This window comes from Bos indicus, chromosome 5 (genome assembly GCF_029378745.1).
Source record: "Bos indicus isolate NIAB-ARS_2022 breed Sahiwal x Tharparkar chromosome 5, NIAB-ARS_B.indTharparkar_mat_pri_1.0, whole genome shotgun sequence".
In the NCBI taxonomy this organism is placed as follows: Eukaryota; Metazoa; Chordata; class Mammalia; order Artiodactyla; family Bovidae; genus Bos; species Bos indicus.
The window spans coordinates 59,843,373-59,965,268 of NC_091764.1; the positions used below are offsets into that span (position 1 = coordinate 59,843,373).

At 41.3% G+C, this 121,896-nt stretch overlaps 2 protein-coding genes and 1 long non-coding RNA gene across 15 annotated transcripts; 1 reads left to right on the forward strand and 2 right to left on the reverse strand.

Moving 5' to 3' along the window:
• Positions 1 to 37,470: 37,470 nt before the first annotated feature.
• NEUROD4 (neuronal differentiation 4) lies at positions 37,471 to 48,218 on the reverse strand. The gene is made up of 2 exons (XM_019960110.2): positions 47,867 to 48,218; positions 37,471 to 40,963 (listed from the first exon to the last, which is right to left on the reverse strand). Exon 2 carries the CDS (start codon positions 40,952 to 40,954, stop codon positions 39,962 to 39,964), a length of 993 nt encoding a protein of 330 aa, XP_019815669.2. The 5' UTR covers positions 40,955 to 40,963; positions 47,867 to 48,218; the 3' UTR covers positions 37,471 to 39,961.
• Positions 48,219 to 65,179: 16,961 nt separating this feature from the next.
• On the reverse strand, positions 65,180 to 74,718 carry LOC139183149 (uncharacterized). The gene is made up of 2 exons (XR_011566642.1): positions 74,282 to 74,718; positions 65,180 to 66,725 (listed from the first exon to the last, which is right to left on the reverse strand). It is a non-coding gene; the product is annotated as an uncharacterized lncRNA (long non-coding RNA).
• A 5,073-nt stretch (positions 74,719 to 79,791) lies between these two features.
• On the forward strand, positions 79,792 to 118,007 carry TESPA1 (thymocyte expressed, positive selection associated 1). 13 transcript variants are annotated; one of them, XR_011566643.1, is made up of 12 exons: positions 79,792 to 79,947; positions 92,198 to 92,405; positions 93,592 to 93,634; positions 98,987 to 99,036; positions 99,909 to 99,962; positions 100,705 to 100,741; positions 101,003 to 101,116; positions 105,954 to 106,162; positions 107,910 to 108,715; positions 110,265 to 110,373; positions 116,209 to 117,605; positions 117,816 to 118,007. XR_011566643.1 is itself a non-coding variant. In XM_019961104.2 (12 exons), the coding sequence occupies exons 2-11, from the start codon at positions 92,243 to 92,245 to the stop codon at positions 116,448 to 116,450; spliced, it is 1,827 nt and encodes a 608-aa protein (XP_019816663.2). In that variant the 5' UTR covers positions 79,792 to 79,947; positions 92,198 to 92,242; the 3' UTR covers positions 116,451 to 116,487; positions 117,816 to 118,007. The 13 variants fall into 13 exon arrangements, 12 of the variants coding, with proteins under 12 accessions (XP_019816663.2, XP_070645648.1, XP_019816664.2 ...); XM_019961104.2 differs by having other exon boundaries at positions 116,209 to 116,487; XM_070789547.1 differs by having other exon boundaries at positions 116,209 to 116,387.
• Positions 118,008 to 121,896: the final 3,889 nt, after the last annotated feature.

The following is a 121,896-nucleotide window of genomic DNA, read 5'->3' on the forward strand; positions in this document are numbered from 1 at the left end:
CGCTGGTTTGTTAAGCATACTTCTCCAAAATAAACCAATCCTAGAACCAGGATGCCAGCCACTGACTTTGAATCCTGCCACTTCTCTGTGTAAAAAATGCCAGTGTCTCCCTATCGTTGGTAAGATCAAACATAAACACTTCAGAATGGCATTACTTAGTTATGGCTTTTCTGAACTCATCCTCAACCAACCCCCTCCACACACACCACCACCCACCAATACTGCTCGGTGATCTCTTAGAACATCCCTTATTGCCAGTACACCTCAATTATTCTCAAGCTTGTCTTTTGCCCTGGCATCCCCATTGCTTGGAATACTTCTCTCTACTTTTATCCTTTAATGTATAACTTAAGTGAAAGAAAGAAAGTGAAGTCGCTCAGTCATGTCCAACTCTTTGTGACCCCATGGACACCAGGCTCCTCCGTCCATGGATTTTTCTAGGCAAGAGTACTGGAGTGGGTTGCCATTTCCTTCTCCAGGGAATCTTCCCAACCCAGGGATCGAACCCAGGTCTCCTGCGTTGTAGACAGACGCTTTACCGTCTGAGCCACCAGGGAAATAATTGTCTTTCTAACAGTCTCTGTCTTCTCTCTATACAAATTTCCTTTCCCTGTGTCATGTAGTACTTGATCGATACTTTCATAGAGGCAAACATCATATATTTTGTGGCAGTGTAATATCTGTCTCTGCCTAGGTATCTCTGCCCTTGAAGAATGGATCAGCAACTTATGCTTTTTATCCCAACATGAAATTCTGGAGGGTATGTGTGTGTTCAGTCACTCAGTCATGTCCAGCTCTTTGCAACCCCATGGACTGTAGCCCACCAGGCTCCACTGTGGAATTCTCCATGCAAGAATACTGGAGTGGGTTGCCATGCCCTTCTCCAGGAGAGCTTCCTGACCCAGGGATCAAACCAATGTCTCCTGCATCTCCTGCATTGCAGGTGAATTCTTTACCACTGAACCAGCAGGGAAGCCTGAAGACACTTCTAAAAAACGTCTGTGAGGACTTCGTTGATGGTCCTGTGGTTAAGACTCTGTGCTTCCACTGCAGGGGGTGCAGGTTTTTTTAATTCATTTATTTTTTAATTGAAAGATAATTGCTTTACAGAATTTTGTTGGTTTCTGTTTTACTTCCAACAATGTTGTCTTATCTAGTTCTGAAGCTTGCTCTGTCTCTTTAAATTGTGGTTTTTTTTACCTTTTTGGTATGCCTTGCAATATTTTCTTAATAACCAGATGTATCATAATGGGTAAATGGAACTGTTACAAATAGACCTTTTGTAATGTGGTTGTGAGGTGCGTGAAGAGAAGAAGCCTCTATAGTCCTACAATCCAGGTCTCTGTCTTCTAAGGAGCCTGTGCCTCTGGACTGTGAACATCACAAGAACTTCTCAGTTTTCTCCTCTCCACCTTAGGTGACACAACAGCTAGAGATGGCTGAAATGGGGCGTTTCCCACCCCGTAGTCAGTTAGGCTCTGGCAGGCCTTGTTAAGAATAGAGTGCTTCGAAGTATTTCAAAACTACATGATACACATATGCAATGGTATTATTACTCAGCCATAAAAAAGGAACAAAACTGAGTCTTTTGTAGAGATGTGAATGGACCTACAGGCTGTAATATGGAGCAAAGTAAGTTGGAAAGAGAAAAAAATATCATATATTAACACATATATGTAGAATCTAGAAAAATGGTACAGATGAACCTATTTCCAGGGCAGAAATCGACAGGCAAAGGCAGAGAACAGACATGTGGTCACAGGGTGGGAAGGAGAGGGTGCGATGAATTTGGAGATAAGACAACATAAATACACTACCGTGTGTAAAGTAGATAGCTAGTGGGAACTTGCTGTATATATAGAACAGGGAGCTCAGCTCAGTGCTCTGTGATGACCTAGATGGTGGGATGGGGAGGGGAGGTGGAAGGAAGGTCCCAGAGGGAAGGGATATATGTATACATATAGCTGATTCACTTTGTTGTACAGCAGAAACTAACACACCATTGTAAAGCAATTATACGCCAATTAAAAAACAAAAACAAAAAACTGTTTCTTTCCCTCCAACTGCCTGAAGCACCCAGTGATTTTTCTGTTATTTGCTGTGAGAATCTGGTTGAGCTCCCACAGGTAAATCACAAAACTGTGCTTCCCTGCTCCTCATGATGGGATCCCCTGGAGTTTTTAACTCTCAGAGGCGTCCGCACTGAGCCTCCAGCAATTCATCGTTTACAGCACAGGTGCCTCGCCTTTAGCCGTGTCACTTGTGAGCCTCTGCTCTGGTGAACTGGATCATCTGTGTTCTCCTGTCTGTCTCTTCGATCTCGAGGATAATGGTTTGCCTTGTGTCCTCCCCTCTCTTGTGAATCCAAGAAGAGTTGTTGGTTTTTCTGTCTTCTCAGCTTTTACTTGCTAGGACAGAAAGGGAACTTCCAAACCCCTTACATGTGGAATCAGAAACTAGAATTCTGTCTATGAGCTTGCAGTTTGGGATTTCAGCCATTTCTTTAGATTATTGATGTCTTTGGGCCACAAATTCTGTTTTGTTCTCTTTCTTTTAAATTCCCTTTGTCTCCATGCCAAATCTACAAAGTACAAGACAATTTAAGAAATATTTTTGCTTACAGACTGCTATTTGGTTGGTGCTGGCTTCCCTGGTGCTGACTCAGTTGGTAAAGAATCCACCTGCAATGCAGGAGACACTGGTTTAATTCCTGAGTTGGGAAGATCCACTGGAGAAGGGATAGGCAACCCACTCCAGTACTCTTGGGCTTCCCTTGTGGCTTAGCTGGTAAAGAATCTGCCTGCCATGTGGGAGACCTGGGTTTGATCCCTGGTTTGGGAAGATCCCCTGGAAAAGGGAAAGGCTACCCATTCCAGTATTCTGGCCTGAAGGATTGCATGTAAGTATACAGTCCATGGGGTCACAAAGAGTCAGATGTGACTGAGCAACTTTCATTTTCACTTTTTTCACTTCCATATGTCAGTTTATGTGTGTGTGTGCTCAGTCACTCAGTCATGTCCGACTCTTTGTGACCCCATGAACTGTAGCCTGCCAGGCTCCTCTGTCCATGGGATTCTTCAGGAAAGAATAATGGAGTGGGTTGCCATTTCCTCCTCTAGGGGATCTTCCTGACCGTGTCTCTTGAGTCTCCTGTGTTGGCAGGTGGATTCTTTACCACTGTACCACCTGGGAACCCTCTACACATACGGTATATAATTGAATCTTACAGAGAATCTTGCCCACTGCCACACAAGTAATAAATATTAAAAGCGTCATTAGTCTAAGAACTTCTATGCATATTATTAGCTTGAAGATTTACTAAGAAATTTGTTCTGTATGGTCTGCTGTTGTGCTTTTCATATGCCTCAGAGAAAAAGGTAGGAAATAGGAGTATTTCATAGAAGTATTTGATCCCTTTGGTTAATGTGTAATGCAAATTTGCAGGAGAAAATAAATGGGGACAAAATATTTCACTTTCAGATGAATCTCAGTTGCTGCTGATAAGTTGTAAGAATTGCAACTTTATGAGATGTTGAAAAAAATAGTAGAGGGAAACAGAAAAATGAAATATAATTGACCCTTAAATAACATGGGTTTGAACTGTGCAGATCTAATTATACATGGATTTTTTTTTCCCCAATGGATAAATTGGAAAACTTTTTGGGAATTGCAGCAATTTGAAAAATCTTACAAACTGCATAGCCTATAAATATAAAAAAATTAAACTATATGTGTCATGACTGCATAAAATATATGTAGATATACATAGAACCTACAAAATGTATTAGTGGACTATTTATGTTATTTATACAGCTTTCAGTCAATGGTAGGCTTTTAGCAAGTAAGTTCGGGGAAAGTAAAAAGTTATATGTGTATTTTTGACTACACCAGGGTCAGCACCCCTAACTCCAGCATTGTTCAAGGGTCAGCTATGATTGTATGTCAGGAGTATCATGAAAAGAACACTGTTATGAAAGTGAATGATCCTGGATATGGCTTTGTCATCCAATATCTAGACCTGGGGTCATGAACACCTTCCGAAATATCTCATAAATTTATCCTACTCACCAGGAAAACTGAAGAAAGTAAGCCAAATGAATTTGCAGTTAATCTAGATATATAATTCGGAGAAGGCAATGGCACCCCACTCCAGTACTCTTGCCTGGAAAATCCCATGGACGAAGGAGCCTGGAAGGCTGCAGTCCATGGGGTCGCTGAGGGTCGGACACGACTGAGCAACTTCACTTTCACTTTTAACTTTCATGCATTGGAGAAGGAAATGGCAACCCACTCCAGTGTTCTTGCCTGGAGAATCCCAGGGACGGGGGAGCCTGGTGGGCTACCATCTATGGGGTCACACAGAGTCGGACACGACTGAAGTGACTTAATAGTAGTAGTAGTAGTAGTAGATATATAATTACATTAGGTTCTAGTCTATTTTGTTCTAGTGTTCTCCATTATATTATAATGCTTTAGACAGGGAGCTTAGAAAACCCTGACTATATGTATTAAGCACTATGCAGATAAATTTTGAGAGACTAAAAGCAAAGGTAGCAACATTAACAACTGTTTCAAATACATTGAGGGGGCTAGAAAATAAGGACTTGTTTTTCTGATTCCTTTCAAACTCAAGAGGAATAAAGGAACTAGTTCCAATTAAAATATTTAAGGTTAGGCATCTAAGTGGAGAGAATGGATAAAAGGTAACTGTGCAGAAAGAACAAAAGCCCAAAAGAAGGAGAGGAAGTCTGGATTGAAGGAAAGTCAGTTTATTTCAGATTTGTCCAATACCTGTAGATGCAACGTATCTGTCCCTACCCTGGCTCTTCTGGATGAAAAAATGTCGCAGTATGAAAAGAGAGAGAAACCCCCTCACTCGTGGAGCTTTTGAAAAACAAAGATAAATAAAGGAGGTTAGATCCTCATCTGAGTCCGATTTTCTGCAAAGCTGACTACATCAAATGCTAATCCTTCAGGCCTTAGGGGGCTGCCCCACTCAGTCTATGACCCCTAATCCCCTCTTATAGGTCCCCTAGAGTAAGTGATACTGTGCTAAGTGCCCGGATGGGACCCTGGCCACATCTGGTCCCAAGACCCTCTGCTCTGCATTGAAACAGAAGGATGGATAAACAATTTGGACTTTGTCTTATTCTCTCTTTGAAGGATGCAACCTTATTACCCAAAGTGCTGAGCCCCTGACTCAATTAGTCCGCTAATGTGATTATATGCTAATCTGGGTTTTATTTTGCATCTGATTTTCATGTTATTTGCTTGATTTTAAAATAGAAGCCCTCCTGTGTGTGGTTCCCACTCCCTAATACAGTGCATGAATTCTTACTCCCTGCGTGAGTCAGGTGTTCTACGGTTCATTAGATAGATCTAATGTGAGAGCCTCTGTAAAGACATAGGTACAGCTCTCTTTTTCAACATTTTATAAATTCTCAAAATATTAACGGGTCAGTCCCTAACACAAATGTGTCCATTGAAAGATGAAATAAAAGTTTTAGCCACTTAAAAAAAATTTTCCAAAGAAATCAAGATACAGGATAATGAATTATGAGTGACTTTCATAGACTTTTTTAAAATTTTGCTTCTCAATTTTTAATAATTTTGGCTATAAAAGTAATAAACACAGCAAATATTTAATTATCACTTGCTTTACAATACAATATTTGCACAAAAGATCTTTGAGGAAGATACATTTATCATACTTGCTTTAAAAATAAGAAAACTGAGGGACAGAGTTTTGTACTCCCAATATCATAATACTAGTACAAGACAGAACTGGGATAAAGTATGCTTTTATTACTGGCTTAATTAAAGGTAAAAATAAGATATCTATATGCAAAGAATATTGTCACATTGCCTTATAGATGGATGAATATTGAAACCATCTTAAGTTCATATGGAATTTCAGAAAAGCCATATATTGTAGTGGGGCTCCACAAACTTATACTTTAAATTATAACATTTCAAGTTAGAACAATTATAATTGGGTCAAGGGACAAGGGTCTTCTCTTCCATGCTAATAGCATGGAAAAAAAAACATTTTGCTTTTTAAAATTCACTGTATTTTTTAACTGGCTTGCTCAGTGTTCCCTTTGGAAAAGGAAATTAAGCTAAGCAATAAAGTAGAGTAGCAAAGAGATAAAAGAGAACAGAGGAGATGATCTTTCTCAAGTTCATATTTATTCTCTCATAAGCTTGTATTTAATGAACATTATACACTAATTAACAATGGGCTCAGGGCAAAGGATATAGAGATTAGCGGAGGGGGAGTCCCTGAAATCAAAGAGATTTAGCACAGTAAAGATGATAAGAAAAATGAGTGAAAGCAAGAACACAAATGTCTCTAATGCAAGGCAAAATAAAATAGATTTGCCTGGGAGAGTTGTATAGAGGAATAGAAGTTTAGGAGAGAAAAAAAGATCACATCTCTCTGAGATTCCTCTGAGGGTACACATCCTTAGGAAATGCCAGAAAGCTGTACTTTGAAAGATGGGTACAATTTTGGACTACAGAAATAAAGGAAGAATGACTATCTCTAAGGCTCTTTGGCAGAATTTTTGGATCCCAAGAGAATGAGATGTTTCCTGAAACCCAAAGGACAGGCTATTCCATTGCCTAACACTTTACCATTTAGAAAAAGAGGGGAGAGGGTGAGAGGTGAGGCTCTAGGAGTCTTCGAGAGGAAAGAGTCAAAGCCATAAAGATTGGCTATGCCTGGGCTCTAGCCAAAAAATTAGGGTAAGAAAATCAAGGAAATCTTTCCTTACTCTGATCCTGTCCTGAAAAAAAGATGAAATCTAAAAATACTTTTATCCCTTTGAAAAAATAATTGGTATGAGTTCTGCTCTTCCCTCATTGTATTCAGTCAGGTTTTGCCCAGCCCCTAACGGCAGACCCTGCTTGCACAGATGGGGCCTTTCAACCTAGCCTGAGTTTCTATTCTCTGGCTAGCACCAGACTCCAGCCAACACAAAACTCCCCTCTAATTGTAATTGAATCCACACTTTTATAGTTCATTACCTCTCTGATAGATTAGATTAGATCAGGCTGAAGCTGTGGCCAGTTCAGACATTGCCCAGGTTGGAGCACAAAGAATGGAAAAGGGGAAGGGCTGAGACAGAAAGAAGGTACCTTGAGAAATGATCTATCTTTCCTCCCAGCCATTAACACATTTCTCTCTGCTCCAACCTTCCCCAGCTTATGACCCTGTCCAACATATACACACATTCACCCTTTAGGAATTAAATGTTGAGACTCTGTAAAATCAGAGCTGGAAGGAGATACATGGGACCTAAAGGTCATCTAGCCATAGCCATTTTGCTCTACAAATAAGGAAGCTGAAGCCCAGGTTGGGAAGGAAATTACTCAAGCCAAACAACAGAACCCAGGTGTAGTGGCCTTGGAAATGGGCTACTGGGATCTTCTGTAAAAGAGCCTATGGTAGTGGGCATCGCTGACCACCATGGATGCCATGTTACTTGTGTGGTGCTCCTAGTTAATGACTAAGCACAAGACAGGCCCCGCAGCATGCAGGGTTGCTCCAACAGGCCATCTGGGCTCAGAGATTCATGACTGACACAGCCAAAACTTTCTCATGATTACGCTGCACTCAGAGTCTCTTCCTGCACAACCCTGCTTCCTTCCCCTCTCCTGTCATAGGTATCAGACCTGCATTACAGTCTGAGGGATTTCTCTTCCTACATATGTTCCCTCCCCTTAATCTTTCAGAGGCATCTCTCTCTGCCCCCAACTCTCTTGCTTGTTTAATATAATATTGGCATCTGCTTTTGAAAGATTTCAAATGAACATGTGGTCTCTTGGCTTACAGTTGATTGATACTGTCTTCCCCACAGAAACATAATTATGTATTTACTCAGTGGCACTGTCATAAGAAATTTCCCCCTATCAACCTGTTTGAAAATAATCTTTTCTTATTTTATGGGTTCTTTCTTGGAGTAAAATTCTCTAGAGAGTCATGAGGGTCTTCAGTTTTTTCTCATTTTCCAGGGTCACATGAGGCATAACTGCACACAAGTCCCCCCTAGACACAGGTGGAAGGACAGTAATTGTTACACCCCTTCCACCACAGCCGCCTTAAATTATGCAAGAGCATTAATCAGAGATCTTATTGGGTTCTTTTCTGGGACTATTTCAGTCGGCCAATTCCATCCCTTTAAACTCCATATTAACACACTACCTTCCAAAGAGCACTGCCCTGATTGCAATTATTGGAGGGATTGGGCCAGAATTTAAAGAAAGGATTATTCCTGGACAAATTCTGATTAAAATGGGCTCCCTCAACCTCAGCTGAAAAGATTAATAACTGTCCAATCTCCTGCAGCCAGCAAGTCTTCGTCAATAACTCCCAATCTCTCTACTGTGAGTTTATCTGCCGAGGATTAAACTGAAAGGCTGCTCCCAAAACCAGTATTAAAATTGCCACAAAATATAGCCCTCTGGTTCCTGACAGCTGTTGAGTTCAAAGTGAGGGAGCTAGAAATCTCTTTCCACCTGGGTCTGGAGGGATGGGTGTGGGAGGAGAGGTAGGGAGGAGAGTAAAAGGGATGGTCTGAATTAGGTGTCTGGAGGGACAGAACTTGTCGTTACTTACTGGAAACAATCAGAAAGGTCAGAAAAACTCCATCTTCATATTGTTTTAAATGGAAAACATCCCAGCCTATGGAAAGAATAGGAAAGTGCTTGCTCGATCACATCAGTCATGCCAGACTCTGCGACCCCATGGACTGTAGCCTGCCAGGTTCCTCTGTCCATGGGATTTCCCAGGAAAGAATACTGGAGAGAGTTGCCATGCCCTCCTCCAAGGGTCTTCCTGACACAGGGATCAAACCCGTGTCTTTTATGTCTCCTGCACTGGCAGGCAGGTTGTCATTATAGATTTATCTGAGTTCAAAGTCAAAATCGGCCACTTGTCACTTATGCCTAGTTTTTCATCCAAAAGGGAAATAATACTGACCATGTTACTTGTCTCACACTGAGAATAAAACATGATTCACTTGCTGTGTTTTAAGAACTGTAACCTGCTTGTGGGGAAAAATGAAATTTACCAATATCTGCTTTTCTGTCCTCACTTGGAACGTAAGGTGAAAGTGAGTGTAGAATAGCTTAACATCCCTCACAGCTATGCATTGTTAGGAGACCAAGTTCAGGTCACTGGTGTATGTTCTCCAAAAGCAAGTTTGTGTCCACCTTTTCTTCTCTCTACACACACCCGCTTCCCCATCGCCTATCCTTGCTTCTGGCTGGAATGTGACTATGATGGCAGGAGCCAGAGTAACCATCTTAGAGATGAATAAAAGCTGCATGTTTAGAGATTCACAGACATAGAGAACAGATTTGTGGTTGCCAAGGGGGAAGAGGGTGGGGGGGGAGGGGGGATGGATCGAGAATTTGGGATTAGCAAGAGTACTGGAGTGGGTTGCCATATCCTTCTCCAGGGGATCTTCCCAACCCAGGAAGTGAACCCAGGTCTCCCACATCGCAGGCAGAGGCTTTACCATCTGAGCCACCAGGGAAGCTTGGGATTAGCAGATGCAAACTATTAGATACATATATAACTGAATCACTTTGCTATATACTAGAAGCTAACACAATATTTTAAATCAACTACATTCAAGAAAATATTTTTTTTTAAAGTTGCTTTTTTGGATGGCAGAGAAACAAGAGAGAAGGATCCTGAGTCCTTGAAACTGTGTGGTTACATTACTAATCCTGGTCACATTTCCTAGACATTTTGTAAAGGAAAAATAATCTTCTATATTAAGTCACCAATATTTTGGACTTACTTGGTACAGCAAAAACTGATATCCTAACCACTATACTACTTTATAAATACAAATATTATTACTTTGTCATTACTATTCCAGTAGCTGCGTGTGAGCATGGGTATCTCAAAGCCCTCTGATCTACATGGACCTGAAGTAGAGTCCCAAGTTGTAGGCTCTAAGCTCAACATCTTCCATCAGCCAGAACTGTTTTCATTTTAATTCTAGTTTGATCCAAAGAAACCACTAACAGTATTATTTTGAAATGGCTCTGCATCCTAAGTATATTCACTTAGGTGAGGACTAAAGTGATGACTGCCAAATTCCTCCACTTCAGTCTTCCTCTTACTTAAGCTTTCCAGAGCTTCCTATTTTCACAAGTGGTTGAGCCCTTTAATTCACAAAATCCTCTTCTTTCTTCTCTCATTTAACCTCCTCCCTCTATCCTCCATTAGCAACAAGCCTTGCAAATATTTCTCCATTTTCTTCTCCCTCAATGCATTTTGTTTTAATCTGCTAAATGAATAGCCTAGGGTCTAAAACCCTAGAAAATATTTTTCAACTTTATCATCATTGTTGTTCTTACCAAAACTGCACATTCCAGAGTAGTCATGCCTACTAAATAAGAATTTAAGGTCTTAGCCCTAAATTCTGCATATTAGCAAACTCTCCTACCCTTCCCTCCAACTCAATCACATACCAAGCAAATCTGATGTGTACTAAAATGTAAGCACTACTAAGATCTCTGAAAAATCTCCACAAAGCACTTCCCATTTTCCAGCATCTAAAAATAAATACTTTACTGAACAATCATAGGGGGAAACTGTTGCAGAATTACGGCAGGGAAGAGAATATGAGAAGAGAATACGAGAAAACAATACCAAGTGGAGAAGCAGGTTCGATTATGAACAAATTTGAAATTTTTGAGCTCATTGAGTCATATCTAATAACCCTTACAAACCCTACATAACTTTACTGACTCCTTTGGGAGATTAAACTTGTTCCTTTGCTGTAGCCATTAGAACCGACTGAGAACAACCGGTTACTCTTTGGGCCTTAAATGAGTGAAGAGTGGCTTTCAGGCCAGGGATGCAATGGACAGAGAGTAGGGATACCTCCTGGACCTGTCCTCAGAGGCAGATGCTATTTCCTCTGGAAGTATAGCACGTTTGCTGGCAAAGGAAATCTCCCTCCAGGGCAGGCAAGGAAGGACAATAGAGCCACGTCACCACCCACCATCTGTCGTGAAAACAGACACCAGCTGACAGAGAGGGAAGCTCAAAATCCTGCTCCCACCCCCACGCCATCGTCAGCAACCTCACTGCTTGACCTCCTAAAATGGGGGCTGGGAAAGACGAGGTAGGGATTAGCCTGCTGGGCCTGTAGGGATCAAGTTCGGGGTCACCCTGCCCAGATCACTGCAGTTCTCTCATCAGTCCCTTCAAATCATCAAATTGTCACTCTCCTCTGGGAGAGAAAGGGAAAAACCATGGCAGATAAGCAGAGATCAGTGTCCTAGAGCCCAGAAAAGCAGTCTTGTTTCTGTGTGGCCAGTCTGCCCTGTCTTTGGATATCCAAGGCCCCAGGGGGACACAGAGACACGGGAAAGGCAACCTTGGATAACTGACAACAAAAACAGCTTAACACTGTCAAAGCAGCAATCAGACAAAGAATGGAGGGGAGTATAAATAGAAGTCCCAGGGTAGAGGTGGCTTCATAGTGAGGGGGCATTCAGAGCTGCTCCTGAAGGGAAAGACTTGATTTTTCCATGAATATTTTATGCATTGTTGTGCAGTGACTAGAGCCAGGAGTCCTAGGTTCTGCTTTGACTTAGGTATGGCCAAAAGCGAGTTCCTTCTTTGTTAAAGAACTAGGTCTCCACTCTAATAAAGTTATGAGGTTGGACAAGGAAAACTCAAGGTGACTTCTCTGATTCATGAGTGACACAGGCAAAAGCTCAGGTAGAAATTTCCATAATGTAGAATATACAATTAAGGGCGCTGAGATAGAGCCTCTGAGTTGCCAAATCTTAAGAAAACGGGATAATTTCAGTCCCCTCTTCCCAGGACAACAGTGCTGTGCCGTGCTTAAATCACTCAGTCGTGTCCAACTCTTTGAGACCCCATAGACTGCAGCCACCAGGCTCCTCTGTCCATGGGGATTCTCCAGGCAAGAATACTGGAGTGGGTTGTCATGCCTTCCTCCAGGGGATCTTCCCAACCCAGGGATTGAATCCAAGTCTCCCGAGTTGCAGGTGGATTCTTTACCAACTGAGCCACCAGGGAAGCATCTGTGCAACACTGTAATTTACAAAGCATTCTCTGATCCAATGAGATTAGATCCTGCACTGAGGTAGGAAATGGATGGGCTCCAGGATGGACATTTACAATCAGCCAGCCTCTTCTTTGCATTTCCTGAATCAAGAATAGGTTGGCTCCAGTTAAGGAATTTACAACCAGCCTTCTGTTTGCTCTCCAAAATGGAAGTAACAACAGAAACAGGGTAAATAGTCAGTCTTTGTCGATTGTAAACATCTCAAGGGAATAATGGCAAGGACAAAAAGAGGCAAAAACCTCTGTGAGTAAAGGATAAGGGAGACACTACACATGAGCAGAAAGACACTATGCATGTAACAGGAAAAAGAGTCCAGTAAATGTAGATAGACACGTGGGCGGACTCAGGGAGTCACTGAGTTGCACTCTCCTCCTGCATTGCAGGCATCTTCTTTACTGTCAAAAGTCAGAGGATAATTCCAGGCTGTAATGAGTCCTGCTCCTTCCAGAAGCCTTCCCATCAAGATCCATCTTGGTTAAGTTGTGCGTACACACCCCAGGGGAGGCTTCTGAGATAAATTAAGGGGTGGGAGAGGGGACAAAGCAAGATGACTGGCCTAAGACCAAGACCAGGAAAAAAAAAAATGAAGTTGCTTAGTCGTGTCCGACTCTTTGTGACCCCGTGGACTGTAGCCCACAACACTCATCTGTCCATGGGATTTTCCAGGCAAGAGTACTGGAATGGGTTGCCATTTCCTTCTCCAGGAAAACTGCCCCCTTATAAAGGATTTAAACTTCCCAAAGGTGCTACTGTCTTTCTGAGCCCACCTGTGTGCCTTTCCACATGTACTTTTCTTTTCAATAACCTTTTTACTCTACTCTTTACCTTATGCCTCCTCGACTGAATTCATTATTGATTAGGCAGGCAAGGACTAGTAATCCCAGCCCTAATTGCTGGCCCCTGTGGTCCAGTGGTTAGGACTCCCATTCTGAGAGACAAAGACCTTGCTTCCAGCTACAGCTCACTGCTGCTTGTAGCAAGCTGCCGTCTACTGCCACGTGCATCCGAAATCAGCACTAGACTTGTGAAGGAGCCGAAACAGTTATTGCTATTTTCCTCTGTCCTAATGAGCTCAGGTGGCCTCGATCCACAGCAGCTTGAAACGGGGCTTCAGTTCCTGGCCAGAGATTGAGGTCAAGTCGTGGTAGTGAGAGCACCAAATCCTAGCCACTGGACAGCCACTTGTCAGTGACAAGGTCCTGGCCCTTCAGCTTTGCAAACAAAGAATTCCCACAAGACAGAAAGTAGTGAAACAAATAAAGTATTTATTAACAGGAAAAAAGAGTCCAGTACATGTAGATAGACTCATGGGTGGACTCAGGGAGAGTCGCTGAGTTGCACTCTCCTCTTGCATTGCAGGCATCTTTACTGTCCGAGCCACCAAGGAAGCCCACACACGTATGGGGCATTTCTTCCAGATTTTTTTTGGCCCATCATTTTGATTTTCCTGGTTCAGAGTCTATATTTGATATATCTCAGGATCCTCTCAGGTGCACATGGGCATCTCTTAGCCAAGATGAATTCTACCGAAGAGGCTTATTGGTAGTGGCATCAGTTAGCATCACTCCCTTTTTCACTGCCAAGAAGCTTTGCTGTGCGTGAGTAGTGCATGTATGGTCCAGAAGGTCTTCTGACTTTGAGAATGAGAAATATGTGGTTTCTTATCATCTATCTGGGCAGGGCCCAGGATCCTCTCTCAATTGTCTTGCTATTGAATCTCCAACAGCTTTACCCTGCTGCTGCTGCTACTGCTAATTCACTTCAGTCGTGTCTGACTCTGTGCAACCCCACAGACGGCAGCCTACCAGGCTCCTCTGTCCCTGGGATTCTCCAGGCAAGAACACTGGAGTGGGTTGCCATTTCCTTCTCCAATTCATGAGAGTGAAAAGTGAAAGTGAAGTCGCTCAGTCATGTCCAATTCTTCACGACCTCATGGACTGCAGCCCACCAGGCTCCTCCATCCATGGGATTTTCCAGGCAAGAGTACTGGAGTGGGGTGCCATTGCCTTTACCCTGAGGGGGCCATCTACCTCTTGCCTCACTAAAGAATGCTTTTGTTGTTGTTATTCCATCTCTCAGTCATGTCTGATTCTTTGCGACCCCATGGACTGCAGTACACCAGGCTTCCCTGTCCTTCACGATCTCCCAGAGCTTGCTCATGTCCGTTGAGTCAGTGATGCCATCCAACCATCTCGTCCTATGTCGTTCCCTTCTCCTCCTGCCTTCAATCTTTCCCAGCGTCCGGGTCTTTTCTAATGAGTTGGCTCTTCGAATCAGGTGGCCGAAGTTTCAGCTTCAGCGTCAGTCCTTCCAATGAATATTCAGGACTGATTTCCTCTAGGATGGACTGGTTGGATCTCCTTGAAGTCCAAGGGACTCTCAAGAGTCTTCTCCAACACCACAGTTCAAAAGCATCAATTCTTCTGTGCTCAACTTTCTTTATAGTCCAACTCTCACATCCATACATGACTACTGGAAAAACCATAGTCTTGAATAGATGGACATTGTTGGCAAAGTAATGTCTCTGCTTTTTAATACAATTTATATTAAAAATGAATTATATAAGGTAACAAAATATTTATTAAAATGAATTATGCTAAGTCACTTCAGTCGTGTCCGACTCTATGTGACCCCATAGACAGCAGCCCACCAGGCTCCCCCATCCCAGGGATTCTTCAGGCAAGAACACTGGAGTGGGTTGCCATTTCCTTCTCCAATGCGTGAAAGTAAAAAGTGAAATTGAAGTTGCTCAGTCGTGTCCAACTCTTAGCAACTTCATAGACTGCAGCCTACCAGGCTCCTCCATCCATGGGATTTTCCAGGCAAGAGTACTGGAGTGGGTTGCCATTTCCTTCTCCAATTCGTGAAAGTAAAAAGTGAAATTGAAGTTGCTCAGTCATGTCCAACTCTTAGCAACTTCATAGACTGCAGCCTACCAGGCTCCTCCATCCATGGGATTTTCCAGGCAAGAGTACTGGAGTGGGGTGCCATTGCCTTCTCCAAAAAAAAAAAAAAAATGAATTATGCAAGGTAACAAAAATGTACTGAGCTAATGCTATTATTAATTATCAGAATAAATTTGGAAAAATATGTCACCTTCCTGGGATTCAGCACTGTAATCTGTAAAATAAAGGAGTTTATAATTAGCTCCTGAGATTCCAAGAGAATTAGTATAAATACTCCCTTACTTTGTTCACCATCACTGTGAGTCATAGCAGCAGCAGATCACCAACTATCATCTGTTACACACATTAGTTAAATTAATTGCCATAATAGCCTTCTGAGAGAGGTAGTGATATTGTACCTGTTTTAAAAATGAGAAAATTGAGTCACGGAAATGTTATGTAACATGCTTAAGGTCCAAAAGGAAACAGTCAACGACAAATCTAGGATTCAGATCCAAGAGTTCTGATGCCAGAACCAATGACAGTGCTCCAAAGTTGATCTCACATACATGAACATCCCTCTGCCCCCTAATTTTCTGGTTTTACTAGGTTTTCTGCAGGAATGTAATTGACCAAAAACATTCACAGTGAGTCTAGGATGGTCTACTTTGATGTATGTAGCATAAGATGTGCCTCATGGCTTCACCATAACAGCAGTCACACCTGATTTCACCTCCTCTATGACCGTTCAGTCTTAAAGTCTGGTGTGGTCCTTTCTATTTGTCAGAGAACTTAGTTATCTGCTTCATGATTTTATGTGAGTCCTTGCCATGAAATGCATGCATATTCACACAAGCATGCGTGTGCACACATACACACACACATTTTAAAAGGGAAATACATTTTATAGAAGTGAATGTATTTCCCTTTTAAAATTAAAAGCTTCTGCACAACAAAGGAAACTATAAGCAGGGTGAAAAGACAGCCTTCAGAATGGGAGAAAATAATAGCAAATGAAGCAACTGACAAACAACTAATCTCAAAAATATACAAGCAACTCCTACAGCTCAATTCCAGAAGAATAAATGACCCAATCAAAAAATGGGCCAAAGAACTAAACAGACATTTCTCCAAAGAAGACATACAGATGGCTAACAAACACATGAAAAGATGCTCAACGTCACTCATTATCAGAGAAATGCAAATCAAAACCACTATGAGGTACCATTCACACCAGTCAGAATGGCTGCGATCCAAAAGTCTACAAGTAATAAATGCTGGAGAGGGTGTGGAGAAAAGGGAACCCTCTTACACTGTTGGTGGGAATGCAAACTAGTACAGCCACTATGGAGAACAGTGTGGAGATTCCTTAAAAAACTGGAAATAGAACTGCCTTATGACCCAGCAATCCCACTGCTGGGCATACACACCGAGGAAACCAGAATTGATAGAGACACGTGTACCCCAATGTTCAACACAGCACTGTTTATAATAACCAGGACATGGAAGCAACCTTCATGTCCATCAGCAGATGAATGGATAAGAAAGCTGTGGCACATATACACAATGGAGTATTACTCAGCCATTAAAAAGAATACATTTGAATCAGTTCTAATGAGGTGGATGAAACTGGAGCCTATTATACAGAGTGAAGTAAGCCAGAAAGAAAAACACCAATACAGTATGCTAATGCATATATATGGGATTTAGAAAGATGGTAACGATAACCCTGTATGTGAGACAGCAAAAGAGACACAGATGTATAGAACAGTCTGGACTCTGTGGGAGAGGGAGAGGAGGGGATGATTTGGAAGAATGGCATTGAAACATGTATAATATCATATAAGAAACAAATCGCCAGTCCAGGTTCAATGCAGGATACAGGATGCTTGGGGCTGGTGCACTGGGATGACCCAGAGGGATGGTATGGGGAGGGAGGTGGGAGGGGGTCCAGGATGGGGAACACGTGTACACCCGTGGTGGATTCATGTTGATGTATGGCAAAACCAATACAATATTGTAAAGTAATTAGCCTCCAATTAAAATAAATAAATCTAAATTTTTTAAAAAAGCAAAAAAAAAAAGTGAAGCATGTTGAAATTCCTAAATTAAAATATCTCATTCAAAATGTGAGAACCAAAGGTAAATGTGAGAGAAGACACCTAGCACACAGGCTCTGTTAGTAACTGTAGTGCATCCTTGCTGCCCACGATACTCAGAATCAGCAGGACCTGCATGGGAAGAGTCCTGGAACCTTCAGTCTGGACCCAGCTCTCCCACTCATAACGTCCCTGACCCTTAATTAATAAGGTCAACTCTCTGTGTCTTTTTCATCCCTAACGTATCCCCTGACCCTAAACCACTTGAGACACCCAATATATTCCCTCATGGGAACCCCTTGATGGAGATGGGAGGTGGGGTATTACGGCCTGGGGGAAGTTATTGTCGTATCCGGCCTGTGACATATCAGATCTGTGGGGCAGTGGCTCCATATGAGGAGAGAGATCCAGGACTGAACCCTTAGGCATGGTCAAGGAGAGCTAGAGACCAGGAAAAGATCACCAGGGGTCAGAGAGCCCAAAGTCTCCAGCCAAAGTTGAATTAGCAATCCTAAACTAGGTAAACTGACAGAAGTTAAAGGAAAATAATTATTTACAGTAGGTAAAGGGGAGAAGAGAAGAAAGATGATTATAAGTACTCATAAGACAAAAGGACTCCAAAAAACAAACAAAAGGAATCCTGAAACCATCATTAGAAACAGAGAAGTAATACAAAGTTTCCTTAAATACTAGACCATTATGTGTAAATTGCTTTTGATTTCACACACACACACACACACACACGTTATTGGATTATAAATTACATTGGATTGTTAAGTTTTTCTTTTTACATTGTACATTTCTGTATTTGAACTGTTTACAATAAAGTGTAATGTCCTGGACCATAGAAGACCACACAGTTGTAAGAAAACTTTAAAATGATCTCAAATCATTACAGTATCAAAAAGAAAACAAAGTGCATGCTGTCACTTCAGTCATGTCCAACTCTTTGCGACTGTATGGACTGTAGCCCTCCAGGCTCCTCTGTCCATCAGATTCTCCAGGCAAGAATACTGAAGTGGGTTGCCATGCCCTCCTTCAGGGGATCTTCCCAACCCAGGGATTGAACCAACATCTCTTATGTCTCCTGTATTGGCAGGCAGATTCTTTACCACCAGTGCCATCTGGGAAACATAAAGATTGAACTGATATTCAAATGTCCAATGATTCGATCAAGATTATAGACCTAAAATGTATCATAACCAATATTAATTCTAAGGGTACAAACCTCAGTTCCACTTCTCCAGTTTTATAAAGAAATGATATAATGGTAAGAATCCTTTGAAAAATGTCAATTCAAAAGAAATACATAGATCATCTGGAATAAAGCACCTATAGTCAAGCTTGTTCAGAAAAGAATGAAGTAAAGTGAAGTGAAAGTCAGTCATATCCAACTCTTTGCGACCCCGTGAACTGTAGCCTGCCAGACTCCTCTGTCCATGGAATTCTCAGTTCCATGGACGGAGGAGAATACTGTCCATGGGGCTAGAATACTAGGCTGAGTAGCCATTTCCTTCTCCAGGGGATCTTCCCAACCCAGGGATCAAACTCAGGTCTCCCGCATTACAGGCGGATTCTTTACTGTCTGAGCCACCAGGGAAGCCATAAATATAGACCAGGAAAGAGGAAGCTGAGAATGAAAGTTTGAGAAAGAATATAAATAGAGAAGGGTAACCCACTGCTTGGTGAAGACATAGTAATATTGACAAGTATCAGAGAGAAAACACAATGCCACTCCTGATGGCATGGAAAATATGGGAAAATAAAAATTTTGAAGGTGAAATTAAAGTTCATAATAGAAGAAAAGACTAAGAGAACACTGCGGCTGCTGCTAAGTCATTTCAGTCGTGTCCAACTCTGTGCGACCCCATAGACGGCAGCCCACCAGGCTCCCCCGTCCCTGGGATTCTCCAAGCAAGAACACTGGAGTGGGTTGCCATTTCCTTCTCCAAAGAGAGAACTAGCTTGTGTTAAATGAACTTGAGCCTCCAGACCTAGACAAATGGTCCCATCATGGAACCAAATAAAGTGTAAAATATGATTAGGGAACTGTTCTTTACCATATTTAAGGAACTTTGGCTATGAGATGATGTTACCACAGTCTTCATAAGAAGAAAAAATGTCTGCCATCCACAGCTCATGAACCTGCCTTTATTCTAGAATAATGTTGAAAAATGGACAGCACAGCTCACAGCTCCCTTTTTCTTTTACCCTGTCTGATTCAATATATTTCTTGGAGCAACAGCTGAAGAAACCATTATGCTGGATTCAAATAGGCAATAACCACTTTTTGTTTTACTAACCCACTTTTATTTCACTTCAAAGAGAATAAAATACAGCCAGGTTTCTGAGGACACTTTTTTTTCCTAATAGAGAAGTCTACATAATTTAAATAGCAATGGGTCAAATTAACACAGCTTATTAAAATTTATGTATAAAAAATTCATAAGTGAAAAAAATAATTCTTTTGACAAAATGAACAACTTACTATAGAAACAAATTGGGAGTTTGGGATTAACATAAACACATTACTGTATATAAAACAGATAAACAACAAGGCCTACTGTATAGCACAGGGAACTCTGTTCAACATCTTTTAATAACCTATAATGGAAAATAATCTGAAAAAGAATATATATACATATATGTGTGTGTATATATGTATATGTATAACTATATCACTTTGAAACTAACACAACTCTATAAATCAACTATAACAAAAAAATAAATGAACAATTTACTGTACTTTATAAACTATGAATTAATCACAAACTTTGGATGAATGTTACTTTGGCAGATATTGTTGGCTGCCTACTCAATCTTTACTCCCATTTCCCTGGTTCCACATCATGTGAGTCGCCTCAAGGGACACAGAGGAAGAAATACAAGGGACTAGTCACTCTTCCAGCTCAGAATGAGTAAATCGTCCAGTTCAAGCCAATGAAACATAAAAGGAATTCTGCCCGGTAGATTCCTGGATAATTTTTTTTTAACTCGTTAAAAACGAAAAAGAAAGTAAAGAAGAGCATTGTACCCCACTGACACCCCACTGCGTTTTAGATTTTGGGTGCCAGCCACCATCTTATTAATAGCAGCAAAGTTTTGGTGAAGATGGACCACGTACCAGACATTTTCATTACTGGAGATTAGAGAAAGAGTAGGCCACAGGGGATCATTAGTATCAAGGAAATGATCATTATTTGTGTATACCTAAAGCCTTATGGCACCCCACTCCAGTACTCTTGCTTGGAAAATCCCATGGACAGAGGAGCCTGTTAGGCTGCAGTCCATGGGGTCGCTAGGAGTTGGACACGACTGGGCAACTTCACTTTCACTTTTCACTTTCATGCATTGGAGAAGGAAATGGCAACCCACTCCAGTGTTCTTGCCTGGAGAATCCCAGGGACGGGGGAGCCTGGTGGGCTGCCGTCTATGGGGTCTCACAAAGTCGGACACGACTGAAGTGACTTAGCATAAAGCCTTATAGTGTTCAGTAGATGGCTAAACATAAAAATAAAGAGCAAGTTTTGCATATGCTTCAGGGAAAAAGAATCAAACTTGTTGAGTCAGAAGTTTTCAAATCTGTCTGAAGAATAGAAGGTCTCCGTATTAAAGCACTTAGAAAAGGAGGATCTATACTGCCTTTGAGAGGACAAATGTAGCCTGTAACCCTTTCATAAGAAATTGGTTTTTCTAGTCCTTACTTAAATGCTTCCCCAGAAGTTTCTCATTTATTTTTCCCCCAAAAAATGTAAATAGGAAGTAGTTTATGTCTTGTGAAATAAATGTGGACAGGATAGGAAGTCGTTTATGTCTTATAAAACAAACTCTATAAAAGCTCCACAAAGCAAATCAATAGCAAAGCTTTCTGGAGAGCAGTTCGGTCAACTGGCATGGTAATCTCTAGGGGTCACCCTCCACATTCTCTCCCTCTGCCTAGGCCATGGAAGGCAAGCCCCTCCTCTCTCCAGGGAATGAGTTTAGAAACTAGGAACACTGAGAAGAGGGCCTTTGGTGACGTGCTTCGGAGTATTCTTCCCGTGGCACACTCATTTATAGAGGATAATTTCCACTTTTTCTTTAATATTGTATTGATCTTAATATCCCTAAGTCTTCAGGAGATGGCTTTAGGAGAAAGATACTCAACAGTAGAAGAGATTGTGACACATGTGACACGTATACATGCCCTTTGATATCAGTCTGGAGGAACAGCATTAGGTTGTATCCATGAGTCCATGAAATGAGAGATGCTGCATTGTAAAACTGGAATGAGCAGGGAAGAGAACATAATCCTGAGGAATAATATCTAGGAGGATGATTGAAGAAAGATGTGAAGTAATCTCCTCTGCCTTCATTCATATAAGTCTTAGAGGGAAAAAAGAAGCATTTTAGAGGGAAAAAATCTGGCACTTCAGTAATGCTATTGGTTTGATCAGCTCACACACTAAACTCTGCCATCCAGGACAGAAAAGAGGTAACTGTACCAGAAGAATCATGTACCGGGCAGTACTCAGGGCTAATAGTAGGATAGCTCATATCCATTGCTTATCTTTCAGAGTTATTATGAGGGTAAAATAAATAGAAAAAGAGAAATTATTGCGTCACTGAAAAGTGTATTTGAGTGGAACTAAAAATTAACCCTACCATTCATTCAACAAAAATTATTGAGCAGCTAATAGATAGCAAATACTATAAAAGAGACTGGTAATATCATACACTGTTGTTAGTTGTTGCTTTATACTAATTAACATAGATCATAAGAAACCATCTCTTGCATGCTTAGAGATCAAAATGTAATATGAATATTATGGCTACAGGTGAGCAGGTTGTTTGGAAGCTGATAGGTGATTGGAAACAGTACCACCATCTTTTCTTTGAACCTCAGACATTTTCCCTGATCAACTAGCTGTCCATCCCAAATATAAAGATCATCCCTGACCACCTAGAAAAACATCCTTCCCCATCTCTGGAAAAATTCACAATGATTATCAGACTACTCTTCTTTGGTTTGGAAGAACAGAGACTCAGTCCCCCACTGTCTCTATTTTCTAATATGAAAACCAAGGCATTGAGAAATGGTGTGTGTACAACCAACATCACCAATTGTTGACAACAGAATTTTTTTTAATTAGAAAGCTATGTCAGAGTAATTACATATACACAGGTCTGTCTCATTTTAAGGAAGCCCAAAACATACAATTACTCTTGAGAAAAGAAAAAGAAGAGGAAAATAAGGAAGCCTGGCTTTAGAAGAGTCTGCATTTAAAAATTTTCCCAATACGTTAGTCACTCGAGTGACGAATTAACTGCCACTTATTAAAAACAGGTATTTGGTTTACAGAACTACAGTGAGCTGGTGCCTGAATAGGGAATATCTGTGAGGAGAGCCGTCCTTGGAGACAAGAAGCTCCTGGCTATAAAGAGGTTATGTGTCCTCTTGACCAGAATCACTAGCTTCCAGCTATTATCTATCTTTAAAAACCTATTCTCTAGCCCCAGGGATTCAACAAGTTGTCTATTTCTCAGCTCTGGGTACAATTCAAATGCAAAAGTGGAATCTGAAGATTTAATAGTGTAAGCTCCAAGTGAGGCAGCAGCCTTCCCCAGAGAACAAATTATTGAGGAATTACCCTATTAATTTGGAGAAGGCAATGGCACCCAACTCCAGTACTCTTGCCTGGAAAACCCCATGGACAGAGGAGCCTGGTGGGCTACAGTCCATGGAGTCGAGAAGAGTCGGACACAACTGAGCAACTTCACTTTCACTTTTCATGCATCGGAGAAGGAAATGGCAACCCACTGCAGTGTTCTTGCCTGGAGAATCCCAGGGATGGGGGAGCCTGGTGGGCTGCTGTCTGTGGGGTCACATAGAGTCGGACATGACTGAAGCGACTTAGCAGCAGCAGCAGCAACCCTATTAACTGCATGGCTGCCTCCTTGAGCCAACATGAATATGAAGGTGAGACTAAGACCCCACAGTCCTCTCTGCTGGGAACTAGAGGGGAACCACCAAGCTTGATGTCTTATCTTCTTTATTTCCAGCAGAAACCTCCATTGCTCACATGCCCTATACCTTAAAGAATCAGCCAGGATGAAAGAGTGAGGCAAGGAGAAAGATGACTAGGTCTCCAGCCAAGACTCAGAGTTTACAGCTGAATTCTGACTAAAGAGCTTAACCACACACAGTGCCTTGAGGAGGCTTGGTGTTGTGTGTGCAAGCTTAGGAGTGTCTGACTCTTTGCTACCCTATAGACTATAGCCCACCAAGCTCCTCTGTCCATGAGACTTTTCAGGCAAGAATACTGGAGTGGGTTGCCATTCTCTTCTTCAGGGGATCTTCCTGACCCAGGGATCAAACCTGTGTCCCCTGCATCTCTTGAGCTACTGGGTCTTCCCAAGAAGGCTTGGGGTGAATAGCTTATAAGCCAGACCCATTCAAGGATTAAATCCATAATACTGAGTATTACTTTTGCCAAATAAGAAGGCCTATGAACTTTAAAGTGCAGGCCATAAATGGTGACATGAAGGTAGGACAAAATAAAGTTCACAGACTCTCTATTTAACCGAAAAACTCTCTTGCTGAGTATGAGCATCATTTATTATACTTGGCATTGGCATTGGTATCATTGGAGGTGAGGATTTCATGGTTATAAAGAGTTTAAATGAAGAAGTGGAAGAATTTTAAAACTGATCTTTCCATACATTTCTACTTTCTTAGATGTCTACTTAATACATGCCCACGTAAATAGTGGTTTCCTTTTCCTTTCTTGGAATTCAGGACTATAAATACTGTTCCCTCTTACAATTTGGAAAATTCTTCCTAATATCTGAACCTCTGCATTCTCCCATTCAGTTTTTGTCCCTTGCATCTCTGTTATCACTAGAACTTAACCATTAAATCAGTAAAAATTAATTGAATATTTAATGAACTTACATGTAATGAATTTTACATGTAATGTAAAATCGCAAAAACCAAGTCTTGGTTCTACCACCAATAGGCTATATACCTCTGGACAATAAGTGCAGAGTCTCAGTTTCCTAATCTGAAAAATGGGGATGATAATATCCTGGTAATCAGTATTGTGAGGCTCAAGCTAAATGAAGTTATGAGGGTAAGCTTCTTGAACAATAACTAGCACATAGTATTTCATTCCTAAGTGTCAATCACTGAACTAGGTTTATTGGATATACCCCAATACCACTGTCTACAGAGCTTTCCTGATGGCTTAACAGGTAAAGAATCCTCCTGCAAAGAAGACACAAGAGACAAGGGTTCGATCCCTGGGTCAGGAAGATCCCCTGAAGCAGGAAAATGGCAACTCACTCCAGTATTCTTTCCTGGAAAAATCCATGAGAGAAGAGCCTGGAGGGCTACAGTCCATGGAGTTGCAACGAGTCAGACATGACTGACTAACAGCTCACTTCAGACTTCAGTTAGTAGTAGCTAGGCTAATAGCACAGAGGAGATCTGACTGAGTACAGATATGCACAGGAGAGCAAGTAGCCCAGAGGACAGATCTGAAGTCTTCTCAGAGAAAAAACCAATCTGTTTTCTTTGGTGCAGCCTCTACCCAGCCACACCAACCATTCAGACTCTAACAGCTCCTGAGAAGGGGGGTTGGAGATGGTGGGAGGGGGCAGGGGACCTCCAGAAGAGGATGGGGGTGGTGACATCAGGCCGGCTGTCGAGTATTCCAGCACCTGCCAGGGATGCCCCAGGGACGCCAGGTCTGCCCTGCTGGGGCCCAGCTGCCACCCGGGCCCTCCTGACATTTGACAATGGGCGGTTGAGAGGTCAGGAGGGAATAGGGCAGGCATGACAATGAGATTCCGATGCTATAGAAAGAGGAACAATTGGGCCAGAGGGAGAGAGAAGCCAAGTGTTTGGGAGCTGTGCAGGATTGGGGGGTGGGGAGAGGGGAGACAAATGTGAGGATAAAATTAGAATGACTGGAATTTTATGGGGGTGTCAGAGAATGAGGAGGAGAGAGACTGTCCTTGATTATTCTGTTCAGAACAGAAAAGGTCAGCCTGTCCAGGGAACAGGTTCCCTTGCTCCTGACCTTGGGGTTGAACTGTCAGTAACACTGATCTGCTCTGCCACACGAGCTGGATCTTGTCTCCAGCTCAGTCATTTATTCTTCTGTCCACTCTATGAATATGTATTAAACCCTTGCCATATATCAAGCTCTTTGCAAGGTACTAGGGACAGAGATTTGTAATTTATCTTCCTACTATTGATGAACCAACAGTCTTCAGTGGAGATGGATTTAGGAGCACAGGAGCATAGCAGTTAGATACTCTGTAGAGGTGGGAAGAGGACATTCCTGGGGCATGAGCAGAAGATCTATTAGCTCACAGAGCAGGGAAACCTCATCCAGCCTGGGAGATGACTGTGTGTCAGGAACAGGATCAAAAAAGGACAAGTGACATTCAAGTTGCATCTTGAGATATAAGTAGGAGTTTGGCAGCCTAAAGGCCAAGGGAAGGCAGGGGAGCTAGAAGATCATTCTACAGAAAAAGAATGAGTTAGTTAGGAATCATAGGAAAATACCTGCCAAAATAAGGCCTTGGAGTTTCCAGAGGCTTAGACTGATGCCAAGGGTAGGTTATTCAGGTGATTTCAAGGCTCAGATCAAAAATTCTAGTTTGAGATTTCTCTGGAGAGCTGTTACTTCCCTTGTGTTCACAAGAAACAGTATCCCCTTTGTCTCTAATCTACTCATCTCTTTCTTGTGTACAAAGATACACTGTGGATGCTGGTAGAGGACTTCTTCAGCAATATATTTAGGAAAAAAGTGTTCCTTTGTCTCTATTCCTATTTGTTGATGAGAGAATAGACATCTAGTGCAACAAACACTGACTTGGGTCTTTAGAGAAAACCAGTTAAACCTTGCATACATTGCAAATGATGAAAATTGAAAGTCCCTCACTCGTGTCCAACTCTTTGTGATCCCATGGACTATACAGTCAACACAATTCTCCGGGGAATAATACTGGAGTGGGTAACCATTCCCTTCTCCAGGGAATCCTTCCAATCCAAACCCAGGTCTCCCACATTGCAGGTAGATTCTTTACCAGCTGAGCCACCAGGGAAGCCCAAAAATACTGGAGTGGGTAGCCTTTCCCTTCTCCAGAGGATCTTTCCAACCCCGGAATTAGGGTCTCCTACGTTGCAGGCAACTTATTTACCAGCTGAGCTAAGGAGCCCCCCAGATTTAGGCTTAAGGGAAGGGAGAGATATGCTGTGGGTGAAAAGCAACTTGGTGGGGCTACCACTGACAATGAGGAAAAAAAACAGTGTTGCCGGAATGCAAAGAGCTGAAAAAGACACCATCTTTCCCTTCAATGCCCAAACTTTGGAGCTGTTTAGGGTCCAGAGATGAATATCACTTTCTTCTCAAATAAAGAATCTAAGTCAGCCACTGCCTAGAGTTTTGCTGTGATGAATTCTGAGGAAGGTCCAGGCTCAGTAGGAAACAGCCCTGCTTGATTAATGATGTCCATCCAGGCAGGCATGGAGGAAATGGTAGAAGTCAGTGCACCTATTTTTCATCCCCATGTGAAAACCCACAATTTTAGATGGAGAAAAATAATAACTGAAAGTGATAGAGATCTGTCTCTTTAGAGAGATAATATAAATTTTCCTATCCACTGTACAGCACCTAAGCATATGAGGCTATTTAAATTTAATTACACTTCAGTAAATTTAAAAATTTAGTACCAAGCTCAGTTCTGTGCTTTGGGGTGACCTAGATAGGTGGGAATGGCACCCTACTCCAGTACTCTTGCCTGGAAAATCCCATGGATGGAGAAGCCTGGTGGGCTACAGTCCATGGGGTCGCTAAGGGTCGGACACGACTGAGCAACTTCACTTTCACTTTTCACTTTCATGCATCGGAGAAGGAAATGGCAACCTACTCCAGTGTTCTTGCCTGGAGAATCCCAGGGACAGAGGAGCCTAGTGGGCTGCCGTCTATGGGGTCACACAGAGTCGGACACGACTGAAGCGACTTAGCAGCAGCAGATAGGTGGGATGGGGTGGTGGGGGTGGGAAGGCGGTCTAAGAGGGAGGGGATATATATATACATATAACTGATTCACTTCACTTATAGCAGAAACTAACACCAACTCATAAAGTAACAATATCCCCAGTAAAATAAATAAATAATATAGTTCCTTGGTTGCACTTGCCACATTTTAAGTGCTTGATATCATAGAACCTTTCCATCATTGCAGACAGTTCTACTGGACAGCACTGGCAGAGAGTGATGGATAAAAATGCAAGCTCGGGTGCCAAACTGTTTAGATTAAATCTCAGATCTGTCACTTGCTTGTTATGTGACGCAGCGGAGCTGCTTTACCCCTCTGTGTGTCCGATTTTCATCTGTAAAATGCACTGCTAGCACCAATTCCAGAGTACCTTACTAAGAATCACATTATTTCATATATGTAAAAACTAAAAGACATTGCCTGGCACCTGGTTAGCACTCAATTAGTACTGGCTGTTTTGATTATCTTCTGCCCATGTTTATGTAGCAATCTAGGAGCAGAAAGGGCTAGAAAGTTCTTGACCCCCAATCTAACGCTCTCCACTGAGCCTGCCCTCAACGCTGAGCATTATTTCACATTCAGAGCACCCTCTCCGGGCCACCCCAGGCCCCTTATTTCTGTGCAGTGGAATCTCCCATCCTGGGAACCCAGGGCATTGCCCCTTGCTTGTCTCTCCCTCCCTTTTGCTTCGCCTGATGCCCGCTTTCCCTGGGAATCCAGGCTGCTGAGAACAACTGCAGCTGCTATCCCTGCTTGCAGCTGCTGCTCAGAAACAGGGCAGCAGGGTTCAGTGGTGCTCCCTCTCAGGACTGCTTTTTTTTCCCACTTATCCTTGAAAATTCTGTTGGACTGTGCCAACTGTGGGCATGGTGTCAGCTGCCCCCTGTGTGTCCCTGATGCTTCTGCTTAGGGACCCTTTGTACTCGGGCTCCAGCTGAGTCACACACTCCAGACTGCAAGCCAGTAATTCCTTCTGATGGCTTCAGTCATTTTCCAATACTACTTGTACCCTCCACAGGTCCCTTTTTCTCATTTCTCTTCCTCTTCTCTGATCTCTCTTTCAATTGCATGCGTGCTATTGTTTCAGTCGTGATCAACTCTCTGCGACCCTGTGGTCTGTAGCCCTCCATGCTCCTCTGCCCATGGGATTTTCCAGGCAAGAACACTGGAGTGGGTTGCCCACTCCCTGCCCTCCTCCAGGGGATTTTCCCAACCTAGGAATCGAACCTGTATCTTATGTCTCCTGTGTTGACAGGTGGGTAATTTACCACTAGTGCCTCCTTAGAAGTCCCCCTCTCAATTAGCCCAATGGAGTTCTCATTCACATGGGAGGAAATGATGATGATGAAAACGACAATGCCAAAGTACTACTTACTGATCACTAATAATGTGCAGGCCTCATAATACATGTATAGTAATCGTTATATTTAATGTCACAGAAATCCTATAAGATATTGTCATCATTTTGTTGATAAAGGTTTTAAAGTCCTAGGAATTCATAAATCACGTCTAAAGTCAATGACAATACATGGTAAACCAAGCATTCACATAGAGCTTGTGCAGATCACAAACCCAAAACAAATCAAGAGACCTCAATGGCTCTAGGAGCCAGAGAAATTGATCTGTCCACATCACTGGTAAAGCATTTTTTGTTTCCGGTACCTTTCGTTAAAGAATATATATCCAGTGACTAAATGAAACCCTTCATGTTAAGACGTAAGTCTTCTGGTGGATGGGGTGACTTGGGAGACCTATAGTCTTTGTTCTTCTCCAAAACAGTTTATGGTGGTGATATTTCTATTGCTCTGAAGACAGATAACCAGTGATGATATTCGAGGAGGCTTGGTGGGAGCACACTGGTGCCCAGCCTTTTGTGTGGCAGTAACAAATATACGAGGCTCCTGCCTGAAACACAACAGAGGCAGCAGCTGCCTATTTCATAAAGTGTACCTACCTCTCCCCACTCCCATGGAGCCCCCAGGTCCTCTGAGACAATATCTAAAATATTTGAAATGTTGTCCCACTTGAAGAAGTTGTACCCATGCTCCTTTTATCTTGCCTTTATTCTGTTCTTTCAGTGCTCCTCTCTCTCCTTCCCTTGTCTCTCAGTCTCAGCCTTTACATCAGCCCTTTTTCTGTTCCTCTGGTTTTATTTGTTTCTAAAACTCTACTCCTTCGACAGATTCTATTTGTCTCTGTATTTAACTCTGTATTAATTCACCCAGCCTGTATGGCTTTGTCTAAATAAATTTTTGATGGTCAACATTTCATTCTGTTGAGTAGCATAGTGGACATTGGGGAGACTCAAGAAACGCTTACTTACAGTCTTTTTCATTCATACATGTATTAGAGCAAAAATCACTCTGACAAGTCATCACTCCCTTCTTATGAACTGAGTTGACTTGAACATTATCTGAACCTCCTTTCAGTCATCTGTAAAATGGAAAAAACTTTTCCCCAAAGTTGTATGAATTCATGGGAAGGTAAAATTAACTTTGCAATTCCCAGCGCGTGTTCAAGTGCTCTGGAAAAAAAAATTGCTCTGTCTTCCCCTTACTATGTGGAAAGGACTCCACTGGGAGCTGTTACTATAGAAAAAGGATAAAACAGCCTCTCTTCTCTAGCTTATAAAGAGTAGAGGAGACACAGATGGAAATAGTAACTAAACTTCTAGGATCAACTATTATGACTCCCTAAATTTCAAAATGAAGGAGGCAATAATATAAATAAAATAAACATATAAGTAAATGAATTTTTTAAAGTGATCATAATTATTCTATTATAGGATTACTCAGTAAAGACTTTAGTGAGGACAAATTTCAATTAGGCTTTGAAGGTTAAATACAATTTCAGCAAGTGAAGACAGAGGAGACAGCCCTCCAGAGAAAGGCATTGCAAGGAACAAAGGTAAGGGAGCAATTCACTTCATGTTGATTAAGGAACAGTAACCTAGAGAAGCCATTCTAATGTACAGTGAAGTGAAAGTCGCTCAGTCGTGTCTGACTCTGTGCAACCCCATGGACTATACAGTCCGTGGAATTCTCCAGGCCAGAGTACTGGAGTGAGTAGCCTTTCCCTTCTCCAGGGGATCTTCCCAACCCAGGGATCAAACCCAGGTCTCCCACATTGCAAGTGGATTCTTTACCAGCTGAGCCACAAGGGAAGCCCATATATATATATAATTAGCGATATATAAATGTAGACCAAGACCAATTATGATGATTGGGTTTTAAATGTTATGCTGAAAAGTTTGGACTTGTTTCCATAATAGTGGAAGAATCAGTGCAGGGTTTTGACCAAAGAAATGACGTGGTCCATGGCTTTGCTTTAAGATGGTCAATCAATCAGGATGGATTCATGAAGAAAGAAACATTGCACGCAAAAAGATGGAAAGTTTGAAAGAACACTATGACATTTGTCCAGACAGGGAGAATCTGAGGGCCTCATGCAGGGCAGTGATGGTGTGCATGCCTGGGGGGAAGAGGAAGAAGAAAGAAGGGAGACCTGAGCACGTGCACTGCCCCCTTGATCTCTGGATCTCTAACTGTCTCGATCAGCCTTCCTGGAGTTCTGACTCTCAGATTCTGTGTCTTTCCCTACCCATCTTTACTTCCTTTTCCTTATGGAAACCCAGACAGTGAGGGCCAATGCCCTTTCTCAGAGTATTTGCCAGTAGTGAGGGGAAGGTCAAGGTTCTTTCTTTCAGAGCTGCTGTTCAGGTGAGAAGACAGCTTGCCTGGGAGCTGCTTGGAGACAGGGAGACTTTAGAACCAACTTTCAAGCCTGGCCCATCCCAGAGCTTGTCTTCTCTTCTCCTCCAGTACTAAACAGTGCTGAATCCCCCTGGTCCTCCATCTGTCTGCATTGTCCTAGATCTCCCTGGGCAGGGATTAGGTAATTGTGCCATTCCCATCAGCACGCCCAGGGGTCTGGCAGGAGGGAAGCTGCCGGCTGGCAGCAGTGGGCTGAGTAGGAGCCAGGGGAGCGTCTGCTCCAGGAGTCCCCTGAGCAGCTTGCGGCTGTGCCTGGCCCTCTGTGGGGCAGTCATGTGTCCGCCTGCCCTGGATCTGCCTCGGCTCAGAGGCCAGCTCTCAGAGGAGGAGACAGCACTTACCTTTATCTGGCTGCCTCTCCAGGTCCAGGCCAGTGAGGAGCACAAGGCCCTCCCCAGGTTCCTTCCTGCCTCTGGCCTCCCTCTCCTCCTCTCTCCTCTAGCTCAGTTAGTAACATTATGATAATAAAGGAAAGAAATCAGGCTACAGACTTGCCAAAAATTAAACGATCCAAAAAGTGTTTCCATTTAACTTTAGGAGTACATTCAAATGTGTGTGTGTATGTGTGTGTGCCCATTTTCAGTATGTACCAATATGTGTATGTTAAATATACATACCTTTGTAGGTGCGGATAAATTAGGAATTTGGGATTAACATATATACACTGCTATATATAAAATCTGAGAAGGCAATGGCACCCCACTCCAGTACTCTTGCCTGGAAAATCCCATGGACAGAGGAGCCTGATAGGCTGCAGTCCATGAGGTCACTAAGAGTCGGACATGACTGAGTGACTTCACTTTCACTTTTCACTTTCATGCATTGGAGAAGGAAATGGCAACCCACTCCAGTGTTCTTGCCTGGAGAATCCCAGGGACGGGGGAGCCTGGTAGGAGGCCGTCTATGGGGTCGCACAGAGTCAGACACAACTGAAGCAACTTAGCAGCAGTAGCAGCATATATAAAATAGATAAGCAGCAAGAACCTACTGTATAGCACAGGAAACTATATTCAATATCTTCTAATCACTTATAATGGAAAAGAATATGTGTATATATATATATAACTGAATCACTTTGCTATATACCTGAAACTAACACAACATTGTAAATCAACTATACTTCAATTAAAAATATATATATATACATATATACACATACCTTCAAGTATATACACACATATAAATCTTGGTATGCTTGTATAAATATAGATATATTAATATGTGCCTGTACCTACAACACACCAAAAACTAGGAATATAGTAACTGGCATGTAGAAATAAGCTTCATATGAAATATTTTTCATCTGTCACCTACAACCTGAATTATTCATATGGATAACAGAGAACATGTTATATTTGCAATCAAGTGAACAACATAATCAACATCTTCCTTATTGTTTCTCACTTAAGAGGAGGGGCAAGAGGAAGAGCACACTTCTAGTACTAACATGATTTCTCTATTTGACCTTTGATAAGTTTACTTAGCTCAATGTAGATTATGAGCCTTTTAGTTGCTAAACATGCTGCATTGGTTGTCACTAGAGAATGAAGTTCATTGCCTAGAAAATTATTGTCTAAATTGAAAGGCACCCGGTTCCTTAGGATAACTGACTAGTAATTATTAAACCACACCCACCACACCCTTGATTTTAAGGTTTTGTGGTCCACTCTTTCTTCATGTATTAGCTTTTATTCAATCATCATTCACTCATTTTTTTTTCAAAATATGTGTAATCTGTCAGAGAAAAGGGAGATTTGCTGCTCATGAAAATATTAAGATGAGAGAAACTCCAAGTATATAATGGTACAACCATATGATCTTATAGATGAGAAAACAAAACTCAGTTTATGTAACTTGCCATGGTCTCATATCTATTAATACATTTCTACATAGGTTTTTATAATATCTGGAACCCTCCTTCAAATGGTTTATTTTGAAGCCTGGCTAATATAGAGAACTTAACTTTGTGAATTTTACCTGATTTAGATGCCCACTAAACAGCAATTTCCTCTTCCTTTCCTTGAGTCTTTTGCCATTATTTTCTAAAAATTTCTTCAGATCACATTTAGCAAGTTAATTCATTTACTTACACATATATGAGGTATTGACCAAACATTTTATTTTCTTGTCCATGATGACAGCCTTAATGAGATTCCTTTGATTTTATGATGAACTGCCTCCCTGGTTACTATGCATCTGAACCTGACCTTGGCCACAATTTGTTTTGCTTTATGTAATATTTGCAGTAATTCATTTTAGCCATTTTAGCAGGGTGTGAAGCTTTGAAAGGGTTAATTAATTTAACCAAAGTTATTCAACCAGTAAGTTATACAGAATTGTTATAGTAATCCATTAACCTCATCCCAGAAAATGTTTTATTTAACCACAAATAAAGCAGACTTTACTCATCTGAAATAAGCAAACAAAACATTGTAACAGATAGCCTCTGACTTAACTTCTGATTAATTGCTTGACCCAGCTAATCAGTATATGTCTCTGAAAATCAGCCTTCTCCTTTGTTAAACAGTATCTATGATACTCGAACTTATTGCCTCACATTGCTGTCAATATTGAGTGATAACTAGATAGAATGCTTTATTAATTCATACTCTGTCAAACTATAAACTTACAAATCATGGTCATATATTCATTTGTCTGTTCCCAGCACTTGGCTTAGTGTCTGCCCCATAAGAAGTGTTCAGCAACTATTTGCAAAACTGAATTGAAAAGAAATATATGGTACTAAGTATTTGTGAAATAATAAGAGTTCTTTCCTACATAGTCTTAGGTCAGATGACAGCAAAAGCTACCACTAGGCTTCTTTGAGCCCCATGCCAGTTTCCAGGAAAAAAGAAAAACACAGTGCTTCCTATTTCCCAAATTCTGGAAATTTGCCATTGAGGATTCTGTTTATGGTAGGCTTCTCTGGTGGCTCAGAGGGTAAAGCATCTGCCTACAACGTGGGAGACCCAGATTCGATCCCTGGGTGGGGAAGATCCATTGGAGAAGGAAATGGCAACCCACTCCAGTACTCTTGCCTGGAAAATCCCATGGACTGAGAAGCCTGGTAGGCTACAGTCCATGGGGTCGCAAAGAGTGGGACACGACTGAGCGACTTCATTTCACTATATAGAATAAGAAAATAGCATATTCCAACATACAGAGTACTAGTCAAAAGGCTTGGATTTTTATATCAGCCCTAGTAAATGATTAACTGTATAAATTCAAAGGATCTTAATGGCACCCCACTCCAGTACTCTTGCCTGAAAAATCCCAGGGACAGAAGAGCCTGGTGGGCTGCAGTCCATGGGGTCCCTAAGAGTCGGACACGACTGAGCAACTTCACTTTCATTTTTCACTTTCATGCATTGGAGAAGGAAATGGCAACCCACTCCTGTGTTCTTGCCTGGAGAATCCCAGGGACGGGGGAGCCTGGTGGGCTGCCGTCTATGGGGTCGCACAAAGTCGGACACGACTGAAGCGACTTAGCAGTAGCAGCAGTAAATGATTAACCATATAATTAAATAATTATATTAATGATATATATAATGATTATATATATAATATATATAATGATATATATAATGATAAACAATGATATATAAAATGATTAACTATATAATTAAATAATTATAAAAAGTATAAATTCAAAGGATCTTCTCTGCTCTCTCATTCTCAGTTTCCTTATCTCTTCCCATACTCTCCTAATAATAAAACTAACAATAATAGGGACTTCCCTGGTAGTCCAGTGGTTAAGATTTCACCTTCCAATGCAGCGGGTGAGGGTTTGATCCCTGGTCAGGGAACTAAGATCCTACATACCTCTTGGCCAGAAAACCAAAACATGAAACAGAAGCAACACTGTAACAAATTCAATAAAGACTTAAAAAAACAATAAAAATAGTAGATTACTTCCCTTGTGCCAGAACCTGAGATAATCACTTCATTGGCATTATCATCACTTCTAATTCACTTCGTATCAACTCTATGGATTTGGTGGAATTTTTGTGCCCTTTATGTCAAGAAGGAAACTGAGACATAGAGATGGTAAATAAATTGCTTCATTAGCTTTGAATTCAGCCAGTTAACTTCAAACCGAAGTCTGATTCAACTCTTAACCTAAACTCTATGTATACCCTAAGTAAGCCTGCTGTAATCACCATCAGCACTCCCCAGTAATATATTAGAGACAAAGAGAAAAGTCAATGTACGGTTAATCATAAAATGATGAATAGTAACATGGATGGTAATAAATGCCACTTCTTAAATACTATGCACTGTGGACATATTACCTCAATTAATTCCTCAGAATGACCCTGTGAGAAAGTCATTGCTATTATTGCCATTAAATTTGAAGGAACTAAGGCTTTGCAGGGTTAATCAATTTAATAAAGGTTATTCAATGAGAAGGAAATGGCAACCCACTCCAGCATTCTTGCCTGGGGAATCCCATGGGCAGAGAAGCCTGGCAGGCTATGGTCCATGGGGTCGCAAAGAGTTGGACATGACTGAGCAACTAACACACTGCATTCAACTAGAAAGTTAATAGCTAAAAGAGTACCTGTTAGATCTTGATGCCAATGCTTGCAATTAATGCATGAAGCTGTACACTGAAGATAGCTTTGTGCATTAATAGACAGAAGAAAATAATCTTGAAGATAGTCTGCTCCTATGTTGCAAACAATTTCATTATTTTAATACCTGTAATTTCTTGCTAAAACTTTTTTCTAAAATTTTAAAGGTATGTAAGCTGACCAGCCATGAAATGGATTTCAGCTGTCAGAAAGACGAAGAGTTTCAATAAACAAACCATTGATCTGTGAGCTAGCCTATATCTACATAGGCAGCATACAATTGAAAGTTGAGCATTTCTTGGTGGAAAGAGAGTCTTTCCTCAGGTTCTGTTTCAGAGCTTGGGTATGGGCCAGCCTGGGTCATAGATATAACAGGGTGCCATATGTCATACGGACAATTTGAGAAGTATCAAAAAAATCCCTCCTCTTCCACCAGCTCTAACCTTCTGCAAATATGACATCTTTATGTACCTACCAGCCAACCAGCCAAACAACCAAACCGTTTGGATAAATTATCTAGCTCAAATCCTGGCTCTACCATTCATTAGCAGTGTGAGCTTGAACAGGTTACTCTATGCCTTTGTTTACAATTTGTAAAATGACGGTGATAATAATGTCTCTGTTATAGGAATTGTTTTAGATTAAATGAATATTATACAAATCACCTAGAAAAATGACAGTACATATTAAGCATTCCTAACAGCTAGATGTGATTATCATTGATATCCGTCAATTTATTTGTATTCCTCTAGAATATTCTTTGCTAAATATTCTTTTAACAAGCAGCAAATGACAGACCATTTTATAAGACTATCTTGCACTAGTGTGTGGGTACTCAGTCGCGACCGAGTCTTTGCAACCCCAACTGCCAGGCTCCTCTGTCCATGGAATTTTCCAGTCAAGATCACTGGAGTGGATTGCCACTCCCTACTCCAGGGGATCTTCCCAACCCAGGGAATGAACCCATGTCTCTTGTATATTGGCAGTTGGATCCTTTACCACTACACAACTTGGGAAGCCCATCAAATGACATGTACATTATTATTCACTTAATATTGCAAAAGATTGGAAAAGTCCAAATTTTGTAACTTAATTTAATCGCATATTATGGTTTTTGCCATGAAATGTTAACCAGCTATAACAAGAAATTGAGATTTTTATGACATATGAAAGAAACGTGATATGCTACCAATAATAGAAAAAAAAGAAGAGGATAAATGAACTTAGTATTTGTACCTAATATCTGTTTACATATTCATAAAAGATCTCTGGTAACTAGTAAACTAAAAATTAAAAATTGATTTCTAGTTAGAGAGTGAGTACTGGACAGATGGAGATTGGGGGTGGGAGGATGACTTTCATTCTTTTTTGTTTCTTAAATATTTTAAACCATTTCTCTACCTTGATTAATCAATAATATTTTATTAAAGTTAATTTTTATCATCATCATTATTATTTCTTTGTCATCAGCAGTTATGCATGTAAGAAGGGACCCTGGAAAATTTTAACTGGAAAAATCTGAAAGAAAAAAATCTTGAGAAGGAGCTGTTAACAGGCAGTTGCCAAAAAACATGCCTCATAATTTTTTGAAGAGTTGGTAGGCCCAGCTAAATTTTGGATAATAGTTTATCTTCCTGTGGTCCACCTCTCTGTACATCATCTAAGTCATCTCTTTGATGGCTTAAAATGCTCCAAGCCATAGAGTTCTATAAATCGGGAGATTTTTCTTTTCCTCAATTGCAGATAGTTGATTATGTGAGTGGCAGAGTGCATCTAGGCTTCTAACTACTTGGTTTAGACCTTTCAAATCTTCTGGAAAGATCAGTTGAAATATGGGATGTATAAATCCTCCAGACGGGCCAGCAGTCCTGCTGTTGCTCATAGGATTTAGAGCCCAAGAAAATTAATAGGTGAAAATACAGAAAATCTCTGAAGACTGACAATGCAAACACAACACAATGTCTATTAAGACTCACAGCTTTATTTCTGCTAGAAAAAGAGGAAAAACATTTTTTTTTTTTTTTTTTTACAAAATGTTTAAACAATTGTTTTGCATTATTGGATAAAGTCCCCAGAAGAAAAAGACCATCCAGGGTTGGAGAGTAGGTTCTTTCCAATTACACGGCATTTACAAATTTTATTCAATTATGAAATCTCTGAACAATCCCACACTGGTTCACAGATACCATAGTCCCTAAAAGCATAAACAATGAGCCAAAATGATTGGCTCATCTTAGAGTGAAGAAAAAAAATCTAAGAAATATTAACTTGCATAGCCATTCAAATTATTGCTGCTTTTTATAAAATTCTTATAGGTAACTTTGCACTAACTTTCTCCTTTGCCCTCACCCCAAAACTCAGGAATTCCTAGCAAAATTATGAGCTACTTTCCAAATGAAGTCTTGGGGAGGGTTTGCAAGCACATGTATACAACCTAAGGAATTTGCATGAAAATGAGAAATAAATTAAATAAATATCTAATAAATAACTCAGACAACATTCATTATCTACAAACTTAAATGCCACAAAATGCTAACTTCAAGGATAGCTTCCCCCACCCCCATAACTTCTCAGGAAGGTAAGAACCAGTATAGACTCAGAAAGCACCTAGGATGGCTTCATCAATCATTTTACTTGTCTATTCCCTCTAGGGCAAATCACGGTGAGGGGAGCCACTTTGGTGGCTGATGGGGTTTAGGATCTCTCTTCAAGGGTACTTTCAAGTAGATTTACAAATTAAGGGTGCAAAAAAAAGTAAGATTAGTGTTGCAAGCAAAATGGAAAGAAAATGACTTTGGCTATAAGGAGATAATAAGTTAAGGGTAAAAAAAAAAAGTTGATACACAAATAGTTTGGCAGGTTTTAGGAGTTAGCTGAGCTGTAGAAAATCACATACTAATCTGCCTTATCAATTTTATTCATTGGCCCTATTTGTGTACCCTGCCTGCTTCCTAAACTTATCCTCTCTGGCAGGAGCAGGATATGATCCACTATCATGTAAACCATGTAGGCTTTTGGTTTGTTTTAAATAATTGTTCCGGCAGATTGAACAGGACAGTGAAACTTCTCAGATCACATTTCTCTGGGAAAAAATAAACTTAACAAAATGACTGCTAATATAAAGGAAAGAAGAGTTACATGAAGAAAATATAACATCCTGCAAATCAGGATAAATCTATGATGAAGACATAGATTGGTAAAAGCATTTGCTGACCTTGGATTTGATTTCTACATCCCTAAGTTTGGTCACTTGAAATGTTATCTACAATATGTAATAACATATTTTAAAAGTGAAGAAGAGGTAATGATTAGTGGGAAAGGAGATAAGGAATTATATATGTTGGATAAATTCAAGTTTGGTCAATAAATTGACTGGTGCTTGTGCTTTGAGAAAATATGTGTGGGCAGATGTTAGTGGTTTTTAGCCATGCTTTCTTTAACCAAATGAAATTCATCTTGCCAAAGAAAACCTAGTGGTTTTCCTATGGACAGGTTAAGAGTCCCAAAATGATGGTTAGTTAGTATCCAATGGCCATTTTATTGCTCTTGAATGTGACCTGGGTTGTTTGCTGATTCCAATAGCAGTACCTGAGCTTCATCAGAATTTCCATGCCTCTCTGGTTATGAAGGTCATGAAATGATTCTCCAAGTCCTGTTGGCTTGGAAGAGTCTAAGGTTTCAGTGTCTTGCTTGCCCCACTTCGAGTACTGAGAAAAGTGCTTTTGAAATGTTATCAAGAATCAAGTTGGTATGAGATCTCTATTACGGTTCTCAAATTACTAAGGAAGATATGTTCAGCTTTCAGCCCAGTAAGAAATAGAGCTAATCTCTTAAAGAACATTATTCACAGTGACAATCAAGGTAGAATGTCAGCCTCTGGAAGCTATTTTTAGATGGATGCAAAGAAGTCCTTTCATCAAGTCTGAAGGACATGCACCTGGTGCTCCTTTGGCACTTCCATCCAATCATTCCACACATAGTGTCCATTTCCTATTACGCCTCAATCCTTCCACCGTTAAGAAGTTTGTAGGAATGACCCCCAAAGTCATAGAATTTCATAACTGTGAAGAACTTTAGAAATTATCTAAACTTAGAACAATTGCCTGATTTACCAGTAAGTAAACAGAGGCCAGAAATGAAAAACGAATTGGCATAGACCATCCAGTGAGTTTTGGCACCACTAGGATAAGACCCAGGGCTTCTGATCAATTTTCACATGATTGTAAACAATCAAATAATTTCTTGTGAGGACCCAAAATAAAGGAATCAATACAATATGAGAAATTGATGAGAAAGGAGGGTGACAGGTTAGGGAGACCCAAACAGCCTAGGACTATTGTGTTTGATATACATCTATAGGGTCCCATTAAGGTCACCGAATCCTCTGCTCAGTGACTTGAGCTATGGAAAATGTCTCCAGGCATCTTTCTCTGAAATGCTGGTCTGACTGCCCTAGTCAGTGAAGATTGTATTGAGTTGGGCCCCAATGCTGTGGTGGGGGTAAGAATCATAGGACATATCTATGGGAACATCATAGCGGGGGGTGCCAGCCTGAAAAGGAGTTGAATGCACATGCCCTGAGCTTAGACTTGCAGCAGGGTAATGTGGCATGAAACTGTAGGACTTATCCAGGTCAGGGGAGCCATCTTGCTTCAAGGAGAAGTTCCCACTGATGCTCAGGGGTGGAGTAAGTGGGCCCTCATAAGGTGGTGTACTGCAGTCAGGTGGGTGGCTCCCAAAAGATGACTCTCCCAAACTCTTGAATACTGGGGGTTTGAGATTAATAAGATGTGTTTCCATATGGCCATAAGGAGGGCTGGGGAGCCCGGGAGATTGATAGTTGAAGTTGTGGACAGAGATGGCAGAGTCACAGATCGATTTCTCCTCACGCTTTTCCAGGAGGACGGACTGAGAGCCCAATTGGAGGCACCCAGCCACCAGGTTGCTTGTAGGCTGAGAGAGCCCTTTACAGAGCATCTCCACAAAGCCCTTCCCTTCAGGTGTCTGTCCAGTTTCTAGGACCTCGGACAAAGCCCAAATATAGTTCCTGGCCAGTCTAAGAGTCTCTATCTTGGAGAGCTTTTGGGTCTTAGAGTAGCATGGCATGACCCTCCTCAGATTGTCCAGGGCATCATTCAGGCCGTGCATCCGGGTCCGTTCCCTAGCATTAGCCTTGACTCTTCGAGCCCTGAATCTCTCAAGGCGAGCTTTTGTCATCTTCTTTTTCTTGGGACCTCTTCTTTTAGGCTTCTCCCCATCTTCTTCCTCCTCTTCTTCCTCCTCAATACTGTCATGATCTTCAGCTAAGCTGCCAAGCATTCCATAAGCACCCAGTCTTCTCTCCTCCTCCTTTGCCTCATTCTGAGAGGCCAGACCTTTGTCCATCCAAGATGGTGCGTTGACCAACTCTGTCATCTCCTTGGGTTTCACATAAGCTTTTGCCATCTCCAGACTCTGGGAAGAAAAACAGCAATGGTTAGTGCCTGTGGACATTTGACTTGGTTTAAAGTTAAACTTTCTTTTTACATCTTAGATGTAAAGCACGGAATTTGTGTTGGAATTCAACTTATGATTATCTATCCCAAAGCCTCAACTCTAAATAACAAATCTAAACTCAAGTAAATGCCCAGCACACTCATTGAACTGTAGTATTTATAAGAAAGTCAACTATAGAAAAAGGAAATTGACTTGATTATTCATTGCAGAGTCAACACCTAACTCTTTTTATTCTCCAGTTCTTCATCTCATGGATATTTTATTCCAAAATAGCTGATATACCACTCAAAACATGTTTTTCTTTCTTTGCAGAATCAGATCACAAAAGAAAATAGCTAAGGTGGGCATATAAATTATTGTCCAAATACAGAAACTTCTGAAAGGGAAAGAAGATGCTGAAGTAGTTATAATTAGATAATATGTAAACAATAATTGTAGTTGTTGCAAAATTTTAAAGCATATCAAGTGATAATATTAATAAATTGTTGTATATTTACATCACAAAATAAATGAGAAACTGTAGTGAGATCATTCAGAGTTTATGTTCTACAAAGGACTACTCAATCTCTATTTAGAGACATATCTCTTACATCTAACCCCAGCATCCCTTGTTTCCCACTGTCTCTGCTTGTACACCATATGATCATGAAATATTTCTCTCACCATGGCCAAAAGAGCACTTAGGTTTTTTGGTAAGCACCTTGTGGTCTGCCTAATGTTAGTGGTGTTAGAGGTATTAGTCACATGGTGTCTAGAAAGAATCAGGAAAACAGAGGAGGTTGCCATTGATTATCTTTCAAATCCACCCATATGTTAAAAGTGAGAACTCTTCATTGAACATGTATCTCACATCACCAGACAAGAAAATAGCAGCTGCTAGAATTACAAGCCAGAGTTCTACCAAACCTATTTAAGATTATCTTCATGCAACTATTATAATAAGATTTCATTAAAAATGAAAAATCTGGAACAGATTTTACACTTCACCAAACAGTGACTGCAAACATAGCAAAAGACTATTTCAGGCAAACATGCAAATAGTCTAACTATTTTAACTCACCTGCCTAACAGACACTGTTTAGTCAGAATTTTCTATGAAAAAATAGTAAAACTTATTTGAAAACCAAAAGAGACTAGTTGTTTAGTCAACATTTAGCATTCAATTCTGGAAGAGCCTGAATTGTTTTGAGATTTGTTGAGAGATTTGTAGGTATATAATTTACCAAATAAAAGTATCTGCTAAACTCCATTGGGCCATCCCAGTTCACCAGCTAGTTTTTGAGATGTTAAACCCTCCATCACCTTTGTATATCAGAAAGGGGAGAACATGATAAGTGTTTTTTGATGCTTGAGGCTTGAGCCTCAAATCAATGAATGCAGGAATTAGTATGTAGCTTTTAAAAGTATAAATATATGGTTTGATGGTTTCTGGTAATCTGAGCTTGTTTTCCTTGTAACCTCATTTACCTCCTATAAATAATTAATGCGACTGCATGGCAAAAACAGCCTAGGTTTCATGTTAATCAGCAAGGAAATCATGTCAGCTTGACTTACTCACTTAATAAGGCTTCCTGGGTAAGCAGCTTTATTGAAAACACACGTTCAAACCTATTGGTCAACTGGCTGCCCAGGCCAAATCAGAAAATCCCACTTTTAATATGGATGATGGAGCTTGTGTGCTGAGCTGCACTTCTAACGCAGGCAAATATCCAGAGGGAGGGTGAAAGACCTAATTAACTTTCTGTTAAAGTAACACAGACCTTCCAGAGGCAGGTGCACTCTGAGGCCAGAGAGGACGGAGTGGGCTTGGGAAACCAAATGTTCCACACATCACTGTAATACCGTTTGTGTAGTCTTAGAGCAAAATGTTGAGGAGTCTCTCCTTTCAGGAGACTCTGATGCTCATTTTATAATTGAGGTCACTGCAGGTCAGGTAGATTAAGTAATGGGAATATGAAGATATAGAGCAGGTAGAGTAAGACATAGCACCAGTTCTTCTGATTCCAAATACTAGGTTTTATGCTTTTGTTCCTTTTTATTTTCATCACAGCTACCAGAAGAAACAAAGAGACTTTGACTTCAGGAGATGTGGGTCAGTAGAGCTAAGTCAATAGGAAATGATCCTCATCCAAAGGGAGGCTTATTTAAGAGTTCTCTGCTTTCTAAACTCTTATATTCCAGGATTCCTTCCTCTTCAAGCTAGATTCTTGTTGTTTTTCATTTATTCTCCCCTCCTTTTTTTAAAAACTCTGTTTCCTTCTCCTTTGTGACTTTCTTCTCTTTCTCTCATCTCCTTTTCATTGTCATCATTAGCATTGGGTGGTACATACATGCATGAAGAGGATAGAAGGAAGATGCAGGAGAGTTTCCTCAATTGTCCTAAAACCAAATACTATCCTAGCCTCTGCATTTGAGTTTTTTTATCATTCCCACCTCTGGACACTAGCCAAGTGCTGTCTACCCTCACACCCATCACAACATGGGATTAGATCAGAACAGACTACATTTTGCCTTTAACATAATTGGATGGTTTCTGTAAGAGCTGCTTTCAAATCAGATTTACAGCAGGTATAAAGGAAAATAGCCAAAAGACTTTGACTAAAACAATTAAAAGGGCAACAAGTTTTCATCTTTGTTCTCTTACTGACCATAGAAAGGACATAGATAGCTCCAGTTTAACTTTCTCTATTCCCATAAATTCTGGTCCATAAGCTCTTAGAGAATCCCATGAATATATAGTGTGGTTTCAAAACATGGAAGCTGGAATAACACACATTCTAGTCCCAACTCTTTTAATTCCTGGTAATTGTTCCCAAACACAGTACATAAGCTCTCTGATCTTTCACTTCCTCTTTGATAAAGTGAGGATAAGATATATTCTATGTGGTTTTGCAAGACAAAAAATATGAGAAAGGATTTTGTAAACTTTTGATGATATAAAACATTGTCCATATATTTATTTGTTTTGTGTTTATTCTGGGGTTTTCTTATCAAATTCATTCACACATCTGCTTATTCAGAAATACAAATTATTCCTCATGGGTGAATAGTAAAAGGAAACTGTATTAATTACTGTGACCCTTATTATCTGGATGGAACCTCCTCTGATTGGCTCAGATCATCCGACAATTGCCTAATAACCTTCCCTTTTACCCAATATGGCTAGACAGCACAAACCCTGGAGTCAGATTGTGCATGCGTGCTCATTTACTCAGTCCCCTTTGACTCTTTGCATCCCCATGGACTATAGTATCTCCTGTGTCTCCTGCATTGGCAGGCAGAAGCTCTACCATTGAGCCACTATCTGAGTTCAGATTTCAGCTCAATTACTTACCAAATATGTGGTCTTAAGCACGTTTCATAATCTTTCTGTCCAGTCTTCTCTTTAAAATAGGAATAATCGTAGGAATACCTCACTAATTTATTGTGAGCATAAATACATTTAAAGACTTCGAATAGTGCCAGATATTGTAAATGCCATGTGCTGCTGCTGCTGCTGCTAAGTCGCTTCAGTTGTGTCCGACTCTGTGCGACCCCATAGACGGCAGTCCACTAGGATCCCCGGTCCCTGGGATTCTCCAGGCAAGAACACTGGAGTGGGTTGCCATTTCCTTCTCCAATTCATGAAAGTGAAAAGTGAAAGTGAAGTCACTGAGTCATGTCCAGCTCTCAGCGACCCCATGGACTGCAGCCCACCAGGCTCCTCCATCCATGGGATTTTCCAGGCAAGAGTACTGGAGTGGGGTGCCATTGCCTTCTCCCAAATGCCATGTAGTTGTGAGGTATTTTGTTCCTAAAGTTCACCATGAATTTTTCTGGCCACATGGACAAAATAGGTGTAATTACAGTCTATGCTTAATGTTGATTTTATGCCAGCAAAAGCCAATGGCTCCATCTCAACACCAATTTCAAATACTGCCCTGATAAACCCTCTCCCCCAACCTCCTAATGAAATGAAATTTCAAAGCTCCTATTCTGTTACAAACGATGAGGGAACAGAACTCTATCCTTTGCCTCTGCTGTGTTGACTAAAACTCTTCTACCATGTTCCAGAAGGAAGTTAACCTCTTTTATCCTGTTTTATAATTCCAAGAGAGCAGTTGACTGGACTCCTCCTCAGTCACATGAATTTTCAGGGTCATAAAGTTTCTGGTGGAATAGAGACCACCCTTGGCACTTGGACATTTTTCCTTTGTCTCTGTTTAGACAATATTTGGGATAAGACTTTCCTACCAGAATCAAGGGCCAGACCACTGAGAAGAAAAATCAAGAGTCTCTTAAATAGAAATAAAAGCCAGGATTGCCCAAAGATACAGAAGAAAACCTTTCCTTTGACTTTTTCTACCTAAATATCTTTAATTCATCAGAAGGTCAGCAGGGGAAAAAAGATAAACATCCAGTTTTTTATCTGAGAGTTGAAAATGTGTGTGATGTGCTTCTGAGTTTCAATCAAGGAAACCAACTTGGCTGTGTCCAGAACAGGTAAGTAATTCTACCATGGTTCTCAGCCTGTTAATGAACCAGCTCCAAGGTGTATCGAAAAAAGCATGAAATCGAAACTGTGTTCCATCACTCACTTATTATATGAGCACAAAAAATATTATAATTCTTTTACCCTTGGGGCAAAATGGACATAATATTTTTGTCTTTCATATCTCATTTAGAAGCTTTTATAAAAGCAAGTACTTTGTAAAGTTATTATGCAAATGTAAAGATAAAAGCTGTATGGAAAAATCTATACCACTATTGCACAAAGTTCTGTAATACACAATTTTCAGGTTTTCCCAATTCCTAGAAAAGAAATTAGCTTTCAAAATTTACATGAAGCAGACTCAAATAAGACAAAAATCAATGAATACTGGCTTTGGAGGCACAATACAGGCTCCCCTGTATATCCAAATACATTCTGATCTTTTAAAGCTCATTTTATCTTTTAATCTTAGAATTTGGATTTCCTTATGCGTCTACACTTTATACAGAATTTTTCCCTTTCTTTAGGATTCTTCTGTGAAATTTCAAGTTTGGAAAATTCTCTCAAATTCAATTTTTTCCCTTTTTTTTTCATTAAAAAAAAAATCTGTTCTGTAAAACAAAAAGTTTTGCTTAGGCAATGATTATGATGACCTAATACTTTCATCCTTGGTGAAGGGAATGGCAACCCACTCTAGTATTCTTGCCTAGAAAATTCCATGGACAGAGCTGTCTGAAGGGCTACAGTCTATAGTATCCTAAAGAGTTGGACTGTAGGAGGAAATGGCAACCCACCCCAGTCTTCTTGCCTGGAGAATCCCATGGACAGAGGAGCCTGGCAGGCTACAGTCTATGGGGTCTCAAGAGTTGGACATGACTGAGCAAATAAGCACACACAATACTTGCATCACTGGGGCTGAGGTCTTTGGGCATTACTGTCATGTGGGACTGTCCTGGAATTCATCCTACACATTTACTATTTTTGAGTTGTAAAGAAGTTTCAGTTGATGAATAAGTGAGCAAGGAGTGCTTGCATGTGTGTCTGTAGTGATTAGGTAGTATATTTCCTCTCAAAAGCTGATTGTACTAACTTCACCTCCTGATCCTACGACTAAATCCTAACTACAAAAAGGACAGGGACTATTCAGTCCAGTTTCTTGCAAATGTAAGGATCAGAGAGACTAGACTGTCTTGCTTGGATTTACAGAGTCTTTGCACGGACAACAGAATGCAAACCAGGGTACTCATAAATCACGCTGCCTGGAAACAGCCAGTAGGCTGTTTTGCGCTCTTCCTATTCAACCTTTTGGGTTTCCCTGGTGGCTCAGATGGTAAAGAATCTGCCTGTAATGCAGGAGACCTGGGTTCAATCCCTGGGTCAGGAAGATTCTCTGGAGAAGGGAATGGCTACCCACGCCAGTCTTCTTGCCTGGAGAATTCCATGGACAGAGGATCCTGGCGGCCTACAGTCCATAGGGTTGCAAAAAGTCAGACACAACTGAGGGACTAATACTATTCAACCTTTACACACTTCCACTTTCCTTCTTGATTAATACTTGTACACACACACACACACACCCCTTATCCAGCATAGCTACATCATACTTAAGTTTTCATAGCCTCAGATCCTGATGGTGAACTTTGCCAACAGAAATTACTCAGTCCTTCAGTTTTCCCTCCTTGTTCTTCAGCATTTCATCTCTGGTCCCTCTGTCAAAATGAGGGAGGCATTTTACATATATTATTATTTTTTTGAATATATTTCTAGGGGTAAGTGAATGATAAAAGACAGAGGAGGCAAAACTATACATGGACAATCTTTCTTTTCTGATTGCCCATCTGAAAGAGCTGAGGAAGAGGAAATGTTTCCCCCCTGATGCCAACAGTCTAAGGACTTTTACCCAAGCAAAGGGGGGGCCAATGGTGAAAATATATGCCTTTCTCTCCTTCCCGTTTCTATTTTCATCACTCCTACCCCATTCCCTTCACTCCTCGCATAGTAAAAAATGCTGTGAACTGAATGGTGGATTGGGTCAATTCTTTCAACATATTTGGTGACCCACCTCTTCTTTGGCCCTTTTCTTCTGCATCAATAAAATGGAAAAATAGGTTTGATAGGAATGGTGGATAATTTATAATCCCTATTTTATAAAAGTGATTGGCATATCTGAGTTTCACTTTGAGTGACAGATGCTTGGGAATTAGTGAAATTATTACAATTTTAATATCTGTCCAAAAGCGTTCTTTGCTTCTCCATTCAAGTTTCCTAAATCCTACTCCCTTCTTACTTAGCCCAGAAGAGACTTACCTCACCCTAATTGCTCCTCTAAGTCTACAGAAACTACCCACAGAAACTTCAGTAATCCCCGTACCACCCCATCGCTGGCTCACCTCTGTCAGTAGCAATCCCTGGAGTGAACTCTGTGAATCTGTGTCCCGGAGGAGACTTAGAGAAGCCAAGTCTCCCTGACCATCCAGAGCATAGGAGGAGGTGCTTTTAGCGATCCATGTTAAACCCGGCCACTGCCTCTTAGAATTGCCCCGGGTCTGGTTTCCCTGACTGCTATTCTACTCCTTCCTTGGAGTTCTATATGCTCCTTCAGGACTCCTTTAGGCTGATGCAGCTGATTTAGTCGGTCTTCAGTACCTCCTCCCCCTGGCTAGTTCCCTGGAGTGGAGCTTTCAGGACCACAGCCTCTGGGCAGCTCCTGCTCTCTGGCTGGAGCCTCAGAGTTGCAGCAGTTTTGATTGCTTTCCCAGCTGTCCAGGGAGGGGTGATGCTGCCGGCAATCTAACTCCTCCCCTTCCCCAGATGAAAGGCACGCCCTCTTCAAAGGGCTCCTCTGGTCAGGTCCAGCTGAGCCATGCATTTGTTTGTTTAAATGGGGATAGAGGTTAGTAGGAGGGGAATATGAGAGAAGAGCTGCTGAAGTTGAGAGGTAAAGAAAAAGAGGACTGGACATTTTTGTAGTTAAAAAGATAAGAAATGGGACTTGACCAAAGGGCAATACAGGGAAAGAGAATTGGTGGTAAACTTGGATAAAGGCAAATAAAATACATTGGCCCATGTCTGAAAAGTCAAAAAAAAAAAAAAAAAAAAACTGAGAAAGATGCATGCCCAGGGCACAGCATCAATGACTGTTATCTTACACATGTGGATTGGTGTCTTGGCTTTAAAACTTCCAAACTCTAAAAGTAGAAGAATTATCTTCCTCTCCCTTTTTTCAAACTTGTCAAACTTATTCCCATTTAAAACCTTTTCATTTTATTTAGTGAATATAGACAAAGCTATATCTATATTTACTATCCTGTTCTTTCAACTTTTCTATTTGTTTGAAATTTTAAAAACAAAAAGCAAATGAATTAAATATTTCATTCTGAGGACACTTAACTCCTCAAATTACAAAGGAGGATCCTGTATTGTTTTTCAAAAAATATATCATTACGCATTCAGGTAGAAAAAGTTCACCTAAGGGTAATGAATTTGGAAGGAAAGAAGGGTCAAGTAATTCCTAAAAATCCTGTGGCATTTTGAAGTTAGATTAAATCACTAGAAGAGAAAAAAGAAAACTACATCTGAAAAGATTTAAAGAAAATACATGTATATGCTTTATGACAGAGAACTATCTGTGGACCAGACTACCAAGTCAAAGTGTGGAAACTTCATCGTAGAGATTGTCAAATTTGGAATACTATCTGGTGTAAAAAATTTACCAAGATCAAATAAATAATTGTGAGTTCCTTTTAAGGTATAAACAATTTTACAATCTTCTAGTCATTCTGAGGAGGAAACGGTTGCATGAACTTTAATAGTTTGACTTCATTTCTGGCATCAATTTTCACATCTGTAAAATGATCTAATCACTTAAGTGTTTTCTAGCAGTAGCAAGATAGGATTCTCAACCTCTTTTTGAAATGACTTGAAGGCAATTCTCCAGGCTTTTTGGAAATCACTTATATTACCAATGTAACAAGCACATGTTTGTGACAGAGATGAAGAGTTATGCCTTATTGTAAGGAAAAGTGCAAAAGTTTAAAATAAAACATAAGTTTTACTGCCAATAAAGTTGAAAGAAATACCGTAGGTTTGAAATTGTTAAATTTTTTCTAATTCTAATATAGGTGTCACATGACTCTTGTCCTTCCCCAAAAGCTAGAAAATAGAAATTAATACTTTGTTTTATACAAAGTTGTTCATAGGAAAATTTCAACGCTCTTACTGATCTTTTTCACATCCCTATCCAGGAAATATCTGCTCAGTAAAATAAACTTCATTTTCAGAGTCATGAAATAACACATGCTAGGAATGGTGAGCTTCTAAAAACCGAATCAAAATCTACTCCTCAGCCAGAGGAAATTTATCCATGGAGGAATTTGTGTTTAAGAGTACAGCTGCAATGAGCACGTATAGGACGGATTGATCTCGTTTGTGTCTTCCGAGCCACCTCCTTGAATGTTTGAGAGCTGATGACACCAGTGGTGTTAGAATCCTGCCCCTGAAATGTTCAGAGGGCAGGGAGGAGATTAGCAGAAAGGTGAACATATTGAGACAAAGATGAGGGTGGGGACAGAACATTCTGTGGGGCTCCTTGCTTTAGCTGACAGATGTGAGGAACTGGACACAATAGGATTAGCGCTCAAAACACGCTTAATTGTGTGTTCGTGTGTGTGCCTGCGCGTGCAGCCTTCGTAGGGAGTCGAGGAGGGTACTGAGTTTTCTTTAAGAGCTGCCTTTTTCAGAGGGAAGGGTGGAATCTGTTTCACCAGGGTCCCCCTCATCACAGCTCTTGGACGGTTAGACACTTGGCTATTCAACTCAGAGGGAGCAGGAAGGCGGCGGTGGGGGCGGGGAGGGGGCGGGGTGGGGATGCAGTCGGGAGAGGCCAGGGGTAAGTGGCTGAATGCCGGGCAGTTGGACTCAGTCTCCTCCCCCAACACGGTTTCTGGGCCAGAGGGCCAATCCCCAGCCCTTCCTTCTTTCTCTGCTGCTTTTTGTAAAGCTCTGAGCTAACCTGTTAGAACCATCTGCTGGGCGGGGGAGAAAACGCAACCAGCGCTCAGCGGCCGGCCCACGGGCCTCGCGGCCAGGAGCCATTGAAACGGAGAGGAGGGAGGCAACAGGCAGATTTATGGGCAGCAATCTGTTACCAACCCCCGCCCCCAAGGCCCCTCTGCCAGGAGACAGCTTGATAATCCATCAAGCCCACTAATGAATTAATTAGTATTCCCAGTAATCCCGACCCCCAAAGGGAACTGGCCCGCGGGCCCCTAAGAGCCCTGGAAACTGCCTTCTTCGACCAGACACTGAAGACCAGGGACCAGTGCCTGACATCGGTCCCCAGGGTGCTGAGCTGCAAGCCGCAGAGCCTGTTGGGAAAGATCCCCAGATGTCTGCCTTCTCACCTTCCCTGGGGAGATGGCTGGCTTTTGCTGAATTAAAACCAAATGGAGTCCCAGAGCCATAAATTAGGGACTGTGGAGAGTAGGACGATGAACTTCCAGAAAGTGAGAATTCCGGCTGCCCATATTCCGGGTAAAACTTGAGCAGTTACTAAAGATATTCTCCAAAGACTAGTACAGGGTTGAGGCGGGCCAGGGATGGGGGCAGAAGCTCAGCACTCCGGGCGGGAAATAGTACAGGGTCAAAGATAATTATGAAACAGGTTGGAGCAAAATGACATGAATCCCTACTGAATAAGAAGACTGGAGTAACACAGAGGTGTCCAGTTGAGTTTCTGAACAGTCTGGAAACTGGGAGTTTCAATAATCCTCCCTTACAACTGCAAAGTCCTTTCTTTCACTCTGTGATGCAGTGGGGTGAGAAAAGCTTGGGAGTAAGGAAAGCTTTGATCTTAAACCTGTGTCTGCCCCTGATTGTGTGGCCATAATGAGTGATCTAAGGACTCAGGTCACCAGTCAATAACCAGGTTGGATTATGATCTCTTGGGTTCCTTCAGGCTCTACCATTCAGCAATGATGACATAGTTAAGTGTTACAGTGCCCCTTTGAGGGCGATTAACACTAGCCCATTCAAAAGCCTTCGGTCTGAGTTGCCAAGTTTGAATGGGTAGCAAATGAAGTTAGTGACAAAAAGGGATCTAGAAACTAGGTAATAGTCTTAGGTGTATCCTCTGCTTGGGAATCCCCAAATTCCTTGTCTCTTTGGGGAAGAACATTTGACTCAACCTTCTCTTGTGCCATTCACTCAAGGCCTGTACATGTGGGCATTCACTGGTCGTACAGAGTGACTCATTCCAGCTACAAAAAATACTACCACTTACTGAAATCTGTTGGGAAACGTCTGCACCTGTATTCTCTGCCTCCCGCATCATTTTCTCTACATCCTCACCAACATTTGTTATTTGTAGACTTTTTTGATAATTTCTTATTGTTGTTTTAATTTGCATTTCCCTAATAGTTAGTGATGTTGAACATCTTTTCACATACCTATTGGCCATCTGTATGTCTTCTTCAGAAAAATGTCTATTCACCTCCTCCCCCATTTCTTAATCTTTATTTATTTTGTTGTTGTTGAGTTGTATAAGTTCTTGATGTATTTTTGGATGTTAACCTCTTATCAGATATATCATTTACAATATCATCTCCCATTAGGTAGATTGTCTTTTTGCTTTGTTGATAGTTTCCTGTGCTGTGCAGAAGTGGTTTTTTGTTTGTTTATTTGAGTTAGTCCCATTTGTTTCCTTTTCCTTTCCCTTGCCTAAGGAGACATGAGTTAAGTTACTGCTAAGACCAATGTCAAAGAGCAGACTGTCTATGCTTCCTTCTAAGAGTTTACAGTGTTGGGTCTTATGTTCAAGTCTTTAGTCCATTCTGAGTTAATTTTTGTGTATGATGTGAGATATTGGTCTACTTTCTTTTTCTTTCTTTTCTTTTTTTTTTGCATGTCAGTTGAGTTTCAGTTGTTCAGTTGTATCCAACTCTTTGTGACCCCATAGACTGCAGCACACAAGGCTTCCCTGTCCATCACCAGCTCCTGGAGCTTGCTCAAACTAATGTCAGTTGAGTCGGTGATGCCATCCAACCATCTCATCCTCTGTCATCCCCTTTTCCTCCTGCCTTCAATCTTTCCCAGCATCAGGGTCTTTTCCAGTGAGTCAGTTCTTCACATCAGGTGATCAAAGTATTGGAGTTTCAGCTTCAGCATCAGGCCTTCCAATGAATATTCAGGACTGATTTCCTTTAGGATTGACTGATTGGATCTCCTTGCTGTCCAAGGGACTCTCAAGACTATTCTCCAAAACCACAGTTCAAAAACATCAATTCCTCAGCACTCAGCTTTATTTATAGTCCAACTCTCACATCCATACATGACTACTGGAAAAACCATAGCTTTGACTAGACAGAGCTTTTTAGGCAAAGTAATATCTCTGCTTTTTAATATGCTGTCTAGGTTGGTCATAACTTTCCTTCCAAGGAGTAAGCGTCTTTTAATTTCATGGCTGCAGTCACCATCTGCAGTGATTTTGGAGCCCAAGAAAATAAAGTCTGTCACGGTTTCCATTGTTTCCCAATGTTTTTCATGTGGCTGCTCATTTTTTCCAATACCACTTATTGAAGAGACTATCATTTCTCTATTTTATGTTTGTTGCTTCTTTGTCATAAATTAGCTGTCCATATATGTGTGGGTTTATTTCTGGGCTCTCAATTCTAAACTAAAATTTTTTAACCAACTTTCAATATCCAGAAAATCAAATTACATAAATATATATTTCAAACTTCCACTTCTTCATGTCTTTTATATATATATATATTCTACTTTTTATTTATTTTTATTCTTCTGTTATTTGGGGGGAGCTGTACCACATGGCTTGTGCTATTTTAATTTCTCATCTGGGGATTGAACCCAGGCCCTCAGTACTGAGAGGTCAGAGTCTTAACCATTGGACCACCAGGGAATCCCTCTCCATGTCTAACATAATTACGTATGCCCCATGGAAGCATGTATGGACCAAATGTGTTCATTGCAGTATTGTTTTTAATATAAAAAGTTTTTTAATATATTGCGTAACCAATGGGTTAGCCAAAGTGAAGTCACTCAGTCGTGTCTGACTCTTTGCGACCCTGTGGACTGTAGCCCAGCAGGCTCCTCTGTCCATGGGATTCTCCAGGGACTGGGGTGGGTTGCCATTTTCTTCTCCAGAGGATCTTCTCAACCCAGGGATCGAACCTGGGTCTCCCGCAGTGCAGGCAGATGCTTTAACCTCTGAGCTACCAGGGAAGACTATATATATATATAATTTTACTTTTATTTATTTTTATTCTTCTATTATTTGGGGGGAGCTGTACCACATGGCTTGTGCTATTTTAATTTCTCAACTGCGGGTTAAACCCAGGCCCTCAGTACTAACATATTTATGTTAGTATGTCTAAACATAAATATGTCTAACATAATTATGTATGTGCCATGGAACCATGTATGGACCAGATGTGTTCATTGCAGTATTGTTTTTAATATAAAAATTTTTTGAATACATTGCATAACCAATGGGTTAGGCAAATAATAGAATACTTTCTGATTTGCATGAGTTGGTATATATATCCTTAAAAGAAATGTACTTTATGTATTAATATGCTGTGGGGGAAAATGTAAAATGATTTTTAGAAATACAGGTTCAACATGATACAGTTAACCTTTAATATTTACACACATACATTAAATAATAGATACACACACACAAACTGATAATAGTGAGTCTTCAGAATATCTCAGGACTGAGATATAAAGTAGATTTAGATCAGGCAGGTATTAAAAAGAGATTGTTTATATGACAAGTATCAAGTATTCATATATAAGTTTTGAAAGTAAAATTGATGATAAAACATGCTGTCCTTAAAATCTCATTCCTTACTAATAGCCAAACTTATTTTTCTGAAGGATCTTATAGCTCCTTCCAACCCCAAACTCTGGAGTATATGGTGATATGACTCCTACTATGAAAAGATTGCTTTACTAGCTCCCATTAAGTCTACCCTCATACACTCAGCCCCAGGAGCATTTGCCTGATCTTAGTAGCAAACTTTGGGTTAAATTTAAGAGGCTTCTATCAAGCTCTGAGAAATATCTGGTAGGGATAGTGGAGGTTTCCTAAGCATCCAGCCTTAATTTATACTATTGGAAGAAAATTAGGGTAATGAGATGAATAACACCAAGTCTCCTGGGAGGACCAAGCAAAGCATTGCCCTTGGCAGTCTCAGATCACAGCCAAAGCTCAATTACTCTAAGTGGACCCTGCACCATTACAGAGACTGTTCCCTTGCAGCCATAGGAGCTTTCAGTGGTCTGCTCCACAAGGCCAGTTGCTCCAATCATGTCACCTCTCCTAAGCATTCATTGATTGAGTGAGGCAGAAGTCAATGAGAAGAAACTAATTATTAACTGTATTAATTACAGCTAGGCCCTACAGAACATTTAACATCTGTTAGAGACTAAGTGCTTTGCATGTATTATTTTTATCATCATAACAGCCTTATGATGTAAGTATTATTATTATCATAATCATTATTGTTACTATTATGTCTGTTTTACAAATAAATTGATCAAATACAGAAAGGTTAAAGCAATTGCCCAAGGTCACATGGGAAGTGTTGGTGTACTAAATGATGATCCTGGGATTTGGATACAAATAGCCCACTACCCCATATTGCCTTCCTAAAGCAGACAACTGGTAGTTAACTGTACAACCAGAATCTATCCACTGGATGCTCCGGGGTGGAGATGGGGCAGTGGGTGGGGGGTGCAGCAGGGAGGGGAACGACACAAAGTAAAATGATAAACAGTGGCCCTTCTGCTACCACAGCCTGAAGCACCTGGCAGGTTGGCATTCTCATCTGGTTCCCCATTGTTCAGAAAATGTTCAGAAGAATCATGTTTTGCCCACAATACAGTTACCTGAGATTCAATTTCAGGAGACTTTTTACCACTACAACTGATGATGCAATATGAGGAGGTGGTCTCATCGTGGTCCCTAGAATAGCTCCTGCAGCACATGAGATACTCTTCTCTCATGTGGCCTCTCCTGAGCCCCACTCTCTCTCAGACCTCATGCTCTCAGAGAGTATTTGATGAATACAGAGCAGAGAGAATAACCTCTCTTATGAAAATAAAACATAAAACCTCTGGGCCAACCAGAGTATTGCAAGACCATTGTGGGTGCTACCTACAGCAGCAGGCTGTGTACTCACCAGCATGGAATTCATCTTCCAAATAGGGTTTTCTCCCACTAATCTAAAGGGAAAATAACAAAATAATACAAGAAACAATCACATAGCCCAGCTCCCAAACTCTGACATTCTACTTCTACAATAAACAATTTTCAACCACAAAGGTCTGGTTGAATCTCTCAGACATTCTCCCCTTCCTCCTGCTCTTCTATTCTCTCATCAAGGAAGACCTTTATTTCTTGACACCTCAATTCCTGGTATGAGCTAGGAAGACAGGGAATCAGGCAACAGAGAAGGAAAAAGTGCTCTGGCCCTTTGGGGTTCAAAGGTGAGTATTTTAAGATTCCATAATTACAGTATGGGGAAAAGGTAGGGATCAAGGAGGAAACTGATATTTGCAAGGTATTTGCACCATACAGTCACATTAATCATCTGCATACATTATCTCCATTAGAAATACAGCCAAGTTTCCTAAATGTCCACATTGAATTCAGTTTTACCTGGGTTACTTCATTTAATTGCCACTATTCTTTGATGTAGGAGCTATTGTTATCACTTTTTTAACAAAGAAGGAAAACAAGGTCCCTTAATTCATGCCTTCAATAAATATTTGACTGCTTCTTACTTGCAACAGACCCTGGGGATATATCAGCAAACAAAACAGAAAGAACAAGGAAGTTGCCCAAGGTCACACAGCTAGGAAATGAATGCTGTACTTTGAAAGTCTGCTTACTCTTATGTTGCTTTTGTTTATTTATATTATAATTTTATCCTTTTAATACATACACATTAGGAGGATAGATTTAAATGAAAATTAAATAGGTTAATACTTCACCTCCTCCTCCCTGGGTCGGGAAAAGCCTCTGCAGAAGGAAATGGCAACCCTCTCCAGTATTCTTGCCTGGAGAATCCCATGGACAGAGGAACCTGGCGGGCTACAGTCCATGGACTTGCAAAGAATCAGACACCACTTAGCATCTAAACCACTCACCTCCTCTTAATTGGCCAGGCTCCTTCATCCATGGGATTTTCCAGGCAAGAATACTGGACTGGGTTGCCATTTCATTCTCCGGGGGATCTTCCTGACTCAGGAATCAAACCCGGGTCTTCTGCATTACAGGCAGACTCTTTACCATCTGAGCCACCAGGGAATCCCCTAAGGAGTCATACTGTTACATAAAGGGAAGTAGTTATCAGAAAGAGATTCTCTGTGACAAGTTGAATAGTTTTTGTATCTTACCCCTGTGCTCTAGTCGCTCAGTCATGTCTGACTCTGCGACCCCATGAACGGTAGACTGTCAGGCTCCTCTGTCCATGGGATTTTCCAGGCAAGAATACTGGAGTGGGTTGTCATTTCCTACTCCAGGTGATCATCCTGACAAGGGATTAAACCCACATCTCTTGCATCTCCTGCATCCATAGGCAGATTCTTTACCACTGTGCCACCTGGGGAGATTTGCCCTCCCTTCAACCACACACACACACACACACACACACACACACACACACTCACACACACACATTCACATAGAGTCAATACACAGCTATAGGGTTACCTGCCAATTTATTCCTATCCAGAGTGACTAAGCTCTAGTTTTCTTAGTACAGTGGCAGTTCACACCTGATGTAGAACACCTAATGCCTGTTAATTATTTTTAAAGCCCTTTCCACTTTTAAAACTATCCCAGCTTTAATGTACATTGTTCGATCACCCTACTTACACTCTACATTGAAGCTTCAAACTTTCTCATTCCCAATTAGGACCTTAGCTCTCTCTGTTCATTTTACTTTCCTCCACCATTAAAGGGGTAAAGCCTCCCACACCCTCCCTAAGCTCAAAAGGATCATAATGAGGGGAGTTGGAGGGGTGTGGAGATATTGGAAGGTGAGGGCTTTATAAATGAACTGTGACAAGTGAATGGAGAAAGTGAGAAAAGAGAGGTTAAAAAGTAAAGACAAAGGCAAAACCTTTCTCTACCCCATCCAATAACCCCTGTGAAAAAATATTCCCACATGCAGCTCAGCCTCCTGATAGCCAGCCCCCACCCCTCCCACCTTCACCCAGATGAATCTAGGAGTTAGAAGCCCAAATCCAGCTTTAAGGGTGGGAGCTGTTTATTCCCCTAGGCTAGAAGGGATTTAACTTCTTTAAAGGCTAAATTAAGGCTCTGAATATTTTCTGTGGGTACCAGCTGAGGCCAGGCTAAAACCACTCTGCTCTCCTCTAGGAACCTCCCACAATAATTCATGGGAAGGGTTGCCACCTATTATTAAAGAAGCTGATGGAGTCTTTCTCTAGATATTGTTTCCCACCCAACAACCTACCCCAGGCAGTTACCTATTTATTGGTGGTATTGAAGATTTAGTCTTACCTAAATTTTTTTTTTCCTTGTGAGTTATCCATTTTACTTTCTTTAACAACTATTGAATTAACTAATTTTTAAAACCTTTTTATTTTGTATTGGGGTATAGCTGATTAACAAACAATTTTGTGATAGTTTCAGGTAAACAGCATAGGTACTCAGCCATATATACATGAACACATGTATACATTCTCCCCACAAACTTCCCTCCCATCCAGACTGCCATATAACATTGAGCAGAGTCCCCTGTGCTATACAGTAAGTTGGTTATAAATTTTTAAATAAAGCAATGTGTACATGTCCATCCCAACTCTCTAACTATCCCTTTCCCCCACATCCCACATTTGAGAATAATTGGAATATTCATCCAAGTTCCCCAAGATTTGGGGATATTATGAATGTGTGACCCTCCCTGTATCTTTCCCTTTACTCGCCAGCTCTTCTGGAAAAACACTAGCCTCCCAAGATGTGGCTTCCTTTTCCTTTCTCTCTGCCTAACTAACTCTGCACTCTCTTCTTCAGGCTCTGAGGGGGTCTCCATCCCACTCTCTCAGTCACCTCTCTACTGTGTGTGCGCCCTTTTCCCCCTCCCATCTTTTCCCTTCTTTAGTGCACATGTTCCTCAATTTGATTTACTTCTGTACATTGTGTAGCTTTGCAACGGTTGGTCCTTAGAGAGCCCTCAAAGAGAGCGCTCCATCTGTCAGCCTCTCACTATCCCCTCCCTGGCCTCCAGCCATGACTCCCCTCCCCCTTCCCAGGGGCAATTTCTATGGGAGCTGTGGAAGATGTAGGCAAACTTCCCGTCCTCCACCTCTTCCCACTTCAGCCCTCACTTGAGAGTTTTCTTTTACCTGATTTTCCCCCACTCTCACTCAGTCTGATTCCTACCATTCTCTCAAGGAAAGCCTTTGAAGTCACAGAAATCAATGAGAAAGTGTAGTCCAGTGAAGTCACCTTGCGCCCTCTCTCCTACTAGGATGCCTGATGCTGTATAATTAAGACTTGCTGATCTAACACTACATTGGGTTATCCATTGATTCAGGCTTAGGCACTTGGACAGTAGGGAGAAATGGTGCGGAAAATCCCAAACTAGAGATAATTCAAAATTATATCTCATTCAACAAATCCTTGTTCAAATCCTGGAAGGTGCTGGAGACACAAATGTGAATAAAATTGGAACACTCCAGGGATTCATAGTCCAAGGGAGGCTATTCACACATATGAATAACTTTAATCAAGGAAAAGGCCCTAGGATTCTAGAAGGTGTCTGTGGCTCAGGGAATGCTTCCAGTAGGAGGTAGAATTTGAGCTGTGCCTTGAGACAGACAGACAGACACAGCTTCTGTGTGTATTCCTATTAATGCAGCAGCAAATGGAAACTGGGCATTTGTGTGCATTTTTCTCTAAATAATGTGCATTTTCCCCATAATCTTTATTTTATACTATGTATGAGTAACTGTGTATAATAATAAACTCCTCAAGGGGGTATATTTTTTAAGGTGACACCCTTAGATGTTTTGTTTTGTTTGTGACTGCTGAGGAAAATCAGCAGATTTACTTATTTTATCATTTTTGACTAGGATTGATAATTCAATTAACTTGTTTCTGGGAAATGTGTTGCATGATTATACTAGCTTTTGAGGTTCTGACAGTTTTGAACCATAGAGAATAAATAACAAGTTCATATATACAGAGCGCTTTAGATATCTGCCTAATTTTTTCCTCCCTTGGGCAGAAAAATCTAAATTATTTTGTGCATGTTAAAAAAAGATAAAACATCCATAGGGAGAGTGAACTTGAATGAGGTTATCCATTGAAATGGCTTGATGACGTGATGGGAGCTTATCTGAAAACAACCAAAACAAAACCAAAAGTCACTTGTGTGTTAAGATGAGACTACAATTCTTTGCTAGCATAGTTTCACCTCAAATCATCTAAACAAAACAACCTCAAATCAGAAGTATCCTTGTATATAAGTAAATTCACCCCTGTGCTGTTTATTTAAGTTAAATTAGGAAATAACTCAACTGGGCTCAGCAGAATAATTAATTCAATTTAGGTAAATTTGTGAAATAAAACTTTGCAACTTTTACCCCGTGTTTACCACAGATTTTGAAGACATCTAAAAATGGCAGAAAGTAAATAAAGAGCACATGTGTGTGTGTGTGTGTGTGTGTGTGTGTGTTTTCAGTTGCTCAGTTGTGTCTGACTCTTTGTTACCCCTTGAACTGTAGCTTGCCATGCTCCTCTGTCCATCAAAATTTTCAAGCAAGAATACTGGAGTGGGTTGCCATTTTCCTCCTCCAGGGGATCATCTCTACCCCGGGATCCATTCTGAGGCAAAGGAAAATTTTGTACACAATGTGACCTCAATTGTCTGCAATGTGTGCTAAGAACTGACAATTTTCTACCCCCATACAACTTACTGTATACATTAACCTGACTTCCCTATTCAAGAAGCTCTTGCCCAGGAGAAAAATTATTTCAAATGCTTTACTGTTTATTTTAGGAATTTTGCTGAATGAAAGGAGGAAAAAAGTTTAAATGAATATTGAATGATAGTACCAAGAGACTCCTTACCATCTAAGACTCTTCAAAATTCTCACTTCGTAATCCTTGCCTTTCTCTCTTTCTTAATCCTAAACTGTTATATCATTATCTTTATCCTGTTATCTTCACATCTCACACTGAAACACTTTTCTTAAACTACACCTTCACATTATAAATATCCGAACCCCCTCCCAGTCCCTCTAAAAAAAAAAAAAAAGCAAAACACACCTAAGATTCTGACAACACAATGATCTCCCTTGCCATGGAAAGCAAATAAATATAAATAGCTTATTTTGGTAGAATTTTGGAAGAATCCAGCATTTTCAAATATTCAAAGGAAACAAAGTAGGAAAGAAACACAACAGACTTGGGTTATTCCTCAGGCAGTAAGATATGTTTGATTTTTTTTTTAATAGTAAAATGTTGTTTTACCAGTTTAAAATAAGTTGTTAGTCAAATGTGTAAGAGTCTCTTCAGGTTTCTTGAGATACATTTCACATCACTAGGACACAGAATTTATAATCTCTCTGAAAGCAATCCAACATGGTGATTCAAAACACAGACTTTGAAATCCCAATATTTTCTAACTTCCTTCTAAAACTTACCTTTCTGAGTCTATACTAACTCTACTGATACTAATTTCCTGCATCTAACTCTTTATGATTATATTCTAAAGCCATCTTTGCCATAAATGTTCATGCCCAAGTATGTATCTTCAGTCCAGACCACCCCCTGGATGCCAGACCCATATATTCGACAGCCAACTTGATTATCACCAAGTTATGAGTCAGAGACATCTCAAGTTAAACTTGTCTAAAGCTGAATCCTTATCTCTCCAAATCGTATCCTCCTCCAGGCTTCTACCTCTCAGTTACCACTGACAAAATCCCGCTCTCTAGGGGCTCTGGCCAAAGAGCTTGAGATCATTCCCGTGCACTGTCTTTCCCTTACTCTTCCAACCAGTCAACAAACTTTGGCTGGTCCAACCTTCCAAGTATATTCAGAACCCCACCAGTTCTGCTATGACCCTGGTCTGAGTCATCATCATTTTTACCTGGGTGATTGTCATAGTCTCCTGACTGGTCCTCTCCTTTACATCCCTAATACAAGTCTGTTCTCAGCCCAGCATTGAAGTGAGAACTATTGCCACTGTTTGCTCAAAAGCTTTTAACAGCTTCACACTTTCCTCACAAAGTCCTTCCAGTGACTTAGACATCTTTCCTTCTTCTGAGTGGACCTTGGGTCCTCTTTACCTTGCACACTCTCCTCCAGGATCCCTGGCCTCTTTGTATGTCTCAAATACCCTGATCTTCTCATGCTCCTTCCTTTGTCTCCTACAACCATTAAGTGAGTGAAGTCGCTCAGTAGTGTCTGACTCTGCTATCCCATGGACTGTAGTCTACCAGGCTTCTCTGTCCATGGGATTCTCCAGGCAAGAGTACTGGAGGGGGTTGCCATTTCCTTCTCCAGGGGATCTTCCTGACCCAGGGATGGAACCCAGGTCTCCTGCATTGCAGGCAGATGCTTTAGCCTCTGAGCCACCAGGGAAGCCCATTTACTCATATCCAAATTATATTCAGATTAGATTATTTTGCCTCCCAACAAATAATTTCTATTCTCTGTTAAAAACCCATTCATTTTTCTAGTGCATGCCACCTTTTTAATGAGCCTATCCTTCCAGTCATTTTTTTTACCTCTACCGTAGCAGTACTATTATGTGCTAAATGATCACAATTTGTTCTGTTTGTTCATGTCTCCTACAGAATGAGTGCTCTCCTCATGTCAAAACTTATCTTCTTTTAATGTCATTTCTGTAGCACAAAATGTACTATATTTATTACATGTGTTGAACCGAGCTGTGAGAGTTGATCTCAAGAATCCCACATGGTTAAGAATTCACTTGCAATGCAGGAGACATGGGTTTGATCCCTAGTTGGGAAACTAAGAAGTCACATGCTATGAAGCAATTAAACCCACTCACCACAACTATAGAGCCTGCATGCCACAACTAGAGAGTCTGTGCGCTGCAACAAAAGAGAGTCCCACATCACTGGCAGGATGACCTGGCCATCATTACATAAACTTTTTCTGAGCACCTAGGCTGGCCAGACAGTTTTGGGCACTAGGAATCTAGTGGAGAATTGGGTTGACAAGTTTCTTGTCAACTTTCTTTCAATAATACATGATATTATTGTTTACATTAAAATGAGAAAAATTATTTAAACACTAGAAAATTTAATTTCACAAGTGTTCTCAGGAATAATCTCCTGACATTTAAACTCAGGATATTCGATCTTGGTTTCAACCTGTCCTATTTTCCCTCTGCTGTCACAGAAATTCTATTTTTGTCTTTCAGTGAGAAGTTCTTATTGAAAATTCTTTACTCAAAACAAATATCTTTGTTCCAGGCCTCAAGGAGCTTATGCCTTTAAAATGCTTATAACACTGTATAAGTAATTGAATTAAATGTGTTGTAAAATGTCCATGTGCATGGCAAGAGTAAAGACTAAAAGGAGATGTTAAATGTTTGTTTTGAATGCAAAAAAGGGAAAGAAAAATGGGTCAAAATAGGGAAGAGGTGGTGAAGTAGGTCCTTCCCTCTCTGTCTTTTCTAGAAGCATTCAATCCAGTTCCCTTGGCTTATCCAGGACATTTTCCTCTCTTAGGAACCAAATTAGCCCAAGATCTAGGTATCTCTCTGTATGCTCCATAACAAAAGTATGTGTGTCTGTGTGTCTTTGTGTGTGTGTGTGTGTGTGTGTGTGTAAGAGATAGAGACAGAGACAGAGAAAGAGAGAATGTGAGTTTACAGAAGGACTTCGGCCTGAAAGAGTTCCTATTCCTATTCATGGAGCTTATAGGGAGTGAAACTCTTAAAGAAATGGGAATGCCAGACCATCTTACCTGTCTCCTGAGAAACCTGTATGCAAGTGAAGAAGCAACAGTTAGAAACCTCCTGTGCGGAACAACTAACTGGTTCAGGATTGAGAAAGTACAATGAGGCTATTTGTTGTCACCCTATTTATTTAACTTTTACCCTGAACACATCATGAGAAATGCCAGGCTGGAAGAGTTTACAAGCTGGAACCAAGATTGGCGGGAGAAACATCAGCAACCTCAGATATGCAGATGATACCACTCTAAAGGCAGAAAGTGAAGAGAAACTAAAGAACCTCTTGATGGGGGTAAAGGAGGAAACTGAAAAAGCCAAACTAAGATCATGGCATCCAGCCCCATCACTTCATGGCAAATAGAAGGGGAAAAGATGGAAGCAGTGACAGATTTCCTCTTCTTGGGCTCTAAATTCACTCTGAATGGTGATTGCAGCCATGAAATTAGAAGACCATTGCTTCTTGGGAGAAAAGCTATGACAAACCTAGACAGAGTGTTGAAAAGCAGAGACATCATTTTACCAACAAAGGTCTGTGTAGTCAACGCTATGATCTTTCTAGTAGTCATGTATGGTTGTGAGAGCTGAAGGCTGGTTGCTGAAAAATTTATGCTTTAAAACTGTGGTGCTGCAGAAGACTCCTGAGAGTCCCTTAGACAGCAAGGAGATCAAATTGGTCAGTCTTAAAGGAAATCAACCGTGAATACTCATTGGAAGGACTGATGCTGAAGTATAAGCTCCAATATTTAGCCTTCTGATGTGAAGAACTGACTCCATAGAAAAGACTCTGATGCTGGGAAAGATTGAGGGCAAAAGTAGAAATGGGCATCAGAAGATGAGATGGTTGGATGGCATCACCGATGCAGTGGACATGAACTTGGGCAAACACCTGGAGATGGTGAAGGACAGAGAGGCCTGGCATGCTGCAGTTCATGGGGTCATGAAGAGTCGGACATGATTGGGTGACTGAACCACAACAACAACATAGGGAGTGAGGACAGAAGCTCCTTAAAGAACAGGAATACCTTAAATTTATAAAAGAAAAGCAGAACTTCAGTAAAGTAGATTCACTCATTAATATGTATCATGCTAAATTATTAGCAGTCCCTCCTTTTCATTCTCAAAAGTGCCTCAATTTAGAAAATACTCATAAGATTATCCTACTTTTCATGAAGTTTTAGAGGAATAGTAGAAGAACAGAAAGAGGCAATATTTGTTTTCTAACTTAATGTTAGTCACTCAGTTGTGTCTGATTCTTTACAACTCCATGGACTGTAGCCGTTAGGCTCCTCTGTTCATGGAATTCTCCAGGCAAGAATACTCGAGTGGGTTGCCATCCCCTTCTCCAGGGCACCTTCCCAACCCAAGGACTGAACCTGGGTCTCATGCATTGCAGGCAGCTTCTTTACCATCTGATCCCCCAGGGAAGCCCAATATTTGTTTTGCTTTCCTAGCAGCCTCAATTTAATAGGAGAAATAACCAAACAAACATAGGCAAAACAGCATGTCCACAGTTCAAATAAGAAAAAAAAAAGTACACAGGCTGGAAGGTAAATGATTTGGGTTTCAGTTCTGAATTTGTCAATAATTCACTTCATTACTTCTAGCAAATTATAACACCTCTGTGAACTCTGTGATCACTACTCTCCCATTTCAGATTTAACTTCCTAAGATCACATTGAGATGACACTGAATAAAAACAAATATCATATGATATCACATATATGCAGAATTTAAAAATATGATACAATGATTTTTAACAATTTAAAAAAGAGAAACAGATTCATAGACGTAGAGAACAAATTTATGGTTACCAAAGGGGAAAGAGAGGTAGGAAAGGGATAAATTAAGAGCTTGGGATTAAGATATACACACTACTATATATATAAAAAAATAAGCAACAAGAGCCTACTGTATAGCACAAGGAACTATATTTAATATCTTGTGATAACCTATAATGGAAAAGAATCTGAAAAAGAATATATATATGTGTGTGTATATATGTATATATGCATTAACTGAATCACTTTGCTGTACACAAAAACATTGTTACTCTTCAATTAAAAAATTATGAGCTGCATTATGAAGCCAGACTTCTTGGAAGAGGAGACGTGGCAGGTTTAACAACCAAGAAGGTTAACCTCCTTTTAGACTCCTCCTCCACACTGCTTGCTCCTGGCTAAGTCATTCTTTGGCTGGGGGATATATTGAGGGGAAGTGGCTGAGAAGATCAGTGGAGGGATAAAAAGGGCCCTAACGAAGCAGCTGGTCTAGTTAACTGCAGAGGCCTACAGCAGTTCAAAATTAAGAAAAAACAAATTATGTGTTCCTCTCCCATATTCTGAAGGCACTGCCAGTTAGCTGAACACTTAATAAATTTTGTATTGTTTTGCAATTGTCTCTGTGTTGTTGAAGGTAGCTGCAATACTCATTAGCGCTTTGTAAGATTTTTTTCTTTAACTACTTTAGTCCGTTTATAAGCAAACTGTTGGGTGTCTCTCTGATCCAGATACTGGGAAAACAGTTACAATGAACTCTTGTGAATCATCTATGAGCTTAAGGAAATGAGAAAGAAAATTAGCATATCCCTACATGGCCCTAGTGGTAAAGAACCCACATGCCAATGCAGGAGACACAGGTTTGATCTCTGGATCAGAAAGATGCCCTGCAGGAGGGCATGGCAACCCACTCCAGTATTCTTGCCTGAAGAATCCCATGGACAGAGGAGCCTGGCAGGCTGCAGTCCATAGAGTCACAGAGTTGGACATAACTGAAGCAACTTAGCATGCATCCAGTCAATTTTGCACCATTTTTTAATTTAAAATTTGTGATGTTTAATTTTATGTGTCAACTTGACTGGGCTAAGGGATACCCAGATAACCTGCAAAACATTCCTGGGTGTGTCTGTGAGGGTGTTTCTGGGAAATGTTTGCATTTAGATAGGAGACTAAGTAAAGATCACCCTCACCAGTGCAGGTATATGTCACCCAACGTGCTGGGCCCCTGAACAGAATGAAAAGGTGTAGAAAGGGCCTACTGTGCTGATCTCAAGTCTGTGCTCCCTGCCTGAGGGACATCCATCTTCTCCTGTCCTCAGATTTGGGTGCTCCCGTTTCCTGGGCCTTTAAACTGGGACTCGGCAGGACCCTGGTCCTCAGGCCTTCAGACTTGGACTGAATTGCATTATCTTCCTTCCTGGTCTCCAGTGTGCAGTCAACAGGTTGTAGGACTTCTCGGCCTCCAAAATCAAGTGAATCAATCCCTACAATAAATAAATACATATAATTGGTTTTGTTTCCCTGAAGAACTTTGACTGATATAATATTCCCCAAGAAACTATGAAGAAACATGATTTTGTCTTTTGCAGATAAGGACTGAATAGTTAAGAAAAAGTATATAACCAAACAATGTGTCCACCTGTTCAGTGCCATGGCGGGACTCTTACCCACACTTACCTGACTGCAAAGTTCATACTCTTTTGATCACCCAGTGTCACTGGGGAGGAAGACAAGGCCCATGTGTGAAGAGAAGTATGAAAGGCAGCCTATAAAAATATGAATAAACCCATACAAGGCATGAGCTGATGAAGTGGCAGAATCCTGAAGGGCTATGAAATTTCAGACCCAGATCATCTCATTCTGATATACTCCATCACTTACTCTGAAGAAGGGTCTTAAAAACAAGTATCTGGCGGTCCAATCATTGCCTTGGCCGAAAGTGGACATGCAAGTTGCTACCAGCTTGGATTTGTCCTTCGGCCAGTGCTACAAGTAACAGTATGTCATGTTACCCAGAGAACTTTTCAAATACCCACACCCATCTGATGTTTGAAGAAGGGTGGAGGAGACTGGGTGTCCAGAACGTCCAGGCTGGAGTCATTACATGATTCGTGAGCCAAAACCACCTGTTCTTTAGAACCACTCCTCCAAAAGATCAACTATAAAGAAGTGTATCTGGGGATAAGCAGTTGAATCTTTTTCATATTTAATGTACAAGTATATCTAAGGCAGTATTCAGTGAATACTCAAAAAATGTACAAATTATTCATCCATACCTGTGTGTGAGCTGTATTCTTCCCAGCAACAGAGCTCAGTTAAATTCAAGTAGGTTACTATTCAGTGTTCGAGATAAATTTTCTTCTAGTCAGTTTTTCTCTTCACATAAAATGGACTTAATATAAAGCCTGTTTGACTTTACCTCTTACTTTTGTTAAATAAAGTTTGTACATTGTATTTACTTTGATGTCTGGTCCACTGTGCCTTACTGAGGATGGTGGCTCATTCTCCCTGAAGTTATCATTCAGGTTTTTGTTTTTTTTGTGTGTAAGAAAAATTTTTTATATATCTCAATTTTAAGAGTGTTTTATTTTTAAACTTTACAATATTGTATTAGTTTTGCCAAATATCGAAATGAATCCGCCACAGGTATACCTGTGTTCCCCATCCTCCCTCCCCATACCCTCCCTCTGGGTCATTCAGGCTTTATCTAGAAATTGGCAGCACAACATTGGAGCTGACTGCACCCAGGGTCAGAGGCAGACCTTGTGTAGGTTATGTTTGAAGGACACGCATCCCCTGTGGAGGGCCTGGGGCAAAACCCCAGGGGGACATTTCATTTTGGATATTGGTGAAGAGACCTCATCAGACCCTCTCCTGAAAGTGCAAACTTAGGACACACAGATGGTGAGTTAGAAAAGCTCAGTTTGTCTCCTTAATTATCCCTGTCTCTCTCTCTCTCTGGGCGTCACTGTCCTGGCATTCTTGGACTCAGAATAACTGAGCTCCTGCCACCATGTGCTCCCCTGCTGTGTCACCTCCCCACGAAGCCTTATAGTGGACCTGAACTACTGAAGGCACATCTACACATACATAGACCAATCACAAGTCCCTGCTCTTCTTCAAAGCAGGAATTATGCCTTTACATACTTTCACATGGGCTTCCCTGATGGCTCAGTTGGTAAAGAATCTGCCTGCAATGCAGGAGACTCCAGGTTCAATTCTGTGGTCGGGAAGGTCTGCTGGAGAAGGGATAGGCTACCCATTCCCATATTCTTGGGCTTCCCTTATGACTCAGCTGGTGAAGAATCCACCTGCAATGCGGGAGACCTGGGTTTGATCCCTGGGTTGGGAAGATCCCCTGAAGAAGGAAAAGGCTATCCACTCCTGAATTCGGGCCTGGAGAATTCCATGGACTGTATAGTCCATGGGGTCACAAAGAGTTGGATGTGACTGAGGAACTTTCACTTTCATACTTTCACATCTACCTCACTATGGGATGTATGGTAAGCACACAACCAATATTAATGGAATGAAATTAAGGACTGGCAAACTTTGTCTCTAGGCAATTTGAGATATCAGTTATGTTCCAGTCTTAAAGGCAAGGCTCCCCAGGTGGCTCAGCTATAAGGAACATGCCTGCTAAGGCAGGAGACATAGGAGACGTGAGTTCGATCTTGGGTTGGGAAGATCCCCTGGGGAAGGGAATGGCAACCCACTCCAGTATTCTTGCCTGGAGAATCCCATGGACAGAGGACTCTGGCAGGCTGCACTCCATGGGGTAGCAAAGAGTCAAACACGACTGACTAAAACAACATGAAGGCAAAGGCTGGAGGACAAGCTGTAAAACAGAATTCTGTAAGGAAAGTAGCCGTTTTCACTTGAGATAGAGGTAGAAGAAAAGACCCTGACGCCAGGAAAGATTGAGGGCAGGTGGTGAAGGGGGCAACAGAGGATGAGATGGTTTGATGACATCACCAAATCAATGGACATGAGCTTGAACAAACTCCAGGAGATAGTTAAGGACAGGAAAGGCTGGTGTGCTGCAGTCCAGGGGGTCGCAGAGTTGGACACGACTTAGCAACTGAACAACACTGCAGGATAAGTGGCAATGAATATTTGGAGAAACGACTTGGAAGTTAGGAAGAGGGGAAGGGCTCACAAAAGTAGGAGTAGAATCTCAGTTTTGAGAAAGAGTTCTGTGCCATTCTTTCTTCCTTGGCCTGGTGATAGTGGCCAGGCACAGCTGGCAGAAGGATGGATGGGATTTAGGTAGGTCCTTTGAGTAAAAGTCTCTTCTCTCTTTCTGATCTAATCTAATTCCAGGGGCCCAGATTGGCTGGGGAAGACAAAACCACCCAGGCAAGAAGAGTCAAATGTCCTCAGCAAATATTGGCAGTGCTCATTTACTTCTCATAGGCCCCGTACCCTAAAGGTGGGGGAAGAAAATTCCGGGCTGAAAATATAATTAGTCAGCCTGCTGGTTTGGGCTCTAATTTAATCTGGGCAGCTGTGTCAGGAGCCTGTATTAGCATGACACTGGGAGGCGGAGAATATAATTACTGAGCAATAGAGTAGGGGAGGAGAAGTGGGATGGTGACCGGTTTGTGCTTGTGGGAGAGGATGGGGGGTGGAGGGTGATGTCAATGAAAAGTGAGGATTCTCCTGGGAGAAGGCGCTAGGAAAGAGGCTTCTCTTCGTGGATGGACGGTGACTTTAATTTGGCTTTTGAGAAATGATGTGTGTGTTGTGCAGGATGTGTGCGTCTGTGTTGGTGTGAGGGGGGGTGGGGCTCGGTAGCTAGCAGCTAGTCCACTCTGCATGACAAAGGTGAGCTTGAGAGCTGATAGATGGGCCTTGTTGGCTAGTGTGGAGAAAAGGGGACAGAGGGGACAGGAGTGAAGGAGCAAGTTAGGGTTCAATTCTGAACAAATATTCTCAGATACTTTTTCAGTGGATCGAAGTGGGGAAAGAGAAGAAGAATTTTAAATGTGCATGCTCATTATCTCCTTTTTGTCTTAGGCAAAAGAAATGAGATTGGAAAAATATTTTGTAGGCAATTTCACTTAGACCAAAAAGCTACCAACTACCAATTTCACTTTGAGGATGCCTACTTTGTGCAGAGCTCTGGGTTAAGCAGCTTATACTTTAATGTCCTAAATGGTCCTTTGAAAGTTCAACAAGATACATGGTATGCTGCTGCTGCTGCTGCTGCTAAGTCGATTCAGTCATGTCCGACTCTGTTCGACCCCATAGACAGCAGCCCACCAGGCTACCCCGTCCCTGGGATTCTCCAAGCAAGAACACTGGAGTGGGTTGCCGTTTCCTTCTCCAAAGCATGAAAGTGAAAAGTGAAAGTGAAGTCACTCAGTCATGTCTGACTTTTAGCCACCCCATGGACTGCAGCCTACCAAGCTCCTCTGTCCATGGGATTTTCCAGGCAAGAGTACTGGAGTGGGTTGCCATTGTCTTCTCCGGATACATGGTATGATAACCCATACCATGGGTTAACAATGGAGGAAACTGAAGTTCAGAGGTGTTAATTACAATACTCAAAGTCAGACAGCTACTAAGTTTGAAGTTATCATTTAAATCCAGGCCTATCTGACTCAAATCACTATGCTATTAACTAGCAACCCAAAAGAGGTGTTATCCTTTCCATGTTTGGGGCTTCTCTGGTGGCTTAGACAGTAAAGAATCTACCTGCAGTGTGGGAGTCTTGGATTCCATTCCTGGGTCAGGAAGATCCCCTGGAGAAGGGAATGGCTACCCACTCCAGTATTATTGCCTGGAGAATTCCATGGACAGAGGAGCTTGGCAGGCTACAGTCCATGGGGTCACAAAGAGTCAGACTTGACTAAGCAACTAACACTTTCACTTTCTCCATGTATATTTGGGGGAACTGAGGCTCAGAGTAGTGACATAATTTGAATTAGCTCAAAACATGACTTAGTATCACAACTGGAAACAGATCTTGGATCTCACACAATACTGTCTTTTTACATAAAGGATATGTAGGGGAAAGAAGATATTATTTACCAAGAAAAGAACTAGATATCTTGAAAGATATACAAATACAAGAATGGTTTTCCTCACCCTCAACCCAGCACTTTTCATTATAACTAAAAAGTATGCTAACAAACAGCTAAATTTTTTGCTCATTTGTTATATACTAGGTGATATACTAAATTTTATACACCCTCTTATTTCACTCTCACAACACCAGAGATGGGCATTAGTATTGTCCCATGTTACATGAGAAGATAAGGCTTCAAGGCTACACAGCTTGCCCAAACTCACATAGCGGGTCAGTGACAAAGCAGTGATTCAAATCCTGACAGCCCGCCTCTCTCTTTATTACCACCTCCCTGTGAAACGCTGTTCCTTCAAGCATCAGCCCATCCTTCCTTCAATATCCAAGATGGATCTATCAGCTTTATCTACCCTCTTAAAGTGACATAACACTTAACAAAATTCCACAGAAATCTTCCTTTATTTCAACCCTAGGCCAGTCCCACTCACATTTCAGCCTATTATTTGGGGAGTGGGAAAACATATAGATATTTATTGGGGATCTTTTTCTTTACTCTCAGAGCTATCTTTCTCTGTAGCTTTTAACCTTTCCCCACCCAGGCAAGGCCTTGCAAATTTGTCCTCTGTCTTCTGTCCTAGGGGTCTCTGTCTTTTAAGCAAAAATCAGAGGAGAAGCCTGGTTCTTCTATTGCTTTTGTCCTTTTGAGGTTCCATCTGCCCTTTTGCTCTCTTTTTCCCAGGCAACTATCTCTCGAGGGGCCTAGAGAGCCACTGGGAGTGAGAACGTAGAGAAGTCAACTCTTGGCCTCCCAAGGGAAGGGGGAGCCCGGGAGGAAGCTGTGCTCCAGGGCTTCTGGACAACTGATTAGCTGGAGGAGATGGCCCTTCATGCCTGCCTGCCTAGTCCCGCTTGCTCAGCTGCTCAGCATCTGCCCTGCCCCCAAGAGAAGAGTGGGTCTTCTCTAGGGTCCCTGCCAATCTCCTGGGCTCTGGCAAAACGAGCCAAGAAGGGCGCAGATGTGTCCTGCATCCTGAAGCCTGCAGGCACCACTGGGCGGCTCTGCAGCCCATATCCGGGAAGCCAGAAGGAGCAACGTGATTTCACAGGTCTCCCTACCCCTGAAATCCTCCACCCCCCACAGTGTTTGCTCCCTATGTCTTCCCCCTCAGGCCCCCAAATCCTCTCCTCCCTCCTCAGAAGAAAGCATAGGCTATAATTAGAAAATGCTTCTGACCGAAAGTCAAAAAGGTTACTTTCATCACTAGCCACTAAGATCCCACAAACTGAGCAGCGTGACCTAAGTAAACAAATAAAGTTGATTCAAAAGAAAGAGACTGGTTATATCAGTTACCAAGGCAATGACAAGGGTCACTCCTAGTATGGCCATCAGAATGAGTGGATTTATAAGCCAGCAGCAATGATACAGTCTTCATAATCAGACAGACCAGAGATGAAATCCTGGCCTTCTTCTGAGACTGCTGGAGCTCCTTTTCTAACGTCTAACCCAAAGTCAATCTCAGGCAACTGCAGACAAACCAACCTGGGGGACACTCTACACCACAGAAGAACGATACTCTTCCAAAACGTCAAGGTCACGAGAGAGAAAGGGAAATTGAAAAGCAATTCCAGATGAAAGGAGATAAAATAGACATGAAGTCTATGTGCTATGTGTGATTCTATACTTCATGGAGGAAAAAATTAAATTTGAATAAGATCTATCTTAGATGATAATGTTGTGTCATTGTCAGATTTCCTAATTTTGATCTTTGTACTAGACTTGTGAAAATTAGTAGATTTGTTTTAAGGTGACACAACATCTGCAAATTATTCTTAAAATTCAGAAAAAGAGACTGTGTGATAATGCAAAATATTAACCATTGTCAGTCAGTGTGACAGGTGATGTGCATGTGCAGTCTTCTCTTGTGTTGTTGGAAGAGGGTGTTTGCTATGACCAGTGTGTTCTCTTTGCAAAACTCTATTAGCCTTTACTCTGCTTCATTCTGTACTCCAAGGCCAAATTTGCTTGTTACTCCAGGTGTTTCTTGACTTCCTACTTTTGCATTCCAGTCCCCTATAATGAGGACAGTTTTGGGGGGGTGTTCTAGACGCAAAGAGTCAGACACGACTGAGCAACTGAACTGAACTGAACTGAGACGGTTTTGTAGGTCTTCATAGAACCTTTTGAAATCCTATTCAACTTTGACTCAAATAAAAATTTACCCAATCTTAGGAATAAGCCCTCTTTTAACCCTTAAATCCAGCCAATCTCTTGAGATAATCCATCAGTTTGGGTTATGTCAACCTTTTCAACTGTGGCCTGGTAGTTGCCTCCTACTACCTTAGGCAAAGCAGAACTCAGAGAATAAGTATAGGCTGCCACCTGGTGGCCTTTAAAGAAAATTACTTGAAAAATTCATCTGTACACAGAAGTTGGCAGAATAGGAAACACCAGGACACAGAGATTCTGCTTCAAGTCTCGTTTAATTTATCTGTGGGTTATAAAGTCCACTCTATGGAAGTGAATTTTGAAGTCTAGAGTCAAGATATATTCACTGTTTTCCCCAGAGTATTTACTCAATAAATGGTAACTAGAATTACTAGAAACATAAAATGTTATACTGGAAAGAAACTTGAAGACCATTTATTTTTATCTAATCATTTTATAGTTAAGAAACCTTGGGACTTCCCTGGTGATCCAGTGGTTAAGAATCTGCCTTGAAATGCAGGGGATTAGGGTTTGATCCCTGGTCAAGGAACTAAAATCCCACATACCTCTGCCAAAAAATATTAAAAAAAAAAAAAAAGAAGAAGAAGAAGAAAAAAGAAAGAAACCTAAAATCCAGAAAAGATGCAGATCAAAGTCTAAAGGACAGGCTTTTGACTCCTTGCTTTTATCAAACCTATTTCAGAAGAAACCAGTTTATCCTGAGTGCAGCAAAATGATAGAATGTGACTACAGAACACTTGAGTTTAAATCTCATTCACACCCACCCTCTCATTTACTCCTACCTTCTAAAGTGGGCCTGGCTGCTGCCAGCTCCAAGTAGGTAAGGGTAGGAGGGGGCTCCAGAGGAGGGAACTGTCCCGTCGGTGAAGGAGGACAGCTGTGACAGGAGCAGGTTCCTGCAAGAGATGAGATGTTTTTATGAGGTCGGTCGGCCAAAGCAACTTGCCTTTTGAAGTTGGGGTGGTTTTACACTCTAGTTTTGCTTTCTCTTGTGTATGGATCACTTCCTTTCAGATTCTCTCTCTGCACTTGTCTTAGGTTCTGTTTCTCTTCTTCTCCTCCCTTCTTCCTCTTTCTTTCTCTCTAACCCTAAACAAAGAGAACTCTCCTTGGAGCCAAGAGTCCTGCACAGACCAATAGCTGGGGTGGACCGTACACCATCTCCCGCTCTGCAACTCTGCCTCTGATCAGAAGCTGACGGTTATCCCACTTCCTCTGATTAACTGACACATCACTGATAAAACTTTTTAGCATCCTTGCAGAAATCCTGGTTTGTTGTTCTCCACCCATCAGTGGGTTCTGCCCCACACCCTCTCTTGCCTCCATATCTGCTCTGCCCCCCAGGTTCTCTGGTCCACTGTGGCTGGGAAGAACAGGCTAACTTCGGTGGAATGGCCGCAGAGTTTCAGGGCTTCTCTTCTGTAGAGATGAGAGGAGAATGTAAGCTTAGAAAAGAGCCCTCCACCTCTTCCTGCAATCTGCTTCTCCTGCCCCTTCCTCATCAGAACTCAAGTTCTCATGTTCTGCCTCTAAACCCTAAACCCCACACTCAAACACTGCATTTCCCCTTATATCAGATCTAAAGCAACCTTCAAATTCTGCCTGCTGTTGTGGCTTTTAATCCCCCTCCTTTTAAAGACTTTAGAGTGCTGGACCTAAAGACCACAGCTTTAAATGTTTCCCAAGTCCATGAGGTCACTAAGTGCCTCCTGGCACTTGACGCACAGTTTCTCAAAGGTCCAACTCACCTTAGATGCTCTTTCACCCAAACATTTTGACAGCTTTTCTTTCATCCCCTCATTGTTTTCTTACCACCAGTTATACCATTGCTATCAGCGGTGACTATGTACCAGCTTCCTGGTAGAGAGAGGAACCGTCCTAGAAGCCATCCTTTCTTCTAGCTAGGAAGACGAAGCTGAAAATGTTTCCACATTTCTTGTTCCTCAAGTCCACAGGGTTATCCCAGCTCCCAAAGTCCTCGAACTCCCATCCTGTGAATCCCCAGATCCCTCCTCGTTCACTGCACTTATGTTCACATCCTGTGGACCTCAGACTCTGTCCTCCTCAAAGGGTTTCTAAGACACTGAGCTTACTACATGAATCACACTTGAGACCCCATGAGGCCTCTAAGTTAAATGACATACTTCTAAATTAAACAGGCTTGATCAGAAGAAAGGTAGGACATAGGCTTACCAGACAATCTCTGTTCAAACCATCCGAGTGTGATGAAAGACCTGAGCAGCGTTTTTTAATCTAGAGAAGGCAGAACAGAAACGACTGTAGTGGAGGACAACTTTCCTATGAGTGATGTGTTTGGGATGTTCCTCAAAAAAATAAAAAAGAGAGAGAGACTAAGACATTTGGGAAATAGAAACTCCTTCTGAGAGAATCACAACTGATGTCAGCTTGCTAAAATCTTCAAGAAGTTGTGCCTTAAAGAATAAGTTTTTTCTTTTGTTAGCCATGTATTTCTTCCAAATTATTTAATCACACAAGAGAGTAAGCCTTCTAAGGGATAGCATTTTATATTGTCTATCTTTGTATCCCCCTGGATCTAGTTTTTCTCTGGAACTTAGATGGCAGACAACTAAATTCAATTCAAATAGAATTATCACATCAGATCCCCACAGGAATGCCCTTTGCAGAGGCTGGTGACATACTGCTCTTTAGTTCTGCTGGATTTATAACAGAGAAGAGATAGCAAAACAGAACGAGGAACTTCACTGCAGTTAAACTGAGTGATTCAGAGCACTGGGTGTATTAGGAAATAATAGTAAATCCCATTTCTTTGAATCCTGTACTGCCAAGCACAGAAGCAAAGAAAAGGACAAGATGAACCTCTGCAGGTCTGAATGTCTCATGAAGTTCAAAAAACTCTTCATGAGTTGAACCCTTACTTTCTCTCCTACGGCACTACCCATGCTCTCTCCCCACTTTAAAAAAAAAAAATTTTGGCTATGTGGGCTCTTAGTTCCCTGACTGGGGATTGAATCTGCACCCCCTGCACTGGAAGCAGAGTCTTAACCACTGGATCACCAGGGAAGTCCCTCTCTCCCCTACTTTTGAGCCTTTGGTACAGGAAGGGGACAAACGCATTCAAACTCCCACATCAGTGATTTGCAGAAACAGACCCAGTGGAAAATGGCTGCTCGCAAACCTCACGGTCTGAAAACAGAGAAAGCTGAGAACTGAAATGGAAGCAACTAGCTTGCATCTGGGCTGGGGCAGAGGGGTCCAGCTGCTTGGCCCAGAGCAGCGGCTGTGAGCAGCAGCTTGTCCATCTTGGGACAGTCTTGCTGGGCAGCTGTCCTGGCTCTGCCCCAGGTCTGGCTGGGCTGCCTGCCAACTAGCTCTCAATCTGGTAGCTTCAGAACTTTTTCCCAATCCTGCTCAGCTATTTGATGGACACCTCAGTGCTAGGAAACTGTTCTTATTTATCAGTGTTATCAGGTTACATGTCTGGAGGACAATATTCAAAGGCCATTTTTACTTAGCTTTGTAATGGATAACACTTTGTTCCCTAACGCATTCTCTCTTGCCTTTCTAATGATTTCTTACCAAAGATCTCTCACTTAATATTTTCACTTTCTGTAAGAAACCACACATAGGTACAGGAGAGAAGAGTAAAAGTATGTGTAGATTTCTAGAGCCAAGAGAACCTTACAAAATCTTTCTCTATTTGTCGAAAAGGAAGCTGATAGCCAGAGAAACTGAGTAACCAGCATATAGCTAGTGTTAAAGCCAGATGGCTTTTTTACTCCCAGTTCAGTGTTTTTACTAAATTTCATAAAGCAAGGGAGGTCACCCTAGAATGACAAGTTGACCATGTGATAAGGCGTTAAACTACTGAATCGCATGGGCAGTAGAGAGATAACTCTACATCTCAGATAGTTTAAGAGTTTTTATTTTTAACCGGGGGTGGGGGGGGGGTGGCGGGAAACGAGCAGAATCTCCTAAAAACCTCCTGAAATCTTGAACTATATCTAGCAGAAAAAGGACAATTGGTCAAGGTTTCAGGAAGCCCGTGGAATATATGATGAGAAAACTTTAGAGAGTCAAAGATATAGAGGCTCCATCCCTGGGCAGGGGAGATCCCCTGGAGAAGAAAATGACCACCAACTCCAGTATTCTTCCCTGGAGAATTCCATGGAGAGAGGAGCCCGGCAGGCTACAGTCCAAGGGGTTGCAAAGAGTCGGACACAACTGAAAGACTGAACACACACACACACACACACACACAATGTTATCAGAGGACATAGGAAGGGTAGATAAGAGGGAGAGAGAGAAATATTCTACAATTGAGGAATAAGACAAACATAGAATACTCTGGACTTCTTTGTCTTCCTAGGGATCATACAGCAGCATCTTTGTCTTTCAGCAATTGCTTTTAAAGAAGAAAACATTTATTTAAAAAAAAATCACAGACCTTTTTTTAATTAACAAAAAAAAAAAACCTCTCAAAATTTGCTTGTGAAATGAATTTTTGTGAAATGAAAATTTGTTTCTTTAATGAGTAAGGTCACTTTGGTGGCTTCAGGGACTAGAGTTTTCCTAGAGTTTTGCAACTAGTCCTTTAGGAAGATTATCTTCATTTTGCAGATAGGAAGTTGAGGTCTGGAGGTGTTAGTTAATGTGTCCAGGGCTTCCCTGGTGGCTGAGTGGTAGAGAATCTGCGTGCAGTGCAAGAGACTCGGGTTCGATCCCTGGGTTGGGAAGACTGGAGGAGGGCATGGCAACCCACTCCAGTGTTGTTGCCTGGAGAATCCCATGGACAGAGGAGCCTGGTGGGATACAGTCCATGGGGGTCGCAAAAGAGTTGGACGTGACTCACTGACTAAACAAGAACAGACAACATAGAGGTGGTACTTTCCCTGTCCCCAGCATGTTGAAGATAACAGTTAAGGAAAGTAGTGAATTTCAGAAATGAGGTTAAAAACAATTTTAACTTCCATTAGTTAGTTGTAGTTAATTTGTACAGGGTAAAAATAAATAGTGTTAAAGAGACCAAGGGAGTGCTAGATTTGGTTTTTTACTTGTGGATTTTGAGTTAATTCTCTGAAAAATTTATATTTAGCACCTACTATATACTGGGAAAGAGGTTTAGACATTTTTATCCCTACATGTAAATGAATGTATTGTGTGTGTCTGTGTGTATTAGAGAGAGAGAGAATTATTATTTTAATCCTACTTGTCTTTGAAGAAAATAATATTTAGAGAAGTTGATTTGCTGAGCAGAAATTTAGGCTACTTTCCATGACACTATAACTATATTGTGAATATCCAATGAAGTTGTCCCACTGGCAATTGGAAATGAAATTTTGGAACATGGTAAAAAGAGATCCAGCTGTAGTTATAGCCATAAAATTGGGAAGAAAAGAATGAACACATGAAAGTCAGTTCCAGCAGTACATCAGAGGTGTGTCTCGTATGATAAATATTATGATAAATATTTGTAAGTAAATGACACAGGAAAGGAACAGAATCAGGACCTGAAGAGAGATAGGAGATAACTTGGTGCAACATCAAAGAAGAAAGAGTGTCAGGAGATGGGGTGAGGGATCGTCAAGGATACTGAATGCTGGTCAGAGGTGAAAGTGACAGAGGGATGGAAGAAAATCTAGAGTCTAATCAGTCTTCTTGAAACTGAAAGCCAGTAAATGGAAGACGTCTCCAGGCTGGGACAGATTTGGGGGTGAGAAATCAATCAGTCATTTAACAAGAAATACTTTGAATTGGTTTGAGCAAAAAATAAAACATTAAGAAGTCAACACAGAGAGACAGTTGCTTACAATGGTGCAGTATTTGAAAACAAGCTTCTGGGGACTTCATGAGAGTGTGAAAGAGTTATGAAAACAGATGCACTCTGGCTTAGAGGACTCTTCAGTTTGTGATGGGGCCGTAAGCATCTTCTCAGAAATAAATGTGAGATCATTTTAGGGAGAGAGCATTACCGTTTTTAGACACTTCTCCTGCTGAGGACAGAAGCTTTACGTGAGGCAACGGAATTATTTGAGGCAGTTACATGGTTAGAAGACTTTTCCTGTACACATCCTTCAGTGAGCTGTACCTTCCCCTTAATAGGAAAAGGTCTCCTATTGTCTCGGAAAGAGCATTGCAGATCTTGACGGGAAGGGCTCCTTAGTGGTGAGCTGCGGGGACCTCAGATATTTTGTTCTACAGTCAGTCTGCCGAGCTAAACAGAGGATGTGGCTGGGGTAGGAGGCGGGGACTGTGCATGTGTGTGTGTGTGTATGTGTGTTTGAGCATTTTCTCATTTCCGCTTCCCCTTTCAAGCCGGCAAAAGCAGTTTCATGAAGACAGAGAGAAAGGTGCGATATGCAATATGATACCTTCTCCTTGTCCTCGCCTCCATCCCAAAACAGGGGAAGGGCAGTGCCCAGCACTGACAACTGCATTGCCTCAAACTCAGCTCTCTACCAGTGGACAGGTGAGTACAACTTCCACCTCAGTTTTAAGACTGTGCTGATTTTGAATGATGCCAGGAGATGGGGAACTTCCCTGGTGGCTCAGCAGTAAAGAATCCATATGCAATAAAGGAGACCCAGGTTCAATCCCTGAATCAGGAAGATCCCCTGGAGTAAGGGGAAATGACAACCCACTCCAGTATTTTTACCTGGAAAATTCCATGGACAGAGAAGCCTGGAGGGCTACTGTCCATGGGGTCGCAAAAGAGTCGGACATAACTTAGCGACTAAACAACAACCGAAGACAGGGCGAAACATGTCAGAGAAAATCAGGCTGCAGAGAAGAGGGAAACATCAGGAGAAAAGCTCCCACATCCCTGACTTCAACCTTAAGAAATGCATCACTGTGCCTCTTGGAACATGGTCTCTTTGCTTTTTTTTTCCTTCCTGTTATCAGAGAGGTACTCTTGGCAGGGACATAAAACATGGGTTCCTTTGATGACCTGGTTAGTATTTAGGAATTCTTTCTCGCCTGAGAAGTTCCTCTCTGTGCCCTGCTGTCCTTACTTTTGCTTCATTTCAGTCTGGTTCTAGCTTTGAAAAGTTCTCAAGGAGAAAAGTTTCTTCCCTTCATCTGCTCTAGTATTCATAACTCTGACTCTCGAGAGTACCTAGCCTAAGTCAACTTTGCTTTTTGTGGATATGGCCTCTTTCTTCAAAAGCTGCAGAAGGCTGGTGAGGAGATAAACTATAGCCATATATGCTTGGGTGAGAGGAGAGGGAGAATTTATACAGCTGGACAACACTGGACCAAATTTACTGGAAAACCCAAGATCAACAACCACCTCTCAGGTTGGTGTTCAAGCCGTACATCTCAGAGACGGATTGATGAATATATTGACCCCTTAATGATCTATGTAATCCTGAGTGAGGAGGAGGTCTGCTCCTCCAACACACCTGGTCTCAGCAGTAATCAGGCTGAGCATGTCACCACCTGCATGAGTTTGGGGGAAGGTAGAGGAGTGTGCTGGGGTTTTCCCATGCCCTGCTTGCTACTGAACCCACCAGTGGGTGGAGGAGCAGAGGTGAGTCCCCAGTACAGAACAAGGACAAGATGAAAGAGCCCCCCAGAAGGGATTTGATGAGACCAGGAGGGTTTGGAGGAGAGCCTCAGTGACTCCATCTACCACAAATGGCCCTGAATAGAGAGAAAAGAGAACTTTCTAGACTTCTAGACAGCATACAATGGTACCCAGGATAGGAGATTGGCAGTTACAGGATTTCAACTTTTTTGTCTAAGCTTGTTATTAGGCTTGAGTGATTAGACCTAAAGATCTGGTATAAATTTCCTATAACTTGAAGCATTATTATGAGGAGGGTAAGTCAGGTTTATTATCTGTCTCTACTGAGAATATCATCAGAGATAACTTGCTGAAGCTATGACAAGAGAGATAGAAAGGGGTTTTACAAATGGTTTTTTACTCACAGACACCCCAAGGAGTTTAGAAATTCTTTCCAACTGTACTAATAACTTTTTCTCATAACTCCTTTGCTCCACTGAAACTTAGATGGAGCTCAGTGATTAAACATAATGTAGTGGCCATGGAGACCCAACATAGTCATTTTGATTCATATTCTATTAGAAAAAGTAGAGGGGAAAAAAAAAGGAGAGGAAATTTATTCTCAGCTCAGATCATGATTCACATAATAAGAGAAATAGATCCGACATCTATCTCCACTTAATAACTGCCAAATGTTTACTGCCTAAAGGACAAGACCAAGGTTGGTATTCCAGTACCCATGGTACTACTACGTGTCTGGCCCATACCTGGGCCTACTGCAAAAAGCTTGAACACAGATTTTGAGAAGATGAAGAGAGGGTATAGATATTGTGAAAGAAAAAGAAGAGTAAACGTGAGTACCTGAAGGACAGAGTTTCATTACCAAGGAAATAATACTGAAGTATTAAAGATTGTAATTCACAGAACTAACTCGATGATCAAGACATCTGCTCATTCTCACTCCTGTTTCTAGACTGAACTGCCTGTAAACCAGTCCAAATGAACTGGTGCCTCTTATTCTTGATGCCTGATGATAACCCATCCAGAGGAAAGAAATTAGTGTCTCCCAACATGGACAGCACAAGATTCCTTTTTTCCAAATGTACAACTTTAGTAAAGAAGAGAGAAAAAGAGTCTGTAGATGGTCTTCTTTCAGGATGCATTCAACTAAGCTTATTTGTGGGTAAGGGGGGAAGGAGAGAATGAAAAGAGAAGGGGAAAAGAGTTATAAAAGTGAATAGGCATTTTTCTTGGTTTTATTTATCAAATAGCATCCCTCTTTTCTCCTTGAATAGATTGAACTGCTCCCTTAGACCACAAGAATTCTCGAATGCAAAAATGCAGCACTCAGGGTTAATTTTGTTCTGATGGTCTTCCAAACAGCAGTGACACGGGAAAGGGTTACAGATTGGGAAGGCATTGCCTATCTGTGAAGGAACATGAGAGCTTGTGGCAGGTATGGAGAGCCTGGAGGTATGGAGAATGGCGGGCTGTCAGCCTGGCTTGAGGTGGAGTTTGTCCTATTCGAAAACCGAGAAATTGGCCGTCCTGGGATTTCCCACACCACCTTACAACAGTGGTGATGTCTGTCTTGGCAGTGACCGAGGATAAGATGTACCCACTGCGGAAGGTCTTACAGGCCCCATCATGGAAACTCCGTTTCCTTTTTCTCTCCTCCCACGCTTGTTTTCACTCTCAGTCCAATTCACAGGTACTGCTCGGGGTGTAGGCATAATTCAGAGAGAAGAGAAGAGAGGCCTGTCTGATACGTGTCCTAGGAGGAGGCCCAGAGTGCTGAAGAGAAAACCAGGGCTGGGTCTTAGAAACCAAGAGTGGAGGAGGAGGGCTGTGCAATATAGAGGAAGAAAGCACACACCTGGGGCTCAGAACTTGCGTGTGTTCCATTGATAACAGTCGGTATTCTGTGTGACTTCAGATAAGTCTCTCTCTGTCAGTTTCCTTAACTGCAAAATGAGGGATCGGGATTATATGATCTCTCTGATCCCTCTGAGTATTAAATAAGAACAAAGAACCTATTTACTGCTTATTTTTCATCTCTTCTTAACAGCATCGTCTTACTTTCATCCTCTGGATTTGGCACACACTTCTGTACCCTGTCCCCTGGAGGAGGAAATGGCGACCCACTACAGTATTCTTGCCTGAAAACCCCATGGACAGAGGAGCCTGGCGGGCTACAGTCCATGGGGTTGCGAAGAGTCAGATATGATTGAGCACAAACATATCTCTACTCTACTAACCACTTCTTATTCCTTCTTTCCTTATTCCTGAAAATGTTCCAACTTTAGTGAATGATTTAGACTGAGGGAAAATTAACAATAATAATAACTATGTTTATTAAGCACCTCCTTTATACATCAGGGACTTAATATGCATTATCTGATTTTTAAATCCCAATAACCCAAGTCTGGTACTCTGTCTGTTTTATATATGAAAAAATTTAGGTTTAGAGGGGACAAGGAATTTCACCAAGGACACATACACAGTAAGTAGGCAGAACTGTGATTTCAAACAAGGTTTATTCTGATTCCACAGTGCACATTCTTTCTACAGTTTTCCTTCTCAAGAATTGACCATTCTTCCTAAACCCCTTCAAAACATCCCCATAGTAAGATATCTGTAACTGGAGCTGATATTTGGCAGGTTCAGATTGGTAGGCTATAATGGTTGTTAAAATATTAAAATATGTTCACATCAAATTATGATAAATATTCATTGTTTCAAGCCCTTTGAACGCCCATCACTAACTCAGCTATCCCAGTGCTTCCAACAAGACCCCCCAGATGGCACCAAAAATTCAGTGCCATGCTAGCCATAACGCTTGTGGGACCCAGGCCAAGGACTCTGACTGGTGTCACCTCTGATTTTCCTGTGCTGCTAAATGTTCTGAATGCTACCACCATCTAAAAGTAATGTGAGATTCCAGGCAAACTCTCTTCTAAAGTAGAACGTAGGGTCTTGATTGCTATTAACCAAACAAAGTCACTCTTCTTTTGCTAAGATGATAGCAAAGTTGAGCCAAAATTACTTTTGGTTTGTCTGCCTCCTCTGTACTAGATTATAACATGGAGAGTTTATGTAGCATGATGTGGAATAGAAAATTTACTAACATCATTTCTCCTTCTTTTTATCCTAAATTGCGTTTACTGCGGACATCTACATGGTGATCTTAGGTTATTCTCATATGCTATTACCAGTGGAAAGATGATACAACTAGAGTCAGATCAATGTGAATTTAAATCTCAGTACCACAAGATCTTAAATATATGACCTTGGATCACTCGCATATCACTCTGAGCTTCAGATAACAGTAGTTAGCTCCAAGGAGATTGTGGGGATTAAGTGAAGTAGTTTGTGGAGAAGTTTTATGGGTAAATATAAGGAACTCTATACATCTCAGTTATTATGAATACCTATTACTTTGACTTGCCCATGTTAATATTAAGTGAACCTCAGACTACATTCCTTAGAAAAGAGATACTGGAAGTAAGTGATGATCTCAGTGTAGTAAAAATCACATACCCATAAAGATTTTCTCTGCTACAAAAGTTACTGCTTCTGCTGATGATTTTGGTGGGAGATATTCCTTTCAAAGTTCTTAAACAACTCCCTAGTCTTAAACCACGAATGGTGACTCTTCTTGTCTAACTCCAATCCTATCTGCTGAAATTTTTTCTTTTAACTATAACATCCTCAGAACAAAGAGAATTTACTTCTTCTCTGTTTGGTTGTAGTCAGTTTCCAGAACACTCAACAGATGATGGAGAAATATTTGGGGAGTAAATCTCTAGAGAAATGTAGGGAAGGCAAAGACAAAGGACTGAAAATAATAGCAGAAGGGGAAAGAAGATTTTGGAGTGATTTAAGCAAGTAGCAATAAAACCAGTGTGGTGTTTTTGTTGTTTTTTGGGGGGGTGTGGGGGGAAATAGTTAATGGAAATGTCAGAGAAAATTTATCAGACATCCATCCTTACAGAAGATAGATTAAATATAACATTATAATATAAACCAGCATTAAGAAAGATGGTACTCAAATCCCAAAGGAACTTTTGAACAAGGAGTAAAAATTTACAATGGAAAATTCTGGAAGACAGTTTTTTTCCCGTGTTTTTGTTTTTAGGATAGGAGGATTTGATAGTTTCAGCTTATAAATTCATTAAGACTTGTGTGGCCCTGCGTTCTAGCAACAAAGCCTTGGTGTGACTATGCCCCAAGCCTTCTTCCTCTTCATTACAAGGCATATAAAACATATACTGATACATTAGAATTTGAGACCATGTGGACCTGTCCTAGGACATAGACTAGATGAGGGTAATTTTTCAGCTCCAGTGCGATTCTTCTCTGCAGATACAGTGTCTACTGAGCCCCTTCTGTTGTGAGGTACTGTGCAATGTCCTGAGTAAGATTTAGGGGAGAGGTTCAAGCATTGGTGGATAATGACAAGAAAAGTAGGCACATATATCTTGCTGAACGTGACATAGGTACATGTGCTGGGTGCTAGAGGTGGGCAAGAGAACAGAGATGACTTGAGGAGGTCTTCAAAGGATAGATAGCATATGGTTGTGTAGAGAGGAAGGTGGATGAGCCTGTATAAACTAAGGCAAAGGATCAGAGAAGTTCAAGAAGCGCCAGGGGTCCATGAGCTCTCCTGACTGAGTCACACTCCTTTGGTCTCCTTCTTTCAGCCTTCCTCATCCAGGCTTACCACTTTCCTAGGTCACTAGGAAGTTTTAAGTCTGGAACCTCATGAAAGTGAAAGTGTTATACACTCAATCATATCTGTCTCTTTGTTACCTCATGGACCGTAGCCCACCAGGCTCCTCTGTCCATGGAATTCTCCAGGCAAGAATACTGGAATGGGTAATCATTCCCTTCTCCAGGGGATTTTCCAAACCCAGGGATCAAACCCGAGTCTCCTGCATTGGAGGCAGATTCTTTACTGTTTGAGTCACCAGGGAAGCCTTCATAAATTAGTATTAATTGAAAGTAAATTTGTTAAGTAGGAAGTAACTCCCGAGGCCACTGGACCATTTTCTAATTCTTACAGGAAAAACTACACAAATGCTTCTTTTGTGCAGTATTGTTCCTACAAATATTTCAAATTCAACTAGAATAAATTCATAAATGTTACTATTAGAGGCAAACTCTACAATATTCATTGCCACTAATTCACTTTCTAGAGGACAAAGTCAATGCCCAAGTAGAAACCTGATTGACTTACCAGAAGTCAGTTAATTGGACAGCAAGTTTGGAAGAATGCCCAAGTCTCTAAACTCCCAGTAAGTGCTTTTTTCACTGCACCAAACTCCACTGTACACACAGGTGTGTGTTTTTGTATGACTTGTTTAGAGGAAATACCTCCATACCTTCTATTACAAGCCACCCCCGCCCCATACCTTCCAAGGTGCCATCCTGACAGCTGTGTGCATACATCCCTCAGTTCTAACACTCTCACTGTTGATGTGCTTGCCTGATAATCATTTGCCACTTCCTCCAGATTTCCACAAACACTCAGTTTCTTATCTTCCAGCAACATCACTTCCTTCTGCTACCACTAACCAGACAATTCTATTTCTTTCTGCCTCGGAATATTGCTGTACTTATGGTGTTCCCACACAATGCCCCATGAACCCATCTCTATAATCCAAGTGTGGCTGAGATTGGAGAAAACCAGTTAGATTCTGTTTAGGCAACAGGGACATAGCAGTGAATAACCCAGAGAAAAATCTCTGCCCTGGTGGAGCTTCTATTTTAATCAGAAGAGTAAATAATGAATTAGATTAACAAGTAAAATATAATGTTAGTGATAAGAACAATGAAGAAGGGAAGGAACTACGAGGAAGTGACTGTTTACTGGACACTGTGGAAGCCAGGCCTGGCTTCACAGAGAAATTGCTTGATAGCTGGGCTTCGCAGGTTGAGTGCGTCAAAGGCTGAGGTAGGGGGAAGACAGGGGAAAACAATGTGTGAAAAGCCTGGAGTTGAAAAAGAGATAAGCATTTTCAGGGGGCAGAGGGAAAATGAGTCTATATGAGTGTGATGTATTTTCCAAGAAGTAGGAGGAATACAGGATAGATTCACATGGAGGATGTTAAAACCCAAGTAGAGGCCTCCATAACTCATCTCAGGTAGTGAGATTCTGACACTGAGAAAATGAGCCCAGAGAAAGGGGATGAATTTGCCAAGGTTATACTTTTAGCAAGTGGCTGAATATGGGCATCCACGTCCCTTCCTTCTTTCCCTCCTTCCTTCAGTTCTTCTTCCCTCCCTTCCCGACTTCCTTCTCTCACTTCTTTCCCTCTTTCTTTCCTTCCTCTCTGCCTGCCTTTATGACTTCCTTTTAAATTCCCCTCATCCCCAAATAAGTTCTGGTGAGCTGAAGATTTCCTGTGATTTAGGTGGGGTTCATTTGCTCTGGAAATTAAAGACAACAGGCCAGTCAGAAATTAAAGACAACAGGCAAGTCAACCTTTGATATTTTCTTCCCCAGTCTGACTGATGCCAACCTATTAAATGCTTTGGATGGTGGTGCAGGACCAGGTAAATGCAGGCTAAGACAGCTTTTTAGACTCTTTCCCTAAATTCTTTACAGTGGCAGTTTCATCCTTGTTTTATCACCTCACAGCAGCTTTAGCCAAAGGACAACAAATTCTCTCTGCTATCGCTCTTTGCGGCTTCACTCTGCATCACAGGTTTCAGTCAATCATTTAATTTCCCCTCAAAGGCACTGGCTGTGGACAAAGAGCCCAGTGTCAAGGGTTAATAAAGTTGCATAGTGCCAACTACTATCTCTCCTCGGGGGAAAATATGCCTTAGGCTGAACCTAAAGTAAAAGAATTTAGATCAGACAGCAGTAATTACGTATCCTTTTCCTCTGAATATATTTTGTCTGTAACAAACAGAAGCATCCAAAACAATTTTATTGTCTTAGGAAGGCTTTTCTATTTAGGATGTTCTTTTCAAAAATAGCTATTTTAGTGCCTAAATTAATGCTTCACTGATGGTTTTTGTTTTTAAGAGTTTGAAAAGCAGGAGTCTCTGGAAACTGGCTCTCTTCTTATTTTTCCCCCTTTTATTTTTCCTAACTCTAACAGATAAAGGTGTAGGTATAGGTAGATATATTCCTAAGTATTTTATTCTTTTCGTTGCAATGGTGAATGGAATTGTTTCCTTAATTTCTCTTTCTGTTTTCTCATTATTAGTGTATAGGAATGCAAGGGATTTCTGTGTGTTGATTTTATATCCTGCAACTTTACTATAACCATTGATTAGTTCTAGTAATTTTCTGGTGGAGTCTTTAGGGTTTTCTATATAGAGGATCATGTCATCTGCAAATAGTGAGAGTTTTACTTCTTCTTTTCCAATTTGGATTCCTTTTATTTCTTTTTCTGCTCTGATTGCTGTGGCCAAAACTTCCAAAACTATGTTGAATAGTAATGGTGAAAGTGGGCACCCTTGTCTTGTTCCTGACTTTAGAGGAAATGCTTTCAATTTTTCACCATTGAGGATAATGTTCACTGTGGGTTTGTCATATATAGCTTTTATTATGTTGAGGTATGTTCCTTCTATTCCTGCTTTCTGGAGAGTTTTTATCATAAATGGGTGCTGAATTTTGTCAAAGGCTTTCTCTGCATCTATTGAGATAATCATATGGTTTTTATTTTTCAATTTGTTAATGTGGTGTATTACATTGATTGATTTGCGGATATTGAAGAATCCTTGCATCCCTGGGATAAAGCCCACTTGGTCATGGTGTATGATCTTTTTAATGTGTTGTTGGATTCTGGTTGCTAGAATTTTGTTTAGGATTTTTGCATCTATGTTCATCAGTGATATTGGCCTGTAGTTTTCTTTTTTTGTGGGATCTTTGTCAGGTTTTGGTATTAGGGTGATGGTGGCCTCATAGAATGAGTTTGGAAGTTTACCTTCCTCTGCAATTTTCTGGAAGAGTTTGAGCAGGATAGGTGTTAGCTCTTCTCTAAATTTTTGGTAGAATTCAGCTGTGAAGCCGTCTGGACCTGGGCTTTTGTTTGCTGGAAGATTTTTGATTACAGTTTCAATTTCCGTGCTTGTGATGGGTCTGTTACGGTTTTCTATTTCTTCCTGGTCGAGTTTTGGAAAGTTGTACTTTTCTAAGAATTTGTCCATTTCTTCCTCGTTGTCCATTTTATTGGCATATAATTGTTGATAATAGTCTCTTATGATCCTTTGTATTTCTGTGTTGTCTGTTGTGATCTCTCCATTTTCGTTTCTAATTTTATTGATATAACAATTATAAATATATATGCACCCAACACGGGAGCACCGCAGTATGTAAGACAAATGCTAACAAGTATGAAAGGAGAAATTAACAATAACACAATAATAGTGGGAGACTTTAATACCCCACTCACACCTATGGATAGATCAACTAAACAGAAAATTAACAAGGAAACACAAACTTTAAACGATACAATAGACCAGTTAGACCTAATTGATATCTATAGGACATTTCATCCCAAAACAATGAATTTCACCTTTTTCTCAAGCGCACATGGAACCTTCTCCAGGATAGATCACATCCTGGGCCATAAAGCTAGCCTTGGTAAATTCAAAAAAATAGAAATCATTCCAAGCATCTTTTCTGACCATAATGCAGTAAGATTAGATCTCAATTACAGGAGAAAAACTATTAAAAATTCCAACATATGGAGGCTGAACAACACGCTGCTGAATAACCAACAAATCACAGAAGAAATCAAAAAAGAAATCAAAATTTGCATAGAAACGAATGAAAATGAAAACACAACAACCCAAAACCTGTGGGACACAGTAAAAGCAGTCCTAAGGGGAAAGTTCATAGCAATACAGGCACACCTCAAGAAACAAGAAAAAAGTCAAATAAATAACCTAACTCTACACCTAAAGCAACTAGAAAAGGAAGAAATGAAGAACCCCAGGGTTAGTAGAAGGAAAGAAATCTTAAAAATTAGAGCAGAAATAAATGCAAAAGAAACAAAAGAGACCATAGCAAAAATCAACAAAGCCAAAAGCTGGTTCTTTGAAAGGATAAATAAAATTGACAAACCATTAGCCAGACTCATCAAGAAACAAAGGGAGGTGTAGGTATAAGGATGGAGTGTTTATGGCAGCTGGAGGGATGAGGGGTGGTCCCACCTCCACCTGTTCACTGTGGAAGTTGTGAGTGCAGCTGGTGGAGAAGAGGCAGGAGGACAGAGTATAAGCAAATTACAGTATATTAGCCTCAAATCTTTTAAGCTGTATTTGCACAGTTGAATGATTCATTCCCTCTGATTTCCTCTTCAAATAAGTGGCTTGTGCCATCGGAATGCATCACTTGGAAAAACACACAAGTGTTGATCAGGCAGTGTTAAATGAAATATTAGCACACTGATGAACTGGGGAATTAACTCAGAGCCGGGGGAAAACCCAAGATGACAAATTAGAAGGTGATGATTCTAAAGGTGGTAACTGCTAATTGATCCAGAAATTCCAGAAAAGAAACATCTACATCTGCTTCATCAACTGCACTAAAACATTTGACTGTGTGGATCACAAAAAACTGGAAAATTCTTAGAGATGGGAGTACCAGAACGCCTTACCTGCCTCCTGAGAAACCTGTATGCAGGTCAAGAAGCAACCATTAGAATCAGACATGAAATGACTGGTTCAAAATTGGGAAAGGAGTGTGACATGGCTGTATATTGTCACCCTTGTCACCCCGCTTATTTAACTTATATGCAGAGTACATCATGCAAGATGCTGGGCTGGATTAATCACAAGTGGGAATCAAGACTGCCAGCAGAAATATCAATAACCTCAGATATGCAGATGATACCACTATAATGGCAGAAAGTGAAGAAAAACTAAAGAGCCGCTTGATGATGGTGAAAGAGGAGAGTGAAAAAGCTGGCTTGAAATTTAACCTTAAAAAAACTAAGATCATGACATCTGGTCCCATCACTTCACAGCAAATAGAAGGGGGAAAAGTGGAAGCACTGACGGATTTTATTTCCTTGGGCTCCAAAAGCACTGCAGAAGGTGACTGCAGCCATGAAATTAAAAGATGCTTGCTCGTTGGAAGGAAAGCTATGACAAACCTAGATAGTATATTAAAAAGCAGAGACACCACTTTTATGCTAACAAAGGTCCGTATAGTCAAAGCTATGGTTTTTCTAGTAGTCGTGTATGGGTGTGAGAGTTGGACCATGAAGAAGGCTGTGAAGCAATGAATTGATGCTTTTGAACCATGGTGCTGGAGAAGAGCTTTGAGAGTCCCTTGGACTTCAAGGAGATCAAACTGGTCAACATTAAATGAAATCAACCTTGAATATTCATTGAAAGAACTGATGCTGAAATTGAAGCTCCAATACTTTGGCCACTTGATGTGAAGAGCCAACTCAATAGAAAAGACCCTGATGCTGGGAAAGGTTGAAGGAAAAAGGAGAAGAGGGTGACAGCAGATGAGATTATTGAGCTGAATCACCAACTCAATGGACATGAAGTTGAGCAAACTCCGGGAGACAGTGAAGGACAGGGAAGCCTGGTGTGCTACAGTCCATGGGGTCACAAAGAGTTGGACGTGACTTAGTGACTGAGCAACAACAATAACAACAGTGTCTCCGTGTTGTTTTTATTATGGGATTCTCCCACCCCCATTTCCCCCAGAGAATTCCTATTTTAAACAGGAAACAAGACAAGCCCAGAATGACTGTAGTTAGAGTGACATCCTGGTTGTGAGACCTTTAGAAAATTGGTTTAACCTTTGAGATCTAATTTTTCCCCTTTCATATATCTTTATGAAGATCAAATAAAGTGAAATTTACACATTGCAAATTTAAAGATATTTTCATTTCAATGGAATATTCTGGGAGACAAAATTCTTAAGAATTAAAGAAAATGTTTTCTAATACGGCAGCTAACCTATCATGAGAGGCAGCCCTTTCTCATTGTCCCTTAAATCATACGATGTTTCAAGTTTTCAGATTTGAAGAAATCTGAAATTGCCCTGGTGTTTAGGTTGTTCAGAGCATTCCTTTTTTTTTTCTTTGAAGAACCAGACATCTCCTCCCAGCTCCTGAATAGGCAGAGGGTTATGCTCCTTTGTGCAGAGCTGGGAAAATGTGGAGGCAACCCTGGGGGTGGTGGATTCTGAGCACAGGATGATGGTGTATCACTGTGTTCCAACTCTCAGGATAGCATCTCTGTGGCCAGAGGCCCTGAAGTCTGAATCGGCGCCATGGAGGGCTCTGTGCTGAGCCCCACATCCTGGGAGAGACGCAGGGCCTGGCTCCGTCAGAGCCGGCACTGGCAGACCCAGGTCCTGGAGGAGGAGGCTGCAGCGGCCCTGCAGAATGTCCCAGATGCCGAGCCCTCTGGCATGGATGACGTTTTCCAGGAAGGTAAGGAGGCCAAACAGAGAGGCATATTGTCTTGAGATAGGGAATATGTGGCAGATGCCCAGGTCTGCCGTGAGGGCAGAGGGTCCCCGGTTTCTTCCCTGATAGCTTGGTTGGTAAAGAATCCGCCTGCAATGCAGGAGATCCCGGTTCGAATCCTGGGTTGGGAAGATCCCCTGGAGAAGGGAAAGGCTACCCACTCCAGTATTCTTGGGCTTCCCTTGCGGCCCAGCTGGTAAAGAATCTGCCTGAAGTGAGGGAGGCCTGGGTTTGATCCTCGGGTTAGGAAGATCTCTGGAAAAGGGAAAGGCTACCCCCTCCAGTGTTCTGGCCTGGAGAATTCCGCGAATTGTATAGTCCATGGAGTTGCAAAGAGTCGGACACAACTGAGCGGCTTTCACTCTCACTCCATGTGGCTCATTTTGACTGGGTTAAATGGGCTAAAGGGAAGACCATAAAGACAGTGACGTAAGGTATGAATTGTGTACAAAAGAAAGGGCATAAGATTGAGAAAGAGGAAGAGGTGCACTTTTGCGTCGTCTTGAGTATTTGTGAGGACCCCAGGCCAGGTATCTCTGTGAATGTTTAGAGTGTTTCTATGTTGAATGTGTGACAAAGCTACACTCAATCTTGGTGCCTGGACTCTGGCTGCTGCTCAGTTGCTGATGTGACCTTTGGCAAGTCACTCACCCCTCTAGACCATACTTGTCTAATTGAAGTATTAGTACCTGAAATAGTAATATTACCTTTTCCACATGCCTCTCAGAACTTCTTGGAGGTTCAAATGATGCTACAGACATGATTGAAAAATAAAAAATAAATCTTATGTAAATATGCCTACCCTGGCTTATTTGATAGGAAACAAAAAGGACAAAAGCAAAATTGTGCTGGTTTTTCTTGTTTTTTCTTTCTTTTTTCTTTAAACAGAATAATCTACCCCTGCTCCCAAACCTTGGAGTATTTCCCAAGTTTCTGGGAGAAAGGGGGCCCAGAGGCCAAGAGAAAAGAGATGTCCACTGTTTTTTTACATGGGTATATCACTCTTGTATCTTAAGGGAAAGTTTTATGGGAATAAGAAGGGTTCATGAGGTGGCTTGAATAAGGGTAAATTTGTGGAACAGGGTGAGTTCCAGGGAGGAAGTCTGATATCCTTCAGTCCCCACAGTGATCCGATATCTGACTTTTCTAGGAAATCCAATCAACAAGATTGAAGACTGGCTGCAAGATTGTGGGTAAGTACCAGCAAAGTGGTGTGTTGAGCATGGTTGGTGGTTGGGTGTCCTGACTGGAGGACTCAAAGACAGGGACATGAGTTTTAATTGGGCCTAATAATTAGAAGTGAGGTTGAAATGAGTGAGAGGGGTCTGTAAAGAATTGAGTGAGTGTGGGGGTTAGGGCTGTGAGTCAAGTGCCTCTCTGGGCTGAGACTAAGTTAGGGTGAAGGTCTGGAAACACAGACTGGATCTGGTCTAAAACCAAGAAGGATGGAAATTGGCAGCCATAGTGAATGACGGCTAAATTCCAGACCCCTGCTCCATTACTTTTCCCTTTGGATCAGAGTCTTACACTGTGTGACAGAAGAGGAGTTAAAAACCTAACTGTTCTTATGATCAAAGTAATTCATCATTATGAATCATTATATTGTTTACTTCTACAACAGAACACAGGAAGGGCTAAGCATTTACCCTAGTTATTCAAAGCATTGACTAAGTGGAATAGGTACTTCAAGGCAGATTGTAGTATTTCTTTCCTGAGAAACTCTTAAAATTTGAGGCCTCACACCCCCAACAGGCTGTCCCATTTTAGGCTCAGTCTACTCAGACACGGAGGGAAAGCTTCTGTGACCTGTTTAAGTGTGATCACTTGTGTGATAATGAATTCTCAGAACTTAAAATCTACTGCCTGCTCTTTATTTCCTCTCCAGAAATGTCTCTAGCTTGATATAGCCTTTCATCTAAACTCGTTTATTAACATAAAAATAAGCCCATCCTGGTTGATTTGGTAGGAAATAAATATCACTGCATAATCCAAGGTTGTTTATTTTAACTCTACCCTGGCAGGTAAGGCCAGGAAGGATTTATTTTGTTTTGTTTGTTGTTGTTGTTTATTAAACATATTGTCTTTATTCATTGTCATAATCTGGTTCAAAATTTTTTTACTTCAAAAGTCAATTAAGGGTAATCAAAATACAGGGAATTGAAGGGATGATGTTAATGGGAATGCTTGCAGGTTTGGGTGTGTAAGAACTGTCCCAGGATTTAAAATGCTTCCCACAGTTCAATACTCCTTTGTACTCTTTGTTTATGAATTCAGTATATAGGAAGAGCAGTAACTTGGCCCTTCTATGTCAGAATGAAATGATGCTAAGGGACCTTTCAATGCAAATATGGAGAGGAGCAAACTCTGGATCTAGTCTCTAGTCATTGATTTTATGTCCTAAGCAATAACTCATGAAAGGCCTGGGACTTGGATGAGGGCTGTGAAATGTCAGACCACCATTCTCAGTGAGAAGACGTCAACAGATCCAGGCTTTTGTCCATATTTCTGTTGTGTATCCCACAAACGCAAAGAAAAGCAAGGGTCAGCCTGAGCTGGTGCTCATATATAGACTATAGAAACGCCTACTACAGCACAACTAGAAAATAGAAACAAAGGATGCGCACCCAACAAATCTTGTGTTACCAAATTTTGTTTTGGACAAATAAGGAATTTTATCAATGGGATTTTAATGTAAATTTTATTGAAGTATAGTATACACATCAGTGGAATTTTTCTTTTTAATATGAATTGTACAACTCAATGAATATAAGCTCCAGCTATGGTAGATGAATACATTCTAGTGACCAGTGCTGTACAACGTGGTACCTGTAGTTAACAATATGGTATTGGGCACTTCAAAATTTGTGTAGAGGGTAGATCTCATGTTAAGTGTTCTTATTTCAAAAAAAAAGTCAAAGGGAAATGAAGATACCCTGGGAATTGTTGGATATGTCTGTTTCTTCGATTGGTGATGGGTGGTATCACAAGTGTTTACATATGTCCAAGCTTATCAAGTTACACATGTTAAATATGTGCTGTTCCTTGTATATCAATTGTACCTCAAAAAAAAAAAACCTGTTAAAATAAGAGCAATATAAATCATATTGAAGTATAAAATATTTACTGAAAAATAAGTGAGGATTAAGTATATGGTTCAGTGAATTTTCTCAAAGGGAATAGAGTGATGAAATCTGAAAAATCTGAAGTGAAACATTGCCCACACTCCAGAAGCCCCTTGTGTCCTGTTCCATTCACTGCCCTACTTCCAAGGGTAACCAGTACCCTGACTTGTAGCATCATAGATAAGTTTTGTACTTTTTAAGCTTTATATAAAGGGAATCATACTATATGCACTTTTTTATGTGTGCTTCTTTTGTTCAGCCTTAAGTTTGCGATGTTCATCCACGCATTTTCACCCAGCAATAGGTCCTTCTTTTTAATTGTGTAGCCCTGTCCATCTATCCATCATGGAAATTATCCACTTTAAAATAACTAGAGATTTGGGAGTCTCCTGATTCTGGGTTATTATATATATTATTTCTTTTGGTGAATATATATAGTCATTTCCATTGATGGCCTACCTAGCAATGCAACAATAGTATGTTTTATTGTAGTCATATTAATAGTGGGCTTTAGTAGTTGCATTACTGTGTACTGACAGCACAAGCATTAAATGGAACAGTAGATCTTGTCATTCTAGTAGTTGACTGCATTCAGATCAGATCAGTCGCTCAGTCGTGTCCGACTCTTTGCAACCCCATGAATCGCAGCACGCCAGGCCTCCCTGTCCCTCACCAACTCCCGGAGTTCACTCAGACTCACGTCCATTGAGTCAGTGATTCCATCCAGCCACCTCATCCTCTGTCGTCCCCTTCTCCTCCTGCCCCCAATGCCTCCCAGCATCAGAGTCTTTTCCAATGAGTCAACTCTTCGCATGAGGTGGCCAAAGGACTGGAGTTTCAGCTTTAGCATCATTCCTTCCAAAGAAATCCCAGGGCTGATCTCCTTCAGAATGGACTGGTTGGATCTCCTTGCAGTCCAAGGGACTCTCAAGAGTCTTCTCCAACACCACAGTTCAAAAGCATCAATTCTTCGGCACTCAGCCTTCTTCACAGTCCAACTCTCACATCCATACATGACCACAGGAAAAACCATAGCCTTGACTAGACGAACCTTTGTTGGCAAAGTAATGTCTCTGCTTTTGAACATGCTATCTAGGTTGGTCATAACTTTCCTTCCAAGGAGTAAGCGTCTTTTAATTTCATGGCTGCATTCACCATCTGCAGTGATTTTGGAGCCCAGAAAAACAAAGTCTGACACTGTTTCCCCATCTATTTCCCATGAAGTGGTGGGACCGGATGCCATGATCTTCGTTTTCTGAATGTTGAGCTTTAAGCCAACTTTTTCACTCTCCACTTTCGCTTTCATCAAGAGGCTTTTGAGTTCCTCTTCACTTTCTGCCATAAGGGTGGTGTCATCTGCATATCTGAGGTTATTGAGATTTCTCCCGGCAATCTCGATTCCAGTTTGTGTTTCTTCCAGCCCAGCGTTTCTCATGATGTACTCTGAATATAAGTTAAACAAACAGGGTGACAATATACAGCCTTGACGAACTCCTTTTCCTATTTGGAACCAGTCTGTTGTTCCATGTCCAGTTCTAACTGTTGCTTCCTGACCTGCATACAAATTTCTCAAGAGGCAGATCAGGTGGTCTGGTATTCCCATCTCTTTCAGAATTTTCCACAGTTTATTGTGATCCACACAGTCAAAGGCTTTGGCATAGTCAATAAAGCAGAAATAGATGTTTTTCAGGAACTCTTTTGCTTTTTCTATGATCCAGCGGATGTTGGCAATTTGATCTCTGGTTCCTCTGCCTTTTCTAAAACCAGCTTGAACATCAGGAAGTTCACGGTTCACGTATTGCTGAAGCCTGTCTTGGAGAATTTTGAGCATTACTTTACTAGCGTGTGAGATGAGTGCAATTGTGCGGTAGTTTGAGCATTCTTTGGCATTGTCTTTCTTTGGGATTGGAATGAAAACTGACCTTTTCCAGTCCTGTGGCCACTGCTGAGTTTTCCAAATTTGCTGGCATATTGAGTACAGCACTTTCACAGCATCATCTTTCAGGATTTGGAATAGCTCAACTGGAATTCCATCACCTCCACTAGCTTTGTTCATAGTGATGCTTTCTAAGGCCCACTTGACTTCACATCCCAGGATGTCTGGCTCTAGGTCAGTGATCACACCATCACTGAATAAAGAAGACTTATTTAAGAACAGCTCCAATGGCTGCTTTCCAGTCAGTTTCCCCATTAACTCGCTTTAGCAACTCTTTATTCCAGCCTCCATTTGAGATTATATTCAAAGCATCATGTGCAAGTTCCATTTTTTAAACTTTCAGGAAAGCCAACTATAAAACTCACAACACATCAGTGCTCAAAGTGAACTTACTGCTGCTAAGTCGCTTCAGTCGTGTCCGACTCTGTGTGACCCCATAGACAACAGCCCACCAGGCTCCCCGTCCCTGGGATTCTCCAGCCAAGAATACTGGAGTGGGTTGCCATTTCCTTCTCCAATGCATGAAGGTGAAAAGTGAAAGTGAAGTAGCTCAGTCCTGTCCAACTCTGAGCGACCCCATGGACCGCAGCCTACCGGGCTCCTCCATCCATGGGATTTTCCAGGCAAGAGTACTGGAGTAGGGTGCCATCACCTTCTCCACAAAGTGAACTTAGAAAATGATAATATCTAGGCCTCTAAATCCCCTTACTTAATATATTTGAGAACATAGCAGCAGCAAGGAGCCACGACTGGAATCCAGGTACTCTGTTCCCCATTCAAAGGTTTTTCATAGACAACTTCATTCACTTGCTTCAGACAGTGAATCTCTTCCTTGTTTAAGCTGTTTCTCACTACCGTGTATGCTGACTTCCATCTGTTCTTGTGGAGATAGTGAATGTTTGATAAAGCACATATCTCAAAATGTAGAAACATAATCTTTAACCAAAATGCTGTTCCGACTGCTTCCTGAAAGACATGATATTCACCAAGAAAGGAGCTCAGAGGAACGGAAGGAGAGGTGGGTAAATAAGATGATCTCCTAAAAGATTTTTTCTTAGTCTCAATATTTGCATTTGTAATGGAAAGTTTATGGCACTCAAACCCCTGCTTCTGTACATAGATTTCTCCGGTTTTGTTTCCATATTCTTTCTTTCCTAGCTTCTGAAGAATTATTGCTAAGCTGACTTGGGGCACTGTGGTCAGCATGATGGCTGCTGCTGCTGCTGCTGCTGCTGCTGCTAAGTTGCTTCAGTCACTTCCGACTTTGTGCAACCCCATAGATGGCAGCCCAATTTAAAATATGGGGCCCGCTGACTACCACTATGGATTTGTCAGTCAAATCATCACTCTCCATTTTCTTCAACATAAAAGTGATTTAAATACTACTGACTCTCATTAGAAAATTATACAAACTTGTGGGAGATATGTGAAGAAAAGCCCCTTTGAAAACATAGTGATTTCAACCTGTGTTTCTTTTTGGTTTTTAGATACTCTGAAGAAGGGTTTTTTGAGGAAGCAGGACAGTTGAACTACAATGGTAAGTAGAGGCTCTATTCTTTCTTCTGTTCATCCACCTTAGACAGTGACATCACTGTGTGTGTGTACATGCACATGCATATGAGTGCATAAGATGCTATATTTTCACTGCCTGCAGAACACCTATTAATGGTCATAAGGCAATCCAGGAGGCCCAGAAGATAGTGTTGGCTGAGAGCCCACAGGCTGACTAGTCCTCAAAGGTTATCTTCTGTTAGTGGTTGCTCAGCTAATAATCAGAGAAGGCAATGGCAATCCACTCCAGTACTCTTGCCTGGAAAATCCCATGGACGGAGGAGGCTGGTAGGCTAACGGTCCATGGGGTCGCGAAGAGTCAGACACGACGGACCGACTTCACTTTCACTTTTCACTTTCGTGCATTGGAGAAGGAAATGGCAACCCACTCCAGTGTTCTTGCCTGGAGAATCCCAGGGAAAAGGGAGCCTGGTGGGCTGCTGTCTCTGGGGTCTCACAGAGTCGGACATGACTGAAGCAACTTAGCAACAGCAGCAGCAGCTAATAATCACTGCTATGGAAAAAGAGCTTTGTAAAATGTGTGTGTCTGTGTATGTATGTTTATGTATCTGAGTGCATACCTCCATGTGCTAATTCTTTGATAAAGGACTGTGTACTTGACTATGTGATTTGGGGACATATTAATTATAGGTAATTTTACAAAACAAAAAAAAATTTTACATGATTATTTTTAATCAGAATTATGAATGTGATTTCTGTATATGTATGGCTGGGGTTGTTTTGCAAATGTGTGGATGTGTGATGTGATTGTGTGGTTGTAGATGTGTATATAAGTGTGTAAGCATGTGTGTGAGTCCAAGCCTGATTTTCTGCAGCCCTTGCCTCATTATTTGATAGGGTGCCCCAGCCATGGAACCAGCTTTGAAGATGACTTGAGCCTTGGAGCAGAGGGTAAGTGGCACAGCTCTCTCAGGTTGGGATTGAAGAAGCGGCTATCCACTGGATGAATGAAGATAGACTGGAAGGGAAGAACTGCAGAAAGAAGCAGCCCATCCCTGGCATCTTCTCTGCAGGGAAAGAGCAATCCCATATGATCTAATGGAAAACTCAGAAAGCATCACATGCCCAGAACTGTCTGCTCACCATCCTATCAAGACATTTACTGGTTCATCATTGGAGCTTTCCTTTGGCCCCTAGGAAGATAATACATAAAATCACCCTAGAGTTGGCTGCCCAGACATCTTTGAAATGGTTTTCTATATAGAAGACCCAAGCAGCCTGAGTACTGGGTGTAAGAGAGAGATTACATTGGAGGAAGATAAAGGCTAAAATGAAGGATGGAGGTACATCAACCCACCTGGGACCCTTAGAGACCCATGTGGTGAGATAGGAACACTAGCCTGGGGGCCTGAATGACTCTGTCCTCCTCAGGACAGAGAAACTCTTGTCTGGACACCAGGCATGGTTCAGAAGTTCGGAGGCATGGGGCCAGTTTTTCTCTGCCATGTCTGTCCCCCTTCCAGGTCTATGTTTGATAATCTTCATATACTTTCCTAAAGAACAGGGTTCATAGGGTTTATGGGCCTGTAGTAGTAGCAGAAAGGAACAGAAGGGGCCGAGGTTTCAGTTCAGAGGGGCAGCTCAGATGATTTTCCTTTCCCCTTCTAACTTTGTCTTTCTGTTACTTGTCCAGCCACACTGTTGGCCGCCAGCAGCAAACTCTACTCCAGGTAAGTGTTAGTTTCAGCCAGGCTGAGTGATATCTCCTTCAGGAGCTACTGAACTGGGGTGGGTGTCAGAGTCCAAGAGATTAAAAACAAAGAGCTGCAGTTTCACAATAGAGAGTGAAATTTCCAACCAGAAATGAGACCATAGATTCAGTTTTTACAGTAGATGGTTCAAACATACCCAGCAGGGAGTGACTGTGCCCTGCAGGGCATGTCTAGAAGCCAGAGTACAGACTGATTGCTCACAAGATTAGTGTGTCTTAGCATTGATCCCTGCAGGAGCTTCCTGGAGACATCCCGGCCCGGACAGCTACTAGATCTTGGCTGCAGTTTGGCTTCCAGCAGCATGACTGGTGGGACCAACAAGACCAGTTCAAGGTAGGTACCAAGTTTGGCAGGGTTATAAGGTCAGGGAAGATGAGAGGCAGAAGAGACTGGAACTTAGAACCATTGCCAGTTTTTTTCTGGGATATATTATTACTAGCGCTTTTATGCAGTCACATACTTGACAAGGGTGACAGCATGCTTCAAGAATAGCAGGGATGCACAAATATCTACTACTCAGAGCTGGTTGCTGTGTGTAAAATACAGGTGTCTCCTCCCCTGAACTTTGTACCCCAGGAAGTGTAATATTGGTCCAATCACATTTCCAGGACTTATAACAAGTTCTCAGTAAACAATCAGTTGGATATCAATTTCAGCAAACTCTCAGAGATAGTGAAGGACAGGGAAACCTGGCATGCTGCAGTCCGTGGGTTGCAAAGAGTTGGACATGACTTAGTGACTGAACAACAACAAAACAATCAATAAGTGTATCCATTAATTGATTGATCAATTGATGTGATAAAATATTGATTCATTCAAGCAATTTTGTATCTCCAAATTCAGGCCAGGCAATGACTGTATGGAATTTGAAAATCAAGTAGATAAAAAGTTTGCCTGAAGGAGCTCAACAATTCTATAGGGTGAAAAAAAAAATACACACCAATAACTCTAAAACAAGGTGGAAAATGATGAGAACTAGTGTGCTATTATAAAAATTGTTTGGAATTTGGAGTCAAAGTTTGAATCTCAAACCTGGTTCGCAGACTTATTAGCTTATTTACTATTTTTAGTGATTTGTACTCACTGAGCCTTACACCCCAATTCAGTTAACATAGAATCTCTGGGGGTGAGACTCAAATGTCTGCATTTAAAAGAAAACTTTTTTTGAAGTACATTTGATTTACAATGCTTCAAATGTACCGCGAAGTGATTCAAATATATATATATATATATATATATATATATATATATATATATATATATATTCTTATTCAGATTCTTCGGTTATTACAAGATATTGAGTATAGTGTCCTATGTTGTACAGTAGGTCCTTATTGTTTACCCATTGTATATATAGTAGCATATATGTGTTAATCCCAAACTCCTAACTTATCTCTCATCCCTTGCTATCCCCTTTGGTAACCATAAGCTTGTTTTCTATGTCTGTGAGTCTATTTCTATTTTGTAAATAAGTTCATTTGTATCATTTTTTTGGATTCCACATGTAAGAAATATCATATGATATTTATCTTTCTCTGACTTACTTCACTTAGTATAATAATTTCTAGATCTGTGTTGCTGCAAATGGTTTTATTTCAATCTTTTTTATGGCTGATATATACCACATCATTTTTCCCTTGATTTTCTGGTTTTTAATTTATTCATTCTTAATCAGAGAATAATTGCTTTACAATATTGTGTTGGTTCCTGCCACACATCAGCATGAATCGGCCATTGGTATATGTCCCCGCCCCTTGAACCTCCCTCCCACCTCCTACCTGATCCCACCCCTCTAAGTTGTCACAGGGCGCCAGGTTTGAGCTCCTTTTGATTTAGAGCAAATTCTCATTGGCTGTTTTACTTATGGTAACGCACGTATTTCCATGCTACTCCCTCAGTTCGTTCCACCCTCTCCTTGCCCTGTGTCCACAAATTTGTTCTCTATGTCTACATCTCCATTGCTGCTCTGCCAATAGGTTCCATATATGTGTGTGTGTGTGCATGTGTGTGTGTGTTAATATATTATTTTTCTCTTTCTGACTTACTTCATTCTGTATAATAGGCTTCAGGTTCATCCACTTCATTAGAACTGACTCAAATGCATTCCTTTTATGGCTTAGTAATATTCCACTATATATATATATATATATATATATATATATATGCCACAACTAGCCTATAGTTGTTAGGGTTAGAGTTAGAGTTAGGGTTAGGGTATCTCTATATATACCACAACTTCTTTACCCATTCGTCTGTTGATGGACATCTAGGTTGCTTCCATGTCCTAGCTATTGTAAACAGTGCTGCAATGAGCCTTTGGGTACATGTGTCTTTTTCAACTATGGTTTCCTCAGGATAAATTCCGAGTAGCAGATTGTTGGGTCATATGATAATTTTATTCCTAGCTTTTTAAGGAATCTCCATACTGTTCTCTATAGTGGTTGTGTTCATTTATATTCCCACCAACAGTGCGAGAAAGTTCCCTTTTCTCCATACCCTCTCCAGCATGTATTGTTTGTAGACTTTTTGATGATGGCCATTCTGATCAGTGTGAGGTGTAGTTTTGATTTTTATTTTTCTAATCATTAGCAATGATGAACATCTTTTCGTGCCTATTGGCCATCCATATGTCTTCTTTGGGAAAATATCTATTCAGGTCTTCTGCCCATTTTCTAATTAGGTTCTTTAATTTTTTGATATGAGTTGTATGAGCTGTATATTCATTTTATATTAACTCATTATCAGTCATATCATTTGAAAATATTTTCTCCCATTCAGTAGGTTTTCTTTTCATTTTGTAAATGATTTCCTTTGCTGTGCAAAATGTTTTCAGTTTAATCAGGTCCCATTTGTTCTTTTTTGCTTTTGTTTCCTTTGCCTTATGAGACAGATCAAAAAAAAAACTTTGCTGTGATTTATGTTCAAGAGTGTTCTGCCTGTGTTTTCTTCTAGGAGTTTTATGGTTTCTGTTCTTATGGAACTGTCTTTATCCATTTTGAGTTTATTTTTTATATGGAGTAGGAAAATGTTCTAATTTCATTCTTTTACATGCAGCTGTCCAGTTTTCCCAGCAGCATTTGCTGAAGAAACTGTCTTTTTTCCCATTGTATATTCTTTCCCCCTTTATCATAGATTACTAGACTATACTTGCATGGGTGTATTTCTGGGCTCTGTTCTGTTCCATTGATCTGTATGTCTGTTTTTGTGCCAGTAGCATACTGCTTTGATGACTAGCTTTATAAAAGAGCTGTATCTGAAATGAGCACAAGTCACATCTTCCCCCAGAGTGTGCTGGGAACTATCACCTTAGTGGAAAGTGCAGCTAGAGATCAGGGGTGAGGGCGTTGGCTAGAGCCAAAGTTAGGTGTGAGCCAGGGCTTCTGTGCTCAGTGACTGACAGTTCCCTATCCAGGGCAGGATTGTGTCCTAAGTTTTTGGACAGGATTCCTGAGGGTCAGGTCTGAGCTGGTTCCCTTCTCTTTTAGTGTGTGGTCTCCCCCATCCCAGCTTTGGTACCTGTGCCCTGGAGGGGAACAGTGCTAGAGCCAGAAGGGCCAGAGCAGGTACCCAATGCAAGCTAGGTTACACTCTGGAGAAATTCTGGCACATTCAGTTAGAGTTTCAGCCCGTTCTTGATCCGCCTCCTCTGGGAGCAACAGTAATGGCTGCCATCACCCCTTTCAGATGTAGTGCCAGGTCCAAGCCAGCTCCATCCCCCACAGCTACACACTGTCTTCACAAATAGTGGCCTCCACCCTAGTGGAGCACTGCACTAGCAAGTGAGAAGAGCTGGAGTGATGCTCGGTGTAGGTTTCAGGAAGCTGGCCAGAGCCCCAGACACATTGAATCTGCTTCCTCATCCCCGTTTCAGGAGTAAGCAAGTGTGTGCATAATCTTTGCAAGCACAGTTCTTACTGCCCTCCTGTTAGTCCTACTGGTTTTCAAGCTAGCGAATGGGACTCCTCTGCCCAGCATCAGACTCGAGGGCTCTGGTGCCCAATTTGTGGTTTGAACCATCCATTCCCCAGGGAGGATCTCTGAGCCTCTGGGACCTCCCTCCTCCTCTGTGTCCCTTCCTAGGGATACAGATCCTGACCTGATCGTTTCTCTTCTCTTCCTACCCACTTCCATGTAGATCATTCTTTATAGCCTTAGTTGTTGAAGAGTCTTTCTGCCAGTCTCCATCCAGTTTGTTTTCAGCAAGAACTGCTCCTCGTGTGGATATATGTTTTGGTGTGTTCACTGAGGGCAATGAGCTCAGCATCTTCCTTCTCTGCCGCCTTGATCTCCTTCCTCCTCAGGGATCTAGTCTTATGAAGACAATTCAGATAAGGAAACTCGGGATCATGGAGATGAAATTACCAGTTAGGAGGAACGCACAAGAATAGAGCCAGGGATTCCAATTATCCAGCTTTTACTTAAACAAGATGATTTCAGTTTGGAACACCGGCATCCTTTCTGAAGAGATTAACAGTGATTAGTCAAAGCCTCAAATAATTCACAGCTCCCCTACTCTCACTGATGTTTGGAATGTAGTGTTAGTGAGCTCTTGTGTCACCAGCCTGGTACTGCAACGATTTGCACAGAGATGGATGTTGGAGAAAGTGTTTGATCTACAGATGCAGGGATTCTATCCTGAAATGTGCTACAAACAGGCCTACCTAACACAGCTGTATTGATAAAATTTTATCCTCAGGGTGAGAATAAAATGAGTTCTATGTTGCTTACACACTTATTGCCTGGTTGTTCCACCAACCACTGGTGCAAGCTGGTAAGCAAGTGACAAAGCACGTGGCAAAAGCCAGCTATATCTTATAGCAAATGGAAACTGACTGGTTAATAACACAACCACAGATCATTTTGCAACTATACTGATTTTGGTTTTTCAGATCCCTCTCATAGCAAATTTTCATTCATCTGTAATCATTTTAATCAGTCATTTGAAGTACTCTAATAGAATCATGTTCAATTTTTAAACCAAGGCCAGATTGTAATTCCCAGGTTTCAGACAGAGAATTTAGATTCAGAGAAGTGAAAGCTTTTCTGGGTTGCAGTGGTAGATAGAGAAATGGCCAGAAAGATATCTCAGTGTCCTGACACTTTTATTAGATAGTCTGGATTATCCTGCTTCTCAAAGCTTCCTGTGTTTACCCAAACCCCCACTTTTCAGCATCTCAGAGATTCTGGACAAGGTGCAAGAAGATGCGGAAGATGTTCTTTTCAGCCTGGGCTTTGGTCAGGAGGACCACAAAGACACTTCTCGAATTCCTGCTCGATTTTTCACCACCCCCTCTCAAGCCAAAGGCATTGATTTCCAGCTCTTCCTGAAGTCCCAGGTGCGGAGGATTGAGATGGAAGACCCTTGCCTCATGCTGGCCAGTGAGTGTTAGCACAGACCCGTGCTCTACTTCTCTCTCAACCTCCAGACAGTCATAACAGGGATCAATGGCTCTAAATCCTACTTTCTCTTGGTTAGCTTCTCTTCACCCTTTGTCTCTTGTGTCTGTTTCTTCCTTGTTGTCTTCAGTGAATGGAGAACTTCGAGTTCTGCTTCTCTCTCTTGAAGAGTTTTCAAGAGACCTGGTATCACAGTGACTTTCTTTTAGATCTTCTCTCTTTTTGCTGACTCAAATTGGACTGGTATCTTTAAATCTTATCACCATTTTCTATTTCTCAGTTGGAATTAGTGAATGTTCCCCATTTATAGCCATTACGTTAATACAATTTCCATTTAGGACAGAAGTTCTGTTAATTATGTTAAATTGTGCAGGAGTTTATAAAGCATTCATATTCTTTGGCTTTTCTTCCACAGAAGGAAGGGCTCAGAAATATTTAAGTAAGCACACCAGTGATCCTTATGTATAATCTTACCACATCTAGGGAAACAATGACTTAAGGTGTCCCAATTCCATACTGAAGAAAGATATGAGAGGGCTTCTCTACTTTGATGAGGGATGAAAGACTCTATTTTATTCTTTGTGTTAGAATATATTTCAAATAATATTCTTTTACAGCCCACCCCCTCCCATCATAATGGTGTTCCTGATAGTGTTGTTTCAGATCTTTTGTATCAGATTCAACTTCAAAATTTGGTAAAACTATACTCCTGAGCTCCACTTGCTGAAATAAGGATTTTCAGTGGAAGTATTTCACAAGCACTTTATATGATTCTTATGCACCCTAAAGGTTGAGGATGTTTTTGTTGAATGTATTTTATGTGCCAGGTACAGATGTTAAATTCTGGAAGAACAGCAGCTAGGCAAGAGGAACATGATCTTGCCTTTAGGACACTTATAGTTTAATGGGTAAATGGTTTATCACATGCTTTTCAAATATGGATGTGCATATGAATTATGAAAGGATATTGTTAAGATGCATGGGATACAGTCTGAGATTCTGTATTTACATAAGTTCCCAAGTAATGCCAATGCTACTGAACTACTGACCACACGTTGAGAAGCAAAGTCTATTAGAAATAATATAGTCCATCTAGATTTCTCTACCCTTGTCCATTGCCTACTAATTGCTATCTCTCAAATTTGCTTCTATCAAAGAAGATTTCCATAACCCTAAATTTTTCTTACTAAGAACACAATGTTAGTTTTGCCTTTTTTAGTCATGTTTGTCATCTAAAGCAGGGGTCCCCAACCTCTGAGATCTAATGCCTGATGATCTAAGGTGGAGTTAATGTAATAATAATAAAAACAAAGTGCACAATAAACGTTATGCGCTTGAATCATCCTGAAGCCATCCCTCTACCCCAAGTCCGTGGGAAAAAATTGTCTTCCATGGAACTGATCTCTGGTCCCAAAAAGGCTGGGGACTGCTGAAGCAAACATAGTGATAGAGGCCATTGTATACTGACAGCAGAAAGGATATGCTAAATCAAGATATGGAAAAGTTTCTCATCCTGTATAGAATTAATTTCTAGACTACTGGGGATAAAGAGTCAAAAAGTCAAGAAAGGGAATCCTAGGTCTAAGAAATCTAAATGGGAGAGATGTTGGTAGAGAAATTGGCATCTTCTTTCTGAACTTTGAGTTTTAGGAAAGCTATTGAAGGGAAAAATTGAAGAAGTAATTTTCTGATGACTCCTAGACTCATCATTTTCATTCCTTGCACTCAGGCAGGTTTAAGCAAGTGCAAACACTGGCCGTCACTGCAGATGCCTTCTTCTGTCTCTACTCCTACGTGTCTAAGACACCTGTCCAAAAGTTCACACCATCCCACATGTTCTGGAATTGCAACCCAACTGATGTGCCATCCATCAAGATTCTGTCCCCAGAGCCTGAACCTCACTCACCCAGAGAGCGTCTCCGGAAAGCCATCTCCAAAATGTGCCTGTACACATGCCCACGAGATAGGCTATCACCACCCGACCATACTCCCAAAAGAAACAGTTTAGACCAGGTGGTGTGGGAAGTGATGGACAGAGTGAGAGGAGAGAAGTTGGTCCTCCAGCAAGACTCTGGGTTTGGACCAGGCCCACAGGGAGATCCCGTGCCCCCTTTCAAGGGTACAAAACTGCCTACTTCTTCCTGTCCATGTGTCCTCTGCCTTAAAGAAGAAACACAGCAGGGGATGTCCACATGGCAAGAACCTTCAGAAACTATGGATTCTGACCTCAAAATACCATGTTGCTCACATTCTCTGCCCAGAGCAGATATACAGTGGAACACAGACTCTGCACAGGTAAAGAGAGAGCTGTGGGGGCTACAGGTGACCAGTAAGGAAGCCCATTCAGTCAAGGATGATGCCTTCTGGATAAGAAAGAGCAGAGCAAGAAGGAGTCTGTTTCAGAAGAATCCCATGGGCAAGAAGGTTAAATCACTGGATTTGTCCATCATCCAACAGAAATGGAAACAGAGTCAAGAGAGAACCGAAATGCACCGATCTCTAACTGAGCAGTGGCAGGACACTTTGGACTTAGAGGTGAGTGGGTTGAAAGTGAAGGAGAGGTTGGCATTCCTGCCCGTGAATTCTGGATTCCTGCCCTTGGGTTAAAATATATCTTCCTTGTCAGATATACTAAGTCTTTAATTACATTCAGAAACCTTTGAAAGTGGGTTCCCTGGTGGCTCAGATGGTAAAGAGTCTGCCTGCAATGCTGGAGTCCCGGGTTTGATCCATAGGTCGGGAAAATCCCCTGGAAAAGGGAATGGCTACCCACTCCAGTATTCTTGCATGGAGAATTCCATGGGCAGAGGAGCCTGGTGGGCTATAGTCCATGGAGCTGCAAAGAGTCGGATACAACTGATCAACCAACATTAATATAGAATGAAGGGGAAAGAGAAATAGACCCAGTTTCTTAAGAGCACCCAGTTTTTGTCACTATTTTTCTAATTCCTCTTCCAGGCTGATCTTCACTAAAATTTCCCATCAAACACACCTACCCCTATCATCTGTGGGATACACACAAGAGTAAAGATAAGGTCAGTTACACACTAGACTAAACACAATTATATAAAATCTCTTCTACCTTGGCAAGTATATAACCATGAAGACCTAGAAGTTCAGATTCAAATCTAGAATTCTCACTCTTAGGACTTCAGCGCTAGAACATGGCAGTGTGGGCAGAGCCATCCCAGCCCTGGCCTATCTCTTTCTCTTCCCATACCTATGTCTGTCCTGCACCATAAGGGATTTTGCACACCATGTGTGAACACCCCAGCTGGCATATTCAAATGCCACAAAACCCCTGCATGTGTGCATGCACGCTAAGTCACTTCAGTCATGTCCGACTCTTTGCGACCCTATGGACTGTAGCCTACCAGGCTCCTCTGTCCATGGGATTCTCTAGGCAAGAATGCTGGAGTGGGTTGCCACGCCCTCCTCCAGGGGATCTTCCTGACCTGTGGCTTGAACCTGCATCTCTCACATCTCCTGCATTGGCAGCTGGGTTCTTCACCACTAGCGCCACCTGGGAAGCCCCCACAACCCCCTACCAATGCATATAACCATCTACCAGTTATCATTCAGGCCTAGAAGTGCATACCCTAGGAAAAAGGCCAATCTTGAGAGAACAGACACCAGGCGAAACCAATGCATTTCCCTGAAATAGGCTTGGGGCCATTGAGTTGCATTTGGGGAGGGGATTGTGGGCATCCAGAGCATGGTCTAGAAGGGGTAGTGCAATATCAAAGTGGACACATTCTCTCAGTCCACTGATTCTTCAGCCCATGAGCTCTCTAAAACTCGGGATTCCTCTTGCCTGGGTCTATAGACAGTGCTATGATCAAGTGCCAGAGTCTCAAGGAAAATCCCTCAAACCCTTGCCACAAAGAGAAGCGTGGTGATTTGCAGTCCTGTTTGCATGTGTGTCACCTCTCACTGAATGTAGAGCTGGCCCTGCCTTCCTCACTGCCAGGCTCCTACCACAAGAGAAGAGCCCAGGTTTCTCAAGTACACTCAGCCTCTTTCCCCTATAGTCGCCTGCTGTCCTGCACTTTCCCCTGCCACTGGTTCTGACTGAGTTCTGCAGGGATCTTGGTTACAGGTGCAAAGCAACAGTGAGGAGGAGGAGAGCCACTGGCCCAGCAGACCTGGACACCACCACCTCTGCCAGACTTCTGCTGGCGAAGACTCCAGAAGTAAGTGAAGTGGATCTCTCGTCTCTCTCTGTCTCTCTTGGTTCTCAAACTGGGCTGCACATTGCAAGCACATGTTGAAATTTTTACAAATACTCATAATGAAGTGTCCCACATCCTGCCTTCTAATTTAATTGATATGGAGCCCAGGGACTGAGTTTTTTATTGTTAAGCTCTTAGGTAGGGTGATTCTATTATGGCTGGATAAATACTTCTCTAAATCAGTGACTCTCAGACTTTAGCATCAAAATCCCCTGGAAGGCTTGAGGCACCTCAGATGCCTGGGTCCTCACTGCCAGAGTTTCTGATTGAATAGGTCTGGACAGGGCCTGGGAATCTGCATCTCTAACATGTTCTCAAGTGATGTGGATGTGGTTGGTTTGGTGATTACAGTCTGAAAACTGTTGTCCGGGGAGAAAATTCTGTATTACCCTAATATTCAAATATAGTCTACAGAATAGCAGTTTTAGCATCATTTGGGATATTGTTAGAAATGTGGGATCCCAGCCCTTCCCCGTCTTAGATCTGATGAGTCGAATTTTACTGAGACCCTTAGGTGATTTGCTTGCACATTGAAGTTTAAGAAGCATTGTAGTTTTGCAGCAGGTGAAAACCAACCATGGATATTTATGCCCTCACACCTGCTTTTAGCTGCTTTCTAATCAGCCTAAATCATAGGACTGAGGCAAAATTCCTTAATGTGTTCATTTAAGCTATGAGGTCCATCCTGCAGCTTGGGTTAGGTATACATAAGCTTTCCTTCCCTCCTCAAAGAGGGACCACTAATATTATATAGGTAGTTACTGCAGCTAAAATGTCTTTCCTCTAGATGTGAATTTCAAGCATTAATTCTTTCAGAGGTATTTTTTATTCTTTTTAATTTTAGCTAAAGATTTGTATTTAAACTAAGCAGAAATTAGTCTCCTGGTGCTACAACTGCCTGTCCCCTAGGACCACAGAGAATATGGCAAGAGTAAGAACTGAAATCTCTCTTGAATTAAGTAAATGAATCATCTTGCTTGGGGTTCCCTCCATTTTGGATGTTTTATTACTATTTACTGTACTTCCTAGTCTGATAATAATCAAATTGTTGATTATTAACCAGTTGTTAACCAAAATTTTGATTAACACTGAAATTTCATTGTTACTGGTCCTGAATCACAAAAGTCTTTATGAGACTAACTCCTTTAATTCTTATTATCTGTGGTTTTAGGGCCCTAGTCACTTTATTTTCTCTTGTGCCCATTACCTTTATCTCCAGGTACATAACTAGTAGCTATCAGTCACACACAAAAGAGGTAAATATCAGAAGCAGCAATCTACTATGTGCAGTTGAAAAAATTTAGGATATGAAGTCAAATAACCTACCTCATACTAGCTCAGTAATCTTGCAGAAATCAACTTTTGTTTGTTCCTATGAAACCTTTCAAGGAGTATGTGAAAGAAATGTGATTTATTGGAGTAACGGTTATGATGTTGCTGCTGTAGATGATGATGATATTTTAGGAAAAAGTAATTATGGGCATAAAATATTTAGATCAGTGATTCCCAATCTTGCAAGCTTTTTTAAAAAAATATATTTTATTTCCTGGATTCCACCTAATAGAATTAAATATAAATCTCTTAGATTTGAACTTGGGCATTATTATTGTTTATTCTTCTTTAAAAGTTTTCCTAGTGATATCAATCATCTATTGTTGTATAATAAACCACCCAAAATGTAGTGACTTAAAGAAAAACTTACTTATTATTTCTATTTTGTGGGTTTGCTGGGTGGATTCTTCTGCTTGTCTCATCTGATTTCACTTACGCAACTGCTTTTGGCTAGTTGACTGGGCTGGATCTGGTCAAAAGTGGGCTCGCCCTAATGGTGCTGACCTTGGACCGAATCTTGGTGCTCACTGTCAGCCAGGTACTCTCTCCATGGGGGTTGAGTCATTCTTCAGTAGTCTTAACGGAAGAATGTTCAGCAAAAACTGAAGTTGCAATGCCTCTTTTTAAGGATATGTTGTAAGTTGTACAATGCCCCTTCAACCACATGTTATTGCTCAAATTAAATTGCAAAGCCAATCTAGATTCAAAAGGAAGGAAAACATGCTTTACTTTTTTAATAGGAGTGGCAAAGTCACACTGTGAAAAGGCATGTGGAATGGGAGGGTTGTTGTGGCCATGTTTATAAACAGTCTATCACAGACAGTGATTCTGGCACCCGGTGAGGGTTAAGAACAACTAGTTTAATTAAAGGGCTTTATCCTCACATATTAAAGATACCCCAAGGGCAAGCTCTCATTCTAAAGCTCACTGAGACTCAGCCACAGCATACAAAATTTGAAAAGAAAATTAACTGCCAAACTTACCAAATTCAAACAGAAAACATGGAGTATATGCACCACAGCTAAGCTTCACTGCCAAAAATTTTAATTTACTCTAAAATACAAAATTCTGATCAAGTGTTATTTGTCCAGCAGATGTCAGCCTCACACAAGCAAAAAATAATGCCAAGATGTCCAGCAAAGCAGGCTGTGCAGAATCTATATGACTATACTTTTCTACACAATTCATGAAATACCCAGCACATCAGTTCCTCTCTCAAACATGTCCCATCTTTGGCTAGAAGTCAGGTATACAGAAAGATTGGAATTGCTTTGCCAGAGAAGAAGTTTTCAGGAGTTACACATTTCAAATAAGTAATAGATTCTATTTTCTGCTAGGGTAATAGGATTTCATTATAGGAGGAGTTATTGTGGTTAGAGATGCTGTATTTCACTTATTCTAAGATGTACATTTTTCTGTATTTGAATATGTCTGAAATAGAATGGGTCTAACAATTGGCATTGTTAACCAATGTAATTGTAAGATATACAGTTTTGTCCTACACACACACACACACACATATACTTGCCTCCTTGAAAATAATTATAAGCCTTACAAACAATAGCTTATCAGATTCAGTGAAACACAGTAACTTTAGAAAAGAAATCAACCCTGAATATTCATTGGAAGGACTGATGCTGAAGCTGAAACTCCAATACTTTGGCCACCTGATGCAAAGAGCTGACTCATTAGAAAAGACCCTGATGCTGGGAAAGATTGAAGGCAGGAGGAGAAGGGGACAACAGAGGATGAGATGGTTGGATGGCATCACCGATTCACTGGACATGAGTTTGAGCAAGCTCTAGGAGATAGTGAAGGACAGGGAAGCCTGGCGTGCTACAGTCCATAGGGCCACAAAACGTTGGACATGACTGAGCGACTGAAAAACAACAACAACAAAAATAATGTTTCGAGAAGGGGGTGTAGTGTTCAGTAACATATGTCATAAAATATCTAGTAGGAAAGACAGTGCAACGATACCACTAGATTTTCCACTAGAAAATGATTAGGAAACTTGATAAGAGTATTTTTATTTATGTGACAGGGCTTTATAATATTAATGTGAAAAATGAATAGGAAACTATGCAAGCCAAGTAGATAAAAGGGTCAAGAGTCTCTAAGGAGTGTTTTTTTGTGTTTTTTTTCCCTAGGATGATGAAGTTTTAAGCATGTATATTTGCTGGAGGAAAAGAATCAATAGACTGTGGGGGACCATGGTTCAGGAGGGTAGGGAAATGATGATGTGAGGTCAGTGGAGAGTGGGAATGAGCTGAGATCCAAAGCACTTTTGGAGGGTTCAGCCAGGGACTAAGATACAGATCTTTGAGATGAGAGGAAATGAAAAAGGACAGGCGTGACTAGTTACATTGGTCATCTGGAGAGGAGGTCAAGAAATGTATGCTTACTCTTTTCTCCCTTTTTCCTGTCAGGTCAGCAATAAAATTGTGAGGCAGGAAATCTGAGGAAGATCATAAAGGTTTGAGATCACCACTACGGAGAAAGGACAAGAATAATAGAAACATATATTAGTAGTTGAATTGGTGAATAACGGTGGGCCTCAGCTCAAGTTGCAGAACATGGATTGGCAATGGTTTTGTCATTTTCTCCAGCAGTGCTCAGTAATCTATACAAAAGAATAAGAATAAAAGTATAGGTGATCGTTTTATAACTCTAAACATTGAGTTCAATAGAAAGTCTACATCACATGACTCTTTGATGTCTCTGCTGCTGCTGCTGCAAATAACTTTAAAGATCACTTGTAGTAGCAAGAAACATTTCCCCAGGTAGGGTATGGAAGTTTCTACCAACCCAGTGCCTACAGTTGTCTCAAAGATGCATGATGTGACAAACAACCCAATCAAAAATGAGCAGAAGACCTAAATAGACATTTCTCCAAAGACATAAAAAGCTGCTCAACATTGCTAATTATTAGGGAAGTGCAAATCAAAACCACAGTGAGATATCACCTCACATGGGTCAGAATGGCCACCATCAAAAAGTACAAATAAATGCTGTAGAGGGTGTGGATAAGAGGGAACCCTCCTATACTGTTGGTGGGAATGCAAATTGGTGCAGCTGCTATGGAAAACACTAAGGAGGTTCCTTTAAAAACTAAAAATAGTATTACCATATGATCAAGCAATCCTACCTCTGGGCATATACCCAGAGAAAACTCTAATTCAAGACAATTCATGCACCCCAATGGCACTACTTAAAATAGTCAAAACATGCATACCTGCTAAGTCACTTCAGTTGTGTCTGACTCTCTGCAATTCTACGCACCATAGCCAGGCTCCTCTGTCCATGGGATTCTCCAGGCAAGAATACTGGAGTGTGTTGCCATTTCCTTCTCCAGGGGATCTTCCTGACCCGGGGATTGAACCTGCATCTTTTATGTCTCCTGCAGTGACAGGCAGGTTCTTTACCACTAGTGCCACATAGGAAGCCAAAACATGAAAGCAGCCTAAATATCCATGGACAGATGAACAAATAAAAAAGATATGGTATATATACACAGTGAAATATCACTCAGCCATTAAGAAGAATGAAATAATGACATTTGCAGCAACATGGATGGATCTAGAAATTATCATACTAATTGAAATAAGTCAGAAAGAGAAAGACAAGTATCATATGATATCACTTATATGTGGAATCTTAAAAATGATACAAAAAAACTTACTTACAAAACGCAAAAAAAACTCAGATATAGAAAGCAATCTTATGGTTACCAAAGGGAGTAATGAAGGAGCAGGAGAGGTAATTTAGGAGTCTAGGATTAACAGATACACACTATGTGTGTATGCTCAGTTGCTCAGTTGTATTTGACTTTGCAGCCTCATGGACTGTAGCCCGCCAAGTTCATCTGTCTATGGAATTTTCCAGGCAAGAATACTGGAATGGGTTGTCATTTCCTACTCCAAGGGATCTTCCCGACCCAGGAACTGAACTAGTTCTTGTGTCTCCTGCATTGGCAGGCAAATTCTTTACCACTAGCACCACCTGGGAAGCCCAATACACACTATACTATACATAAAATGGATAAACAACAAGGTCTTGTTGTATAGCACAGAGAAATATATTCAATATCTTGTAATAACCTATAATGTAAAAGAATAAGAAGAATTCATCTGTGTGGGCTTCCCTGGTGAGTCAGTGGTAAAGAATCCTCCTGCAATGCAGGAGACCTGGGTTTGATTCCTGGGTTGGGAAGATTCCCTGGTGGAGGGCATAGCAACCCACTCCAGTATTCTTGCCTGGAGAATCCCCATGAATAGATAGAGGAGCCTGGTGGGCTACAATCCATGGTGTTGCAAAGAGTCGTACACAACTAAGCAACTAAGCGCAGTTATATAATTGCATTACTCTGCTGTACACCTGAGGCTAACACAACATTTGTAAATTAGCTATACTTCAGTTTTTTTTAAAAAAGCATGATGTGTTTCTTTTACATTTCCATTGCAGGCTTTCACCACAACCACAGCACATTCTCTGACAGCAGTGACTTCACAGAAAAGCCTAATTCCCACCTCTTCTCACAGGAGGCTCTACAGCCTCCAACATCCAGCTCCTGCTCCCTGGCCCTGCAAACTCCTGACCTCAATAAGAGAAAAGCAAGATGGTACACCAGACAGAAGACCAGAGTGAGAGACTTGGAATCTCCTCCTGATGCTGTCATGAACAGCATGCACAGAGATAGAACTTAAACAGTCGCTTCATTTCTCTGCACTTTGGTTTTTCTATGTGGGTATTAGAATACATGATCTATATGATATGAACAGTGGTAACCTGGACAAAGAATTTTCTCTCAAGCTTTGACACTGCCTAGGGCAGTTAGTAGATTTAAGGATAACCAAATCTGAGAAACAAGGGTGCTACTGGAATACTCTCAAAAGGCTCAAGCTAAATAAGGAAAGACAATTCCCACTTTCAGGCTCTGAAACCTTGGTGCAATCTACAGTGGGATTCCCTCAGACCCTCTACTCATCCCTCCGTGCTCCCAGTTAAATTCCAGGAAGTCTTCCACTGTACCAATGTCCTGTTTTTCTTCTTTTTTATTTTTAGTTTATTTAATTGGAGGATAATTGCTTCACATTGTTGTGGTGTTCTCCGCCGTACATCAATGAAAATTAGTCATAATTTTATATATATATCCCCTCCCTCTTAATCCTCCCCCACTCCATTCCACTCCTCTAGGTCATCACAGAGCACCAGGCTGGGCTCCCTATATTAAACAGCAGCTTCCCGGTAGTTATCTATTTCACACATGATAGTGTGTATATGTATATTCATATATATGCATATATATATATGCTACTTTCTCAATTTGTCCTGCCTTGCCCTTCCCTGAGTCCACCAGCCCATTCTCTATTCTGCATCTCCATTTGTTCTCTGTAAATATGTTCATCAGTACTATTCTTCTAGATTCCATATATACATGTTAATATACTGTATTTGTTTTTCTCTTTCTGATTTAATTCACTCTTTATAAGAGGGTCTAGGTTCATCCACCTCACTACAACTGACTCAAATTTGTTCCTTTTATGGCTGAGTAATATTTAATTGCAGAGAAGGCAATGGCACCCCACTCCAGTACTCTTGCCTGGAAAATCCCATGGACGGAGGAGCCTGGTGGGCTGCAGTCCATGGGGTCGCTAAGAGTCGGGCACGACTGAGTGACTTCACTTTCACTTTTCACTTTCATGCTTTGGAGAAGGAAATGGCAACCCAATCCATTGTTCTTGCCTGGAGAATCCCAGGGACAGCGGAGCCTGATGGGCTGCCATCTATGGGGTCGCAAAGAGTCGGACACGACTGAAGCGACTTAGCAGCAGCAGCAGCAGCAGCAGCAATACTCCATTGTAAATACATACCACATATATCTTCTTTATCCATTCACCTGTCAATGGGACATCTGGGTTGCTTTCATGTCCTGGCTACTGTAAATAGTGCTGCAGTGAACACTGGGGTACATGTATCTTTTTTAGTTGTGGTTTTCTCAGGTATATGCACAGTAGTGGGATTCCTGGGTCATATGGTTGTTTTATTCCTATTTTGTTTTTCTTCTTAAGGCCCCATCTGAGGAGATCTGCTTGGAGCCTTCCCCCGCCCAAAAACCAGCTTCCACCTGTATCCCAAATTTTGGATCTTCATAGGAAAAGAGATGAGTGGGATTCAGAATCCCTCCTCTTGGCCATTGCAAAAAATGTGCAGTATTTTTTGCTGGCAGAAAATGATACAAATAAAAATGTTTATTTTTTCAATTGGAGTATAGTTGCTTTACAATGTTGTGTTAGTCTCTACTGTACAGTAGATCGGCTACATGTAGACATATATCCCCTCCCTCTTGAACCTCCCTCCCACCCCGCCCCCACCATCTCACCCCTCTAGGTCACTACATAGCTCCCTGTGCTATATAGCAGGTTCCCACTAGCTATCTGTTTTACACGTGCCAGTGCACATGGCAATCCCGACCTCCCAATTCATGGCACTGCCCCTCCCTGCCTTGTGTCTACATGTCCATTCTCTATGACTGTGACTCTACTCCTACACTATAAATGGGTTCATCTGTACCATTTTTCTAGATTCCACATACATGCATTACTATAGGATATTTGTTTTTCTCTTTTGTTAAAAGATATATTTATTTGTTGCATTGGTCTTTGTTGCTACACTTGGGCTTTCTCTTGTTGTGGCAAGTGGGGCTACTCTCTAGTTTTGGTGTGTGGGCTTCTCATTGTGGTGGCTTCTCTTGTTGCAGAGCATAGGGTCTAGGATACGTGGGCTTCAGTAGTTGTGACTCACAGGTTTAGTTGCCTCTCAGCATGTGGGATCTTCCTGGACCAGGGATCTAACCATATCTCCAGCATTGGCAGGCGGATTCTTAACCACTGGACTACTGGGGAAGTCCCCTGTTTTTCTCTTTCTGACTTACTTCACATACCGAGTAAAGTAAGTAAAAACATGTTTTTTAAACCTTGGCATTTTTAAAAGAGAATTAACAGTTGTGGTTTATATAAGACATAAAGTGTTTCGTCAGTAAACAGAGCCTGAGCACTGACAGGGCTCTCCCAGGCAATATACGGTAGAGAGTTTTCTTCCCAAAGAAAATTTCAGTCTAGTGAGAGAGGTCTCACACACACACACACACACACACACACACACAGAGGTTTACAGTGATGTATCACTTGATTGCCTAATACACCGCAAGATAACAAAGACCAGGAAAGAGGGATTCAAAAGAAAACATAACCATGAGTGTTAAAGGAAAAAAATCATACCAGATATGACAAGCAAACAGAGCTCTATTTTATTTAGATACTATTGCTGGTAATAGACCAGTCTCGTTGCCCAGCTAGGTGGAAACAAAGGGCTGAAGACTTTTAAGAGCTGGAGTGGCAGGCATCTTAGACCATCAGTGTTTGCTAATTGGCCTTCCCCAAAGGAAAAGTCCCCTGGAGAAGCAGATGGCAACCCACTCCAGTATTCTTGCCTGGAGAATGCCATGGACAGCGGAGCCTGGCAGGCTACAGTCCATGGGATTACAAAGAGTCAGACACGACTGAGCAACTAACACACTACACTATACACTAAAGGAAAAGTAAACTTTCTGGTATCTTCTTGAAGGAGGTAGTTTTGCAACTTGGAACTAGCCTTCCTCCCGCTCACCCCTAAGTCAGGATCTTACCCTCCTGGAAACTGGGTGATATTTTCCTCAATATTTACATTTCAGAGAAATGACTCTTTGGTCATAGAGAAAGACTTTCCAGGGCTGTAAAAGTGGAATGAAGCTGAGAGAAGATTTACATCTCAAATGGACAGAGATAAGATTTACAATAGCAAGCTTTCTAAAATAAATGCTCAAAGAAAAGAGAAGTCAGAACCTAGAGTCTGGAAGATACCCATCCAAAGTTGAGTCAACCTGTAGGAAGGCCCAGTGGTTTAGTCACGTCCAACTCTGTTACCCCACGGATGTAGCTCACCAGGCTCCTCTGTCCATGGGATTTTCCAGGCAAGAATACTAGAGCAGGTTGCCATTTTCTACTCCAGGGGATCTTCCTGACCCAGGGATCCAACTGGCATCTCTTGCGTCTCCTACATTGGCAGGCAGATTGTTTACCACTGCACCAAAGCTGAGGGGAACTTTAAAGCCATCGTGATCAAGGAGACCGGAAGTATCTGAGATTATTTCATTTAAAGAGTTTGAGAGGCTAACAGCCTATACGACCCCATCATGGAAGGAATAACTTGGGACTGCAGAACCAGACAACCCACTATTAGACGCAGGAATGAAAGTGAAAGTGAAAGTCACTCAGTCGTGTCTGACTCTTTGTGACCCCATGGACTTAGTTCATGGAATTCTCCAGGCCAGAATACTGGAGTGGGTAGCCTTTCCCTTCTCCAGGGCCTCTTCCCAACTCAGGGATCGAACCCAGGTCTCCCACTTGCAGGCGCATTCTTTACCAGTTGAGCCACAATGGAAGCCCAAGAATACTGGAGTGGGTAGCCTATCCCTTCTCCAGGGGATCCGCCCAACCCAGGAATCGAACCGGGGTCTCCTGCGTTGCAGGTGGATTCTTTACCAGCTGAACTATGAGGGAAGCCCCAATTAATAACAAGACTTTTAGAGAGCTCATCTGGAGGGAGATGGGGACAGGATTCTGGAGGCAGGGTATGCAGGGATAAGCTTCTCTGTTCCCTAACTGCTTCCTGGGGCGCTGTTCCCTCAGGCCAGGGAGCTTGGAATAACCCATGGATCTGTACCAGAGGCAATATCAGAGAGGGAGGAAAAGTAGTCTGTCTCCCTTTTCCCTCCCTGGCAAGATTCTGAAGAACTGGGAAGGTGAATCAGTCATTTGCGGAAGATTCTATTATTAGCCCTGGGAACAAAAGCTTCCTCTGGTCTCTATCCTCCCCTTATTTCTGCCAGCATCTGTCTGGGCTCCACCTGCTCAACCTCCTGAGTGGTTAGAGGGGCAGGGTGTGGAAGGCAGAGCCAGTACAGCATTTCGGAAAAAGGGATTAAAGGTGTGGTAATTCCGTGGCTTGTTAACTGGAGTTCAGCCACTGGAGTCCCACAATGCTCCCAGATCCCAGTTGTGCTCATCTATACAAGCTGTTCCACCCATCAGAAATCCCAGCTGCTACATCCTTGTGGGCCCAGGGGAAAAGGGGTTAATATCTCCACTCTCACTGAGAAAACTGAGTCATGGAATATCACAGTTTGAAGGAACTAGTCTAGTCAGTTGTCTGACTGTAAAAAAAAAAGAATGAAAGGAAAGGATTGTGTGTCCAAAATCACATACTGGCAGCCAGTGCTAGAATTTAGATCCTCTGATAGTTAGTAGGGGGTACTTTTTTCTATTAAATCCATTTTCTGTATTGTCCATGCATTTTCATACAATCCTGTTTAACCAACACCCTTTTTTAATGTATTTTTACAAAACTTTTACTAGAGATAGTTGATTTACAATGTTGTGTTAGTTTCAGATATACAGCAAAAAAAAAATCAATTATACATACATCCATTTTTTTAGATTCTTTTCCCTTATAGGTCATTACAGAGTATTGAGTAGAATTCCCTGTGGTATACAGTAGGTCTTTATTAGTCTTTCTGAAAGTGTGAAAGTTGGTCAGTCATGTCCAACTCTTTGCGACCCCATGGACTGTAGCCCGCCAGGCTCCTCTGTCCATGAAATTCTCCAGGCACGAATACTGGAGTGGGTAGCCATTTTGTTCTCCAGGGGATCTTCCCCACTCAGGGATTGATCCAAGGTCTCCTCCATTGCAGGCTCAGGCCACTTCAGATCACATTCTCCTGTTCTTCATGTTGGAGAATAGTGGACAATTAACCCACAATTTATATAAACCCATGACAGAGAATTCATGTTCTCTAATATCGTGTGAGAAATAAGCAGATTTTCAATATTCACCATGGACAATGCAATCAGGAATATGGCTTTCTCAGGCTTGTGCTCAGGATTCCTTATAACCTCTCCCCCAGTGGAAGTTTTGATATGAGGCTGGGATAGAAAACAGTCATTGCAGGAAGGAGATGAAGTGCAAGTGCAGACTCATCAGGAGAGGTGTCAGGTGGAGCAGCTGTTGTATCACGTGAAAGAGAAAAATGAAATAGAGGATATGAGCTGAACA

Coding starts and splice junctions, on each gene's coding strand:
- TESPA1 (XM_070789547.1), top strand. CDS start 92,243: ATGGAGGGCTCTGTGCTGAGCCCCACATCCTGGGAGAGACGCAGGGCC. Junction 101,117..105,953: donor ACCAACAAGACCAGTTCAAG/GTAGGTACCAAG, acceptor CCCACTTTTCAG/CATCTCAGAGATTCTGGACA. Junction 116,388..117,815: donor ACACCAGACAGAAGACCAGA/GTGAGAGACTTG, acceptor TTTCTTCTTAAG/GCCCCATCTGAGGAGATCTG.
- NEUROD4 (XM_019960110.2), bottom strand. CDS start 40,954: ATGGCAAAAGCTTATGTGAAACCCAAGGAGATGACAGAGTTGGTCAAC.